Below are 144,179 nucleotides of genomic sequence, written 5' to 3' on the forward strand. Positions count from 1 at the left end.
AGATACCTAATCCAAGGCAAAAGAAAAGAGCAGAGGTGCCACTAGAGCTGGCTCAGAGCTCCATGTCACCATTCTCTGCCTAGGCGTGGCCCAGAGGAGGGAGCCTTCTCCAGAGGCTCAGCACACACCTCTGCAGTTCTTGAGAACCAGGTGGCCATGTTGCCCCTTGACACTTGGTTTTACCAGATTTTTAGAGGTGGGAGAGCCTTCCAGGAATGAGAAATCTGATTTCAGATGTTGTCATTGCCTGAAGGGGTTCTGACCCTCATCTCCTGTTTTGAAATGTTCCCAGTTCACAAACTTAGTGAGACAGGGAGCGTCAGGGAGGCTGTGGAGTAGAAGAGCATTACAGTGGCCAAGCTCCTTTGTGGATTCACCCCTCGCTCACAAGGGCTCAGACCCTTGATTTGTGGACGGCTGTTGAAAATATTTTTCTCTCAAACCTTTCAGAAGATATCAGAATTATTCTTTTAACTGCATGGATTTGAACAACATGGGAATCTAGCCTCATGGCAGTGAGAGATTGTTCCCTGCAGGATACATTCTGGAACTAATGCAATTTTCTTGCATGTTTGAATGAGATGCTATTAATATGTATCGAATGTTCACTTAGCAATAATTGTATCTACTTCATTACTAATGACAGTAATGTTGTCATTTAGAAATTTTATTAAAAATCTGCAGCTGAGAGGGTAATCCCAGTTTAAATACTGCATTCCTACTTAACAAATCTCAGATCAGAGACAGCCTCTTTAATGGTTCTTGAATGCAGTGGAGAAAGTTGGATACTCACAAATCATTTGAAACCATTTGAAAAGCCATGAAAGCTTCTTTAATGATTGATCCATTCAGGAATTAGAAGAGCTGAAGTAAAAGTGAAAATTTTTTTGCAATCCTCTGCACTGCCTTTGCTGCTCCACAGAGCTGCATCTGAGTTACAGGACCAAGGGCTCTTCCTGCCTCTCACATTTAGCTACAGAGCCTGTGGAAGGCATGCAGGGGTGAGGCCTGGATGCATTCTTTGTCTGCCGTGGTTTCCAAAGAGCAGAAAAGGTGAAAGAAAACTGGATGCCAGTGCTCTGGATGGCAGATCATGAGTGCACCAAGGAGCAGACCTGCCTCACCCAGATGTAGCTGGCCAAGCCCCCAGCTGTGAGTCCAACCCCACAAGTGAGAGACCAAACCTTCAGTCTGCTAACCCTCAGACTTCTGCAGAGCCACAAGGCTGAGTGTGTCTTGCAGGTGTCACAAGAAGTAAAGCACCTCAAACCCAGACAGAACCCTCTTTGGAACTTAGGATACCATCTTTATCTGGTTCTTTTTTGATAATTTGCTGCTGGGATCATTGGCCAGAGCAGTGGGAAGGCACTGCCCAGAGTCTGCACTGCCCTTCCCACCTGAGGTGACCAGTCCCACCTCACATTTTGTGACCCTCCACCTTTCAGATAGCATCTACACTCCTGCTGATAATAGCCTTCCTTTATCTGACAGAGCCTCACAAGGTGTCTGAAATTTTAACTAACATCTCACATGCCTATTAATCTCTTGACAAATCAAATAAATTAATAGTGAAATGAAATCTTGTGCCATAAGTGGATGGGCCTTGTAAGGCTTAACTCAGCAAAAATACATGGAGATGTCACTCAGGCAGGCACCGCCAGGATAATAGGGGACTTTTTAATAGGATTTTTCTCCCTCTTCAGAGTTTTCTCCAACATTGGAGTAAGCATTTTATTGGTCTTGCTGACTCACACCTTTAATTAGGAAAGAGCAATGTTTTCTGTTCTCTGAATAATATGCTTAAATAAAATGTTACAAGTACTCAAATGTATTAAAATATTTAAGAAAATATTCCATAATTTAATGTCATATATATTTCTTGGCAGCAGTGAACTCCAAGAGCCTGAAGCTGTAATTGAACAATAAATTTAAACCATGATTTCAGCCCATGTATTATAGATGTGTTTGGGATCTTTACCAAGCTCCTAGCTGATACCATGTCATCAGAATTCCTGTTTTTCAGACAAACTCTTTCTGTGCATTTTTTTATAGTCAAGTCCTTATATTGCAGCAGCATTGACTCCAAAGTCATATTTGACTGTAATTTTGAGGTCTTAACATGTGGAAATTGGATAGACCTATGACGGTCTTTCCTTCAAAGCTGAAAAACAGCCACTAAATTTATTTCTCCGATATGAGAGATTTTTGGGTAGGTTATTTTCCGGCTTTTTACAAATACCTTAATAGCTTATTCACATGCAGAACTGGCCATCTGCACACCTTGCTAGATCTTGATATTTAGAATATTTACCATTTCAAACCTTCAGGCATCTTTATCCACTGCTTATAGAGTCCGATTTAATAATTACAGACACTCTGTAAAGATTATTGAAAATACTATTCAGTAGTTATTCAGCAAGCTAAGAGAAGACTCCTTTTCCTCTATTGTGTGAGAACACCCAAATTCTGTGTGTGTGCTTGATCTATAGCCAAGTTAATCCAAAGTGCCTCCATTCAGTTTATGCAAAGTACCTCTAGCTCAGGGAAATGTATTTGAGGATTTGCAAGCATGTGTGCTTAGGTCTGAATTCAAGCACTCACGTCTGTGGTGGCAGAGCAATATGGCAAGGGAACAAATTCAGAGTCGGCTTCTGCTTTATTTCTTTGGCTAGTGTTTCACCTTGAGGCTTCACAGGGCCTCAAGAGAAACTGCTCTGCAAAAGTCATCTGTGCCCATGCCCTCCATGGCATATGAAAACTGACCAAAAAAAGCTGCCAAGCAATGGAGGTTGCCATGTCCACATTAGAGGAAAAAAATAGCTCCTGCTATTTCTTACTGAGGGATTTGGGAGCGCTCTGCTCCAAAAGCAGTCCCTTGAGGTTGACCATCTGTTGTTTCTGAGCCTGCTCCAAACCCCCTGTTCCTGATCAGGACTGTCGAGAAACTTGTGTAAAGACAGACCTTGCAGCCTGGGCACCCTCGAGGCTCCTGTGCCCGAGGCTGCCTGGTGCAGCCAGAGAATGGGACAGGCTGCCCTGCCTCAGGGTCAGGGAGCTCCAGTGGCTGTCCCACACGTACCTGTGTGTGAGGCTGTCATTCACAGGAGCATTTTGTGAAGATGATGCTGAGGGGGCACCCAATCACTCAGAGTGTAAAATGTCACCCCCTCTTGCTTTGCCCATACACTATTGTTCCATAATGTAAAGATTTTTTGGAGACTCCTTATCACGCCAATCAATGAGAGATAGCACTTTTGTTATGCTGGCATGACTGAGCAAATTCCATAGTTGGGAGCTAGGACTGGTTCTGCATGAAGATCTTTTGTTCCCAAGAGCATGACCTCATTTTTGGTACTGTAGGATTTCATCCCTTCCCTTTACTCTAGCCTCGAGGGCCATATAATTCTTCTTTTGTATGGTATTCTGCTATTCCTCTGTATTCATGATGTTCCTTAACATTAGGTCACCAGCTAATTCATCTGCACAGTTCTAATGGCTTTGACAAGGTCATTATCAAAATATTAAGACTTTGGAGTCTCTCCTAGTAACCTCCCTCCAGCCCCATATTTCTTGCAGGATTACTCATTGTCTCCTTTTCCTCCACACTCCTATCTCTAAGCCAGCTTCTTACTCACCTTTCACTTTCCCAACTGACCCCAGCTTTTCCAGTTTAAAGAAAGGATTTCCATGTGACCTATAGTAAAATATCCTACCAAAGCCCAGAGACTTTGGATGGAATTTTTTCTTTATTAAATAAAAGTAATGTTTTATCTAAGGCAGTCTGGCAGAAGCTACCTTAAAATCACTCCTGTTGTGTTTTATCACTTTTCTTTAATTACCATTTTCTTCAGAATCTGTTTTAAACCATGAACACTGCTGAGACAGACTAATGAGTCTAGAATTAATCTGAGTACTTTGTTTTCCTCCTGAAGCACCGTCTTGCCATTTTTTGTGCCAGTATTTTTCAGAACGCAGGGATGAGATCATACCGTTTCTCTGAACCAAGTGCATTCAACTCCTTGAGTTTTGTTTCCACCGTGATTTCCAGCTCTTTTTACCATCGTCTGTCTTTTCCTCTCATGATTAAACTCTCGTCACCCCTGTGGGAAACTGAGGCAAAGTCTGGATCCATAGTGTCTCACTTCTGTTTCCTTATGTTTTGCACTGATGAAGAGCTCTTGCTCTTTTGCCTCAAACTTTGCAAGATCAATTTCAGTTTTCCTTTGGCAGTACTAAGAATACCTCTGCTCCTCTCCTTTTTTTTCATATTGGTCCTCTTTCCAATTTTTGTACAGATTTATTCTCTTTCTTACGTCTCTCTGTCTAGCTAGTCTGGAGTACAAATCTGTCTTCGTGCATTTTATCCTGTTGCATTTAATTTTATCTTCTTGCATTTAATCCTGTATCAGATTTCTGATCCAACTTTTGACACGTTTGTCCTGAATGTATTTTCTTCACCTGCATGTTCAGGACTGAGCCTCAAACCCTGGCTCACTGGACTCCTGGAGGACATGGGAGGCAGCTGTAGCAGACAGGGGTGTGTGTTTCAGCTCTGCTGAGTACCCAAATTTCTCTGCTGAGGTTTCAAGCTGCAGCTGGAGGATTGTGGGATGGCTGGAGAAGGAGGCTGCTGGAGGAAACAGCCCATACTGTGGTCCTGTCGTGTTCCCAGGTGCACACACACTATCCCAGTCAGTCCTCTGCTTTGAAATTAAGGTCCTAGCCACAGGCTTTCTCAGCCATCGGTGCTGTGTTTGCACCTGACAGAAAGCAGAACTGGGAACAAGGTTCATCTTGCTATGGGTTGGGCATGAGACACAAAATACTCATGAAACAGGTTTTTAACCTGCTCTGTCTGTGAGGACTATTGCAGATGATCATCTCAAGGTTCCCAACAGGGAAAACAGCAGGAGTTCATGCTGAACCAGCACTCCAGAGGCTGCAGGCCAAAGCTCATAAGTGGCCAAGTTGCAACCCGTGTAGCACAGGATGAGGAGGAAAATAATGGACTGGTTCCACCCATAATAATGTAAAAATAATCTGAGATTTTCTTACTGCTACTCTGAATGTCCCAAGACCCACGGCAGGGGCAGAACACTGGAGGGATTACAAAGACATTGTCAACTAATCATTGGTCCTGTTTTGGGACAGGGAGTGGAGGTGGTAAAGAAGCAACTTTTAGTATTACATAACTCCCCTGCTGAAGGGAGTCCTGGGGAACGTGGAAGAAACTATTCCCTCACTAAAACAGCATGAAGTATCCCAGTAGAGTGGTGAATCCTCTCCTTTCCTGGGCTTCTATTCCAGCTTTTGAGTCATTTATGCCACAGCTGAGTGCTGGGATGACTGCAGTTCAGGAGTTCTGCTGTGCCTGGGTGGCAAACAGAGGAGGCAGGAGGCGGCTGAGCTGCTGCAGCGGCAGGGGCTGGGACCCTCCTGCAGCCAGCGCCTGCCCTTCCCTCTGGGCAGCCCTGGCCACCTCGGAAATCAAAATAGTTTCCCACTGAAGGAGTGACAAGTGAGCACTCAGGAGCCCCTGAAGAGCAGCTGGCTGTGTCAGTGGGTGCAAGCACAGCTCTGTGTGTTCCCAGGTGCCGCACAGGCAGGGCTGACCCGTGAGCTCAGGGAACACGCATCTGCTGGGAGCAGGGCAGGCTATGCCCAGGCCCTGAGCATGAGGCTTAGAGACTCTCAGGCAAGTAAGACTTCAGAAAGATAAGGGTTTTTTTCCCCGTCCAGTGGTTACTGCATTGTCTAAACAGGGAGAAACATCTGTTCTGTAGAGAAACACACTTTGTTTCAACATCAGGTTCTTTGGAAACATTTGTGTAATCAACAAAACTACAAGCATTTAAATCTGTAACCCAGGGTACACTACAGAGACTTCATGGAAATCATGAAGAGCGGGAGCCCCACCTGATATGAGCTGTCACTGCAGTCAGCAGGGCCATCCCGACCTAAACCAGGCGAGTGTCTGACCCTAAAGCCTTTAAAACATGTGATAGTGTCTGTCTGTATCTGGGAGCTGTGCAGCACTGGAAACTTCTTTCTTATTATTTTTTTTCTTCAGAAACAGTATTGCAAAAAGGAATTAAAAAGTACAGCATGATATATTTATGCAGGAAAATTCAACACCAAGCCTGTAAAATATTTCTGCATCTTCTGTGGTCTTTTACAGGGCAATTTCCAGACCACTGCTGTTCTGATGGAAAGTTTTTTTTTTTAATAAATCCATCTGTGGTTTTATTTCAGCAAATGAAACTTCATGTGTATCATTGGTGTTTTGATCACCAGATAATTTTTGTGACACAGTGGAAAGTCTGAGACTTAAAAAAAACAAAAAACACCAACATTACAAAGATGAACGGATGATAAAATTCTTGGAAAAAAAAAAAAAACACTTTACATAAGAAAGAAAATATAAACTCCACAGCAGTATCTTACATAAAATAGCAGAATGAAATTCTATGATAGTTTCCCTGGGAGGGAAAAATGAAAAAAATCTAGTTGTGTAAAACTGTTTTGCTGTTTATTAGTTTATTATTTCTCTGTCTAGAGCAATACCAGACCATGTTTGATAATTAACACAGACAGAGAATTGTGAGGATGAGAGGGTTTAAATTTCTGAAATAAAAATTAAACAAAATTCCTTATTCAGTTATCCAGTTATTCAGAGCCATTGAACTAGAACACCATAGTACAGAATATTACATTCTATCACAATTTATCTATATTTTAGGCAAATTTATTGTTCTGCTTATAAAAAATACCCCAACAGTCCTCTACTTGTCATATTTGATCATACACTGTATTCTTTTTGCCGCGTGCGTCGCTGAGAGTGCCTGTAATTTGGCATCATCCCTGAAGATGTTCTTGAAAATGAGATGTTTCATCTCAGTGGTCATACCCTGCTGACATTTTTAAAATAAATAAATTGTCAGTTCTGTAGTACTGCTGTTGAGGTTTAAGAGGAATTTATGTAGAGTGCTGTGCCTCTGTGAGAATTGTGAAATCTTAATCTTCCAGTAAGTGACAAAACTATTATTAACATATCTCTAGGTAATGTTGTTTGGTGTTGATACTCAGTGGAATATACTTTTCATTAAGTATGAAACCAGTCCAAATATGCTCTACTCTCAGACACAGTATTAGCTATGTTGTTTCTTGGAATGACTGCAGTGTAGAAATTAATCTAGTCTTACTCAAATCACTTTTGTGTCTCTGCACAAACTCTGGACTCTTTCATGGGTGGCAAGATGAAGGAGGAAAAAACCTTGGGAGGCCAAGCCAATACAAATGTCAATTAAAGCCAGAGGTTTCAAAGTGATGAGGGGGCTCCCAGTGATGTGCAGTGCAGCTCCTCAGCTCTCCGTGCACGTCTCATCTGATCTCGAGCTGGTGGATCCTCACCTCAGCTTCAGCACAGGAGTGAGCTCTGAGAGTGTAAATATGAAGCTGAAGCTGGCCCTGGGACGTGGCATCCCACTGTGAGAAGAGCAGGCACCCCGTTTGCCAGAGTGTGAACACACTGGCTGAGGCTGGGTCCCTGCAGCTCCCTCTGCCAGATGGCCAAGCAGAAAGACTGAACAGGTCCTTGGAGCCATCCAGGTATCGTCCAGAAAATTAAAATCCCTCCTCCATACATCCACAAAAAGAAACATAAACAGCCTCATATTAAAAAAATACAAGAAATATGAAATTATTGTAAATATGAAATGTTTGCAGCAAAAGTAGCTGTAGAAATAATAATAATTTTTAAAAATTAAAGAAAAGTTTTTTTCCCAGTGTTTTGCCAGCAGTCTGCCTTCAAGGGATGCAGTGAATTTATGAGGAAATACGCAGGATTTTTTATTATCATGTGGATAGAGAAAGGATAAATTTCACATGCTCCTAAAGTTTAGAAAAGTTTTTTCCCAGCTGATCAGCAAAAAACTGGCATCTGTGAATTCAGCCTAGTGAAAAATAACAAATGACAGTAAATAGTTAATTTTCACATTGGAAAAATTTAACAGTTGTGTTAAATCAAAATACTATTCTAGAAAAACAGGTAATTAAAAAGTGTACTAATAACATGATTGGAGATATGTCAAGGCAGGGTGCAAATGGGATTGCAAGGAGCTTGAAACATCTTAAGCCAGTTCATGGGCAGCCCTACAGAGGAAGAAAGTCGTTTCCAATAAAGAGAAGGCTAAGCAGTGTTAACAATGGACTTATTGCTGGCCTCTCAACACACCATAACCAGTCAGAAAATAAAACCAGGAGTGAGGGAGAAGCTGGTGAAATTCTTGGAGAAGAGTAAATTTACACGGAAATGTGGTTTTGAAAGTCCTGAAACTATTTGTGAGTTCAGCTTGAGGCACTCAAATAGTTTCACTTCATTTCTTTTTTCTTTTTTTTTTTTTTTTTTTTTTTTGGCAAGAAGGTAGGGAGAGGGAAGCAAGGAAGGAGCCAGAAGGGGAGGTGTCATTTCATCCTTCATCTTCTACTCACCTTGTCCTTTGTCTGGGCCATGGTAGACCCAGCTGTAAACCCTTTTCCCTTCTGAAAGGACCAGACCTTGCAGAAATGTCCAGAGAAGGAACCATAAAGTACACAAGGGGACTCGCAGCTTCGTGCATGGTGTGACCAGAGGGACAGTCGTCCCTCCTCACCCTGGCTCTGTAGTGACCCTGTGTCCTCTGTGCCATTTTCTGGAGCCAGCTGGGATGCTGTGTGCAGCTGGGCACCTTTCTAGGCAGCGGGAGCTCAGGCCTGGTGGGGGTCAGGTCTGCCCAGCAAGTGCCTTGGCACTGCCTGACTGTGGTGCTCCTGGCAGATTGAGAAAAAATTGCCTTGAGCAGTGTGGCATTAAGTGAGGGAGGGGGAAGAGGGCCTATTTCTACAGGGAAGGAAAAATAAGGAGTTTTGTGTCTGAGGGCTAATTTGCCTTCCACCCTCTCAAAGGTGCAGTTTCACTTATGGACTCGTTTTCATCTTAGTCTTTGGGAAGAAGATCACTGCCCTCAGATGCCAATCAATACCTTTCCAAAACTAACCTAAAGGAAAAATTAAATATTTGACAAAATTCTTCCTTTTTTCTTGTTTGTCCGCCACTGTTCTGTGTGAACACTTTCAGCATTTCTTTTTAAATCTCACAGCCTACAGCATTCAGTAATAGCTCATTCATTATTCAAGTAAATGTTTCTGTAACTGGGTTAATAATAGTCCTCATAGCTAAGTACAGTAGTCTAGCTGGTAGAGTTTAAGTTCCCACTGAGCTTTTGTTTTCCTCAGTTTGCAGTAATATTCCCAATAAGGTCATTCATGGAAACGACTGTGTCACAGCAGCTTATGCATAACACCCAGTGAATTATTATAACAAGATTTGTTAAAACTCTGGAGGAGATTTGTAGTAAGATAGTTATCTGAAAACAATCTTAAAAAAAATAGTTGAAAGTTTCAAAATATGCTGCTTTCTCTGCTGCAGTCAATTCCAAGAGCTGCTGAGTTTATTGTAATATCTGAAGGTAGTATGTGATTAAAAGCTTAGACAGTTTTCCCTCACATAAAGCAGAAACTGAGGCATCAACACAGGCAGAACTGCTCAATATAGAGCCCACATTTAAAAATGGGGCTAAGGATAATTTTTGAATCAAATACTTCAGTGTGTAGAAAACTGAGATAATAATTAGACTAATAAAGCACAAGAATCTTTACAATTTGGTAAGAACATACTAGCATGACATACATAGAAGTAAATGATGCTTCTCCTAAACTCATAGACTTCTCTGAGTTAAAAAAAAAAACTCCTCATTTATCATGAACCTCATCCCAGAGTTGTTTGCTGTGTCCTTTCTCATTGGCAGTAATACCATGTGAAAATCAAAGTTTTCATTGAAAGAAGGAATGATTTTTTCATACTGTATAAACACGATTGAAATTCTGACTCCTAAGGTTTAAAAAAAGCAAAAAGCAAAAAAAAAAAAACAACAAAATTTGCACTTTTTTTGATAAGAGATTGAAACTCTGGCTCGCAAAGTTTAAAAAAAGCAAAAAGAAAACAAAACCAACAAAATTTGCACTTTTTTTGATAAGTCATGATATGTGAGTGGTGTCAGCAATACTGATAATGGTTTCTGGAGCTGATGGAGTGTTCCAATAGGCACGAGGAGACAGGAGTAGCCACTGGCACTAGGGGAGACTGAGGAAACAGAGAAGGGCTAGGAAAGAGAAAGCAGCTTTACATTTCCCTCTTCTAAGGTACTCTGAAAAAGGCAGTGAAAAGCCTCTGAAAGAAGCTCAAATAACTCTGGAAACCACAAGGGAGGCTGGATTTCAAAGGACTGCTGAGAATGAAGATCAATAGCACCAAGGAGGACAGCTCAGTCCTGTAGTAGATAAGGCAAAGGCTTCACCACACTGGATTATTTCATGTTTTGCCTGTGTATTTGCTTGGAGGGCATGGAGTCCTGACTTAGTGGGACAGCTAAAATATCCAAACAGCAAGAAGAAAGTAGTCATTGGCCAAGTAATCATTATAAAAAAATTATTTTGTAAAGGTTATGAGCTCTTCTCTTCCAGAATTGCCACACAGGAACCAGCAATATGTGTTTTCTCATTACTGATGAAAGTGATGAGAATGGTGGAGACAGTGCACTGGATTAGGGAGACCCATATTCCCATGGATCATCAACAAGGATATCTGAAACCTGTGAAACCTGAAGCATCATAACTCAGCAGTTGGATGTGTCCTTTCCTATTAAAGCAAGTGAGACCAAAGGGGGAAACACTTGCTTTCTCCTTTATGTTCTTCAGGGGGAAAAAACTAATGAGGAATTGACATAGGACCCCACTTTGAAGCATAACTCAAATAAAACCTTGTAATTGAAGCTGGGTTAATGGGAAATGTCATGCTGGCTTTCATAATACAAACCATGCACCTGTCTCTATAATGCCATACCCCTTCAGAAGATCCAGTGGTGGAGCCTGATAATGAGCCAGCATCACACAGCCACACTGCTGCTGGATGTACTGCGCAAGGTGTCAGCATCCTGCCAGCTTATTCCCTGAACAGGCATGGCTGATGTTTCCAGGAGCTGTAAGACATCTAGGAGAGTCGCCAGCAGGGAGCAAAACCAATGCTGCCAGTAGCAGGATGGGATAGTGCCAAATTAGTACAGAAGTTCCTGTATGTGCCAAATAGCTTTCTAATTACGTTGTGATCAGCAAGACAAAACTGTGTCTCTTTAAAAACATATGTCTGTATTCACAGTGGGTCTTCAATGCAGAGGGGGAATTTAGATGCAAAATGGCAGATAGGAAAGGCTTATTTGTTTTCAGATGTTTGTGTGCTTCCAGGAGCCCAGTCCACAGGACTGATGCCTTCACTCCAAAAAAATCAAAGAGGACAAAGAGGAGGTGGGATCTGGCAGATTAGGAAATGATGGGGCCATTTAATGTGTGGGCACACATTGGAACAGGTGAGTCTGGCAGACACCTTCCCACTAAACATCAAACAAAACACATTTGGCTGCTTTTGGTTGAATAGCACATGTTCCAAACATAGCACTGGACCATTGGGCCCAGATCCTTTGGTGGTTTTGATTTCAGTGTAATTTCCATATGAATGTAGAACATATTTCTAAGAGTTGGGTTGCAGAAGCCTGAACTTGGTAAGCTGGTCCAAATTACAAGGATGCATCTGATACTCATTAAAAAGAGGATGCAACGGCTTTTGGAACAGACAGTGGATAGGAGTACATCATGGGGGACTTTACAAAGAATGAAAAGTGAATCATGTTGCTATAGAAATAATTATTTAAATATGTGGTAAGTAAAATTTCATCTGGATCCTTTGTACTCATTCAGACCTTCTTTGAGTTCCTTTAATGGGTAATGAGGCCAGCGCACAGCAGAGTGATGAGCAGGTTTATGCGTAAATGTTCTTAAGCCTCTGCCTCTTCCCCAGGCCATTACCCTTGGGAGCCAAGTACATTTTGTATCCAGCAAAAAAATTAAAAGAGGAGAACATGTGAATACATTGACTGCTCTGTGGATTTGATGGGTGGTTATATTGCTTTTAATGCACAGTGAGCTGTGGTGTAGATCTGTGCTACAGTAGCTACCCTAGCTCCCTTCCAGACTCCAAATTACAGCAGAACAGTTTTCTCCACTTTCAGTGCCTTTCTTGTGTAGGTTTTATGTGTAGCTGCTCCTGCTCCACACACCTCCGTGGGTTTTGGGGAGTATTCAACACCTGGGTTACAGCACATGGGCACCCCCTGAGATGCTCATGCAGCTGCTCTCTGTGAATATGAGTATTTTGAGAATCAGCAGCACCTAACCAGGCTGGAGTTTTAGTCTTTTCCCCACTTCTCCACACATCCCTGGTTGAAGTGGCCTGATCCCTGTTAGCATGTGAAATAGCTACATGGTTGGGATAAAACAGTAACAGTACAGGCAGAAATAAAACAAATAAATGAATTCAGTATGGCATTTTCTATTTCTGGGTACACAGGGTTTGTGCAGGACTGCTTGGACATAGCTGTCATTTACCATCCCCAAAAGAACATTTCTGCAGTTACCAGTGTGCATCTGTGCAGATCCAGCACCTTGCAGCAGGTCCATGCATACAAAATAATAGATGTTTTGTTTTGTTTTATTGTTTTATTTTATTTTATTTTATTTTCCTTTTGTGGGTTCTGGCAGATTTTGTCACTATCAGTTAGTATGAACCTACCTGCAGTACAAATTTCTGGGTCCTGCATAACTAGAGAAGGCTAATTCAGCAGGCCACCTCTCCCCAGACCCTATGTGTAGTGCTCTGACAGCCTGCTCTCTTTGAGATTTCAGGCATTCCAATATTGTGGGCCATTAATTGTAGAAATCTTCTGGCTTCTGTTTGAGGAATAAAAACAATTTACTTCAACAGGAGGTAGTCCCTTATGAGATACATCCAGCTGGCCACAGCGGGGATCAGCCTCGTCGTCTTTATGAGCAGGATATGTTCACATGCCAAAGTCAGCAGAAACAAAAAAGATGACACATCCACACTCTGAAGTTTTGTATTCCCAACAAACCCAAGCAGAAATAAGACAGGATGAGGAGGCAGGTCCAAATCAAGCATTTAATTCAAACATTTACATGGCTGAGATCAAACTCTTGGATTACGGATTAAATCCCTAAAACGTTTAGGAAGGCAGGAGCTGCCTGTGAATTGTCTCTTAGATATGTCTGGGGACGTTTTGTGACATCTGTTGTACAAGCTTGGGTTTGTAAAACCCACATGCAAAACAGTGGGTTTAGACCAAACTGCTGAGTCTGAAATTTTCACTCTGCTTGATACGAGACCTTGCCAAATCTCCAGCAGTATCTGTGTCTGAGACTCTTTTACCTCTCATCCCGCACACCTTCAGCTGATTTTTACTTGGATAAATTCTTGCTCTTTATACTTTGGGAGCCGTATATCAAGGAGAAATCTGCTCAGGAGGAGAGGACAGGGATTCTGTCTGTTCTCTGATCCTTAATGCAGTTTTCATCTTGAGGTGATTTAAGTCTTTCCATTCAAAAAATCTGACATCAGCCATGCACTCTCAGCCAAGTGAGGTTACTCAGGATTTATCACATTCTGTTGTGTGACCACTGAATTTGGAGAACTGTTGTGAGGAAGATTGCTGTTGTGATTTGGGGACACTTCTGTCTCACCCTTTTTCTTAGAATTTGGTGTCCCTGCATCCCTGCACAGAAAGCAGTAGAGCAAAGAATTCAACAGCGCTTTTCACCAGGCCCTGCTGGTGAAACCACCACAGGGTCCCAAGACACTTTCTCTGCATTCTCTTGGGTATTTGTGGGCAGCAGTGTGCTCCTCACAGGTCATTTCAGAATTTCTGCTGGAGTTTTTTGCAGCCTTGAGGAATGAAAGCTGCAGTGCTGACCAAAGAGAGCCCCACAAGGCTCATGCCACCCTGCGTGCCTGAGTGCTGGGCATGTCCCAGCTTTCCTCTGGCCCCACACAGCTCTAGAGGGGCAGCTCTGAGGGTACTGCACAGTGCTGGCAGAGAGCTCCTTTCAGTGGCACCTGGAGGACCCAAAGACAACTCCAGACCTCTGCTGGGGGCACTTTCTCCTGTTTGGAACTAGCAGGAGTGGACTTCCTCTCTTACCACAATGTTGCATTTGAGGAGAAGCCAGTGTCAGCTGCTGAGAGACAGAAACAGCCAGAAGAGGCCCTACAATGGACCTCTGTGCAGATCTGGCATTTCAGCTCTGAATTCAGTGGAGAACAATTGAGAGCTTCTGCATGCTCAGTGGATGCAGTATGAGAGAAGGTGTCCTAGCACAGGGAACTTTGTGCATTCATATCATTTCCAAACTGGCTAAAAGGGGTTGATATCTTTCACAGCAGTTATCCACCTTTGGGAAATCTTGTGTGATATAAAATTCCAGAGGGAAGAAGATATTACACTGCTATTGTTGGGGGACCGTTATTGTTGGGTAAGGCTGTTTGTGCCACTCATTGAAGAAATGTCCATGCTGTGCTGTTACAGACTGCTCCCTTGCCACACAAAGTCTCTGAAAGCAAGGGGACTTGAGGCTAGGAGTGGGGAGTTCCACTAAAGCCAGTTTTGTTGCTTGAAAATAAAGACTGATGATTAAATGGACCATTTAATATGTTTTTCATGGGTTGAGTGCCTCTCTTTTCTGTGCTTACTGTTTTTTAGCCTTCCCTGCTCACAGCATCCCAAGTACATGTTAGCACTCTTACCTTTGGATGAGCTAACAAAACATCTTCTCTGAACTCCCCTCAATCTGTGTAGCTACATTCCTCCTCGACTTGGTAGAGCTCCAAGACACCATTCCACAGATAACTTGCCATGCAACCTGTGGCTGTGTGTAAATAAATGTGTATATATAGTGCATGTGGTGTCCTCTATACAGGCAGAACTGTACATATTAGAGCAGTTTAGAATCAACAAGGACTTGGTAAATAGATGGGGTTTGCACTTCATTTTCTTTCTCCTCTCTCTATCAGAAAGAGACTAAATAGAGATTTCTTCTTTAAGCAAAGTTCATCCCTGTTGGATCAATTCTTTACTCTGGGGGTTCTGCCTGAACTGCAAGTGAAAGCTCAGACCTGAGGTCGCTCCATTTGTGTGAATTAGGCAGCCATGCAGGAGCCTGCCAGCGCCCAGCAATGGGAGAGGAGGGGGCAGAGCCTGCCTGTGGGCATGAGAGCAGGCAGCATTCTCCCCCGGGCAGGATGAGGCTGGCTGGTGCCCACAGGGAGGTACAACTCTGCAACACCTTCCCTGTTCCTCAGAGTTTAGAAGCACTGACAGATCTTTCCCTTCCACTTAGAAAATCTCAATCAAATTCTAAATGGGTCCATTCCATATTAACTGTTTTTAAAGGACTTTAACTACTTGTTTGAAACCTGTTACTGCTTTCTGTCACCATCCTTCCCCTTTCCCAATCCTTTGAAAGTTTCCCTGCCTTCACAGCAGATCAAACCAGCCAGCTCCAGGGTCTGCTCCATGGTCACCCAGAGGTGTGCAGGGCCAGGGCTGAGCTCAGAGCTCCATCTCAGCTGAGCTGCACAGAGCTGGCTCAGGCCCAGGATGCAGCTTATCTGCCAACAGAGAAGCCACCCATGGATAATGGAAAGTGACTGCAGCAATGGAACGTGTTACAAAACTCCTACTGACTTCAAGGGAGCCGGCTGGCAGGAATCACTGTGTACTTACACTAGGGAAGTAATCTGGGACAGTAAATTAATCTCAACAGTGCTAGCTTCAGGGGTTCTTGAAGCTATTTTGTGCAGTTTTCATTTGCATGGATTTTTTCGCTATTAAATTTGTAAGAACGAAGCCAAACTTCTTCCAACTGCTAAGCTGTGCTTTGTTTTGAGATTTCCAAAAAAATAGACAAAGCCAGAGTTTAGTCTGACTCCCACCTGGAAGCAGAAACTGGTCCATGTCTGCTGAAAGCCTTGTGACTCTCTGCAAATTCAAATCCGACTTGGCCTGTGATCTGTATCTGTGTCCACCTGGCTTCAAGTCTCATTACAGAAGATCCACCCAGCTGTAGTTCAAGGGTACAACAAATCAAGCTTTTTGTATGAGCTGGACCACCCATAATATCAGTTGAGTCAAAATGCAAATACAGTAGCCACAATCACAGCAAAGAGTGGAACTTCTGGTTTCCTCTTTAATCAGAGATGTGTGAAATTCAGGGAGGAAGGAGGAGCATGTCTACATGAGGCAGGGAGCACGTACTTAGCAATTTTACTTTTTGTAGTTTAAAATGGGCCCAGCCCAAGTATTTCCAGGGAAAATCAGATTTGTGTCCAGACCCATCTTGGTATTCCATTTTTGAGTGTCACTGGTACAGAAAACACTTGTCTTTTAAAGTTGAATTTCCAGCTGTGGTGCTGTGAGGACCAGCTCTGTGATGAGCCAGAGAAGAGAGAGGAAACTTTTTGAATTTCTGTGGACTTCATGCAGCACCAGGAGGAAGTGGGGGAATGCTCTCTTTATAAAGGTGCCTGCGCATGGGGACAATGGCTTTCCCTGCATGGCTGCAAGGCTGTCTCACTGCAGCATGAGCTGGGCTGCTCCTTGAGAATTGTCCCTCCCACAGAAACCTCTCTTGGGGTGACTCTATCCTGGCAGGGAATATGAGCCAGAGAGAAGGTGCTGCTCTCCCTCTGCCCTGCCTGCTGGGACCAGCACAACCCCTCGCAGTGCAGTGACTGGTAGGAGATGCTTCTGGAAATGCAGGTGGCACTGAGGGGAGCACGGCCACAACAGGGACACCATCGCCCAGGTGGGACACTGGGACAGCCTCAACTCACCTGGGACAATTCAGCTCTGGAGCTGCAGCTTGGCAGACACAGCCCTGCCTGCAAGAGCCACCACAGGCAGCTGCACCACCATGAGGAACAGCGCTCCTCAGCTCAGAAGGAACTCCTGAGTGTTCAGAACAGAAGGAAACCAACTCATTCCTTCCTCCTCTGCCCCAGCTCCACCCCTGCACCTCCAGCTTGGAGACTGCCAGGCTCCCTCAGGGCTGCTGAAAGCTCTCTGGTTTTCAGGAACACAGCTCTTAGTGACCTGACAAAGGAACAACAGATTTGTCATGCCTATTTTATATTTTTATTTGCACTAGAACTTCTGTGACAGGAGAAAGGGAATGCCATACTTCCTAAGAGATGAGGAGTCAACTAACACACTTGCACATTGTCACTGCTACGGGTGGAAAAGGGACACAAAAAGGTCCTCACCTGCTGCATAGAGGCCTTGTAACCTGTAGTGGAAACAAAATGTACTCTGCTGGAAACTTCTGCCTGCTTTCACCTGAGAAGTAGCAGCAAGGCAAAGATCACATTCTGCATTCTGCCAGTTCTGGTCTTGCCTCAGCACTGGTAAAATCTTTATTGCTTGTATAATTAAATACAGGTTTCAGATTGCTTTTCTTAAAGAAGTTTTTTCTCTTCATGCTTCCTTGGCTGCTCTTAGAATGATGCTGTTGGTCGGACGCACACATTGCAGCAAGCATGGAGATTTGTAACCTTCTGTCAGCAGAGAAGCTTTCTTTTCCCTTCAAAGGTTCCCACAGACCATGCTCTGGCTTCCCCTCTTGTGTTCCTGCACCAGTGACTCATCTCCCTGTCTGCCTTCTGCCTACCACACTCCAGGTGCTGATGCCTCTCTGGGATGCTGAGCATGAAACCGAAGTGATTTGCAGAATCAAGACTACATGAAAGTACTTCCTTTGTGTTGGCTTCTTGAAAGATTTCTCATCTCTTTTTTGGTTTTTTTTTGGTATTTTTTCCCCATGTGTCTCCTATTGTAATGATTCATCATATCTACAAATTAGCTTGGTTTGCAACTAAGTTAATTTTCCATTGACAGCCAGGCCAGGGAGGCACTTTCAAATATTGCAAATATTCAATTTTTTTCCCCCTCTCTGCAGTGGGAGAGAGTGCTGTCAGCTGGGGACCAGGAGAAGAGTATGTAAATTTCTTCAGGGAAGGCAGGGAAGGGGCTCATTTGAGCAGGGCTGAAAAGGAGTTGTCAGAAGACAAGATCTGGGAACACACTGCTCTGAAGTCTGGGTACTGAAATGGAAGATGTGAAGGAACCGTGACAGTAAGATCCAAACCTGAACACTGGTACATCTACACCAGCATTTTAGTCTGGGCCAGAAGCCAACTTCCAAAGCCAATGTCCTAGCAGTCCCCACTTCCTGTGCTTTCTTTTCATTTGTGAGTGGATCTGGAAGAGATGAGCCCAATGTGTTCCAGGGGAAACACACACTTAAATCATGCTCTGGAAGCCCACTGTGGACAAACACGTGTTCAGTCTGTGCCATGCTCCAGGTAGCACACTGTTCCCATGGTGTGGCTGCTGAAGGGCCTGAAAGTTAGGCAAAAAATAATAAAAAATCAAACCTTCAACATAGACAAAGGAACAGTGGACACTGCTACACTGTGCATCATACAGAGAAAATTTAATGATATGTGTAAATAAGACCATCTGTATTCAAAAAAGAGTGTTTAAAAAAGCTTGTGAAGTGACACGTCACTCATGAGAGAGCTGCCAGTACAAACAGAGCTGTTGAAATGATGCTACATATATTGCATATGAAAACTTTGTGATGTTAGACCCTTTTTAGTTTTACTAAGCAAAACCCAAAAACCCATGCAATATATAGTTCACAAGTATTTATAAATATTATATATGCACATAAAATCATCTCCCTGTGTATGTCGTGATTTTGAAAACAGTGGATCTATTACTCACTCATGCTAATCTCTGTAAGAGAACACATAGATTCTGTAACAGGTTTCATCCCAGTCCTTGCTTTGTATACAGAAACCATAAAATTACTGATGTATAACCTGAAAGCAAAAAAATCTTACTATCTGAAACATAAACTTTGCTATTCCTGCTCTATCTTGCTCTAGAAGACACAGAATCATGAAAAGTAATAGTGGTAAAAGCTTAATTATTCTTTACTAATTACTGGATGAAATACATTAAATGTCAAGGGTGTCTGTAGTAAAAAATGACATAATGTATGATACAATTAAATAAACAAAACTATGTTTAAATAGCTGTAAGTGTCTGGGTAAACCAAATCAACCAAAAAAAAAAAATTAAAGACAGCATTGACAAAGGCCCTTAAATCACACTGTTTTGTATAAAAGTTTTTTACAGAAATCTTGTTAGTTTTAATAACAAATTTTATGGCGGGTTAAGGTCTATTTTATATTTTTATAATTATTCATTTTTATTTAAATGGTAATAAAAGCCAATGAAAATGTTATTTTGAACAGCTGGCATATTTGAGAGGCTGATGAAAATGAGTTGATCAATGTATAATATTATCTTGTGATATAGACATGGCTATGGATATAAAATTACCTAAAGGCTCTGGGAAGAGCTATCTAAATCTGTGGTGTGACCACTACCATATTTTGTGTCTTCAGAAATTATGACCTCATGTGGTCACAACAAAGTGTCTTAAACTGGATGTTCTTGATGTCAGCATAACTTTAAAATGTTTGTGCAGTCTGACCGAGGTGTAGGAAAGCTTGTGGCAGGGCAGGAATTCGCAGTGGCTCCAGGGGTGGGTTTGAGGGTCAGCTGGATCTTCTCCCTTCCTGCAGCTCCAGAGAATCTCAGCGTTGCTCTTGCTGACAACTTTTCTCCCAGGTTTCAGGATGAAGCCGACGTTACCTACATTAAAGGAGGAGCGTACATGAAGTAAATGCTGCCAGACCAAACAGGAGCAGCGTGAGTGCAACGCTACCATAATGAAAGTACTCAAAAGAAGTGTCATAACTCAAATTAAGCAACTCCACGTTATTCAATAACGCATACCTTGAATGACTCTTACTACCCATTGACCCAGCTAAGTTTTAATGTCAGGTGTTCTCAGCTGATTTGAGGTGATGGAGCTCAGCCAGCGCGCTCTCGGGCGGAGGTAGCAGCAGCAGCAGCAGCGGCAGCAGCAGCAGCAGCAGCAGCAGCAGCAGCAGCCCGGCTGCCACGGGGCTTTGTTCCTTTGTTCCCCAGCCCCGCTGCCCTGGCCACACCAGCCTCCGCGCAGCCTGCTCAGGCCTTTGCTTTTCCCCCCTCTGCTTGCTCACCTGCAGTCTCTGTTCATATTGTTTTATGGTACTTTAGACAACGGGTTTTAACAGCTAAACATAAAAGCCACTGAGAGCATAAACAGGAAACTTGTGTTTAGGTGGGAGTGCCTAGGAATTTTATACTGCTGACCACAGAGGCCATGGGAGAAAGGAAATAGGAAAAACACTGTAAATACCTGGGTGACTAATGACTTGTGCTGTTCATCTGGCTTTTCAGAACATGAAAAGTTCAGCCTTTTCCAGGCAAAACAGCGCAAGGCAGGCACAAATTCTCCGGTCAATACCGTCCATGCCCCTTCGCCGCCTGTTTCCCTGCTCGCTCCCACCACGGAAAGCGCCCCGTTCCTACGGAGTCAAGCAAACCCACAACAAATTGTCGCCGGCTCTCGAGGCTGCGAGCGCTGGCGGCCGAGGGAGGGAGCGTGACACGCGAGTGTGTTCGCCTGCTCCCCGCGTTCGCACCGCCTAAGAGGATTTAGATGAAAGAAACCAAATTTGCAGCCCCCCCTGTTTTGTGTTGAGGCAGCAGCTGGAGTTTGGGGGCAGCTTTGTCCAGCTTGCCTCGCCGGCTCCCGAAAAGGTTGCCATTGTTCCCGAGGGGCCTCCGCGGGGCTGCTCCTGCGCCCGCTCGCTTTTATCGCCAGCCGCACGGCTTGGGAGAGGTTTTGTCTTTTGCTGACAGCAGCAGATTTGGCCGATCGGCATCTCCCACGCGGCAGCGCTGGGGTGGGATTTCCAGGTTGGCCATCTGCGCGGGGGGGCTGGCGGACCGGGCCATTCCCCTCCGGGGGCACCGCTGCCGTGAAACCACGACATCTGGTCACCTTCACCGGGCGTGCGGGCTCCGGTTTCACTCCAAAGCCGGGCCGGTTTCTCACCCTGGGAGCGTGACCCGGCAGAGGAGGGATGCAGGCAGATGAGGATGAGGCCCAGGTCACGTTTCGGGGGGGAGCAGCAGCCCTGTGGGAGGGCAGAGAGGCCCGGCCCTTCAGCACGTGTAGCCTGGGAAGCCCAGGAGCCCACCCGCAGCTCTGGGCAGCGCTTGCCTCAGTCTCCCGGGGAGCTCAGCCCGAATTGTGAGTGCTGCAGGATGGCAGGCAGTGGGGGCTCCAGCAGCAGGATGGAGGGAGCCCCGCTGGTGTTCTTTATTCAGGCCTTGCAGCTTCTCTCTCCCACAGCACAAAAACTGATAAACAACTAGTCCTCTTTTCATCAAGTTCCTACAAAAGCCCAATAACCTGCAGGTAATACTGGTGCGGCCAGGCTGCTGCAGAGAAGGACCAGCACAGCCAGGGATGTCAGCCCTGGAGCAGCAGCTGGATCTTGCTGAAATCAAGTGTGTTACTAAACAGGGGTGGAGTTTCACTTATGGAAAGTTAAGCACGTCTGTAAATATTTCTTTGAATCCAGGCTGGGGTTTCATCCACAATGAACTTGTCGTTTGATTGCTGAAGTGATACGATAAGCCATGGCAATGTTTGGCAGGGTGCTGGGGAGGACAGCTTTGTTGATAGCCAGGTATGATCACTTCCAGACTGTGCAAACACTGAGTTTTATCCACAGAGATGCACGTGTACACTCATATGTATATATTACTTGATGTATACATGTACCTATAGTTACAAATGGGTGTAAATACAAATTGACTCCAGTTTATAATAACATAGTTACTTGTTCCTATGCAGTTATAAAAATATGTAGCGAAGGTTGCTGAGATCACAAAGCAGACTACCTTTTCTTTTATTTTCTCATGAATATTGTAGCAGTAAAAGATGCTGGGCTCTCTAAAATCTCTTCAAAAGGGCAGCCACAGACCAAGAACATATCAGCAGAAGCTGTCCAGCACTACAGCTCCAGCCCCATCAGGGAGGACCCGCTCAGAGCCTGTCCTCTCACCTCACCTGCAGCAAGCACACAACCTCATCACCGCCCAAGGAAATCGCTGAATGTTTTCAGGAAGGTGAAACACGACGCTGCTGAGCCACAGCCCCAGCGCAAAAGCCTGAGGGACTCAGGGGTGGCTGTGCGGCCATGGCGAAGCTCAGCCCCCCGGCTCGGCCCGTGCGGGTGCCCAGCGCTCCTCGCCTGGGAGGGATGGCAGCGCTCACATGGAGCCCTCGGGGCACACACGGCTCACTGGGGTGGGAAGGACAGCGCTCCCTCCTCTGAGCCCGCTGCCGAAGCCAGCTCTCACACAGCGACCCTGAAGCTGCGTCCTGAAGACTGTAGCGGCCAAAGCATTTCTCAGGGTTTTACTTCTAAATCCCTTCTCCCGCACAATACTGAAAAGGGGCTCTGACCCAAGACTCTTCTCGGTTAAATACCCGAGCTGCCAAGCTACAGATTTTCAGGGATTCCTTTTGAAACTCTTCCACTTCGTACAAAGCGATTAAATATTCATTGGCACGGGGACTGGGAGCCGGCCTCCTGGATGAGCACCCCCACCCCAAGCCGCAGAGCCCTTTTCATTCCCATCCTCTGAATATTTAATCAGCTCATACAAAGCGCAGCGGCTTCAGCAGGGGAGCCTGGGAGAGAGGCGGCAGTGAGAGGCACCGATCCGAGCGCAGCACAGACACCCGATCCCAGGCGCCTGCTCCAAAGCAGGCAGATGAAGGATTTGAGCATTCGGCTCCGCATAGCTGTGAGCGTGTTAGCTATTCACAGCGGAGGATGTGACACTTCCTTTCTCTTCTCTCCCCCACCCCGTCTTTTATTTCAGTTCGATGTGGTTTAACCACCTCAGAGTCCAGCAGGAATGAGGAATGCTTCATTTGTGTCCTGAAAACTGTAGAAAATGAATGGATAAAAATTTGATGAGAAGTTTTTCAGCCATTCAAGCACCTCTGTTAATAATTCAGATGTTTGATTTTCTTCTTCAGTATGCAGTAAGGATTAATGCACTTTGAAGATGGCATAGAAACTTTAGTTTCTGGAAAAGGAGAAAAGCCTCAGATTTAAAAAGAAAATCCCACCTAGGAGTATGACATTATTACGTGAGCTTCTATCCTCCTGATTCTCCTAACTGATGACTGGGACAGGCTTTGCACTGAAATTTCAGCAGAGATCTTTTGCAGCCTACCTCTAATAAACAAAGTTCACAGCGGAAATGCTGGCAGGCTGTGATCAAAGCAGCACCCTCAGGTGTTGCTGTGATATACTGCTTGCTTACTAAAACACAGCAGTTCAAACAGCCAGGCTGTATTTAATTGGTATATATAGTGTTTCCAACTCGGAGAGCTCAACACCAACAAAGATTTCTTTTAGATCTTTCACCCTGTCATTGTTCTGCTATTTGCTCAGAAGAAAGACATTTAGGAGACCAAGTTTTGGGTTGCATCTGGAGCAAGAACCCTAGGACTGTTCACAGCATTGCCTTGAACTTTATAGGAGGCTGCCCTGCGAGCACTCCTCTGCTGCTCCCACTCAGAAGTCCATGCTGTCCTCCTGTCCTCTCCCCAGCTGTGGGGAGCAGCTCTTCCCCAGGGATGGCTGGACATCTTTACTTCAGTCACATCAACTGCATATGTTAAAAAAATGATACTGACAGTATACCATAATGTAGTTTTAGTGTCTTTAAAGTATTAGAAAAAGAGAAAAACACCCAGATGATGAATTCTTGGATTTACCAGTCACCATTCAGGACTTGCTACTGTCTGGAGCAGTGCTTGGCTCCATACTCAAAGTTCACAATTCATCCTCTGAAATTCAAATGTGTGTCTAAAACTTTGGCCTAGCCTGACCACTGGAGATACAAGCTCACATATTTTTGAGGAAGAATATTTTTTTTCTTGCCCAGTTCTCTCTCAACGTCTGCCACAGTCCCAGATCCTGGCTCTCAGCCTCAGTCTTCTTACCTGAGGAGTCCAGACCCCCACCAGTGTCACACCCCTCCCTCTTTGGTCAGTGAATTCCCTCTTCTAACCAGTTGCTACTTGGTTCCACCATCTTTTTGTTGTTTTCCATTAGTCAAGTTTTTGCCTTCTTTCCAGAAGCTCCAAAGAATTCCTTGTTTACATTGCCTCAGTGTTGGCAGGGATTCTTTATCCCATCCCTGACTTTTACTCTGAGCAACCAAAATTAGAGAAATCCACTTTCTTTGATTTTGGATGGAGTACATTCAGCGCAGGGTGAAGATGATGCACGTACCAGCTTTGTGCCAGGCAGGAGCTGTGAGGAGACAGAACATGTGCAGTCACTCTCCATGGACAAACAGCATCTTCTTTCATCCCCTCCAGCAGCCCTGAGAAACTTGCATGTGTGCCCTAAAGATGGGAGGTATGGAGATATTAATTCCTAAATTAAAATGTCTCTACTTAGTATGACTAACCTAAAAGTAGGTTTTATTCCAAAAGTTTCTAACTTAGTATGACTAACCTAAAAGTAGGTTTTATTCCAAAAGTTTCTAACTGGACCTAAATAAGAGACTTCTATAAAAACAGCAACAGGCATTTCCCAACAGAAAAGGCCACTTTGCTCCACTCCTGCCTTTTGAGTCACTGCTACAAACTTCTGAGGAACTGGGCCTTTTTGGAAAAAAAAAAAAAAAAGTTTGCTATAATTTTTTTCTTAATATAAAAAAACCAAAATATTTTCTCAATTCTTGTTCCCAGAATCTGCTAAACTGTTTTGACAAATTTTTTTTTCAAAAAATTCTGCCTTAGGCATACACCTGGAATATAAAATATCATCCCAAATGATTAAAACTTGACAATGTGTCAAAATGTGATTTTATAATAGGAAATATTGTGCAAACATCATATTATGCACTATTAGCCCCACCTATTAAAAGTATTTCCTTATGTGTAGCAAAGAGGCTTATACAAACCAGCACTTGCAGATGTAGTCACTATTTCCTAGTGTGCAATACCTTAGTAATTTTGACTTTTTCAATATTACTGAGTGCAACAAGATAACATTAATGAAATAATCCCTGGTGAATTTATTCCTTTAAATAAATGCTTGCTTTGAATTATGCTGTAAAAATGCGTCTTTAAATCAACTAATTTCCATTTAATTACACAGATATTAGTTAAAACCAGCTGAGTGGACTTTTCAATTTTTAATTGTGAAAATTCTCTCCCAGGCTGAACTCCTCTATGCCAAGTTTCTGCATTGAGCACATTTTTACGGTCCAGTTATAAACCCTAGAAAAACAACGTTTATAGGAAATGTTGACACAACCTTAAATAAAGTGGTGCTAGCTGACACCTCTATATTTTCAATTTGGGGATTTCTACTGGGAAAATATAAACGCTAATGCAGTAAAGGAAGCCAACTATAATAAAACCCTCATAGTCTTCCTGTTCACCACACGAAGACCCACTTCAAAAAGCACCAACTCAGACTGGAGATAAGTTGAAGTTAACTGTATTCCTCTGAGGGTACTAAAAATTACCTGCAGATAGTTCAGCCTTACAGTTACTTGCAAGACTTCAGTTTAGCCAAAGTCACGTGAATATCCATCCCCCCCCCCCAAAAAAAAAAAAAAAAGTGAAAATAAAATGAGAATGTGCATAACCCCAAAAAAAGGCGCTAGTCCATTTATATCCTTCCTAGCATAACATAAAAAGAGGAAAATAGACTTTATAGATTCTAGAGAAACAAATGTAACTACACACAGGGGAAAATATATTTTTTGATGGTGAAAATGAAGCTGGCTTTCCTCTCTGTATCTTTTAATTCTGGCTCACCTAAAATGAATGAATAAAGGAAGGGCAGGGGCCTCTGCTTAGTCTTATTTTTAAAGATATTGGAAAAGATTAATGAGCAAAGATCTGGATGATTTTCAGGACAGCTTCTGAGTCTCGGTGACAGAGATTTAAAAGTGTTGGGTTGCTGATCCTGCCTCAAGAATAAAACGAAATCATGTTAGTGATATTCTGGATGTGAGATATAGTTTTGGAGGGAGCATGTTGGAAAAGGTGTCAATTTCAGAACTTAAATATGGAATTCAGAATAAAAACCAAATGTATTGTTTAAGGGCAAATTGTGCTAGCCTGGTTGCCTCCTGAGATAAGATGTCTGGCTCTGTACATGAGTGGGGTAAAATGGATGGCATTTCTCTTGATTTAAGCAATACTTCAGAGATTATTTCCTGTAGCATCCTTGTAGCCAAACGGGGGAGATATGGACTAGATGGCGAGACCTGAAGATCTGTGATAAACTGACTGAATCTTCAGGCTCAAAGAAAATTAACCAATGGTTCAGTCTAACTGATAACCAGCTGAGTAGTTTACTGGACTTAACAGTGTGGCTGATGCTGTTTAATGTACTCCTTAGTGTCTTGGACAATAATCTATAACGCACTCTCAGCAGATTTGCAGATAATATCTAACTGGGGAGAGGGGTCAGTATTCTGGAGGGCAGAGCTGCCATTCAGGAGGACATTGACAGGCTGGAGAAATGGGCCATGACAAAACTCTCGCAGTTCTACAAAGGAAAGCACAAAAACTGCACCTGGGCTGAATTAACCCAACACACAACAGCCAGACTGTTCCAGGAAAAGAGCTGGCAGTCCTGGTGAACAACAGGTTAAACATGTCAGTTGTGTGTCCTCTGGGAACACAGGTCCCTCTGCATACTGGGCTGTAACAAGAAGGGTAAAACCAAGGGATCAAAGGGACTCTTCTCCTCCCCTTGACAATCATGAGACCTTGTATGAAATAATGTATCCAGTTTGGGAACCCTGGTACAAGAGAAACACTGATCCATGCCAGAGTCCAGAAGAAGGCCAGCAAGATGATCGAGGGGCTGAAGCAAGAGGCAATAAAGTGAAGCTGAGAGAACTGGCTTTGCTGGGTCTGGTGGACGAAACACGTCAGGAGAAATCTTGCTGTTGTTTTCAGTTACCTAGGGAATGGTTGTAGGGGAGGATGGGACTGACTCTTCCTGAAGCTGCAGGAAGATAACAGGTAAGACAAATGTAAGAACAGGAAATTCCAGTTGGACATATGGGAGAAGAAATCCCAGTAAGAATAGCTGAACAATGGCCAGGTTGCCCAGAGAGATTGTGATAGTTCTTCTTAGAGACACTCAAACCTCAGCTGGGCAGGTTAATCATGCTTTGAAGAGCAGGCTGGGCAAGGTGATATCCAGAAGACCCATTCAACCTGAATGGTTCTGTTTCCATTTGTTATTTAGAAATCATCCTGACTTGCCAGCTCAAGGGGTGTCTGGGAAAACCAAGTTTTTCCAATGTCACTTCTGGCATTGACTTGCACAGTGGAAAAGCAGAAAATGAGCACGGTGACACTGTGAGCAGCAGCCTCCTTGCTCTCAGACACCATTCAGGTTCCTCCTTTGGACAAACTGCCTGCTGATAGAGCCGGGTGCTTGCCTGCCCTTGAGTGCCCAGCCTTATCTGTTTTTAAGGAAAGGTATGCTGAACTCTCTAGAAATATTAGAAAGTATTGGCCTGAGTTTTTCTTTAGTTGCTATCGTACCTAACCTTCACCTCTTCAGAGGCAAACACTAAAAAGTTATGTAAAAAGCCAAACTGAATCATCCTGGTAAACAACACTGACCTTGTCTTAGACCTGAAAGGACCTACCCATATATAGCTGTAACACATTCCACCTAATGCAGTTAACAAACTGTAGTCCTTTGAGTCAGTGAGACACTTGCTGCTTTTACCATTACTTTTGTCTTGTCTAATTGTCTGTTAAGAAAGTAATTTGGGTTATACCCCAATGAAAATCAGACCTAGCTAACCTCCTGCAGTTCCCAAGAGACCTTTCATGGAGGTTTCTCTGTGAGCAGAAGAGCTTTGGATGATAGGGGTTTTTGTTAACCTTGCTAACACTTCAGCCATTCTGGCAGCAATTTATATCATTTCTACTTTAGATGATAGGGTTTTTTTTAACCTTGCTAACACTTCAGCCATTCTGGCAGCAATTTATATCATTTCTGCCTGCTGCCTCCTTCTTCTGTTTTCCCCCGTAGGTTTCAGAAGATATCACAGTAACCTTGGCAAAAATGTGAAATCTGCTTTAAGGTTAATGCTAAACTTCTGTAGTACATTATTTTAAGGTTTAAAAGAAAGATAGTAAGTTCCAGTATGTACCTGTCAGTACTAAGTGATTGTTCATTTCCTGTGAATTGGGAATAAAGTAATAACATACATCTGGTGAGCTAAAACATGTTGCTTATTTCTTTTTCTTCTCTGAGCCATATCCTTTACCAGCTGTGAGACATCACCATGCAGAATCTCCAAATACCTTTGAGAAAAATTAAAACAAAGGAACAGAGGGCTGGAAAGGACCCCCTGTGTCTTGGAGCCCAGTCCCCTGCTAGCCCCAGGCCACATCACACAATGCCTTTCCTCAGCTGTTCTCACTCCATCTTACAAACCTTCTCGTGCCCCCAAACTTGCATTGGAAGTCTGCTCTCCCAGCGTTGATTGCTCAACTGGCTGGCTACATAATGACTTTCAGCTTCCAGTTAAAATACATTCACGGGCAGTGTATGCCCATTTGTTCTTGTGCCAACACTGCACTTTATCTTCAAAAGATCTTTTCCTTCCTTGATGTTTAACCTCCTGGTGTATTTATAGAAAGCAATGACATTCTGTATCAGCTTTTGTTTTCCTACACTAAATATGTCAAGTTCTTCTGGCCTCCTTATGCAAAGTAGAATTTCCGTTCTCTCTCATTACAGCTTTGCTGTCCTTGTTCCCAAGCCATTTTTGGCCCAGGGGGCTGTTGCTGGACACAGTGATCCTGTAAAGGTTTCATCAACTTATTTTATTAGCTGCTAACCATTTTCTTGTATGAATCAAGCCAGAAGATGACATGGTAAAAAGATATACATCACTAAATGTACTAAATACATTGAGAAAAATCTAATTATAGACCTCCTTTCCCTTTGTTAATGTAATATTTCTAAGTGTTAGGTGTCTGTGGGCTTTGCAAGACAGTGGAACTCTGACAATGAATCCTGAAGCACATGTTAGAGCCTAGAAAAGGAGGTTGAGGTATGAAAACAACAGCCATGGAAACGCAGTGATCAGAATAAAGAGTCCAAGGCAGAGGTGAAGTAGGATTTATTACTGCACTGCAATGGATGATAAAGGAGGTGATTAGAAATTAACTGTCAAAATCAATTTTTTATACTCTTCTGGCTTGACAAACACTTGAAACATAAAAATACATGTTTACATGAATAAAAATCTTAGCCTGTGGCATTTTTGCATCTTACATTTGAAAGCATAAAGGATGGCAACTGATTTTTTTATGCTATAAATATTGTTTACTTTTCATGTATTGCCAAGTCAGAACTATAGAAAAATGTAACCAGCATGATTAAGTGGAGAATAGAAGATCCTTTTCATTTTTCTGCACATGCACTCAGTCTTCTCAGGTCTTGAGCAACTTAATGTAAAAGTTTAAATTTTACATGCCCATTGTTCATTTCTAAGGCATGACCTGAATAAAATCCCTGGGGGAAAAAAAACCCACAAAACAAAAGGTTTTATTGATTGAATGTTAGTATATAGTCTTCTATGGAATAGAATTTCAATGCACATATTGCTTATCATGATACTGAAATAACAAATTTCTTCAGTCTTTCACAGCAGTTCCAGTAATTTAACGTCTCTTTCACAGTTTCTGCCAGCACTGAGCTATGCCCAGCAGAGCAATTTTCTTTAGTGTAATACACCACATAAATATCATAGTTTTATCTGATGGCAATGAATCTTAGAGGGAAACAGTTCTTTTTCCAGCCCTTTCATACTGTATTCATAAAGGCATGGGGGCAGCTTGAATGATTAAACATTAAGCTGAAAGGCAGCATTCGGAAGAGACCTGAGTGGGGACCTCCCTGCTGGATTAAATGTAATGTTCTCCTTGCAGAAAATGGCTAACTTGGCTGCAGGCAGGAGGTGAGCTCCACTGCTCTCTGCACTCCCAGAGAGGAGAAACTGTGGTTTGTGCAATTTTGCTTTATGTAAGAAGCAGATTCCCAGTCATTGTTCAGCTGCAGTTGCATTAGGCAAAGTCTTTGTACCTCTTCTGCCCTTTGTGGTTCTCTAGACACGTGAGCGTCGTCCTTCTGCATGCAAATCTCTGTGTTTTGAAGATATTTTTCCTCTGTGACCTGTCTGTTGGACCAGCCGAGGCTCAGATTACAGAGGTATTCAATGGATATTAAGCACATACTGGTACTTTCTCAGGCACGAATGACCTCTTGAATTTGGAGCTGTAAAATGCAGCTACTGTGTTTCCTCAGTTAGGGGACAAATTGTGCTCCCCAGGTCTCATATTCTCAGGTTGGTTGTAAACCTTTTTGTTTTGCTTGTACAATGTTCTGGGACTCAAATGGCACACCCTCCTGGGGTCTCTGCCTGTATGAGGCTCTCTTGAAAAATATGACTTGATTGGGTCCTAATTCTGCACTGCTCACCCTTCCAAGTCTCTGTGTCAGCTCAAGCACAATGTCTGATAACAGAGTAAACTCAGCTACAGTGAAACAGAGTTACTACATGAGATTGTCCTTTTCTTATTCTAATATCTTCAAATGAGCCCATTTCAGGAATGGAGAGTAATTCTCTTGGAGCAATGAAGTTTATATAGCCAACATAAACAAACCCACGCCTGCTTCATGCCAGGATAGGAGAGAGGGGGAGATATTTTTTTTGCTACCAACATAGGCTCTTTTCCTTGAGTAGTATTTTTGGCAGATGCTACCATATTTAACTTCCCACAATGGCACTGTTTATTTAAGGCCAATATAAAACATCCCTGGTCCTTCTCTTAGATTTTTCAGTCCCTTGGTTGACTTTCACGTATCCTTTTAAGCACATTTTTTATGGTGCCTTTGGAATCACTGCTCAGTGCCTTTAAACAAAATACTTCCAAACAACAAGAACTCCATCTTAGCAGGGTGAGAAAATAAGCTGTACATGGGCCACTGCTCATGGATTTCACCACTTTCTCTTCTCATCAATAGTTCAGAGAAACAAACAACTGCCAGACCAGAGGTCTACCTAACCAAGTACCTTGTCACCAACAAAGACCAGTTGTGATTATTTAGAGAAGAGTGTACAAAAATGCATAGTGGTGCTTTGCCTAGTATGCTCTGGAGCTCCTGACAATCATTTTGTCCAAGGCTGCACGGTTTTGTTTTAACAGACTGATCTAGAGGAAATTTAATTCCAGTTTTTCCACTCTGACTATTTGTGGTATAGAAAATATATTTGCAGATGTAATTCTTTCCCAGATTGCATTTGATTTTAAATCAAAGGTAAAAATATAGCTGCAAAAATGAGTTTCAAATCCTTACAGGAAGTTTACTAGGTCCTTAGGGACAATGGCTTATGGTCAGCACAACAGCCTCTGCTTTTTACAGAACATGGTTACTTTTCACTCCTGATTTCAGGCTGAAGCCTCCTTCTCTACATGACTGCAGTGGCACCATTTCTGTTTGTACCCATTACACCTAAGTTACTGGTCCCTGGCTTCACAAGTGCCAGAGCACAGCTATGCTCCAGCCAAAGCCACTGCCTAAAACCATCCATCTGCTAGCCAAGCTGCCACAGGCCTGCTGAGCCACCGTGGGCTGCCTGCCACGAGGCACTGTGGCCACAGCCACAGGACACCTCTATCCATAGGAGCACGCTGCTGCCTTGGAGCTGGGGAATGCAGTCTGAAATACCGTGTTTTCTGCCGGGCTGTTGGGGTCCACTCCGGCTAGCTATGGACCCTTGCCCACAAGATAGTTCATAGATGAAGGTAAAAGATTGAGAAGCGCCCTTCTCAATGTGGAAAACGTTCTCCTTTATTCCAAGAGACACACCAGGTGGACAAACCCATGGGAGAAAGAGGGTGTTCCCTGATGGCAGGGGACTTTTATACCCCAGGGAATGGGGACAGAGGGAGAGGTCCACAGCCAATGGGACACCACTGAGGAGTGGGGAGGGAAGGGGTAACCCAGGGGAGAGACCACCAGGCGGTACTGGGGTAAGGGAAAGGCCATGTGATGGGGGAAAGGGATAACAAACCACATGATATAACATAAGCTATTCAGTGCAATATAAAAACTACTCTGTGCAAACTCCCAATCACCCAGTGCAAAAAAACAACTAATAAACTAGTGCACCAAAACAGCAGTCCTCAGCATTCTTGCCTCTTCAAGCAAATGTGTCAGAACTGGCTTTATAGTGTCCTACTCACATCCTAATTTTTCTCTCAGATCTGTTATTTCTGCTTAACAGTATTTACTGTTGGTATTTTGGTAAACCTCTGTCTACTCAGTTTCTGGTCATGCTTTTCTACTGTCTTCCCCAGGTAAGAATATCACCTAATACTTTAATACCCTTTAATACCACCATTTTTTTTTTCTGTGTTGCCCTGTGAAATGCTGAGTGTGCCAAACACAACCCAAACAGCCATCTGCAGAAACAGTGTCTCCCAGAGGAGGTGCAGAATGTGCACAAACATGTGCTCTGTTTTCCTAAGGACACCTGCCAGAGTCCTGCTGATGCACCAAGCATAGGAAAATATTTGGCACAAGCCATGTCTCCAAAGATTTCTCTCCTTGTAGGTAGTGGAAAATATTCCTTTCCTAACATACTTACTTCGTTTTCTTCGGGTTCTTTCTATATAAGTGAATGTTTCTGTTGTGCCCTGTTGTGGTGTCCAATAAGCACAGCCACTTGTGGTTTCTCAGGTCTCTCAGAGCACCTATCCAGTCTCATTTTAGCTCCTACCTCAAGGTGAGTGATGTGAACTCTCCATGCTCTGTCCTGCTCCTCTGAGAGTTTCTTTTTTCCTCAGAAGACTTCCCCTAATTATTTTTCAGTTTTTTAAGTCCTTGGGGTTTCCACCAAATGCATCTTCTTAAAGGCACTAAGACTTTTTTAACTCATTAATGGGTACTGCCTTCACCAATACACTCATGAATTGTGTTGAGATGGTGGCATGACTGGAATATTAATAAAGGAAGTATTAGCTTGCTTGGAAGGACAGGAAAAATTAGATAAACTGCCCTGCATTCAAGGGTACACAGCTGTGCTGGGAGATCCAGAATGTGGAGGAATTTACTATCTCTGAGGAGGTAAAAGGGGAAAAGCATATGAAGGCTTTGATTGCAAGGATTGCAAAATATTAAACAAGGAAGACTTGAGGCTTTTTGTGTCCAAAAAGCAGAATCAGCTAAAGGACAGGATATAATATCAATGAGAGATTTTAACAATCCAAGTATTCCTTAGTGAAAGAATGCAACAGAACACCAATGTCCAGTGAGTTCCTGGAATTACTGGAAATTCTTGTTTAAAAAGTTGTAGAATTTTCCAGATTTGAAACTAAGCAGTAAAGAATGATGTGAGAATGTGAAGGTGAAACATTACATATGTAAGAGTAAGCTTGGAGTCACAGGGTATATGATTCTTGAAAAGGCAAAGAAGAAGAGCAAAAGAAGATGATGGACTAGAAGTTTGGAGGCTTCAATAAACTAATAGATAGCAGGTAGCTAAGTGAGCATAGGCACCAAAGACAGCTGTAAATTCCTCAAAAAGTGTTGCTAAGCATATACTATTCCACATGAGAGAAACTATAGACACTGTAAAAAGAGAACAAACTGGTTAAGCTATTTGCAAAATATGGCCAAAGGAATTAAAATTAAACACTTGCACAGCACAGACAGCACAGAAAACAGAGGGAAAGGAGCTGTGATGGAAAATCAAAATTATTCTCAAATAGATAAAAAGTCCCTCCCAAAACCCATTGAGAGGTTTGGTGGGTTTTTTTAAACCATAGAATTAGATCATAGCAAAAAATTTAATTTCAATATTAAGTAATACTTTCAGTGGTAAAGCAGTAGAAAGCTAGTATATGTTGTTTGTGAGTAGAGACATCACAGATTTTACATCAAGGAGGTTTTTAGGTAAGAAAGGAAACTGTCAGAAGTCATCTAGAAATAGTTCCTATTAGTGGGTAAAGCAGTGGACTACATGACCTCTTCACTATCTTTCTAGGCATTTATTCAATTTTTATTGAACTGTGCTTCATTTATTAATCAGCGTTGCAATTTGTTCACATGCTCCCTTTATATGTGTGTTCATCACATAAAGGCTTAAATCTTGCTTCTTTACCATTTTCTTTCTGCGAATTTTTAGCGTTAAAATTTAGAGTGGTCCTGCTTTGGCTAATACACCTTTAACCTCCCTAAAATTTAAAACTCTTCTACTTGCTTTCCCTGATTTTTGACTGCAACATTTTCCAGCGATCCTACAAAATTCTTCTTAACTGGAAGTTCCTTTATTGCCATTTTTATTCCAGCTGGGCATACTTTCCGGACACTTATACAGTGATGCTATCCTTTAGGTCTTGCATCTTATTCCATGGACCAGCATTAATATATGATGGGTGTTCACTTTTCAAAACGTAATAATGAGAATGATTAGAAGAGTGAAGGAGTGGCAGCAGGAGCACACAGATTGAATGTGTTTTCTTGTTACAGAAGCAGATAAAGATTGTTCATCTTTAAGATTTTCACTGGAGTAGGTTGCAAGGTAAGAGAGAGAATCAGGAGGACCTGATGACTGAGGCCAGCTCCCCTCCTTTCCTTAACTCTGCTGTTCTTAGCAATTCATTCTGAGAGATTTTGACTCGTGCTCAATTTCCCTAGCAGCAAAGTTCATATGTACTTGATTACTTACACAGGAGACAATTTAACCATGAAAACCTCATATGTGAGGGATTAGCTGAGGGCAAAGTAGGGCTCTTAAACTCTTAATGTAAGTATGGTCATGACAGCACAGTTTGATTAAATTGAAACATTTCACTTAGCAAAGTACAGATTTAATTCTAATAATTTTAAAGGTGTCAAAAAGGAAGGGGCACTCATTTCACTCAGCACATACAGTCTGCACATCTGTCTCCCTGAGGGGAACAATGAACAAAACTTGCATGGAAAAAATAAACAATTACTGTTTCTGTACATCATTCATCTTCTGGAACTTGCAGATTTTGTGGACACATCCACATGATTTCTACAAATCCTATTACACCTTACACAGAGAAATGAGGTTAGTGATACAAAGTTTTATTTGAGAAGCAAGATATTGTCTTAGGATAAAATATAAGTGTTAGAAATTCTCACTTTTATTTCCTGCAGATAAATGCTGCTGAGGATACTACTGCCATCTTTTTCCCATTGCAATGGTTTTGTCTCTAACCATGGTTTTCATGCTTAATTTTTATGTTTACCATCAGTCATGCAATTCCAATTGACATATGATTTGATTTTTCTGCTGCATAAACCAATTTTGCATCAGTGTAGTTCCAGTAACTGGGGCTACTCACGCCACAACAAAAGATGAAGCCCTTTTTTGTTTTCTTTAGTTTCTCTTTCCTTAATCACTTGGGCCAGATTCTTAGCTAATTTAATTTTCCTCTGTTATCTTCAGTTCAGCTCTGTTGACATACTGTATTGGCAAAATTTGTACTTCATTTTTACAGGTAAATTTCTAAATGAGTCAGTTAAAATTTCTGTGTTTTCATTCTACTGAACTCTTTCCTCTGTGTTGAATATTTGGAGCTCTCTGTCTGCCCTCAGAGGCACCCACGTGATTTGCTGAAATAATGTATGTAAAATTACAGGCCAAACTTGCAAGAAAGCTGCCTAAAAATGATCATCTTGAAATCAATAGCTGGACTTCAGAAACCTCATTTATACATTTTATGCAATGTCATAAATTACTGTTGCATTGTATTAAAAGTTTATAGAGAGAGTGACTCAAGTGAATGGTATGAACTGCTTTATCCAGCAGCTAAAAATCTGTTTTCTTCTCACTCTCTTCTGCCTCATAGAGAAGGGGAAAAGCAAGCTGAGTCCTGACTGGTTCTGACTTTAGCAACAGAGTGAACAGCCCCCTGTGTGTGTGAAGAGACAAAAAAGTGTGCAACCATCACCCTCCTACAATTGCTCACAATTTAAAAGCCAGCCAGCAGCAGGAACAGGAAGAGAAAAGGTCACAAGAGGACAGTGTCCATGGCCAGCATCAGGTTTCACAGAAGGGACCATAAGGGAGAAAATGAAAAACATTTGGACTTAATTAAGGCACTAATCTGGAAAAATGAGGAACAGTTGAAAGCAGCAGAGTTGGGGCATTGTATAAACTTCTTTTCTTGATCACAAAGTAACCTTGCAGCAGCTTCTGCTACTGAGAATAAGGAAGGAAGAGGTTGGTAGGAACTGGGGCTCTGAGGTCTACCCTAGAGCACTGTTGTATATGTTGAAGTAACATCAATAAAGGCAAAGGAGGGAGTAGAAAAGGAAAGGGGTCTGTGAGAAAATAACATACATTGCTTAGAGCTTTGCTCCCTAGCGTCGTGCTTTCACATCTTTGAAAATATCTGTTTCTCCTAGAAGTAGCTTTTCAGTTGTCACCTTAAATTTTCTGCTAGAAAATTCTCTGTGTGCTTATATAGAGTATATAAACAACAAGTAAAGACTCAGTTATATAAAATAACATTGGACATAGCATGCACATATATTTGCTTGCATTTATCTCAAAAGAACAAAAAAGCTGGCACGCACATCAGCAAAAAGTGAAACAAAAGAAGACAAGATGCTGGAGTTCCTTCCAACCTTTTCAAGACCTATCTGCACTACAGCTTTGCTTAACTAAAGGTAGAGGTATCTGATTTATGTTCAGTTCTCTGTGTTTTGTCACTTTTTGGACACAACAGTATTAAAGAATTAAAAATTACAGGACTTTCTTGCAGTCAGTTGTCTGCCCATACTTCACCATGAAAAGCACACAAAAAAAACCTGTAGTTCTGGGCACCTCAGACAGACAGACAGTGAGAATGTTCAGCCTCAAATTGTGCCCTTTCAACAGCTGAAAACGGGCATAGCTATTCAGCAGGGAAATGCAGCGCTGCTCAATATGGCACTGGCATAAATTCACCCATTAGGAGCGGCATGCACACATCTGAGGGTACTGAATAATCAGGGATCACAGTTAGACGAGGTTAAAATGGATGTTCAGTGTTTAAATGCATAATTCTTTTTTTCTTTATGGTCATAACGAAGACTAAGAAGAGTGTATTTTGTTCATGTGTAGAGACCAAGGCAGATTTGCTACCAGACTGGGTAAGCATGTCTTACGCAAAACTTTCTATGGAAAGAGATTTCTAGCCCAGGATTCAGGACAGAGAGATGCTTGTGAGTAGGAAACAAAGGACATAGCATTTTTTTTTAATAAGCTGGTTTTCACCTTTTAGATTCACATTTCATGATTATACTAATATTCAGTATAATCAAACAAGAATTTGGATATCAGACTATTTTTCCCATTCTAGTTTCCACATAAAATTTCTCAGCAATAGCAGTTTGAGGACCCCTATGGCCACAACTTTATCCACAGAAAACAGGCTCCATTAAAAATAGAATGATGTTTCTTTATGTCATAAAGGTGGTAGGGCCCTCAGACCAGGTATGTCTTCAGTTGAGTTTTGGGCCTGCTTTTCCCACACATTGTTTCATATGCAGCTGTCGGGGCAAACCAGTTTCAAAATGTGCACAGAAAGCTGCTCAAGTACCCAACAGTAGCCTGCATCTATTTTGCACGATAAGTATAACAGATAGAGACAAGATAGTCCAGAATCAAAGCAACCCCTTGTTCCCTTCCCATTAACATACAGGAAAAGAACAGAACATTGATGTCTACTGAAGTAAAGAATTATATAATAATACTGTGATTTTAGAAAAATGGAATAGTGCTTTTTGATAGAAATATGTACTATTTGGTAAGATTACTTAGAATTTTGTGGGTCTTACATGTAAGTTCTTTTTAAATTATGTTTTGTAGCAATTCTTTCTAAAAACAGCTGTGGCATGCAGTAAATAGTACAGTTGTTGCTTTGAAAAAAAATCTGTCTGCAGTGGCCTGAAAATAAAATCCCCCATCAAGGAGTTCACTACAACCTAGCCCTGCTCAGAGACAAAGGATACTTATGCAAGGATGTGTGTGGAGTTATTGCTAAGCAATGCTTTTCCATGTAGTTATTTTGGAATTGCAAGTAGGTTTCTCTTCTCTTGTTTTCCCATCACTGGTGAAATGCGCTCCCTTTCAGCCTCAGCAGAGTACTAGACAGGTGCACTGAAAGCCCCAAACTTGCAGTTGAAAGATGCTTGCATGGTTCACTCAGCTGGTAGAGCTTATTCTGGTATCACTTAGGCCAGATTTATGCTGATGGAACACCTCTGGGTGAAATCCAGATCTTTTTGAACTCAGGGCTAAGATTAACTCCAGGAACAGCCAAATGAAACCAGGCTGCAGAGAAAGCACTAGAAATACCTTTGTTATTTATGCACTTGACTTAAGCCAAGTGATCTAATTGTTGATGGGTTTCAATAAAGTATGCCCCAACTGATGCCATTAAAGTCAACCAGGTTAATCTTGTTTTACATATGTGGGATTGGGATCAGAATTTGTATAAAGAGCCTTTTTTCATTCATTTAAGTGGAGGAAGTGGAACTAAAGTTTTTAGCTGAATTAGGATTTTAAAACAAGAGTAGACGTAGGGAGAAGGGAAGATTACAGTGAACTTCTCTGAAGTGTCCAGCCTACTAAGGAGCAGCTTCTGTTGCCACTGTCTCTGCCAGCCCGTGTAGTTACATGCCATCCTTAGGCTTTATTTCCAAAAGCCTCACCAAGGTACTTTCTGCCTTTTTGTACGTTAATTTTCTCACCAAGAATATCAGCAAGCAAGTTTTCTACTCCTTTTTTAGCCCTTGAAATGGATGGCAGCATTTCAGCATTTCATGTTTTTAAGTAGTGTCTGTGCCAGCTACATGGGAACTCTTTTTTTCAAACTCTGCTGTTGTCTGAGGTAAATCTAGGCATAGATGCTAGGCAGTAATCATTAATGCCCAGCCATGCATGTGCATGGACTACTGCAGAGGTCAGTCCTGCCCTTCCCAGGTGCTACATTTAGTTCCATCTACGACTCACTAACCCAAACATTGAGAAGTCACTGTCAGAGCAAATGAAGCAGAAAAGTTGCTCCCAAAAATCAGTGGACACAAATCTCTCTCCTCTGCTTTCTGAAGAGTTGCCAGTTCCTCCTGTGTATACACCTGGTAGAGCAGCACTGCTCAAAGAAACATCTCAATCTTCCATGGCAACAAGCCCAGAAGCTGATCTGCCAGCCCCAACCTGGTTAACTACTAACAGGCAGTAAGTGGGGGCAGCCAGCACCCCAAAGAGCAAGGGCAACCTATTTCTTCTGCACTGGGGACAACTTTCATTCTGCTGCTCTGGTGCCACGACACTTAGGTGACTTCTAGGACATAGATTTCTCAGGAGTTTCCTTTACCTTTCTGATAATCTGCTAGGAAGCTCAGACATCTGAGTTTTGCTTCACCACCTATTCCAGGAGCTCTGCTAGCTGGCTCAGTCTACAAGCACATCTCATATCATGGGCAGTGGGTCCAGAAAAACTGCTCTTCAGTCCTTGTCTTTCTTCTTCTCTGTTAACAATATTCCCATGTCCTCAGAAACCTGATGAAATGACACTGCCAAACCAGTTCTGCTGCCCTCCTGCCAATGTGTGCACACTCTGATGGACACGATGGGCAGCATCTCTTACTCTGCCTGTCAGCAGGCCACAGGTGATGCTGGCAAAATCAGCAGATGCCAGGACAGGAATCACGGGAGTTGGTACTTTTTAGTCCAGTTTCCAAATTTCTGTAGTTTCTGGTAGGCATCCTGGAATTCACCAATAGAAAAACAACTAAGGAATAGCCTAATGGAATATTGGAGGATTTCTTAATGTATAGACAGAGAGCTATAGAGACTGCATGATTAATAAGAAAAGCACCTTTACTGGTGAAAAAAAAGGTGGTATGTGTGCACTTCTGTTTAACCTCTTTAATTACTATAATTTCAGTGAATGACTAAACTAATCCAATGGAATGACCCCAAGTAGACATACCCAGGAATTGCCCACTGATGTCCCCCAAGGACATCAAAATTATCCAATCCCAGAAGTATTTCTGGATACTTTTTGAATTCTTTTTAAATCTTTTCTCTCTATTACCTTGTAAAAAGGCCTTCTAATTCTGTACACTTTATTATTTGGCCTGTTTCAATTAGGAGTGCTAATAAAAAGCTTTGTTTCTTTCTCTCTTCCGTAGACAGAAGTTTTTATGTTAAAAATCAAAACAGTCTTTCTTCCATATTCTGCTTTTATACTGTATATATTCTGTCATCCTAAATTTTACCAGTGCAAATTGTGAGACATGCTCTCTCTGCATGGGGGAAAGGTGTAGTTATTTATACATAACTTAGAACATGCTTTGGTATGTGTTCCTAGCTAAATATATAAAAAAGACAACTACCAACTCAACATCTCCTGAAAAATTAACATTCTCAATTCAGTGACATTTTTTATTATGCACCTTCATTTGGCTTAGTAGTCTATGCATGAGAGCATCCAATCTGGAATCATTAGTGACAGTTACTAAAGTTCAGCTTTTGCCTTCTGTTTCCAGGATTTTTTTTTAAATTTCAACATAAATCTGACTATGTTTTCCAGTCTAAAGGATATAAATCATAAAAATATTAAGCAGACATATATATATACATCCGAACCTCTGGTTTCTTCTCAGATCCACCAATTTCACCTGTATAGGACTGCAATTATGCATAAAAGGCTTAGGTACTGAGTCTCAATATCAATTAATTAGTGATGCTTTAAAAAACCCTTTTTATGTGACATTTGGGAAAAACCTGGTGATAGAAGAACATATACTTTTTCCTTCCAAGACTAAGTCAAACTATGACTCCTTCACACTCAGCCTGTATTTCAGATATGCAACTATAAACCCATTATAGTTCATCTCTAGATATGGTGCTCTAACTCTCCATTTCATGTAACATAAATTATGTAAAATGCATGCTCATAAACTAAAATATAATTGTTGCTTTATATGAAGAAAATAAACAGCAGGATATATGTTACCATTGCCATCAAAGGGAACTTTACTGAATAATTCCTTTGACTACAGTATGAAATATCCAACTTAAATGTCAGTAACTGAAGTATGAACAAACAGACTGATAAAAGGCTTTCCTGACCATACATTCTCCTATTCCAGTATCCTATCTCCTAGCAGATATGCAGGGAACAGTACTACAAGAAAAGCATATTTCAGTACTTCTGTGGAATACTCTCCCACCTTCCACAATTTGTGGCCCTAGGAATACCTGGGATTTTTATTAAAACCTTTATTTCATATATCAAGATGACACTTTTTATTAAATATAATAATAAAGATACTATTTTTTATGTTTTATATTTGCCATTATTAGACTAATACTGTGCTTTAGTTTTATTTCAAAAGCTGGAAAATTCTAGCTAGATTTCTTGTGCCAAACAGAAGTGCCCTCCTCACTTTTTATATGGACATGTCTTGCTGCTCTGGAACCAGCCTAGGGGGAAGAAGCCATGGGAGATTCCTTTCCTGTCCTCTGTACCAGACACCACGAGGTTCCTGACATCAGAAATCTCCTTTCTTCTCTCTTACATCTGCTAAGTGATTCAATGAGTGTACCAAATCTATCTCCATTTGTGTTGCCATTACTGTGTGTACTATAATTGGTGAGAACTCCCTAGGATATCCTGCATCCTTCTTGTGACATATTTTACCCTAAACCCAGGAGACAGATTACCAAAATGGTTCCATTTCTTTCTGTTCAGGACACAGATGTCTTGGCACAGGATTTGCACTGAAGAATCACAGCTCAGTACTATTGGTCTTTTCCTTCCTCTCAGTGCTGGGCTGCTCATGGTCAGGAGCCGGATGGTCACAGGCTTTACAAGCTTCTTTTCTTAACCTGGCTGCCCACGGAAATGAGGTATTTGCAACACTGCTTTTCATCTGGTGGTGTGGTTTGTTTTGGTTTTTTTTCCTTGCCTGCCAGTGCCCTGGTAGTAACAGAGAAATCCACAGAGGAACTTTGTCTGCATCTGAAAGAGGAGTCTCAAAGAAAATGACATTCTTATTGGTTTTGCAGCAATACGCAGGTAGGGGAGAACAGCAAGATAAAATTGTGCCATTTGAGGGGATTAGGTGGACATAAATTGTGCCATATTTTGGGTGGCAGCAGCTGGCTGATGACCCAGCAAGCTCCAAGCATTGCTAGCCAAAATACTGGTGTCCCTTGCAAGCCTGGGAATATCAGGATGGTAATGAATGAGATGGAGGTAGAAAAATGCATGGGGAATCAAGGTGCAGGAATTTTAAGACTACAGGAACAACTTATTTTCTTGCCTCATGCTACCCTTTTAAGAACATACTACTATGGTTTTAAAGCTAAGGTCAGGTTTTGCCCCTGTATAATTTCTCTATTTGAGGATCACAAGGCACTATATGAGCATTAGATCATTTTCCCCCACACCTTCTGAAATTATGCACTCACTGTAATCATAAAGAAACATGTAAACTGGATTCTCTAATTTAAAGCAGCTACAGCTTTTCTTTGTGGACCTTATTTACTAACACATTTTTGTATACCTATGTACAAATAATATATATGAAAAATAAAATAACAGTAAATGTATGATCTATGTAAAATACTCTGATAAGAAACTATGAAAATTATTAGGCTTCTTCACCACCAACTGAAAACTATAACAGTTGGTTTCATATTTATGTGTGAAATGAATCCTGAATAAAGAATAATAATAAAATTTTGATGCTTTTAAACACTGATTTTCTAGGGGTTTCAGAGGACAGACGTTTGTTTAATCATATTTCTGGACTGTTGCCAGGCTGTCACTATTCCCTAGAGCTGAATCTCTGGACATCAGAGGTACTCCCCTGGAGCTGCATCTATAGCCATTAAAGATTCAGAGTCGTTACATACCTTGAGCTAGGAGAGACAGGGGACTTGGCCCTAATTACAGCTTATGCCCATTTAAGGTTCTTTAAGCTTAATGCAGAAGCCTTGATGCAAATGAAAATCAGGTCCTCAGTCACTTCAAAAGTACTCACAAAAAAGGTTAAAATTCTGTTTAACTTCCTCTTCTTATCAAAGTCTTGGAAAAAGAGAGCCTTTTCATAAGGACTGAGCACTGCATGTTTTATCTGAAGTCTGCTGTTTAAAGAGGGTGATTGATTTTTCCACATTAAGGGCAAAATAGCAGGAAATCTGTGCCTCACTAACTCTTACACACATACCTGCTAGCAACTGAGAAGCTCACTATTCAAATCAAAGTGGGATTTCTGGGTTTTAACTGTAGCACTTGAAGGGCTCAATTCCTTTGGCTTTGTCTTAAATTAAGAGCCAGAAATTATTTCCCCATGAGACTCCAAGTTAGGTCTTTGCCAAGGCCATGGGTCACTTGATTGCATCCAGAAGTTTACTCTATACTTAGCTGGTGATGTGTTGATGTGATGAGGTTTCAGCACATGATACTTCATAGTGACTGAAGCTGGTTCCCATGATTTTTAATTCAGTTGGGGAATAGGTGTACATAAAATCTGACTATAGTTTTCAGTATAGCATTTTTTTCCCCCATGTTATAATTTTCCAGAAACGTAAGCATTTCCAGGGACCTTTGATTTCTCACTTTTATCTGTACACCACAGAGTTATTAATAGAAATGAAAAACTGCCATGTAGATGCACTGCTGTGAAAAAAATATTATTAATTAAATGTGGATTAAGTGACTATGATAAAACCTCTTGGTAATATGCCTGGCCACTGTGGGACAAGAGGTCATGCTTCACGTGCCAAGAATGACAGTGAGATGCTACAAGGGTTTGAGAACCAGTTGGAGAGTCAGTTCTCTAGCACAGTGACCTCACTTCAGTGGGAACTGTATAAACACAGAAGTCAACCAAATAAATTTAGATGTATTTATAACTCTCTTGTGTAGTGAAGTACACTGAAGACAAGAGATGTAGAAATTACAGACTGCCAGTAATGGTAAAAGAAAACAACAACAAACATAACTTTAAATATATATTATAAAGAGAAGACAAGGGAAAAAAAAAACTTTCCAGAGAAGACTGCAAGTAGCTCAGTGACACTGAGCTTTTTCACACCAGGATCCTTTTCCTATATGGTTTGCCTCTCACAGAAGCCTCTGTCTTAACTGTCAGTCTGGGCAGAACAGACTGGCTGGGATTCTCTGAGAAACCCTGCAGAAAACATTAAGGCTTCCTTGCCTCAGTGGAAAAGGAGACTATCATTTTCTTGCTCACTGAGTGGCATACAGATAAAGTATTCAAGTTAATTCTTGAAATGAAAGAAAGAAAATAGCAAGGACTGCCTCAAGAAGTACTAAAGGACTATTTTAAATTTCTTAAGATTAAAATGACAAAAATTCTTTGTAGTCCAATCTCCCACACACCCCATTCCCATACACTCTGCAGATATCTATAGGATGGCTTAAAACAAATCCAGATTGCAATGTTCATTAAAACCAATGGTCTGTCCTCTGATTCAAGAGCAATTTGCTCACCCTCAATGCTGCAGTTCTGCTAGACACAGCTGCATGTGTGCCACTCCCAGAAGGTCCTGTGCAAACCGTACCCTGGCACAATTATCTGCAAGAAGCAAAGTCCCAATGTGCAAGTCTTCTGCATTATGAAACTGAAACAGAGGGGCACTTCCTTGTATTACATAAGAGACGTATTGCAAAACACCCACACAAATAAAGATTTTTATGCGAACATGTGACAAACCATCTAGAAAGCAAACAGTGTATCTGTGCCACAGATCATCAGGTGTTAAAATCATTGCTGTCTGCGCAGGGTTCCTGCTCTACTCACTGCCTTGAATGGTCTCTCTGTGAGCCGAGTCTTCATTCAAAAGTTTATTTTTACAAAGCATCTTTTCACTGTCAGAATAACACCTTCATGAACTAACTCAAAATTCTAAGCAAAAGCAATTTAATCCTGTTCTCTGGAACACAGCATACTCTTGTTGTACAACTTTGCTAGAATAAGATACATAGTGGTCAAGTATGGATTGCAGTTACAAAGGGCATTCTGTGCTTTCATTGAAAAAAAAAGAGGTCATATTTGACTTTTTCTTCAGTCTTCCAGTATTTGTCCCTCTTTTCAGGCTTCATTGACATTGCTACAGGAAGTTTCACAGCAAATACCTTTTATCCCCTAGGATGCATAGCAGCTGGGCTGGCTGACGGACTTACAACTCTGCACATTTTTCAAATGTTTCCTTGACTGCTTTTTAGGAACAGCTATTTCTATAACCCTTTTGTTACTTCTAAGTTGTCCAACCTTTATGGAAATTCCTTTCTAAATGAATATGAAACAGTATCTTCACTACTTCTGAATCACTAATTTCTGCCATGCCCATTTAATCTTGTGCTTATTTTCAGTTTCCATTCACCTTCTTTATTCTATTTGCAAAAGCTTATTTCCCCCTCATTTTTAAGTATAATTTCATTTTTTCTATCATCCCATTTAAAAAATATTTTATTTCTATATATATTTATCTTTTTTTTTTTCATTTTCAAAAGTTCTGCATTCTTTTTCAGTCCTTCACAAAGTTATAATTCTTTTAGAGGCTTTGTAGAGGCTTTTTAGTCCCCAGTAATAGTAAAAAACATTCAGTGATACTGAAAGAAGGGAGTTTGCTTCTTCCTGCTTGCAAACCTGCAGGTTTCCTCTCAGTCATGTGTGTTTCCTTGGCTTCTCATTAAGAAAAACAAAAAAAGAGACAAGAACTATGTGTTCTTGGCCTGTCACAGTACTTTACTACCTTGAAGGACAGAGATCAACTTGTTGGGCACAAAATGAAAACTTTAGAACAAGCAGCTTGTAGGTTTTTAAAAATAATTTTTATTTGGCATCACCAGTCAAGCCTTTTATGTTGCTGAAATCTATTGCTGTCTCTGAAAAATCAGTCAACCTAAGCTGGTACAAAATCAGTTCAAAGAGAGATTTTTCTTATTTAACAATTTCTTAGAAGCTTTTGAAAGTGTCACCTCAAAAGAAGGATAATAAATACTTAAAATTTGTTCCTACTCTCTTCCATAAAGCAATAATAAAGGACATAAATTCTGGCCTTCACAACACAAAAGCTACATTGAAAGAATTTTAGGAGGTTGAGAAATCGCATCCTGATTTTGGCCTTCATGCTCTTGATGATGATACAGTTCTTAGTTATGTGTGTCCAACTTTTTTAATAAAAAAACAGAACAAGAGGTGGACTAAATGAGTGATTACAGTGTATTTACTTTCTCCTTCTGGCCAGGTGGGTGATTAACCATAAAGAGTGCTGTTGTTTTGACTACTCTGCTGACCACCAGCAGTGATGGATTCCCATCTTCTGTGCAAATGAAGATATATGCTTTTGGCCTTTAATCTGCAGATATACATTATTGTAAGGGAAAATATTACTATTAAGCATCTCTAATCCCACTAGGATTTGGAATAGGGCATGTTCATGTGTGCAAGATTATTCTGCTTGCTGACTATGAATTTGTCCTTCCTCTTTCTACCTACTCCTGCAAGTCTATCTTGTCCCACTCCAGCATACTGAAGACTTTTTACTTCACTTATGGGCTTCTGTCCAGTCTCAGTCTTCTTGTCCAGTCTGTTTCAAGATAAGATCAAAACCATTACCTGAAAATCTCCATTTGGCCATCCCCTAACACCAGAGGTACTTGAGCTCATGTATCTGAGGTAGTGCCATAGGCTTCTCTTAGAGAAGAAACAAGAATTTGCAGTGCACCATTGATCTGTTTGAGTCTGTGGGAGTTAAACTGCTGCCCAGACTTCTCTGACATATTGTTTTAATATGCATTCACTTTGAATCTCATGCAAAGTGTTTCTTAGTAGCATATTAACCACCCTTCTGATTTCCAGCAGCATTTGTTTCAGATTTTTTTCTTCTCATTTTTCTGAGCTGTAAATTTTGATCTGCTCTGTCCCTTGGATTTTCCCCCTGTATTTATTTTAGTTGCTTGTTATGCTTATTTGATCTGGATCTTGGCTTCTTTATTATCTCAGTTGGCATTTCTCCTTTTTTTTTTTTTATTCCAAAAGCAGTGTTTCAGCACTTAATGTCTGACAGGTTAATCATGACAAAAAGGAATGTACTTAAATCTCATTATATTTTTCAACTTCAAAGAGTTTTGCTCATATTTATTAATGTATCATCACAATATTTAAGTCAGAATTACCACTGCTGTTTCAAAGGTAGGTGAACTGAGGTGCAGACATTAAAGCTTAAATCTCTTCTACATTTAAAAAGTACAAATAGTCAGCCAGAGGCCTAATCTGTAGGAAGCAGGAGAAGTCTGGTACTAAGAGGTTTTTCAAAGCTTGTGTTTGGTATTGTCCAAGTTTCCCATCTTCTTTGAATCTGTGCTCTAGTGCAGTGGATTTAAGTACCTTCATCATATTTAAATGACAGTATTCTGAAGTACTACAAACTTAACTATCCAAACCAACATTAGCCTAAATGATTCTCTGCCTGGTCTAAAGCAAACTAGTACTATGCAGTAATACCTTACTGCATGTGGGGGGATTTTCTTTACAGGTGATGTAAAATTCCTCCATGCAGACTGAAGTGCAAGAGAGGACAGCAAGGTAACAATTAATGTTCTAAAACTTCACAGATTATGGGAGGGTGGGAAGTGTTACAGTTGTTTGTTGCCCCTGCTGTCCCCATACAGGCTCCAGTTCACAGTACCACAGAACACAGTGGTTCACCTCTTTATGACCACATTTTTGCATTTCCACTTGCACTGATACATGGCAAAAGCACTGCTGTGCAAACACCTCTATTGATTTAATTCTGAAAATATAACACATTGCTAAATAAAAAAATAAATTAATGTGAGCATTGCAACTATGGATTTTTTATTACCCTAAATTCTAAGTAGTGCACATTAATACTGTACATCATAAAATTCTTAGTCATGTAGTTATACTCTTCAGTTTATCTGATAATACACTACCACTCTTCTAAATCATTACCAATGTAATCTTTAAAACAGTAGCTCTTTGTCCACTGTAGGCTGTAAAAAAAAAAAGTATTATCTTCATCAGATATCACAGCTTTCATTTTTTCCTATGGTATTGTTTATTGGTGACTAAGGTCTGCTTACTTTCAATTCTAAGCAGGAACTCATTCTATTACTTCGCTTTTGAGAAAAACTCCTTCCCAAAAGCCTGTAAAATAAGATAGAGATCACTGACACACTTTTCTGAAAAGTATTCAGGAAACAGTACTGTTGAATATTATAAGCTCAGATGTTGAGGTACTACACCACAAAAATATTTTCAACTATCACAATTAATTATTTTTCTCAGTTTTGTTTTAGAACTTGATATTCCAGATTGACATTAATTATCACTGCTACTAAGTTTCTACAGCATATCATGAAGTAAGACTTGAGGAAATTAATACATTCTCTAAATGACTGATAGTTTCTGTGAATACTGAGAATTGTCTATACATAAAGTTTATATTGTCATTAGATCTCTCTTCTTTTTCACCAGCAACAGATAAATCCACTGTAGCATTTTACTGTATTTTAAAATGAAAACTAATAGTTAGTAAAGGCACAAACATGTACACATTAGAAAGTACATTTTGTGTCTCTCCAAGTGGCATGTAATATATCAAGAATCATGTATGCTCATTATGCCACATTTGTGGTTCAGAAAGGCAGTACATACAATGGATAGAGTAATACTTTTGCTTAAGCAACAGTTAGGACTTGCATAAATCCAAAAGGAAATATAATTATTTAACACCATTAAGAAGACTCACCTTCAAATTCACTGCATTTGATAAGCTCTGTAACTTCAAACCACTTCAGCTTTAGTGGTACATAAAGGTGAAGAATAAGTATGTTTATTTTTAAACTTTAGTTCCTGTTGAAATTGTCAATGACTTTTAAAGGAAGTATTCTGAAGCACCAGAACAATTATTTCAGATACAGAACTTCCAAGTGGAACACATGACTGAAGGAAAGTATCATACCATAAATGTTCTGAAATGACTTTGAGCCAGTCCGCCTGTTTTATCACCACAAATTTCATTTGCCAAGATGCAGTTACTGTATTCACAGAACTGTGCTTATGTTCAGAAGCACTAATTCTAATTCACATTTAATTTCAGGAAATCTGAGTTCAAAATGAGCCCAATCTTTTAACTTCTTTTTATTGTTTGGCTACACTAGAAAAAAGTGTCAGGTACTCAGGATATCTGCTTCCTTAGCTGTCACTTTGCAGCGAGCTGCAGAAACGGGTTTTCAGAAAACTGCACAAACATTTCAAATCTATTTCTAATTGTGAGGATACTGTCTATACCTACACAGTTCAAATTTCAGCCTTAGGTACATGGAAAGAAATATGAATATTTGGAAGACATTGCACATTCCTTCTATCTTCTGCCACACTGATTTCTTTTTCCACTTTTGGTGCTTTTGGACTTACTACCACAGCAGCATTATGATGCTAAGTACACGACAGCAAAAACCATAAGAATTAAATTCTTAGGTTAGCACCATTTCCTCCTTTCCCTTACTCCCACTTCCCAGAAGCTGTGCCAATGCTTTTCCACAGATTCTTTGTTCTAGCTGTGGCTAGGGGATCCCTGTCACCCCTTCTTCCAGCAAAGGGCTATGGCAGAAAGCTGTGCTGAGTGCAGGCTCATGGGAGATGGGGGTGTCTAGCAGAGCACATGCAAGAGGAGCTCACGAAGATGGAGACAGTTCTGCATCACAGGATGAGACTGGAAAAGGACGTGGCCTCAATGTCCAATAAACTTTCAAGTGGTGCAGACAGAAGTCCTTTTCTTCCCTACAAATAACATCTCCATGGTAGAAGAGATGGTTAGAAGAAGGTCAAGAAAAGAGATTATTTTTTAATTCTGAATGTTGTTTCTCTTTTCACACCTACACATTATACACTTCCCTTCTTTCTTCTGTGCCTTTCCACCTCTATCCTGCCCAAATAACTTCTCCTTTCAGCCTTCTCTTAAATCCCATATTATCCTATTTCTGTCACACTTTCATTTCTCCGTTCAGAGAACCATAGAATTATAGAACCATTTAGATTGGAATAGAATTTAATATCATTGAGTCCAACTGTTAACACAGCACTATGAAGTCCACCACTATACCATGTCCCTAAGCCCAATGTCTTTTAAACACCGTTTTAAACATCTTTAAAACACCTCCAGGGATGATGACTCCATCACTGCCCCTGGCAGCCTGTTCCAGTGTTTGACAACCCTTCTGCAGAAGAAATTCTTACCAATATCCAATCTAATTCTCCCCTGAAGGGGGCAGAAGAGACTGACGCCCACCTGGGCACTCACTGGCTCATGTTCAGCTGCTGTCCCCCCCAGGTCCCTTTCCACCAGGCAGTTTTCCAGCCACTCTCCCCCCAGCCTGTAGCATGGCAGGGGTTGTTGTGACCCAAGCAGAGGGTCCAGCACTTGGTTTTCGTGAACCTTGTACCACTAGCCTCACCCCATGGATCCAGCCTGCCCAGATTCCTCTGCAGAGCCTTCCACCAGTAGATCAACACTTCTGCTCAAATTGTGTATGCAGACTGAGGGTGTTCTTGGTCTCCTCAGTCAAATAATGAATAAAGATATTAAATGTGCCTGACCCCAACACTGAGCCCTGAGGAACACCACTGGTAACCAGTGACCAGCTGGATGTATCTCCATTCACCAACTCTCTCTAGACCTGGTCATCTTGACACTTTTTTACACAATGAAGAGCACACCTATCCAAGCCATGAGCAGTAGTTTCTCCAGAATGCCATGAGAAATCGTGTCAAAGGCTTTACTGATGTCCAGGTCGACACATCCACAGCCTTTCCCTCATCCACTGTCACCTTGTCACAGAAGGGCAGGTCAGTCAACCAGGACCTGCCTTTAATAAACCCATGCTAGCTGGGCCTGATTATCTGTACGTGCTGTGTGAGGCTGTGAGGATCCTCAATATAATTTGCTTCATATTCAAACTAAACCTTCCCTGTCACAACCTTGAGGCCATTTCCTTTTGTCCCATCATGTGTTACTTGTGAGACTGGCCCCCACTCCAACCTCCACTGATCTCACTCCAACCTCCTTTTAGGTAGCTCTGAAGAGCAGTAAGGTCCTCCCTGTTCCTCTCCTTCTCCAGACTAAAGATCCCCAGCTCCCTCAGCTGCTCCTCCATCAGACTTGTCCTACAGATGCTTCACCAGCTTCACTGCCTTTCCCTGGACACACTCCAGCACCTCGATGTTTGCTTTGAAATGAGGGTCCCAAACCCTACTTGAGACTCGGCCTCACCACTGCCAAGCACAGAAGCACAATCACTGTCCTCATCTTGCCGGCCACACTATTGCTGATACAGGCCTGGATGCCACTGGCCTTTAAGTCAGCTCATGTTCAGCCATCTGCGCCCCCTCTGACCCAGCACTTTCAAGTCCCTCACGCTTATTTTCCAGCACAATCCCTATATTTTTTAGAGATTCCTTTTTCTGACTTGCCCCGCAAAACCTCCATCCCACTGCCTGACAACCATCAGTTTCGGGGACCGGCGGGGAGCGCAGCTTCCCCCCGCCAGTGGCTGGCTGGGACGGGCAAGGAAGGCCCAGCTCAGCACAGCGCTGCCCGAGGCCGCAGCCCCACGTCCCCGGCCCCGCCGCCCCGTTCCGTCCGACAGCGCCCGCCCGCCGCCGGCCCCGCCCCTGCGCCTTCCCGCGGGGGTGACGCCGCCGCCCCGCGCCGCGGAGGCGGGACCCGGGCACGGCGGGTGTTCGTAAGTTCCTTCCCCCCGCGGCGGTGGGGCCGCGGCCCGGGCTGGGGGCGGGCGGCGCCGGGGCGCGGCTGTCCCGCTCTCTCCCCGCCCGTGGAGCCGGCTGGCGGCGCGGGGCCGGGAAGCAGGAGGCGGGGAGGTGGCGGCTCCCGGCGGGGCGGGTGCCTCCTTCGGCCCTCACTCGGTGAGCCCGAGGGGTTCCTCGCCGGGCGCTGCCGCCAGAGCTCCGCCGCCAGAGCTCCGCGCCTGCGGGGCCCTTGGCTCGCCCCGGTACGGCACAGCCGGTCCCGCGGCTCGGCCGAGGCGCCGGGCGGCGCGCCGGGCTCGGCAGCGTCCCCCGGGCCGCCGAGGTGTGTGCGGGGCCCGCCCGGCTCCTGCCGCCGGAGCCCGGGAGCGGCGGTGCGGGGTCTGCGGCGCTCGGCCGGGGGCGCCTTGTGAGCCCGGAGCCAGCGCGGCCACCCGAGCCCCGGCCCGGGGTATCAGTAGAGGTCCCCGCGAGCGCGGAGACTGCGGGAGGGCGTGACTGCCATTGCCGGTTCTGATGTTATAATGAAAGACCTGCAGAAAGGCCGCGTATGACCGGTTCCTACAAGTCACGATGTTTGCTTGTACAGCTCACGCTTTTCCCTGTGGTGGCCATGGAGCGTGACCTCTGTGAGGGGCGGCAGCGGGTGCCTGCAGGTTCTGTGGCCGCCTTTGGCTCCTGCGCGGTCCGTGCCAGCGTGAGTCAGAGCTGCGCGCCCAGCTCTTGACTCCGAGGCCTGAGCGATGTTTCATAACCTCGCTGCTGCTGCTGCTTCCATAAAAGTACAAATACGATGCGCAGTCCTCTCGGGCTCCTTACGGTTTGGAAGGAACTGTGGCCAAAGGCGTTTTGTCCTGTGGCTGCAGAAAGGGATGCGCTAAATGGGTGTAGTGATTGTGTGTAACTTACTGAGGCCTGTCGCCTTATGAATCCATTGGAACTTTTAATAATGACATCAGGAACATATCCCAGGTTCCAAGTGATCAGATGTGTATGGCATAGATAATAGAATGAGGGAGGCATTTTAAAACCACATAAAAGAGTTTTCAAAAGACTGTGCAAATGTCTACAACGTGGCAGATTTGAAACAATATGAAAGATTGATTTGTTTCAATTTATTTTGCCCAAAAGTCATGCTCTGTTAAAAGATTTACATAGTTCTATACCTAAATTAAAATTGATGTGGTATGTCTTGTGCTCACTTCCTTTCTTCTCCAACATAACTGTTGTTGAAGCTTTTTAATGTGTATTAAAGTCTCAGTCAACAGCCTAGCCCTTAAATGCTGTATGGTTAAGCTAATTATAGTCTTGAATTTTCTTGTAATAATTTATTTGAACCTGTAATACGCCATTAAAAGTGGTCTTTCCTGTTATTATTCCTTAATAAAAAGGAAAGAGGAGGATAACACAGGGTAAATGCACAGTTCCCTTGGATCACAGTAATTTATGTGCAGTTTTTTTTTCCTCACAGAACTATTCAGCAATCAAAGTACTGAGCTGTTGTTCTTTTGTTTGTTTTTTCAATAACTTGGTTATAGCTAGTTTTTTTTAGTGATAGTTTAAGTTAATCTTTTCCAAAGTTGCTTTTATGTAAAGCAAGATACATCAGGGATGAGTGCATGTTTTTCTTCTGCTTCAGTAGCTAGAAGAATTGGATTTTTTCCAATTTAGAGTCTGTCAAAAGACAGAAAGGAAAAGGGAGAGATAAAGTGTATGACAAGTCATCTATTTAAAATATTTTTCGTAATGATCTAATGTTCTTAGTATTTAATTATAAAGATATTCTTAGGTAATGATAACTGGAGAATCAGAAGAAACCCAGCACTATGCAAATGTTTTTAGCTTTTGGGCAGGCTGTTAAAGAACTAGATTGTGGGGTAGCTGAAGTTGTAATTGAAGTGTTTTTAAAAGCATTTAATGAAGAAAATACTAGTTTCTTATGTTTCTTGCATCTCATTTGTGAGTGAGAATATCAGAACTAGCAATGACAGGGAAAGCATATATGAGACATTTCTGACTTTCTCACTGAAGCCTTAGAAATTTGTAGTGATTGTCACACATATGTTTTTGATGTACAGGTTCAAGGATTATGTTGTGCTAGGTGGGAGGAGTGTTCTTCATCAGTGACTTGGACTGTTTGAAGCATTTTTATGTGCACAGGTAAAGCATTTATAGAAGTGGTTTAATGTTTTAAATGTCTGTATGAAACTGGTGATGGTTTTATGTATTTATTTGCACCTAATGAGGTGGATGGTGTCAGGTCAAAGTGAAATACCCAAGTGTTGAATGTAGAACTTGGATTGGATGCTGACTGGAAATATTGCTGGAGTTGCAATTAAAGAAACTTCAGAGTTTTAAAAGTGCATGGAAAAATAATAAATGTATGAGCTTTCATCAGTTGTTTTAGCAATATTTATTCAGATATTTATTATTGTATTCTCTACTCTAAAGTCCTGTTAATGTATGGTATACCTCAGAGGAGATGCTGTTGTATTGTGTGTAAACATGTTTTATTAGAATTCTTGTTTATTCACTGCTTCCTAAAATGTTTTTTCTATTAAATACAATTTTCTGTCCTTTGCTAAATGTATTTCCTGAGATATTGGAACTTTCTGTTTTTGTTTGTTTTTTATTTCCTTGAAATAGGAATTAAGATGGATGAAATGTTTCATTGGTCATAGCAGCAGCAGCAGGACGAATAAGGTGGGTATGATGAAAAATTGCAGTTAATATCTTTGCAGAGTATTTTTGATTTTGATTCTGTGCCCATCTAAGTACAAAGACAGTTTTTACCTGTGTGTTTGAGTTGCTATTTATTTGCCCATTTAAAATTCTTTAAGGTCATTGAGGGTGTACTCCATTGGGCTTGTACTCCAGTGAAACTAATTGTTTTCATAATTTTCATAAAATATATTAGTGGTTCAGCAGCAGGAAAGTATGTTTTGATGCTCATCCTTATTTGCAGTCAAGACAAGACATGGGCCTTATTTGCTAAGACTTCATACTTCATGTCGGCGTTTTAATTCACTTACAGAGATCCGGAACATGTTTTACTTAAAAAGATATTTTAAAAACAAATTTAAAACATGACCATATATTTTTACAAGACTAACATTGGCAAATAATAGAAACAGTGCTGCTTGAGTAATAATTGAGCCCTTTCTCATGGAGTATATTTGAATGTTGTTGTCAAAGTTAAACGAGTTAGACTTCTTCACAATGTAACCACCATTAAATTATATGACAAAGATCTTTATTTTAATCTAAAAAATTGTTTGATTTTTCAATTTCAAAAATAAAAAGTTGTGGATTGTTTTTTAAATTTCATTATTTCTTGTGCTGATGTAATAAAGAGATTGTTACTGCCAGCTTAAAATGGCATTTTGAGAATGCTGTTGTCTTTGTATTGTATTTGCTCTATGACTGTTGGTCTTGTCATCTCATGAAACCACAGAACAACTGGGTCAAAACCATCCTATTCAAATATCACAAAGTGTGATATTTGCTAATTGTGTCTTTGACTTATTGTATTATAGTACTGTATTTGCTGGTACTGGTTTGTTCCTAATTGGCTGATTAAACTTAGTGTCAGTAGTATTCAAGCATTACTTTTTTTAAAGGACTGATTTCATGGGTATTTATAGTGTAATTGAATGTTGTAGGAAAGTTAGCATGGTTTGTGTAGCAATATGTTGTAATCTGGTAACTCTTCCAGTTAATATCAGGAACATAATCAAAACACCATAAACCTCACTGTGGTAGAACTGTACTTGTATTGAGCAAGGATGTGAAAGGACATCAATTAAGGAAATATTGTCTTTGCTTTGTCACTTTGGTCTTCTACCACTTTAGGAAAGTATGCTTTCCTTACCTAAACTGTGAACTGTTCTTTTTCTCTTTGCATCTATTTGAAGGCTGTACAGTACTGAAAGCCTTGCTTGAAGGGAGGCTGGCTGATGTCCTCATACTAGAAGTTTAGTGCTTAGCTGTTAGTTTACCTTGAATTGTTGCACAGATGGAAAGAATGTAATCAATAGCTCAGTCCATCTTTCAGAATTGTAATGCATTGTGGTCACTTCATTTATGGTTAAACTTTTTTTTTTTTTCAGAATAATGAGATATTTTTTCATGGAATCATATAAATAGTAAAATTATGGAGTATTGAATCATAAACATGCTTTTTTTTTTTAAGTGTGATTTTTACTTTTAGAGGCTGCTATAGGATGTTAATTTCTGTGTATGCATCATGTTTCATTCTGTGGCTTAGCAGTTGATTGTTTTTCAGAAAGTCTAAACCCAGGGTTGTGGTTTAGAAAAAGTGTCATGGTTAATGCCAAGAAGAGGTCATGTGGCGAGCTTCAGAGCTGGGCTGTCTCAGCCCTGCTGAAGAGCCTCTGTCACAGCAAGTCACTGGGGAGACAGGAGTATTCCTGTGGCTCACTTGGGTATTTGCCAGGAGGAGCAGGTGCTAAAGAGAGGGAAAAGCAGCTTGGAAAATTTGTTTGATAGGTAAAGGAGTTGTGGGGAAAGAAACAACTCCTGGGAGACTTACTAAGATCTATCACTGAAATTGGTTTGGATATTAGCTTGGTTGTAAGTTACAGTTCCAGGGAATATTTTTGCTGTTCTAGTGTGGGTGGCAGAGCAGTCAGAGCTGTGTTCCCATACTCAGTCTTTTTCATGAAGCCCTTTGTTACCAGTAGCTGAATGCTGAAATATCTGTAGGAATTATTTAATGGTTTTACATGACCCCAAAGCAGAAACCAAATCAAAAAACCCCTCAAAGGTGCATTGTCTTAATTTTTGGTGCATTATTCAGCTGTTAAGGACAATTGCAAGGGACTGTGTCTCTTCTTCAAAGGATCTTTCTCTTGGGCCAACTCTGTGAAAAATGATATATGGTGACAAATTACAGCTTAGACTGATATTGCTGTTACACCTGTGCTTCTTTGCCACTTCTCTTATATGTGTGTTTGTGGTTATTTGGGATGAATTGTAGAAAATAGGGATTTTACAAAAAATGTTACTGATTTTTATAGTTTTGAGCACACTTCAGTCTTCTACTAAATGACATAGAACTGAATTTTGGTGGATTTTTTTTGGCCATAACTGGTTGGACTCTCTAAGAGAGACTACAGTCTGCTGATTGTGAGGGTGTGTAATCTCAGACTTATATCAGGCTGTCCTTTCAAAGAGTGCTACATACACCAAGACGTGAAGTTCTGACAGTGTTTGCTCTTCTTCAGCTCAATCCAAACAGAACTGCTGGTGAAGAACTAAGATAGACCATGCTTTTAGGAAGCAGGGCAGTAAGGCTGAACTACCCAACGTTGGTCTCCACTAATTATGTGCAGTGTCCTAAAGATAAAACTATATGACCCCTCAAAATACTGTTAGGGAAGTAGAAAGGATCAGTCTATAGAAACCTGCATAGTCCTGTTGTGTATATAAGAGTGCTTGCTACTCAGTGTGTGATGTATCGAGCACTTGGAAGTTAGCAGCCTGCCAGTAAAATAATATGGATGGTCAGTAGGTTGTGTAGCTTTTGTCATCAACAGATTTTGAGGCTTTACTGAAGCAGGAAAACAAATCAGTATTGGATTTAGAAAAAAGGAACTGTTCTATATTACAGGACTCAAATGGAGACCACCCAAATGCCTTCAGCTGGTTTTTGTTATTTTCACAAATAGTTTGTTCTTTTAGCAGAGTGTTTAAGAACAGAGAGTCAGGTCAATCGCTCTATTATGTTTTTTCCCTAAACAGCAAATTAAGCAAACTTTACAATATTGTTCATCATTGAGAAAAAAAAGTCTTATAGATTCTCTTGGGTTTTTTAGCTTCCAGAGAAAAATAGTGATAGGCTGTTGTGAATTTAAATCTTCAAATTATAAATGTAATGCAGTGTGTTTTTGGAAACTTTTTTGTAGTTTGGCTGGATTGTACCTTGTAAGGGCCAATATAGTATCTATTATATTTTATGGTATTTAGTAAATTAATTCAGAGATGTTATATATTTTCCATAGTTCAGGTAGAATAAGTAGGATGCAGAATATTCTTGTCTTCCATATAGTATGAGTTATTTTTTTATTACAGTCTTTATTTTTCAAAGCGCAGGTCTGCTGCAGTTTTTACTGTCTTGTTTTTTGTGTTGAAGCATGCTTGGGTCCTCACTGAAGACCTAAAAGCAAACAGTCCTGGGCAGTTACCTTTGCTTAGTGTATGTTTGTGTTCACCTGTAAACAAGTGATTTTCTTTCTGGGAGGGTACCCTGATAGGCAAATGACAAAGATTTGCAGTCTGTAATGGGTGAGATACAAAGAAGAAATTATGCTGAAGGACAAAAAAGCAAAGACTATCTGGCCCGAAATGGTGTATTGGCATGTTAGTAATGCCACATACTCAGAGTAGGGGACTGTGTGTTAAAAATCTTGTTTCTTCTCTTTACTTCTGATACCTGTGTTCATACTTGCAATCAAACTAAACAAAGTGTGATGGAGTATAAAATGCTATGGTAAAAATCAGTATCTTACTGTTATACAGAATGCCATCACAGTGGATGTGGTGCTGAGTGCCTCTAAAAAGGATGTAGAGAAGAAGGGAATCAGGGAAGAGTCTAAAAAAGGAATCTGTGGGGATGAAAATTTGCTTTTATAAAGAGAAATTGGACAAAACATAGAGATTGTTTAGCCTTTGAAAGGCAGTGAATATGGAGAAGTATAACACAAGTACACAGAAAGATGAATTGTTTGAAGCTTTTGTTTTGTTGGTTCGTGCTATAAGAGTAAAGGGACATTCTGTGAAATTAGGGTGACAGAGTGAGAAAGGAAACTGGAGAGGATCTATTTCTTGATAAACTGGTAAGACTGAGCTCTGCAGTCTAGGGATAATTTTAATTTAGAAAAATTCTAATAGAAATTGGATAATTTAGAGTGCAAGAATATTTACACAGGCTCAGGTTACCTTTTCTCCTGGAAGAATATAATCCCTCATCTTTTTGTCACTTGCAAAATTATTTTTCCATCATGATTTTTGATAAATCTCATCTAAAAACCATGTGTTGATGGTGTGAGTAAAGGAATGAAGTCTATCCCTCGTTTGTTTATGGGAGAAGGAGTTACGGCATCTCACTAATTTGTTCTCTTTCCCTGTATTGGGTTATATCTAGGTGAGATACACACTAGGTAATATGTCAGGTTCCCTTGGTAGGATGCACTGATTTACTTTGTTTCTCTTGTAGATATGGATATTGGAGAAGAGGTTTTGGGGATTAAAATCAGGGTCCTCATGAAATTGGAAAGAATTTACATAGGTCACTTGTTTTTGTGACTTGCTACTTGTGAGACACTGTTCTGTTCAGTTTGATTTTTCTATTGCCTGGGCTCGTGCATTAAGTTGGTGTTCATGCAGTAATTTAATTTGAGTCAGTACACAAGTTTGTTCTGTACCTAGAGCGATGGAATATTTTGGGAGGATGAAATGAGCTAACGCTGGCCTTCTGTGTCAGCCTGCCAACTCCCAGCAAGTATGTAAAAAGTCATAAAAATAGCAGTGGGGGTATCTTAATTAAATGAGCATGCTTGTCGCTTTGCCAGTCTTTTCTCTTGGCATGGATCAAGTCCTAGAAACTGTTTGCTTTCAGTCTCTATCAAACTCAAATATAAAACTCTGTGATAAAAGCATCAGAAGCAGTGTTCAACAGGAAAAGACTGCAGAACTGGCTTTTCCTCATTCCCACTTAAATGTCATTTTCTCTCCATTTAGTGCAGGCTGCAGTTTTTACTTTTGGTGTGTTTAGCAGCAGATTGAGTTAAATTTGTTGTATTTGGCTCTAGAGCAGCAAAGAGCAGATGTCACAGAGGTGCCATGACAGGAATAAAAAAATTCAGAAGGCTTGTGGGAATTTGGGGGTGAGAGGGAACTCTTCTTCCTATTTTTTCCATGCTAGAATCTATATTATAACATTTACAGCTGATATTCTGTTCAAAACTTGCTGTGCTGCAAGGGTTGATGCACTGACGCAGACATTCTTTCCCACAGCTCAAATTGTGGAAACAGAGTTTATTTATAAAATAAAACATGCCTGTGAAATTATAATTGATACCTTAATTACAGGGAACTTGCCTGACTGGTGGTAGCTTAGCAATCCGTGGGACATTTTCCTGGCTTAGAATAGCCACGATTTATACTGAAACTTTTTCTCTGCGTGAATCCTAGAAATGGAATTCCCCTGTCAAGGCAGTAAAACTTCAGTAACTGAGAGCTACTCTGCTAGAGATAAGTCTAAAGTAACAGTCAACTTTTAAACATTATTTAGGGTTGGAACATATGAAAAGTAAACTTTGTTGTTCTGGATTGTCACTACTTGAAAAATATGCATTTAAAATCTACCACTACATGTTGCCATGCTTTACATAATCAGGTGAGCCCCAGATGTATGTGGGATCCTGGAGGAGTTTCTTGCTTTGGGTTGTTTCTTTTCACTTTTGTAGATTACCACAATGCTCCAAAAATCAGTGGTGGCTTCTTCTTTCTTTAAATCTTACCTTTTTAAGAGCCTTTTCTGAAAATACCTGGTGTAGTTTGTTAGTTAGCAGCCTGACTGCTTGCTTGTTTCTCTTTCTTTCTCACATCTTTTTCATTCATCATCTACTTGCACTGCAAGAGTATATATTGCCACAGTGTAGTTTATAAAAACATAAATACTATGTAATTTACATCATATTTACATAATTTTGATTACATGTTGCTGTATTTGAAAATTGTGCCAGTTGTCTGTTGTTGTACGTGTAGAATGATGTACTTGATAATTTCTGGAGGAATTTTTTTTTTCTGTGAGGAAAAAGTTTTATTTACACAGTGATCTGGAGGGGAGGACAGTAATAAATTTACTTTTCCTTGAGATGGTACTCACTGATCTTGTATTAGTGTTTTGGTAAACCACGTTGACTCCTGCTTTGGGTCTTCTGTTCTGGTGCTGAAGCTGAACTCTTTTCTAGCTCTTATAATTTGCTGGAGAGATGATATTTGAAATAAAATGAATGTATTGTGCATTTAGTAAGAATATGAAGTCTGACTTTATTTTAAAAAGCAATTAGTATAATGGGGTCAGTTGACAGAAGCATCATATGTGTAAGGTATATAATGTACATGCTCTGTTCTCCTTTACAAAGTCCTGAGTAAAGTGTGCTGCTGTTCAGGTTGGAGAATAAATCTTCCCATGTCTTTTCCTGAAGAAAATGTCAGTGCACTGCTAAAAGAACACAGGACTAACTTGCCTGTTGGCTGTAACACGTTGAGTTTCTTGGTTAGACAGCTAATTTCAGTGACTTGAAAGTGACAGGCCTGGAGATAATTGTGGTCAGAAGTGCTCCAAGAGGATTGAGTGATGCCTTTTGAATTTCCTAAATGATAAGGAAGCCAGGTTTGGGCAACAGCTGCTGGGAGGGTTATTCAGACACTGAGTTAGTCTAGTCCAGTGCAGAATTTTTCACCTCTGACCAGTTTAGAGCATGTACTGCCTGAGGTGAGCTGGTAAAACTAACAGTTTTGGTGTGTTTGATTAGCATCATTTATGTTTGCCCTGAAGTTAATTTCTTACAGCTATTTTTCACCTGGCTGTCAAATTTCTTTGTGTCAGAAAGACTTTGTGACCACATTAAAAAAGTTAGGAAAATGATTATGTTGTGGATTCTGTATTTAAAGACTGTGACTAGGGGATTTAAGTAATTAAGTATTTGTAAGATTTCTTTTACATGATAAAATTTTGCTTCAAAAGAAGCATGAAACTGTGGAGTGTTTAGGCTAGAAAAAGGTTGTACCTGTTTTATTTCTTTTTTAATAATTTCATGCAAGCATCTAACCTATATTAATGTACTAGCATGGTTTAAAGATAGCTGGGTATTGTGAGGAGAGCTGGTCTAGGGTGTTATTAAGGTATAATTGATTTAATTCACTGCAAAAGTTTCAAAACTTTGATGATGTTTTTTTGCATCTAAAAATCTTCAAATATTTGGTATAAAACATTGCTGTTCATTGGAAAGTGAAATTTCTGTTCAATTTTGAAAGAAAGTTTTGTTCATGTTCAAGATTAAAGTGGACCAAACTTGCTTTTCTTTTTCCATTTTAAAATTATTCTACACTTACAGAAATGTAGATACCTTTGAAAGATTTAGCTGATCAGCTTTTGAGAAGCATAAAAATTCCTTAGGTTAGTAATAATGCTAACAAAATTGATGGGAACTCCTGAATATACAACTGGTTTGTTCTGGGTAAGTCTCTTCCTGTTCCAAGAAGCTGTTCATTTTGAAAAAGCAAAAAAATCAAAAACTATAAAATCTTAGTTATGCAGGTTGTGGAATAATGGGTTTTAATTTGACCATCATCAAATTGCTTTGTAAAGCATCTCTCCCCTAGAAAACAAAAAGTAAAAAAAAGAATTTGTAAAGTGGACTGTAGACTATTGCAAGTATCCTATCAGGGGAATGGGACAGGATAAGTATCCTGAGCCTTATTTAACCCTGAAGGTTTTCAGTGATGAGAGATGTAATTAATTTGGGCATGTGAACTTTTTTTGTCAAAGTGGAATTATGTTTTGAAGTTTTCAGTAATGAAAACGATTTATTTGAATTCTCTTCATATTATTTCAAACATGAAGCGCTAGAAAGACCATTTTCAAAATATTTATTAATAATTGCAAAATTAATACATAAACCTAAAGAACTCATAGATGTTAGTAATGATTAAGAGAGAACAGCCATGCTTGCCTGATGGAGGATATTTACAGAGAATGGTTTCAGGTGTTCTTTACTGGCATCTCTCTCTCCCCAAGACTTGTGTGTCAGTGGTGTAGTTACCTGATAATTCAGTTTTTGGTAATCTTTAGAAAGCTGCTCTGGGTTGGGAAGGATAAAATGTTTAATGTGTATACCTGCAGTGAGGAAGGCACTGGGTGGGAATATTAACTCGTGTTATGTTGGCTGATTGTAGATGTCCCCAAAAGAGGAAGTTTTAAATTTCTTTTGAGATCTAGTCATATTACAAATAACTGTATTTAGAAGCATAGTAATTTTCAAAACTAGTATCTTTGGAATTCACTTTTTCATTACAGAGTGGTTCCACAGGCCCAAAATATGCTATTTTTTACTTTAAGGATTTTAAAGTTTATTACATTTCTTTCCAGAAATAAGGTGAATGCCAGTAACCTCCCAATTAAAGAGCATTACTTGTTGTGGTACGCTAGAATTGTGGAAGATCCTGAGTTGGAAGGGTTTTACAAGGATCACTACAAGTTTTCAGATACAAATTCTACAGAGGTTTCACAAATAGCAGATGTGGCCAGGTGGAAAATATCGATTTGCAAAGGAATCCTATGCAGTGCCCAGTGCTGTGAGCCACAGTGCTGCTTCAGGGTGCAGCAGATGAGTCAGTTGCAAATTCATGTGCTGGGAGGAATGCTCAGTTTCTGACGTGCTGCCTACGCTTGGGAGGTACAGGGAACCCTTCCCATGGCTGTTGCCACCGACGCATTTGCACAGTAATAGCCCTTGTAGGCAGCTCCTGGCTTCTGACAGACTTCAGTCAGCTCACCTGGCTGAAAATAGGCTGTGGTTTTAAACACATTGAACTGAAAAAAACCACACAGTATCACGGGGGGTATTTTTGCTTTACACGTACAAGTCCTTTGAAAACAGAATATCTTGCGACAATATTGAAATTTTTTTTTCTGAACCAATGAACAAACACAATACAGTGTTATGTGCTTCATGTAGATGGATTTATAGCATTTGTAGCTATTGAAAAACTAGTGGCTCATCCACTACTGCAGTTTTCCTTCATGTAGATGGATTTATAGCATTTATAGCTATTGAAAAACTAGTACATTATAGCTATTGAAAAACTAGTGGCTCATCCACTACTGCAGTTTTTTTGGCTAACATCTTGTATGAATATTGTACTGCTAAATCTTTAATCTGCTGTGGAGACAGACAAATTTAGGAGAAGTGACTTTAATCTTTCAAGAACTTGTATTGACTGGGAAAGCTAGTTCAGTTTATTTTTGCAAATCACCAACCCTTAGAAGTGGGATTAAGTTTAGTGCAGGAGAAGATGGAACTTTCCCTTTGTCTCCAGAGTGAGGTCACAGTGCTTGTCTCTTTTCAGCTTCCATCTCAGTGAAATAATAGAAAATATAATTGTTTCATGTTTCAGTTTTATCTCCTGAACAATGGGAGTTATGGTAACTTGTGCAAGCTGTATTGTCAGCAATTACTTCTTGTCCTTGTTGCTTCTTTACTGCGCTGTCTCTGCCCGATTTGCATGCCCGTAGTTTAAATTCTCATGTGCTGCTTTTGTATTTTCTTCATTTGTCCCTTGATTTTATTTATTTAGAGAGTCCACTGAGCAGGTAGCTGAGTAGACTTCAGCCGTGCAGGAATTGGTTGTGCATGTGGCTTTAGTGATTGCAAAATCCCACTCACCTTCGATGTGAAGGCAAGGAAAAGGAAACAAGACAGAATCCAACAGAAGAGATGAGGAAAAAAAGGCTTTGGTAGTAAAGGAAGGTAGAGAGAAACACCTGAGTCACAAGGCTGGAAGAAAAGAAGCTAAAGTGATACCCTGGTTTTGACACTTCAGTGTGTCATGATGCTGTTCTGATTTGTAATTTTAAGAACAGCTAAAGAAGTGTGTTGCTCAAATAAGAATTCACTGATTCTTTTTTTAAATTGTAAAAGTATCTTTTAATTTTATTTTTCAGTAGAGCAGATATAAACTAGAACTCCTTTTAGGAGAGCTTATTTTTGTTTAATGAGGATATATTTATGGTAATTTTAATCAATAAATTAATAAAAACACTAGTGCTTGGTTGCTTTATTGCTCATCTCTTATCTGACTGGGGTTATGTACAGCATTAGGTCTTGGTAGATTTGAAGGAATGCTGTTTTCCTTATTGAGTAGCTTAGGAAAAAAATCTTGTCTCACTAAAATGGATCCCAGTTCTGTGTGAAGGACAGGCGTGTGATCACTGTTCACTTTCCAATATCACACTTGAAGGCTTTCTAACTAGGCTGAACTACAGTCAGGTCACTCAAATTCCCCCATGTCCCTAGAGAATAGAAATTGTTTCACCAGCAAATACATGGAGTACTTTGAGCTCATTCTGCTGAGTTACGGGGTTTATTTCAGAATTTGGGAGATTAATTTTTATGGAACAGGTAGCTGAGAGAGTTAGCATTCTTGCTTGAATAATGCCCTACATATTTTGGACAGAGATTTTCTTGACTAAATAAGAGCAAGATATTTCACCATCTTCTAAAGGGAACACTGTTTGGTCAGCATAAATTTAAAAGAAAATTCCAGAAGAGACAACTGACCATTCTTGTGTGATGTTTGCAACATTTTCATGTTTCTTCTGGGCTTTAATTATACTGCATATACATGGCAAGAAGAAAGATCGGGGGTTTTGTTCTTTTCATGGAGGTGTGGCTTTATCACATCGTTGGGAATTTATAGCCTAGTAATATATAGTGTTTTTTCCATTCCTGCATTTTGCAATTGCTTTGTGCAGCCTTATAGTCTGGCAGCTGAAAGCTCACTTTTTCATGATTTTTTTTTGGCAGGAAAGGGTTACTGTTCACATTTCCTGTGTAATTCCTTCTGATCTTGCTGGGCTGTAATTACTTTCTTGATGTTAAACATTCCCAGGCTCCTATAACCTTCTAGCCTGCTTGCACTGGCCAAGTTTGTCCCAGGTGATCATGTGGGCGAACCTCCTGTTTTTGAGGATAAAAATCTCTCCTTCCTGTGTAAGATAGGCTACATACTCATTCCTTTGCTGTGCAATCCCAAGAGAAATCTTTTAAAAAATAAAAATAAGGTAGCACATCACTCTTTTAGAATCAGACTTAGCAGCCAAAATACATCACAAATCAAGTGTGTGGGTTTAGAATTTGCTGAATTTTGGTTGAATGACTGCGAGTTCACATTGAAGATTATATTTTCTTAATACATTTGGAAAATAGGTTATGATATAAAAAAAAGACTGATTTTGACTGTAGCTTCTTACTTTTGACCGTATAATTGGCAAATCTTTTTAAGCTTGTTTGAATGTAGAACTACTTAGCTGAGCCTTCAGGAATCTTTTCTTTTGAATTCCTTGCAGTAGCAGCATATTTAAAAAAAGAAAAAAACCCAGAGTCTTACTCAGTTCTGTCTTTCTTACATAGTTCAGTTATCCTGTGTTTCTTCTGATTTTCAATTTTAGTATATATACTAAACCCAAGGTATTATTTTGTTTTTAAGTAGAAGTGACTGTATACTACTGAAAAATGTTGACTTCAGAGGTGTGGGAACTGAAGTGTTCTGTTCTGCAAAGGCACCAAAAGGTTTTCTGTGCTGCTCTTCAGCTTTAATGTGGAGGAGACACCTGTAAGAATGTGAGTGAAGTGTGTTTTCCATGACCTTTATGCTGTTTTCTCACAGTGCCAAGAAAGATGAAAGGTTATGATGGCAGAGTTTTTTTAGGGTTGAGGAGTTGTAATGTGCTGATACATTGACGCTGGTGAATGTTGGGTTGGTTTGTTTTGGTTTTTTTTTTTTGTTACTGACAATGTCAGAGAAAGTAATTGGAGGTTCTGTGCTCTATTGGTTCAAGAAGTTGCCTGAATTTTGATACTTCAGTTAAGAGTCATCTCATTATCTTATTATTCTGTTACAGATAACTTTTCTGTCATAATCCTAGTCTTACTAACTTGTACATTTAATTGCCTGCTTTTTGAAATTCTCAGACTGCAAGTAATTCTGTTTTGTTTAGCTGTATTATTGTACTTGCAACACCGTTACTCAGAATTCTTCCCAGTAACTGACTGACTGAAGTCTTGTGAATGTGCAAGTGTGAACTCAATGAGATTGTATGATTATACCTGGAAGAAAATGGTTTGTAGGTAATAAATTGTATCAGTTTGAGCACTTTTCTTAGTTTAATTCTCATGCACTCAAATGCCTGTGCTTTACTATATAAATAGAAATTAAAACAGTTGGCATGTGTGTTGTTGACTGTGCTGCTATGCTAGTAAACGATAGGAAGAATATATTTTAATGAAAATGTCTTTAATCTTTTCAGGAAGTCTTAAATTTGACACCTTAGTTACAATTGGAATGCAGTCAGTATGCTGCCCAGTTCTTAATTGCATACTCCATCATGTAACTGGGAACAGGGCTGTCAGATCTGTCTATTATTGTTGTTGAACCCAGATGTTCTTATGGGGTATTATTCGACACAGAGAAATCCAGTCCTGGCATAAAGTATTTATACAGTAGTTACGTGAAAAAAACCATGAAGTACTAGGTGAGTATAACTACTCAGAAAAAGATGCTGCTTGTAATTTCCAGTTACACAGTCATTTTATTGTGGCCTGCTTGTCATCTTCAGCTACTTGAGATTCGTTAGGACACTTTGTATGAAGTGGGTTTGCCTTTGCATATCCACTTGGGTATGTGTTCAACATATTGCAAGCATGATAGGCTTCTGTGCAGCAGGGTAATACTTTGTTTAAACATTTTTTTTTTTCCAAAACAGCTCACTTTTGACTAGATATATTATGAAAACACTGATGAATTTAGAATTAGTTGAGAGGCAAGCTCTCCTGAGGCCTGTTTTTGATCTAACAGGATGTATAGTTCATCTCACCGTTCATTTTATCTGTTTAATTTTGATTCTGCTTAGATGAAGGCAGAGAAGAATTACTTGCTATTTTGTAATTAAAGGTAACCTGTTTTGCATTTATTTTGTAAAATACTTAGAATGTAGCCGACCAGACTCTCTATTATGAATTTCACCTTCGTGGTGGAAAGTACCCTGAGTGGTAATGAATTTTCTTCCATGAAAAATTTGTGGTTTCAGAGTCTATGTGAATTGCCTCTTACTTTTTGTATAGAAGTCATGTTACAGGGTGTAAGCTGGTTCTGTTTGTCCTCTGTGTGTGTGTCCATGTTGATCTAGTGATTTAACATAAAACTCTTGTGGACTTCGATGTCTGTAATGTACTAGAGGCAAGGTGATGCATATAGCTGTGATGCAGGGAAGAATTGAACCTAACCTTAAGTGCATTTAGTGCAGAGAAAGAAACTCTGGTTTTAACAAGCTCCTGTAGAAATAAGGAATTATTTGAATTAGGGGAGCTTTTCAGCTTTCAGACAATGTAGTCGCATGTATTTTTATATTCAGAGTTGTTCTCTCTTAGGAAGGACATGTAAATTACTGTTGTGACAAAATGCGTAAATATGTCTAGGATTTGATAGTAATTAATTAATTTTACTTATCTAAGGATAGATTAAGTTCCACAGTTTGACACTGGCTATAAAAAGTAACATGTAAACAAATGTAACACACATCCGGTGTAATAGCACATTTGGTAGAACTGAAGGTGCTTTGTTTTCAAATGCAGTGGTTTCTCACTTTCAGTGTTCACAAGCTGTTTAGTCACGGAGCGCCTCGTGGCTGGATTTTTAAGGGCATGTTTATCTCCATGGCTTTCTTGACTTGAACTCTATATGATAGATTCTGAAGTACTGCTAAAACGTTGATGAATTATGTAGTTTGCCATTGGTGCATAGAAAGAATCATAGAATATCCTGAGTTGGAAGGGTCCCACAAGGATCATCAAAGTCCAGCTCCTGGGCCTTCACAGGGCAGCCCCAAGAGTCACACCCTGTGCCTGGGAGCATTGTCCAAACACTTCCTGAACTCTGTCAGGCTGATGCTGTGAACATTTTCCTGGTGAGCTTGTTCCAATGCCCAGCCGCCCTCTGGATGAAGAACCTTTACTAATATTCAGCCTAAACCTTCCACGACACAACAGGCACTGATCTCTTCTCTGGTGACCAGTGACACGACACAAGGGAATGGCCTGAAGTTGTGTCAGGGGAGGTTTAGGCTGGATATCCAGAAAAGGTTCTTCACCCAGAGGATGGCTGGGCACTGGGACAGGCTCCCCAGGGCAGTGGTCACAATAGCAAGCCCAAAGGAATTCAGGAAGTGTTTGTACAACACTCTCATGCACATGGTGTGACTCTCTGGGGTGGTGCTGTGCAGGGCCAGGAGCTGGACTCTGTGATCCTTGTGGGTCCCTTCCAACTCGGGATATTCTGTGATTCTGTGTTTTAAATTTGAATTTTATGGTTTTAGATTAACAGTCATGAAAACAGAGAACTTTACAAGGTATTTAGCAATTTGAAAGATGTTAGGAAACAGAATACAGTGTATCCTTATTATACATGTGCTTCTCCTGTATAGAAAGAGTTCTGTTCTTGTCATCTGCTCTCATGCTCAAAGTAATTTTATGTTTTGTCATCTGGTAGATGTATACATATTGTCTAAATTTTTTACTTATTGGATGCTTCTTCTAAAATTCCCGTCCCAAACTTAACATTTCAGAAAACGAAGCTCAATTCTTACATCTATATAAAATGAATTTGACTTCCAGTCTGTGAGTTTTCGTGATACTTAAATACCATAGGTGCTGCAGCTATTGCAGTCAACAGTTTTAAAAATACTTGCAAATTAAATACGTATATAGCCAGAAATACTGAAAAAATACATACTTATTTATCTTTGAAGATAACTGTCATCAATGGAAATACTTTTTTAGATTCATTACAGGACTGTGGGTTTGAAGGGAACTCTTTGTCACTGCAATTTTGTGTTTCATTTTTAAGGTTAATTCAGTTCTGACTTGTGGCATGATCATTGACATTTACATGATACGGGCCATGAGGCCTGCATGCAGCAAGTGAATTCACACAGATCAGAAACAGCTTAGAAGAAAAGTGCAAAATGTCTTTGGCAGTTATCACGATTATTTTTAATCTCCCCTCCTCCCTTCCAGTGCCCTAAAAAGAAGTAGTTGAGCTGGATGAATCAATGTTTGATACAGAGGATGATACAGAGGATGATGCAGATTGTTGGCATGCACCCAGTGCACATCTCAAAACTACAAAGTTTGTAACATTATTTCACTACTAGTGAAGGGTGAATGACTTTGAAGAGCAGAAGTGAATGTGATAGAAATAATATCCAGGGTTTTCTACTTTGCTGCAAGGGAAGCACTGATTTTTGTTTTCACAGAAATATGTATGGTAGTGTTCTTTTCATATTAAACCCCTTATATAAATCTTAAAAGATACCATGTTCTGTGTCCAGGCTTGTATATTTTGCTATTTAGTGAAAGTTTTTGAGATAAAGCAAAATAATAGCTTAAAAAACCAAATCACAGCTGTGTAAAGAAAATTACAGCAGACTGAAATAATTTATATGTTAAAACATGTTTAATGAGTGTTCACTAGAGAACCTCTAAAAAATGAAAAACCTTACAGACTTTTTTGAGCTCTTGTATATTAAATGTTCTGTTGCCTGCTTGAATAGTTCTCAGCATTCAGAAGACAAGTAGAGTAGTACTGTGCCAGTGTTTTATATCTGAAAAAAATATATTGGATACTTTTATCAATGTAATTCAGATCCTAGAAAGATGAGCAGTTTCTTAAAAGTCATTCTGTATTCATGAAAGAAAAATTATGAGAATTCAGCCTGTTGCAGGTATTGGGAGCTTGTGCTGATAAATCACTTGGCCACTAATCAATTTTTGAAGCTTCAAAAATAATTCTTCATATTTATCTGACAGTTTTCAAACAAATAAAAGCCACTCTGTTGTCTTCTGTACAGGTTTTTCTTTCTGAGGCATGTAGAATAAATAGAGCAGGTGTGTTAGGAGCTGTGATCTAATTTTGCAGGTTGGGAGCCAAGAACAAGTTCTGCATGCGCATACCTCCAGCTTTAATCTTTAAAAGAAGAGCAGACTTAAAAAACAAGGAGTACTTGAGCATAAAAATGTGACTTGCTTGACACCTACTTGTTCATTTAGTTACTCACGGAACAATTCTTCTCTTAGGAAACATGATTTGTTTGGTTGAAACAAGGTAGGAAGGGAGTGAAACAATGCAGTTTTAAAGAATGGGGAGCTGATGATGGCAAGCACTGTATGGCTTGGAGACAGGAGATTAAGGAGGTAAAGTTATTAATAAAAATCTGTGGGCAGTGGAGTACAATGGAGTTCTTTAAATATAGAGGATGTTCTTGAAGGGTACAAAAGCTTAGTAGTGATAGAAGTCCAATACTGGGCAAGGATGATAAATTTCTGCTCTGCAGACAAAGGCATAAATATTCAATAAATATTTTGTTCTGTATTCAGAAAGAGGCTGGATGATGCTTTTACATCTCACCACCTCCATCATTAGTGATAGGAAGAATGTATTATCACTGTACCAGCAGCTATTAATGTTAAATGTTTTTAAATCTGCTGCACTGACACCTACAGATACTAAAAAAGAAAAAAAAGCTTAGAAGCTGTATGAATTATTCATTTTGAGTTTTAACAAATCATGGAACAGTGGAGAAATTTTAGAAGGCTGGAGGTGAAGGGGAACTAATGTGCCCAAATTTAGAAAGTATAATAGGTGCACCTTGAAAAGGCCGATAGTAGCATGGTGTCAGTGAAGATTTAAAGGAGAATTGCATAATTAATGCTGATGAGAATGGGCAAGTCAGACCTACATTGTACTGCTGCATGGGGTTACTTCTTTCTGTAAACTGATATTAGACTTGAGTGGCCTGTAGTTCTCCAGATCCTCTCTCTTGCCTTTCTTGAAGATACATATGTGCCTTTTTCCAATCTTTGGGAATCTCCCTTGATGCCATGACTTTTAAAAGATGATAGAGTGCATCCTTGTGGTGACGCTGATCAGCTCTCTCAGCACTACTGAATGCATCCTTCTGAACCTGTGGATTTGTACAGCTGCATCTTCATCTAGTCTTGGTAATGTTTTACCAGTGCCTCAGCCAGTTCCATGGCTTTGTTCACCTTCTCTGCTGAGCATTAGGCCCACTTTTTCCTTAGCCTTTCTTTTGTGACCTTCACCTTTTTTTCACTCTCTATGTGCATGCTGGAGTAGTGTCTTAAATAATTAGAACTCTGCTGTAATCTACAGACAGTGAGCATGACTAGTGAAGTTTGGATTTGGACATAAAGTAGGAATTAGTGCTGCTATTCAAAAAAATAGATGTTTGGTTATTTAATTGCCCTAAGTGAGCAGAACTTCAGTGTTAGAATTTGAAGGCTTGACATGACTCAAGCAGTGTAGGTATCCCACAGCATGGCTTTTATGGTAAATTAATGAAAAGGTACTGTGTGTCAAACAAAAAAAAACAAAAAACCTAGTTGCTTTAAAAGCTTGGTCATGCTTAATTGTTTTCCTCTTGAAGTACTAATTCAGTTTGGTCTTGCTTAGTTTGAGATTTAACTGAATGCATTTGGAATACAAATATCCGTAGGAACAGAAGACAAAGCTGGAGGCCCATAGAGAAAGAAGAATGTTCCCAGGGTTAGCATAGACTGCACACCACAGCTGGTTGCTGGACAGCATCCAGGAATAATTTTGACATGTTTATTTCACATTTTTTCTCCGTGAACATGTTTTAAGGACACTTCATTAAAAATGTCTGATAGTCTTTGAAGCTCTGTGCCTTTAACATTTTTCAAACAACAAACAGGGTGGTGGATACAAAAATGAAAATTATTTTGGCAAGGACTATTTGCACAATGAGAACAACACAAGCTAAGTGAGTGAAGGCAGTAAATTAGGACAGGTTGTATTTTGGTTTATTCTTTTTTGTATTTTTAACTGTGTGAAAAATTTTTTAATAAGTATGGTTCATCAGTAATACAGTGCTGATAGACAATAATAGACTGCAAGAAAGAGAATCATTTAAATAAATCATAGAATATAGAATCATAGAACATAGAATGTTTTCCTGTATATTTTCTAGGAATGGTGTGTACCAGTTTTGAACAACAGTTGATATTTTATGTACTTCTTGATGCTAGTCAATAATGCATGTCACCAAAACTGGCTACGTCTGGAATGTTTGTGTAGATTCAAATTCTGCTATTTGTATTAAAAAATGTATGTATACCAGATTGACTAGCAAATACACTCTATTATGTTCTGATTGTTCTTAAAGTAAATGACACATTAGTCACTTCAACCCAGCAGTTGCTTTTTCAGTTGGGTCAGAGCTCTGGGAGCTCCCAGCCAGGGAACTGGGACATTCCATGCAGGAGAATCCATCCAAAGTGGTGACAGTTCTTTCCCAGAGAATGAGAGGGATGTGACCAAGCAAACAATGCACGTGAGCAGCTGAACCTCTCTGCTGTGCTCTGTATGAGTTAGTCTGGGCACAGCAGCAACAGGGAGGGCAGATGCTGCCTCTGCTGCCTGCTCTCAGCTGGGCTGTCACTTCCCTGGCTGCAGCTCTCATGAGGGTTCCAGAGCTGTAGTTCACATCTTCAGCTGTGGATGTTGAACTGCCCTTTATTATGCAAGATGATTTTGAGTGCATTGGTTGTATGTTGGGAATTCTTTTTATCTACAAGTATAAAATTTACACAATATTCTTTAATACTTTAGGCACCTGCTGTGACAGAACTTATATAAAATGTGACCTTTTAATTTTTGCGCTAAATTTGGAACTCTGGGTTTTATGAGGGTGATTCAGTGAGATTATGTTATAATTTGTCAGCTTACTGTTTGATGATTCTTCCAATGTAGAACAATTTAATATATGCTTGGGAGGCAGGTGGAAGCTGCTTAAGATGGAAGTTGCTTGTGCTAGTTGTTAGATTTTTACAGGATTTTTAGGTATGACCTGTTAAACACATATTCCTTTCTGGTGAGTAAGATTGTGTTTGGGAAACATAAGATACAACACATAGTTAAGCAATGTTTTTAGTGTTTGGTACTGTTAAAAAAAAATCTCAAGTGTTGTATTTGCATCTCTAGTTTTAAAAGTATATGTGTTCTTGAAGTGTACTGGACACTCAGCTATCCAGAAAAAAGCCCTGGAACAGTCTGGGCTGGCAGTATTAGAGGCATAGTTTGGGGCAGAATCAGTGTAGCACCAAAACAGTTGAACCAGTTCTTACTACATCACCTGATTCCTCACCTGGAATATTTTTTACTACAGGGCTATCTGCAAGGACCAGTTGTGCCTCACAATAGTTACACGTGCTGAAATAAATTCTACTTCTTCAGTAGAACTTAGACGTTGCTTCTGAGTTCAGCTGAAGAAAACAGGCTTCTTCCTTCAACATAAGTCACTAAATAGTTCAGTGTATAATTCAAATTAAGAGCTTTTTTTGTTTGATAGGCCTTAGAATTTAGTTTGCTTTAATGGTCTTAAGCATGTGGCAGTGTTAGTTTTTTGGTGCTAGTACCATTTCCCTGTTCATTGCTTCTTTGACTTCTGTCTTAGGAGTTTGAATGCGTGTTAGATGTGAGCCCTTTTGAGAGGGAATTTAGACAGAGAGTCATCAGTTGGTAGGCAGTTTGAATTTTAACTTCTTGGAAGCGCATCACATCTTGGCCTAGGTCATTTATTGCTTGATTGGGCACATCATAGTAAATGGGTGTTATTTTTTTATTTTTATTTGTTAGTTCTTGAATGTTTGTTTTGTTTGGGTCTGTGAATACAATATATTGAACTTAAAAACATACACTGCATTTTATGAAGTATGGAGGATATTGCTGCACAAACTTTATAAATGCCACAATGTAGCTTTCTTGACCTTTTAAGAAACTTGCAATGGAAATTCTTAAGAAACAGCTGTAGATGATGCTCTTATTTGGTACTGTGGTAGAAGTGAGTACCGTGTTCAAGTCTGCAGCTGTGAAATCATAAATAATTCCATTATTTTAGTCAGAATTGCAAAAGTAATTCACCTTGCAAAGCCTGGAGTGTTTTTTCGCTTTTTATCAGCTGTAGGTTTTTCTTCTAAGTAGAACATTAACAACATACCCAGACTATATGAAAATAATGAAACCCTGTACAAAATCCTTCCTGAATGACACAGGAAGTTTTATCAGAGAGATGCAGATTAGTGTTGAAGTAACCCAAAATACTTCAGTCAAAATAGAAGAAGTGATTGACTGCTTCTTGTTTAGTCTCTACAAAACTTCAGGGCCATCTGTGATTCTGTGAAGAATTCAGCATCACATTTCAAACTTAAATCAGTCAAAATTGTGTGGGTGAATGTAGCTCTTAATCCTCTGATTATCAGTGGAATTTTTAGGGCTGTGTTATCTGACACATTCAAATAAATTTTTTGTATGTGTCATTATGTTTTGAGGTATCAAATAGCTCCAAAATATGTTAGGACTATCAAATTAAACAGAACTTGCTCTCCTTTCATCATTGCAGACCTGGCTTGTTCTTTCTGTAGTCTAAAATGAACAGAATCCTAAAGCTTTCACTGGAAGTTGTAACACTGCTGTAACACTACTAGTAATAGCTTATTTTTCAAATGTTAAAGTGGAGAAAGACTTTAAAAAACCAACAAACAAGTAAGGTACAAGTAATGGGTCTTTTTGGTCCTTCCTGTAGTCCTCTTTAATTATTTCAGTTGGTACCTTTGTGCGTTAACTTTGTTCTGCTCTTTGAAATAATCTGGACTTCTGTAGTGTAAAAACAGGTTATTCATTAGGTAAATAAAAAGTATGTATGGCATTTTATTACAAAATGTCTTTATTCTCTGCCAGTAACTGAAATTCTCTTTAATCCATCAGCATAACTGATAGATTAAATATTAAATATGCGGGGCTTAGGTAATTCTGAAGTGTGGTAAGAGCATTGTCATAGGAATTGATGGAACAATCTGTCCTATATATGTAAACCAAATTTTGCTGTCATTTTGAGGCTACCCTTTGCTGTCAGTTAGTAAATACAATTTGATTTCTGAGAGGCAGTTGTTGATGTTTTTAAGACTCATCCAGACAAAGCTGTGAGGCCAGTGTTGACCCTGTTTTCAGCAGGGAAGTTGGACGGGATGACCTTGTGCAGTTTCTGCCAATCTGAATGATTTTGTGAGAGCTGTGTACACAGCCACAGATGTTTGTCTGGTTCTGTGAAGTTTTAGTGTAACTCCAATGAAATGGCTGTTTTAGTGTTTGTGATATTGTTTATCTGAAAAGAAAGCTAATGTACAGCAGCAGGTACACAGTGAGAGATAAATATATAGTCTGGTCTTATCAGATCAAAACAGTAATTAATTATGGACAAAAGTCAAAAAGTCTCAGAGTTTAATTAGGTATTATAGACTGAAAACCATAGTGGTGTGCTGCAATTCCACTATGAACGACATAACATGTTGCTAACAGAAGTGCAAGATACACAGATTGTGTCTTATGAAACTGCATTGTTGAGAATCCCAGCAAAGCTTCTAAGCAGTTTGGATCCAAGCAATAAATGAGTGCTTAATTAAGAACCAGCATAACGTAGTGGTGGGGAGGAACAGGACTAGAAGGAACTGTGCTGCTTGAATTTTAAAAGTGAATTCTAGATTAGTCACTAAGAATGGTACACATTTCTGTTTCTTGTTTTGTTTTAAATACTAAGTTAATTTGAGTTTAAATTGTAGGAACTATGGACAGCATAGAGTTCATGTAGTATGTTTTAAAAATGAAATTTGTATTTTCCAAAACTATTTTTTTAGCTGTCCTAAGAGTCAAGAACAAAATCTGTCAATTTGTATTGATTCATCATTTCACAGTTACGTTCACACCAGTAATAACACAATCTTGGTTACCAAGATTGTGTTTTAAATCAGAAACTTTGGCCTTTTAGTATAAAGTAATGGCAAAGATGACTGACCCAGACATGGAACTTACATGGGTCTCCAGTTTGTAGCATTCAGAGCACTCCTACCAGGAAGGGATTTACTAATGAAAACATAATATGCCAATCTGTCTTTTTTAAATTGGAAATTTGGAAAAAAAAGGTGTTATTTTTTGACATTCAGTGAATTGGCTAATATTAGGCATAATGGTGACCAGCGTCTTTTGAATTTTTTCAGAATGGAGTTGTTTTCTTAAATGGAAAATAGTTGGGGTTATTTATAGTCATAAAAACTGTTCCAGGACACTTTAATACACATACATTTCATAAAATTAAGACTCAATATTGTACCTTCTTTAGCCTTCTCTTCTCCCAGTGTCTTTTTGAGAAATTTCACTTTAATACATTTTTTTGCAGGTCCTTGAATTTGCTTTTTTGGAGGTAGTTATAGTTGTAAAATAATAATTAGTGAGACTGTATGCTAGTTTGTCCACAATAGTAGAAAATGTGTGGAACAGCCTCATTTCTTGCAGTGTATGTGCTAGTCTTTATTCATACAAGTGAAAAACCTCCAAGCTGATTTCAAAAGACTTATCTCCTCAAGAAAAGCAATCATTTTTCATTTGCCTGCTATTTTAAGCCGAACGTTGATGTTGCCCTATGTTGTTTCATAAATAAGCTTTTATTCTCAGCAACATGTTACTGAAAGTGGCATAGAACCTGTCGTGTAGGCACAGTTCCACTCTGACAGATGGGCAGAGTGTGGGCTTGCCAGCCAACCATTCCCCACATCACCCAGCAGAGTATGAAGGGAAGCATTTTTGTCCAGGATTGCCACTGTGGCATTCAGTGCATGTAAGGCTTGAAGTTCAGGAAATGCGCTCGGACTGGTCCATCTCACAGGATGACCAAAAGTTTAAAAATAGCCTGGGTTTTAGGTTCTGCTGGGTTTGTACTGTTCTCTTTCTTTTTGTGGTTCTGCTGAAGTCATCTAATGCGCTCAGCCAAAAGAATTCTGCCATGGACACGCATTTCTCCGTGATGAATTATCTAAGTATGGAAACACAAGCAGTGAGCAATTTCAGACACTGTTGTTTGTGACTACATGCATATCTCTTTGGATATAGAATAGAAAGACTAGGATCTGATACAGGATTAACTCCTGATGTAAAAATACAAAAAATAGAAAACATGGAGTAAATCAGACATTTGAGACTGAAGATGCAAATAGTGAAACGCAGAATATTCTTGCAGGTTTTCAGAAATGCAAATCAGCTGTTGCTTGGTTATTGGGGTTTAGGATTTTGGAGGGGTTTTTAGTTTTTAAGCAAATTGGCTTAATGCCTTGTGCTTGATTTTATAAAGTAGCCAAGCACTGCAGGCTTTTGGCAAATACTCTTGCTTGAACAAATGCTTTTGTGTGTTACGCTAGTCAGTCATTGTGTCTGTCATTTTTATCTTCCTCTCTATTTTTTCATAGCTTCAATGTTTTAATCTTTTATTTCAAGTCTAACTTGGCCTTTATATAACAATGGATTTTGCCAACTTTCCTGGAAGCTGCGCTGATTCAATACATTCAGGCTTCTTGGGGAACTTGGTTTCAGTTGGAAAGTTTCTAAATTATGGGAAAATACTGTTTGCATGGCACTCATTTACAAGATGGCATGGTATGTGAAAGAACAGGTGTGAAAAATGAAGTGAATAAAATTGCTTTTGAAATACAAATGGGCATTTCATGGGCTTCTGTCAGGAGAATGTCTTTTCTAAACTGTACTAAGTATTTAATTTTTCTTTTTAGCTGGATGTTTTCGTTCTGAAATTAAATTACATAATATTTCTTTACATGCTTAGTTTTAAATTAAAATTCATAATTAAGCTTAATATGAAGTTACAAGATTTGATTTAATGCTTTCTTCCAGTGCCTGAACTAATGTACACTGTATTAGAAGGTGCAGTCGTCATTGAGAAGCTTTGTTCTTTTAACAAAAGGTACCAAAAATAAATTTGGTTAGGGTCATAGTGGTCTAGTTTAATACTGTTATGATAATAAGTCCTATAATTACTTTCAGGTAGTTCTTCCTTCCCAGAGGATGAGGTTTTTAGTTTTGATGTCTGCTTAAAGCATGAGGATGACAGTAAAATTAATGTCATAACCTTTACAGCCTATTTATCGCTTTCTCTGTAATATCCTAAAGGATTTTGTGTAACATCTAAGATAAATGTCTTAGTATGGACAAGCATCGAATTAGGTTAATTGGGTTCAACTGATATTCATATTCAGTGTGTCTATCAGGACACCTGTTTCATATAAAAGACCTGTGGGTATCTTCCTGTGAAAATTGCTTTGAAATTATTACATGTATATGCTCTGCTTCCTTTGATTGTTAAAGACTGAGTTACAGTATGGGATTTTTTTTCCAGTTTGCTTGCTATTTTTGCCTCTTAGGAATAGTGAAATTTATCCTTTCATTCTCTGGTAACATAAGGAATAGTACAGGCATGATAGAGCTTATTTTATGGCATTAGGAGAGATTTTACTTTCTAATTCTGTCCAACTTCAATGCCACTTCACTAGAAATTCTTGTAATAGATTTCTTTTCATCTCTGAGTAGTCAGCAGCAGATTTCTAGAAAACTGATTTGAGTTCTGGAATACTGTGACTTGAATGATTTTATTTAGTGTCTTATGGTAGAGTTATATACTGAGCAAAACAAATGTTAAGATTATATAGAATTTTTAAATCTTCATTGTTTTGATAAGCTCTTAAGTGGAGAATAATTTATGATATTGGCAGATAGAAATTTGTGTATTTGGAAAGAGCCAGTATTGGACTCAAATGTAACCAGGAAAGAGTGAAAGAACATTTGCCTCTTCAGTATTCAATGAGAACATATGACATACTGAATTATTAGTTGCTGACCAGCCAAAAATTTTTTCTGGATGTAAGAATGTAAAAGAGGTACAAAATTAAATTAATAATTTTAGTTCTAAGCATAGCTTTTTTTGAACACCAGCATGTTGTTTTGGTTTTTTGGGTTGTTTTTTTTTTTTTTGTTTTGTTTTGTTTTGTTTTTTTTTAATGGGAAGTAGTCATACCAAGTCAGATTTATAGTGAAGTGGGAAAAATACCCCCAAACCTGCTCAGGGCAGGCATAAGTAGTTTTGTGGATGTTATAATCTTCAAATTCTAAAAGTTTCAATCAATGTACTATACAGAACTTTTTGATGAGACTGTATTTTATGTTTAGGATGTGCATAAAATGTGTGTAGATAATAAATATCTGTTAAACATGAGCCTAGCAGAAAGTGTCAAAAACTGTCAGAGAAAGGATCAAAAAGACAGGATCACAACTGATGTATTTGAAAACAGTGTAAAACACAGATGGGACCAATGCACAATGTTTATGGTTTGCTTTGTAAACTATATGTAGTCAAAGAAAACATACTTTAACACAGCAATATATATAAGGATGGATAGAAAGATTTGAAAGGATAAGAATTTGTCCTGATTTCAGAATCTTGAGCTCTTCAGTTTTTCCAAAAAGAGAGGTTACTTGATTAAATATCTCCAAATATAAAATGTAGTGAAAGGTACTTTCATATAACAACAATAATAACAATATTATTCATTAATTGCTAAAAGAAATTATCAGTGTTAATTGGAGAAATTACACTCTTTTAAAATTATTATGATTATTATTAAGAGCGGGTGATCATTGTCTGTCAAATAAGCACTGATTTTCTAGGTTAATACCATTACCTTGCTGCAGTTAGAGTTGAATTCAAATCAGAGATGCCTCTATAAAATGTTTGGATTTATATGATCCAATTTTGTATTGTAGTGTTAGGGTTTGTGAATGTGTCTGGGAAGAACATTGGAAAAATATCTGGAGCTTCTGTTTCCACATAGTATTCTAAGAATTGTTGAACTGCATCCTGAAGTCTGGTTTGTTATAATTCTAAAAGTAGATGATAGCTATAAATGGGGCACCCTCTTAACATGATTTAATGCTCCCATACACAGGGAAGGAACATGGAAACCTAAAAACAATGTGACTTTGAAATAATAATTTTGAGAAGCTTTATTTGAATATAATTTCTCAAATTGTTTTTACAAGAATATGTGTTGCTTTAAAGATTTCAGAGTGTTCTGAAGTCCTGTAAATACTAAGGGGGAAGAAAAACTTCAGACTTTGGTTCTCTGAAAAGCTCTTATTGATCAATATGGCCTTAAAGAAGGATGTCTTAAAATGTGGTGACAGACAAGTTGGAAACCCACACTGATTTCTGGAAGTGTCTCGCCATTCCAAAATTATACCGATGTGGCCTGTTCCATTCTTGGATGTGTAGAGGGAGCTGTCTGTGTGTTCCCACAACATCAAACTGCATTTAGATGAGCCAGTGTGTGAGTGCTGGGCCTGACAGCTCATGGCTTGGCTGCTTAAGTACCACGGACAGAGGCTCTTTGAGGCAGCTGGGGATCTGCTGATGGGCATCAGCGAGCCCCTGCCAGGAGGTGCTGGTTGATGTACCAGAGCTGCATGTTAGCTATGGCTCAGAACAGAAGATACAGGTACCAGAGAGCTTCACCTGTTTGCTGTGTGAGAGGTCTCCTCACAGCAGCCATGCTCATTGTTCATCCATGCTTTGATGTTGAACTTCCTGAGAATGGAGTTGGTTTTCTTTTCTTTTTACTGCTACCTACAGAACAGTCTTCTTCCAGAACCTCACCATTGCTTTTTGAGAGTCAGTTGCATGATAGTAAAGAAATATGTTCAAGGCTTATTTTGTTTGGTATTTGCATCACTATTTGTCCTATGCATTCTGTGTTTAACCAAAACTAGTCTTTGGGACATCATGTGGTCAAAAGATGTGTCCTGAGTGCATGTCTGGCATGTCCTTGGTGTAAGATTCTTGTGCCTGTTAAATTGGTCAGGAAAGTCAGCAATCTCCACATCTGTACAGCTGGCTTTGTTTGTGGGAATGTTGTAGATGTTCACTATGTATATATGAAAGCCAAGATCTGAGTAAACCCCCAAGAAGTTTTAGTTCCATCTGTGTCAGTCAATGGACTTTTCTGTTACCTTCCCAAAGCCTCTGGCTGCATCAGGAGAACAAGAGCTTCATACCCTTTGTGATGTCTAATATGTTAGTGGTGTTCCGTTGAACCAAACTATTATGCAGCCATTCCGAAAGCTAGGCCATTTTATGAAAAATAAATCTAAGTGAAGAACAGCAGTTTTATATTGTCATTGTATTATCCTGTGTCTTTCTTCCCTGACTGTTGAATCCCACTTCACCAGAGCTTGAACAGCACACTCAACTGCACTGGAAAGAAGTAGCCAACTCTTAATTTACTGGGTGGCCATTTGATGTAAAACCATTTTGTCAAATGCAGTGTGTCACATCTTGCTGTAAGTACCATCAGCACATTCAGGACAGGTGGCAGTGTAATGTTTGGTTCACAAGAGCAAGGTAGTGTCTTCATTGTAGCATCCATGGAAGTCTGCTGGTCAGACAGCTATGTGGGATCCATGCAGTCACATAGAATCACAATGGTTTGGGTTGGAAGGGACCCTAAAGGCCCCACCGAGTCCCAGCAGCCCTGCCTGGGCAGGTAACCTTCTGCTAGATCACACTGCTCAAAGCTGCATCCAGCTTGGCCTTGGTGAGACATTGACAGCTTCTCTAGGAAAACTGTTCCAGTGCTTCACCACCTTTACAGTAAAGAATTTCTTCCTAGTATCTAATCTAAACCGTTCCTCTTTCAGTTTAATGCCAATACCCCTTGTCCTATCTGCAGATGCACTTGTAAAAAGTCCACTCCAGCTTTTCTGTTGGCTGTCTTTAGGTACTGGAAGGTGCTATAAGGTCTCCTTGGAGCCTTCTTTTCTTCAGGCTGATCAGCCCCAGCTCTGTCTTCATAGAGGGTTGCTTTAGCCCTGTGATCAGCGTTGGGGCTCTCCTCTGGATCCTCCCCAACAGGTCCACATGTTTGAAAGGAAATGATTGCTTAACCCTGTATTGTTTGTGATTATTCTGAATGTATTGCCATGTGGGGATTCATGACTGTCCTCTTTTCTGGCTTTAAGAAGGTTGCTTAATCACAAAAAGCCTAAGTTAGTAATGTTGAAATATGGAGAGCACACATGAGGGTCCAAAGAAACCCTTGGTTTAAATCTCTGGTGGTGTTTTCTTGAGAGCTATGGACATATTGGGATCCATTCTGAAGTACAAGTCTGGAAACTATTGCCATTGTCCTGTTCATTTTTTGTTAGTTTCTAAGAAATTATCAGAGCTTCTAAGTATCTGTATTTCTTTCTAGGAACATTGTCGTAACTGTTAAAGGGCGTAATGCAGAATCCGTTAACAGTTTCTGCAGGTATAGTATGCTTTCTATACTTTATTTAGAAATTAGATGCTTGTGATTCAAAATGTTGAAGAAATATCATTATTATTAATCAGTATATTACTTGTGTCTAGTATTCTGCTGTGGTATGATTTGGAAAAAAAGAGCTGTAACTGCAGCATTTATCACTTTAAACAATTACAATAGCTAAAATTATATTCTTCTTTAGGGCATTGCTAATTACTGTTAACACCTGTAGTTGAAACTTGAAGTGCATAAATCTGCTTCTTCTTTGATTCAGCAGAATTAAGTATTCAGGTTTTATTAATTTTTAAAAAATCTTCATATGTTTGAAAATCCCTGCTATATTTGATCCCCATATTAAATGGGGTCAAAATCTATCTGCCAATTATGCTACACAGTTAGCAGAAACAGGAAGAAACATTATTTTTTTTTTTTTAAATGCCTTTTCTTCAGCATTCCCATTGTTACTATTTTTTTTCTTTTTGTTTAGTTCTTTCTTCTATGTGGTTTCTTCAAAAGTTGTCTTTAACTTGATTTAGTTTTCACTAGGGTTATGTCTTGATTTTTTCCCTCTGTTATTAGTAAGGGTATTTGTGTATTCTCAAGCCTCTAAATGTGTAGCTGTGACTTCAGTTTCCTTTCCCTTTTGATCTGTGTCTCAATGCTAATGTTTAAGTATGATTTTTAACATGAATGTAATTTTTAATGATACTTAAATGTGAGTGAACGTTTGATGGATATGACATCAGCTCTAATGGACCTTTCAGAACTATTGCTGGTTGTCAGTTAAGTTTCCATTGTTAGTACTTATGTTAATTAGGAAGAGCACTATCTATTACTTTATTTGAAGCCTTGAGCTTTTACTGTCATGTAAGTTTATACTTTACCTGCTTTGTGAGACTGAGTATTTTTATGATGCTATAATAATTCTGAGGAAGCTGTTCCAGAAGCATGTCATTCTGATTGATCTCAGTTGATAAATCTGTATCTCTTGGGATTATTCTTTCAAGGAAGACAGTACTTCCTGTTGGGTAAAGCTGCCCACCCCAGAGTGTGCTCTACATTCCCATGCTTGTGACTGAAGTACTCAATTCTAATAATTAAAAGCATTAGTTTAATTTTTCCTTTAAGTAACAGGAATTTGACCTTGGTTATACTCTTACATTAAAGCCATTTCTGAATAGTAATAGGACAATATAGACTGTTAAGCTGTATGTAAACTTCAAATCGATTAAGAATTTGCTTTGAAACTTTTTCAAAGGCTTTTTCTTTTTTCCCTCTAAATCAAAATCCATTCCAGTCAGTATCCTGTTACTGACTTGTACCCAGAGGGAATGGTAAACTTGGAAGTCAGCTTCCATGTTAGAAGTCACAGAATCACAGAATATCCTGAGTTGGAAGGGACCCACAAGGATCACAGAGTCCAACTCCTGGCCCTGCACAGCACCACCCCAGAGAGTCACACCATGTGCATGAGAGTGTTGTACAAACACTTCCTGAATTCCTTTGGGCTTGCTATTGTGACCACTGCCCTGGGGAGCCTGTCCCAGTGTCCAGCCATCCTCTGGGTGAAGAATCTTTTCTGGATATCCAGCCTAAACCTCCCCTGACACAACTTCAGGCCATTCCCTTGTGTTATGTCGCTGTTCACCAGAGAAGAGATCAGTGCCTGTCCCTCCTCTTCCCCTCACAAAACTGCAGTGAGGTCTCCCTGCAGTGTCCTCTCCCCCAGGATGAACCGACCAAGTGATCTCAGCTGCTCCTCACACGGCTTCCCCTCAAGGCCATTGACCATCTTCATTGTCCTCCTTTGGATGCTTTCTCACAGTTTTATATCCTTCTTACACTGTGGCACCCAGAGCTGTCCCCAGCACTGGAGGTGAGGCTGCCCCAGGGCAGAGCAGAGCAGGACAATCCCCTCCCTTGCCCTGCTGGCCGTGCTGTGCCTGATGTCCCCAGGACAGGGTTGGCCCTCCTGGCTGCCAGGGCACCGCTGGCTCAGGTTCAGCTTGCCATGGACCAGCACCCCCAGGTCCCTTTCTGTGGCACTGCTCTCCAGGCTCTCATTGCCCAGTCTCTGCATCCAGGGTTGCTCCATCCCAGGGGCAAAATCCAACACTTTGCCTGTTGAACTTCATGTGGCTGGTGGTTACCCAGTCCTCTTAATTTGTCGAGATCTCTCTGCAGGACCTCCCTAGATCATGACCAGGAGCTGTATCAGTGTGAAATGATGATACTCTACAAATACATTAGTCTCCATATATTTTTTTACTCTGATACTTCTTTGTCTTCATATCAAGTATCACTTGTTTCTTAAATGTAGCACTTTGAAAACATGCAGGGTACTAGTGATTTGTGATGATTTATGTACAGCCCTTATGTTGGTACATTTCTTACAAATAAAACTTTAGGAAATAGATTAGATTGGAAATAGAACCTATCCATCAGTTACGTTCAGTGTGGCATATTTGTCAGTGTTTCTGTACTTTGAGTGTACTTGTTATTTTTCAGTTAAGTATGGAAGTAATGATTAGTGCAAGGTCTTTGAGTGACAGCTAAACGCTTCACTGCTGTCATGTAATAGCAGGTGTTCTGTAATTTAATCCGTACTCCTTCAAGATATCTGTATTTTTCTCAGTTTTAAAATATTTTATAAGAAGCATGACTATCTTTTAAGTAGCAAGCAATTGTAACACCATGTTCAATTAGATGCACTTTTCTGAACAATAAGTATCTAACTTGTCAAATTTTATTTCTTCCTCAGGATTATGAAATTATCATTTCATTAATATAACAACATATGACATGACAACAATCATTGAAGCATATTATATTTGACTATTCACACTTAAATATTTACCGTTGAGCAAGTGTTGGTATTTTTTATAATGCTCCATCATGGCATACAATACTGCTGTGCCTTAGTGAACTGAAATACTGATGGCATTGTCAGATTTATAAAATATTTTTGTTAAATTACTCTAACATGAAAGAATTGTATATATTAGAGAAATATTTTGCAAAATATAAGGCTGTCCTGGTTTATTTATCTAATAGGTTTTGTCTTTTTAAAATATCCATTGGAGAAGGGTATCACACGCTAAAGTAATAGTTTTGTTCTTTGAGTATGTTTAACTTTTTTAGAATCATAGGTCAAGTGTGGTTCTGCACACTTTGTATCCATGTTAGTATGGTTGTTTGGTGCTGGGAGATCTCAAACTTCCATTAGCCTTGTAAATGTGTTTCTTAGCATCAGATCTCACTTTGCTGGAACCCCTGCTGCCTTTGTATCATTAACATAAATGCAGGTGCAAATAGCATTTATGTACTTTGATAGAAAGCAGTTGGAGACGTTTCACTGTGGGACACGACACTTTCAGATTGTGTACATCTGTTCAAATAATGTATCCAAGCCAGTGACATGAATGCAAGGATAAAAACATCTGCCCCTGAGACCATTTGCCATACAGCAGATGCTTGCATCTTTATTTATGCAGATGGTTTGTGTGATGAGCTGAGCAATGATGAAAGCGAGAAAGTTTGACAAAGATTTCAGGGTATTCCTTGGGATGGGAAAATATGTTGGAGACAGTGCTTTGTTTTCATGTGTCTAATGAAAGAAGAACATCTAGTGTAAATACTGGTGGTTCTAGTAATATGGACGTGCCATTTTGGGATATTTTTTAATCTCAAGCACAATAATTGTACTGCAGTTATAGAAGATACTAATAGAAGTAATTACTTTCAAACAGGAGGGCTCAGCTGCTTAGCTTTACGGTGCTCTGAAGTTAAAGCAAAACAATGAATTGACTGAAGAGGTTGCAGAGGTAGAATGTTTTGAAATACTAAGGTAACTCGTCACAAAGTTGTTCGGAGGTTGGGTGCGGTTCTGTACCCGATTCTGCAGCTTGGGGGATTTTTCAGGACAAGCCGTATTTAACATTACAAAAATATTAGGCAAATTATTAGGCCTATTATTAGGCCTGTGTGTTGTTTGAAACCGACAGCGGGGCCGTGGCCGTGGGGCGCGGCTCCGGGCCGGGCCGGCGCCTGCGGAGCGGGGCGGCGGGACGGGCACCGACTCCCTCTGCTGGCTCCGCTCCCGGCTCCCGTGCGCCGCTCGGACACGGACACGGACACGGACACGGACACGGACACGGACACGGACACGGCCGGCTAAGGGCGGCATCCTTCGCTTCCATCCTCCACTGCCAGGCCTTGCTGATCCATTATCACCTGTCAGCAGTGTATTCCACAGCTCCTTTGCAGCACATCCAGCCCCTTGAGAGCCAGCGCTGCCTTTAAACAGCATGGTGGCTGGCATGGGCAAGTTAGCAATGCCAATAAGCATTGCAAATAATTGTAATTGTGCACTGGGGGAGGAAAATCAGTCAGATACTGTAATTTGAATTGTTTTCTGCTGCATCCTACTGCCAGTGAGGTCTAGCTGTGTCCAAGTTCAGCAGCAAGTGATAATTTTATATGTTACAAAAATTAATATTTGCCTAGCCAGGACCATAGCATTCCAGAAGATGTTTTAGTTTTCCTATGCTATGCAGATCCATCTATCTTTGAAAAAATATACATAATGTGGAGATCCTCTAATCTTTATTTTAGTTTTAATCTTCAGCAGAATTAACTACAGGTAACAATGTTTTGTGTATCTCAGCTAGAGCTGGGGAGTTTTTCTGAAGAAATCTGGCTCCTAAAGAAAGAAAAGGGGGCACAATTAGAGCAAACAAAAACCTTAGATAGGGATTCCCCATTCAAAACTTAGACTACTTAGGTAATTTTCAGTGAAATTACCTATTAAAAAATCCCTCAGAAGATATTCTCCAGCTATCCTTGGAGTTTAACAATTTTTCTGCCCTTTCTTTGGAGAGTGATAAATTAGTGTATAATTTATAACAGAAGACTCAAAATAGGCCAAGACAAGACTGGCAGTCTTTTGATCCTCAGTTCATGAGGGAACATTTTTGAGGTTTGTGCTACAGAAGTCACCATGCAGATGTTTTTAATGCCTCAAGTAAAATATGTATTGAGCTGAAGTGGCAAATTACTTGTTTTCTCCTGCATACAGTCTTTCTTTAGAAAAAAAGTGCACTGATTCTCACCAAAAAAGTACTCTTTAACAGGAATAAAACTTTTCCTTTTTTGTTGTGTTCTCTTTTGTTTGCATGTCAGTATTTTAAAAAAATTAAATTTTGGGAGTAAGAGCCCTAATTCCCTTACTGAAGTGAGACGTACATGTTTTCTGTCCCAAAGAGGGTTGAACTCTCAGTAGGAGGTAGGTGTGTTCTCTTTTTTGAAAGAAGAGTAAAAATCTAATCAGAAACTATTTTATGATTTTATTAATTAAATGGTTCTACTTGACCTTTTCATGCTGCATAGTTCTTGAAGAATTTTGCCTTAATTTTTGTAGCAGTTTTGGTAGTTACTGTTTCCTGTACTTAAGAGAAAATAAGTCCATTAATTACTACGCACATTAGGCATATTGAAATTTTGTCCATGTTGATTTGATTTTGATAGACCCTTTAAAAATAACTATACATTGACTTTACAGTGGATGAATTACTGTTTAGGTCCATATCTTTCCTGAAGCTCACTAAAAGAAATTTCTACTGGCAATTCTCTCAGAAATTTTGAAAAATCCAATTACAGGTGTTTTTGAAAAATCCAGTTACAGTTTCCCCACTTTCTAAAGTACTTAATTTATATTTGCAATGCTGCTTGGGGGTTATCAATTACTAGTTTATGACCAATGCTTCCATCACCTCCTTCAACTGTTTTCTGAACAATTAGTTCCCCCAAGTGGCTGCATCAATCCAGCTTTGCTTTGCAAATCTTCAGGGATGGTGTCCTCTATGGAGCAGAATGACTGGGCAAAACCAACAAAAATAACCAGTGGACTTGCAGTGACAGAAAAATAATTTCCATTCTACTCAACTGCATCATCAGATCACCAAGGTTCCTAGACAATGCCCACTTTGAGGCTGACATGATTGGTTGCTGAAACTAGCAGAGGCATAAAGAAGCTGAAATACAGTATTTGATGATGTATCTAACAGTGTCTCTCAAAAAGAAGTTCTGTGCTTAAATAGAAATTAAATTCAGTCACTTATTTGTGTGGTTGCAGAGGCCAGGAACCATTTTGAGCCCTTAGTTCTTATACTGCCATAGTGAGAAAAATCTGTGTAGTTTCTTCAGCTGTAAAGGTGGAACAGGTTGTTAGTAATTACAGATTCTTTATGTCTAGCTTTCTTTATGCCAGTTTTCATTTCTTGATATGAAAATATTTTGATCTGCTTAAGACCTATTAATTTTGTTGACCTTAATATGAAATGAGTAGCTTATAACTTGAAAGGCTGTGCCTTCAAAAAAATGGAAAGCTTTTAAAGCTCACAAACACTGCATGAGAGGTGCTAAAAAAGCATTTAGATCTGCTAATAAATGTATTTTAAATTCACTGCAAAAGTGTCTAAAAATCTTGTATGTATATGTATTCTGACTCTTATATGTATTCTGACTTTGAAGACTTTCTTCCTTTATACAGTAGCACAAAAAAGGCTTTTTATAATAGGAGGTTGTGTTAAGCCATGCATTGCCCACATTATATATAGGAAGCTGCTTTTGAATAATGATTCACCTATAGTGATTACCTATAGTGATTTTTGATTAGTGTGGCTAATATGTTTCAGGTCTCAACTCAAAAAAGTTGCCTCAAAGCTGTTGGCCACTTGTGGTTCCGTGCAGAAATAGTATTTAATACATATTTTAAAAGTTATTTGTGATGGGACAATACAGAAATCTATAAAATCTAAATCTATGAGAAATTAAAAATTATATCTTAATTATTACTGTTGCCAGTGGTGCTAATATAGTGACTAAATTTCTCACAATGTGTTAACTTGTGTTTAACAAGTCTGCTTTAGTATGGGTATTTTTTATGTTATACTTTTCTCTGGGAACAGAGATACTGAAGCCAAGATGCTGGTGTGAGTGATGGGCAGGTAAAAAATTTCTTCCTTGTATCTAGTCTGAATCTACTTTATTTTTAAAACCATTACGCTTTGTCCTGTTTCTGCAAGCACTGTAAAAAAGTGTTGCTGTCTTTCTTTTCAGCCCCTTTCAGGTATCGTAAGGCTCCAATTAGGTCTTCTTGGAGCCTTCCTCAGACTAAATAACCCCATCTTTGTCCCAGCCTAACCTCATACAAGAGGTGTTCCATCCTCCTCATCATTTTTGTGGCCCTTTCTGGACTTGCTCCAGCAGCTCCATGTCTTTCCTGTGCCGAGGGCCGCAGGGCTGATGCAGTGCTCCAGGTGGGTCTCACCAGGTCAGAGCAGAGGGGCAGAGTCCCCTCCCTGCCCTGCTGCCCACGGTGCTCTGGGTGCAGCCCAGGACACTGTTTGGTTTCTTGAGCTGTGAGTACACGTTTGCAGCTCACAGTCAGCTTTTCATCCACCAGTACCTCCAAGTTCTTGGCAGAGCTGCACTGAATCACTTTGGCCCCACCTGTATTGATACCACATGCAGGAACTCATGAGCTTCCCACTTCTTGATCTTGTCCAGATCCTCCAGGTGTGCCAGCTGCATCTCTCAGCTTGCTTTTGCCTGCAGACTTGCTGAGGGTGCACTTAATGCCATTGTCTGTGTCACTGGTATGGAGCAGCACTGGTCCCAGTATGGACCCAAGGGACACCACGGATCACCCATCTCCATACGGGCATTGAACTGTTCACCATGAGCATCCAGCCAATTCCTTATCCATCCAATAGCCCATCTATCAAGAGAGTCTGTACCTCTTCGATTTGGAGAAAAGGACTGTGTGAAGGACCTCTCCTGTGTACACTTTCAAACAACAGAGGAAAGCAATTCCGGAAGTTGAGAAAGTGGCGTAATCTAATTTTTGTTTTCTTAAGTTATGTTAGATCTGTATAAACTTTAGCATGTATCAATATATAGTTAATAGTGCAGAAAGGATGTTTCAGGCAAAAACAGAAGACTGAATTAGAGAGGAAACTGGAGGACTTCTTAAATGCAAACTATATACCCACAATCTTAGATTACTGTATGATTTACCTCTGCAAGGTGACAGTTTATGCTAAAAATAGTTGTAGCTTATTCCCACGCTGAAAAGCGCCACTAGAAATTTTAATGTTGAACATCCTCTTTAATGGAGTCCAATTAATGTAAAAAAAAAGTATTATTATTTCAATGTGTTCTTCTGCTAAGAAGAGTCTTTTGGAGACCATTTAAGGCATCCAGAAAGCATCCCACTACTCACAGAATTTCTTGAAATGCCCTATAATCCTAATCCCTTAAAATAATAAACTTGCACAGTCTGTAAGGAGGACTTTTCTAAATTATAAAATGCTTATTGCACAACTAGCAAATCACATTTATGTTCAAATCAGATCTAATTATATATAGCTTTAAAGATACAGCTTAAAGCTTCTAGAACTTTAACAAATTATTTTGTTCCTCCTTTGGAATACCAGAATAAGTTTTCTAAGTGTATTTGAACATTCTGTATCTTAGTGTTTATGTGAATGGTCTACAGAGATTTTCCAATCTTGCATTAAAATACTTCGTTATATTGTTTATTTTTCTAAGCCAGTTTAAATTGCACAAAAGCACTCTTATGTAAACATAGTTATAATACTCTTTAAAAAATTGAATACTAAAAAGGTAAGAAATGTGAGATTCCTCTTTTGGCTTCCTCTTTCCACCTCGTGTAATGTTGGTTACCTGAGTTAAGTCTACATTTAATTCCCATATCCCACCCTGACTCTTTGGCCTGGACACTTTTCAAGTCTTGTCCTTTTTCTGCTTGCCCTGTATATTCTGCTGTTTCTCTTCTACACTGTCAGCTCTGCAGTTCAGAGATAAGGAGAGGCCATTTCCTTTTTCCAGCTTGGGTGCTTGGACCTAAAGCCATAGTTCAGGGAAAATCCATCCAGCCTGAAGCAGGAGCACACTCAATAGAATGTAATCATTGGAAAAGTTAGCTGCTTGAAGTGTCTACTGAACACATGCCCAGAGCCTACAGCTTTGCCTAATTTGGGTAGCTTTTCACAGATAAAAGAGACATTGCTGTGTCATATATGAAGGTCTTCACCTGATGCACAGATGTGTCACTAGATTATTTTTTCTTTATTTCTTTATTTTTAATTTTTTAATGCAGACATACTGAGAATGGCTGGTGTTTTCTGTTGAAATTAATTTTAGAAAATTTTCTGATGCAAATACCCAGAACAGAATATTCCACCCAGGTAGTTATTATTAGCAAAGGTAGAAACAAATGCAAATTAATCGCTGTAATGTATAGATCTGGGAACTCATGGTTTGTAGGTTTTATTCCTAATCTTACTTTGTACAGGTGTTTAGCAAAACTGGTTTTGAATAAAGAAGTCCAAATTCTGTTTTCTATAATATCTGCCGTTTATTTGCATGGAATTATGGAAAGTGTAAATGAGCATAGAATTTAGTCCCTGTGTTAAAACTACTCAATAAAGCTACTGAATCTTCATTTTTTGAAGCATTTTGTTTTGCTGCTGTTGACTGTCTGCCATGACACTGAAGCTAAACCATCCCATCTGTTTGCCACATTAACCAGCTTTACTCAATTATTAAGCTATCACCTTGCATTTGGCATGCAATGTATTAGATTTTAAAGTGTATTTTGATGAGAGAAAAATGGCAAAGAGCAAAAAGCCATAGTTTTCTTAATGCATTAACTGGAAGTTAATGTTTTATATTGCCATTTTGTGTTGTCTTTTTCTGGGTTCTGTTGGTTTTGGGGGTTTGGTTGTTTGGGGTTTTTTTGTTCTGGGATCTATTTATAACTGAAGCACTTTTGCAGGTGGTGTTTTTTTGCATGCTAATCCTGCAGAGAAACATTGTGTCCAACAAAGTATGCTGGGTCAGCAAAAGCAAGAAACTTGTGCTGGAAAGACAGTATCCACAGGTATTTAGTGTGTATGGAGATTTGGCAAAATGAATGATTAACTATCATTGGCAGAAAAAGATCTGATGTTGTATCTTAAGACATTGTGCATTTTTTTCTTTCCCACAGAAAAGATACTCTTCCTTTTAAAGTCAGCAAAAGACTCAGCTGGATTAATATTCATTGAATACTCATTAATCTTCATCTGTATTCTGTCTTTTCCTTCAAAACAAGATTATTCTTTTTTTGGTGTTATTTTCTCTCGTGTTAATTCACACACGAATGACATACATACGTGCACAACTGAGGTGGACCTACAAAGATTATTTAAAAAATGAACACTGCTACTCAGTGGTTCCTGTGGTGGCTGTTTGGTGGTTATTTTCAAAATTGACCAGACAGTACTGAAAATTATATTTCTTCGGATACTTTCTATGGCATCTGAGTTCAGCAATGTTGTGTTCTTTACATCGGGAACAGACTATAAAGGAAGTGCAAATAAGGCAGACTAGGCTGAGGTAGACCAGACTTGGATGACTTGGGAAGGCAGGGGAACCATGAAGAAGCAGCACCCCATGGAAGCTCCATTTCCTCCAGAGGAGTCTTCCTAGCATGGATCTATCAGAGAATTTAATGCATCATTGATTTTTGTGTTGGTGTGTCACTGTCCACGTCTATACAATTTTAAGGTTATTTAGAAGGGATGAAAGCTTATGACATCCTGCAGGTATCTGAGGGATTTGATGCTTGCAGGTCCTAGCATGGTAACCATCAATCTTTTAACAGAGACTTTTAAAGTAAATAGGTTGAACTGCATTTGGTTTAGCCTTGTGTGTAATTATTTAAAAGTGTGTACCTGTTGTCCCAATTCCACACTCATCTGAAAGACTGAGAACACAGCAGGTAAAAATGAGCTTCACAACCTTCAGATATTAAATCTAATGCTTTCCTTTGTTATTAATGAAAATTTTAAAGAAAGTATAAAAATTGTTACCTTCCAGTGAAGGATTTGCAGATTTACTTGTGGAAAGAGTGTTGTCTAAAACGAAGGGCCATCCTCATAAATGCCATTGCAGAGCCTCCCTTAACTGAAACTTCCCCTTCTTAGGTGAGCAACTTCATGAGATTGCATAGGCACAAAGGCTTTTTCTCAGGTCACAGATGACAAGTCAAAATGAGTCCTTTGAATCAGAGACAGAAATAATTTGGAAGAAACAGAATGTCCCTGAGAGATGCATATGAGGTTTCCAAGCTGCCTTTGCACAAGCCAGCCAGCCAGAGCATATTCAAGTCCTTCAGTGTGGTGAAGACATGAATTACTATAGCACTTGCTGTGTGCAAAGGAAGTTGTGGAAACTTTTCACCAACTATAAATGGAAAACAGAATTTTGGTCACTGATGGTACTTGCATGCTCTGGGTGGGGTCAGCAGAACCTCCAGTCTGTGAATTGACTGGCTGCTTTCTCCTGATCCAAGATGCTAAGTAGTCTTGCACCAGTTCTTCCAGTCAGCTTTCCTAGTCTGCAGGCAAAATGTTAACAGAGCCTGAAGCATCATCAGGCAGCTAGTCTGCATCTAGCCCTTCTCTATATTTAGGCACTGGCTAAGCAGCTTAGCTACAGTAGATGTGTTGGAGGGGAGGGAAATGCAAAGTCGAGTGTTCCTTTGCTTACCAGAAGCACTGCAATGAATAATTGTGCACTAGAATGTCTAACGTTAACTTGTGAAAAAGTGGGGGGACAAAAAAAAAAAAATTGTACTGAAGGTTGGTACCAAACAACCTGGAAAACTTAGGCTAAAATTACAGTAGTTGGAAAAAGTTTTTGTATAAAAATCCCTTCTCAAACAGTTATATCAATTCTTAGTATTGTGTTACCTGTGTAAGAAAGGTATTGATCTAAACAGACCTTGTTTCAAAGAGCATCTTGCGTTTCATATTGATGAAGGTTTTGGCTTTTAGAGCAACACTCTCCTGTGGAATGCTGAGAAAATATGTGGAGATTCTTTATAGAAAAGTAATTTCACTGCTTAATTTTGCATTAGGCAAGTCAATGCATTTGAGAAACATACGGTTATTTTTAAAACTAATGCTATACATTATTTCTACAAATATTTCCTCCTAAGTTCAAATTAACCTTGCTTTTATGGCTGTCATTTGTAGAGGTGACATGTCCACAGCAAACCTTCCACCTTTTCCTGTTACCATTGGTGGAAGAGTGGGTGCCTTGTAACTTGGAGTAGCAGGGGTAGTAATCTGCTTAAATGCTGGCATTCCCAAAAGTTATATGCAAATCAATGAATGAAATTTTGAAATAAAAAAGGAGAGGAACAAGAGAAATGAGAGAGAATGGAAACAGCTTCATGTTGAATATTGTGGCAAGCTAAATAGCTGCAGATTTGGAGGAAGTCTTTATTGTCAGTGTCTGACAAGCATAATCTGGAGAAATAAGAACTGATTGTGTCCCCTAAAAGGAAAGTACCCTTATTTTGTTATCTGCTGTATTTAAGTTACATGGTTTGAGCTGTAACTATCATTGAAGTTCAGGGCTAGCTTGGTTAGTGATTACAATACTTTACATAGTTTTATTCTTCTTCTCAACTACTTAAATCGTTAACTCAAAAGCAACAGGAAGATACCTTGTGGGAAACAAATCATCATCTGACTAACATAAATCTTAGTAGCTGAAAATGTAAAGATTTCTATATATTTAGTGACTAGATTAAAAAAAAATAAAAATTTGAGACTCTAAAGTGCTGTAGGGAAATATTTTTAAACATATCATGTTTCTGCTTTTTCCAGGTTGCACAAGCCTGGATTTATCCCTGTGTGCAGGGATCTCTATTTATGTAGGACTTCTGGGTGTACTGTAACCCAGTCTGCACAGAACGTCTAGAAATTCAGAAGGTCTCTACAGACACTGAGCAGAGAGAAAGTTATGGTGGTGCCCAGTAGTTTCACTTAACTGGAGTATAAAGAAAGTGCATAATGAACATGCAATAGATGGCAATAAAAGGATCAAAGGCTTATGCCCTGCATAGTTATTGCTCTGTGAATCTGCTGATCAAAGAGTTTTGAAAAGCATCAGATCTACTAAATATGAACTGCACAGTTTATATGTGATTGCTCAGTGAATCCAGCATGTCCTGAAGGCAGTGGCTTTACTGCACATGTGCACACCATGAATATGCATATGTATCTGTCCAGGAGTTCTGGTCATGAAACATGATAGGTCTGTAGCTTGCTGCAAAGTGTGTGATGTCTGAGAAGAACATCCAGGATTAAGATAAATTTACTGGAGTTTCCAGTGTTTGTACTAATTCACAGTTACCTTTTTAAGTTCAGAATCACCTATAAATGTGTTTGTAATACAAGTCTTTAAAATGGCAAGGAATGGAAATTTTCCTATGGAGTTACTGTACTACAATATTTCAAGGTTGAGGCATTTACTTGCATGTATTCAGTTCAAATGTGATTCCTCTCAAATGAGTTTTGCTTACGTCCGAATTGCCTTTCTGCCTGGAATCTTTGTAGCTGAATTGTTAGTGGTTGCAATTTCCATTTTTCCAGGAAACCTATTCCAGGTTTGGAGAACTGGAGGCATCAATAATTGTATTTGAGAGAGAGTAATGAGACCAATAGATGAAATGGTAGTGGTACAATTAACTATGTATCAACTCCTTTTCTGTGGAGTCTGAAAGGTCAGCAGGTGTCTTTGCTGCCTAATGCATATTATATCATATGAATCATATTGTTTTCCTTTGTTTGTTTTAATTATCCTCACATTTTTTACTAAAAACATTTGCAACTTTTATGAACACAAATAGAAACAGGAAGAAATTGTTATCTAACCTTGATAAATTACATCTTTCAAGAAGGTGTTTAAATAATTTACTGCAGTAGTTCTGTTGTGCATTAGTGGCACCTGAGTAATTTTTGTGATTGGGTATTTGACAGTAGTTAATATTCACATATTTTTTTCAAGTCCTCTTTGATTTTATTGTACATTATTTGCATGTTTTGTAGCAGTAATTTTTCTAAGACTCCCATCAGGAAAACTTTGGTCTGTATATAATAAAACCCACAAATTCTAAATAGTAGAGAATGTCTAAAAGATGGCATGATTCTTTTTGAGATAGATGATCAGAGCTGGTGCTCAGAGAAGTTTTGTGTCATGGAGCTTAAATCCTGTCCCTGTTTTTCCAGCAGAATATTGTGAGCATGCTCTCACAGCTTTACCAGAGGCTTATGGGTGTATTTGTTCTGAAATGTCATGTACTTTCTAACCTAGAAGGAAACATTCAATTAAGATTTGATTAACAGGAGGTTTTTTTGCAAATCTGTTTTCAAGTATGTTGCTTCTTACAGTGCTTTTGTCTATGAAACTTTTGCAATTCTAGATTTAATTTGGTGTTCATTTAAATACCTAAATATTTTTAATAATCTTGTGTTAATAGTGTCCTTTGTAAGCAGTTTTATTTTTGAGAGAGTAATTTTTCAAAAATACTGTGTATCATATTACATCTGTGTTATGTTATTCTTACAGATAAACAGAAGTCCCCTTCGGATATAATACAAAGTTTTCAGAAGAAAAGTCAGTTTAGGACCATTGCTCCAAAAATGGTACCAAAAATTTTAACATCCGGAGTGGTTTCTTGCCTTCAGTCATCTTTGCCTGAGCCAATGACAGCAATTTCAGCTTCAGGTCCCAAGCCCCTGGTGGTGCCAGCTCAGAACTATGCTGTCATGCAGGTGGCTGCTCACAAGGGCACGTTTTCCCTGCTGGCTGTGCCGTGTGTTGCGCCTGCCCTAACACAGCAAGTTCAGCAGTCAACTGTGGCCCCCTCTGAAAACCTAAAGCTGCCCATCCCCAGGTACCAATCTGTAAGGAATAAATTGCTGAGTGACAGAAAACCAGCACAAATCTCTGGTCTGAGTGCATGTCACAAGATTCCTACCAAAGCCCTGATCTCATCACAGACTTCCCCTATGACTACTCCACCTGAAGAGTGTCCTGAAGCTCATTCTAGTTCAGATTCAGCTGAGCAAGTGATGATAGCGGCCTGTGACTCAGCTGAAATTGGAGTTGCCACATTACTGAATAAAGGCAATCGTGTGGAATCTAGATCTCTTGTAATGAACAAAACTAAAATTGCTAGCGATAATATCTCTGGACCATCTGTAGTTGAAGATTCTCCATCAAAGCCAGCAAGTACAACTAATCCCATGAAACTAAGTCTACATTCTGTGAAGACAGCATCAGAAACCCCAAGAGAGTCACTCCTGACATCTGAGAAACTAAAGGAAAAACCCACAAATTCTACAAGTCCTGTTGCTGTTTTGTCATCAGCGGTTTTTGGCAATACAATTCAGATGGCTCCATCAGCACCAAAAGGACAACTTCCTATTTTGCCTTACTCCAGAATGAAAAATTCAGTGTTCTGTAAATCTAAGCAGAATATTAATGTTATGGACATAGCTGGTCATTCGCTAAAATCTGAATGTGAAAAGATACCATGTTTGAAAACCAAAGCCTTTGATAAGCAGTTAGGGGTATCATTTACACAAGTTCCCAAACAATCCATTCGAGAAAATACCTTCTCTCCACCCAGCAAAGAGGATGATGTCGACAGTCTTAAAAAATTGAGCAGTGCAACCCCTAAAAGAAGAGGCAGGAAAAAAAGAGCCCCAGAAGATTTATTGGCTTTTCAGGCCAAGCGAAGGAAATGCATCATTAATAAGTTTAGAGAAGGAAGAGAGAGGGCAAAGGTTGATATTCAGACACCTGAAGACAATAAAGCAGAAGCAGTGAAAAAATACCGCAGTATCAGACCAAAACCAGTGGTGGTTGTGCAGGCGTTCGCACCGCTGACTCCTGCAGCAGTCGTAGAGACGCCGTCTCGCGAGCAGGACTTAATTTTAAATGGTTCACTCACCAATAAGTATGTAAGCTCCAAGCACAGTGACGCTACATCAGCTAAATCAAGTGATCTGAGCAGAAATACATGTTCAGCCGTCCCGAAGGCGCTGCACAGATGCCATGTTTGTAACCATACGTTCCAGTTCAAGCACCATCTCCAGGACCACATGAACACGCACACGAGCAGGCGGCCCTACAGCTGCAGGATCTGCAGGAAGGCATATATCCATTCTGGGAGCCTGAGCACACATATGAAGCTTCATCACAACGAAGGCAAATCCAAAAAGCTGGTGTGCTGTGAATTCTGTGCTAAAGTTTTTGGCCATGCAAAAGTGTACTTTGGCCACCTCAGAGAAGTCCACAGGGTTGTTATCAGCACAGAGCCCTACACTAGCGAGCAACTGGTGCAAGACACTTTAAAGAAGAGAGACAGGAATGTAAAAGAGGCAGAAGCTGCAGAGAGGTGAGAGTTTTCACTAATTAAATGCTAATGAAAACTGGATTTCACATTGTCAGTGGAAATTAATAAACCTCACCATTATGAAAATTGTTGCATTTTTCCACTAAGTGAGATTCCTAATTGTTTAAATATTCCATTTGAATCTAGTCAATCCATTAGACCAACCAGTATATTTTAGCTGATTTACTATATATCAGCTAAATCATTAGCTGATTGTCTATAAATCATTATTGACACTTGAATATCCAAAATAATTTTGCATATATTCTAGTAATGCCCAATATACTGCCATATTTGGGTCAGTTGGTTTCTCATGGTTAGTGCTTCGTCTTCTGTCCCACCCACTTTGGGGTTTTCCCTAGAAGGTAAGGGAACCAATTGCAGTAAGCAAAAAACAATTCATATTTCAGTGTTAGCCTGTAGTGTGCTTTCCCTGTTAAATGTCATTATGCCACTTCCTTTTAGGGAATGCCGTGAGCTAATCTGTCCTGAGTTTACTGCTGCTTTTGCAATCACTCAGCAAAACAGAAAAGTTAACATGCAGTGTATTAAGATGGATAGAACATACTTTTACCTCTGTATTATTATTTTGAGGTGAAATCTCTTGATATAGTATAAATGTTGCCTTTTTTGTTTGTTCCAGTGCATTTATTTTCACTGAAGAACACTCGGGGCTTCAATGTAGCTCCTCACTGCAGTTCCATTCTACTCATTTTACTTTTCATAGCTCCACTCTCAGGAGCATCAGTCAGAAACTTTTACAGTCTTGAGACTAAGAAATACCAGTCCTTTTCTGTCAGTCTTAGTAGCTGTCATACAGTGAATCATTCAGTTTATCTGTTTTGTTGGGTAATCTGTCTAATATGTATAAATACACAGTGCTATAAAGTCCATCTTGCACATGTTATGAGAAGATGTCTGAGGAGATCTTGTTTTGATTGTGTTAACCAGGGACTGCCTGTGTATCCTTTATATTACAGAACTGTCCTAAATCAAGGGGAGGGGCTGTCCAATTGCCTATTAGTATTTAAACTTTTCTAAACTATGTCACCAGCTTGTAGAAAAAAAAGGCAAGAAACTTAGAAATTTCACAGTTTCCATCTTGGAAAGGGAGATGGTTTTGCCTCAAATTGACTTAGATCACTCACTGTTAACAAGTAGGTTTCTCTTACTTGTACACTACAGGTAATAGCAATTTTCACTTTTCTAGCACAGCACTAGAAATATTTGGATTGACCTCCCCTGAATCAGGAACTTTAACAAAAATTATCAGTCTTTTATTAAAGGATGGTGTTGTTAAAAGGTTATTTCCACCAAAGCTAATTTTTGAGGCAATTCTTAAACTCAGAAGTGTCATTTGGTTTCAGTTTTTTCCTAATCAGCCTTACTAGTTTTTATTTACCTTCTTTTTCCTTTTCCTCTTCCATATGAATTAGATACTGTAGAAAGAATGCCCTTTTTTAATTAAAAGTGTTTAATGACTGTCATCTCTTCTTGGAACTTGTAAGGACAGAAATTGCCATCCCTCTTCTCTGCCTGGCTAATATTTAAATAGTTTGTATTTCCATTTTTTTAACAGGGGAAATAAGTGCAATTTTGAGGACCTGTTCCATAACCCGGGAGGAGTGAAATTACAGGTCAAATGTGGTCGATGCCAGTTTATTGCAGAGTCTTTTGGTGAAATGAAGTTTCACTTATTGTGCTGTCATGGAGAAGAGATTCAGGGAAGAGTGAAGGAAGGGGTTTTGCAAGGAAGCAGAGGAACAAAGGGGAAACTGGTCAAACACACAACCCACGTGTGGAAACAGCACAGTGAGAGAAGACATTTAGCAAAGTGCAGTGCCCATCAGGAGGAGCTGTATAATGTTCCAAAACCAAAGAGACAGATGTACTTCCACCATCAAAATAATGCCAATAATGTACCTAAAAGTGAACCAAGCCAGTCAGGAAGTAGTGAAGCCTCTAAGGAGATGCAAAATGTGGGGTTTGGCCCACAAAGAAAAAAAATAGAATTTTGGTCAAAAGCAGGCTATAACTGCATTTTATGCAAACAGTTATTTGGAAGAAAAGAGGATCTTTGTAATCATTGGCAGACTCATCATAATTGTGAAGACCCTTCCACTTTATGGACAATTTTTACTTTGGTATCAAAACAAGGAATTATTGAACTTTCTGATAATGGTGAATATTGAAGCTCAACTCTACAATGCTCTGAAAAACATTAACTACCTTACCAAGTTGTTCTTTCACTGTCTTGCTAAACTAACTCAGCAGATGTATCATTAAAAGGTTTATTAGTTGGGTTTGTTGGGGATTTTTTAAAAAGCCATATTAACCCTTATTTTGGTGACTAGAAAATGTGTTTATTCTGTATCATTCCAGATGGGTACATGGAAGCTGATTATGAATCCTTGTACTTAAAATTCATGCTTAAGGAGCTTTATAACAGCAAATACTCAATACTAATTATTAACCTCAATGAAATATATTTGCAAGTTAAATTATACTGTACACACAGAAATAAATTTATATGAAGAAATCTTAGTCTTAAATGCAATTAAAAACCTGACTGGAAGTCAGGTCCCAATTGTGCTCCCAGATTTTGTGGTAAATGCATATTTCCATGCAGTTCTCTCCATCACTTAATTGTGCATACATGCAGCTAGCACTCAGGAGCTTTATAGTCTATAACTTAAGAACTTCTGATTCTTGTTTTCTTGATTTCAGTGTCTTCAAAAATGTTCATTGCTTGCAGGTGTTTTTGGTGCTCTTTTCTGTCCTGGTAACAGCAAAGATATTTGTATTTTAGGAGTAAAAACCTCACATGTATTTTTTTATGCCTGTACCTTTTTGGGTTGAAGATTTGTTGCCGCCCATTGAGATGGAGCCCAGCACATCTCCAAGGGGGCAGGTCCTGTAAGAGGGTGGAGTTCTGGAGCTTGGTTTTGGTGAAAAGGTCATTGAAACCGTTGAATCCAATTTGAAATTGATGTTTAAACTGCTTAAAGCCTTATGTTCCTCTGAATTATTTCGGGAGCAATAATGGAGGCAAGTCTAAGAAATCACCACATCATTCTCCAGCAGAAGTCAGAGCACATCAGAGGACAAGAAAAATACAGCAGTAGTGTCCCTACAGTACCACTTTATTCATTCCTTCTTGTGGTCAGCTGTAATTGAGGGATTGCAGTGATAAAAGAGTCATGCCTAAAATGGCCTGGGTTGCTTCTCACTGTTTTGCAAAAATTATGGTCATGAAAACATGAGAAGAGGTCTAAAAGTGTTGAGCTTTCTGAGTGGGATTCCACAAGCTGTTGCAATATTTTGTGTATGTGTTTTGTTTTTAACAGTAAAGGCAGTTTTGATGACCTAATAGTTTTGAATGTGATTTCTTGTGGTGTGGTGCTTTGCCCTGAAGTTGAACTGTAAGGTAGGAATCAAGAATAACAAAAGACAAAAAGACAATGCCCATAGAACTGTATTTTCCCATGGATTTTCAAAACTTTCAAATATGTTGCTATAAATTCAGATTTGTAGCTGTTTCTTTGCTTTCATACATTGGGATTTTTATGCTGAATTACCTTAAAATTAGTAATTGTTCTTATTCTTGACACATTCATTTTTTAATGTTACGATATATTATACATTATTCGTAATGTTACAATATATTCATATTTATTTTCACTGGCATATTTGGACAGGAACAGCTGTTTTTAAAGTCAGTGTTTCACATCAGACTGAGGCTGTATTTAACTTAGTAGAGTGTGTTGCATTTAGCAGCATTTTTTGCCTCTGCAACTTAATCCTTTAACTTTAAAAATCAAACAGCAGGGTGTTTTCCATGAAACAGAAATGTGAGAACAATCCCTCCTTCCCATAGTTACACTGTGGCAAAGGGAAGTTCATTCCCAGCATAAAACATGCATTTTATGAGTTGGGAAAAACCATTTAAAAGTTTTGATCATGATATTTTTTTAGAGTGAACATTAAATCACCCATCCCAAGGTATAGTTTAAAATGAGCTGACATAAATTCAGTACTGAGACAGAGTCCCTTCTGTTCAGGAACAGCAGCAGCCATGGCAGAGTGGCCCTTTAAAATTATTTTCAAAAGGTATTTTTTAAAAACAGTGGTGCATCAGAGCCAGTGATGTAGATGATTTGTTTGGGGTGGTCACCAGGGAAGAGGTGCACTTTCCCTGGAGGGGGAAGTAAGTGCTGGTGGGAGGAAGGGACTGGAATAAGGGAGTCAGTTGCATTTTCTTTAGTCAAAATTTTCATGTGCAGTCTTCTCATATTTTTGTACTTCTCTCCCTTTCTCCAGGCCAGATGGGTAAAGGGGTCTCAGCTTTCAGTGGTTTAAAACCTGAAAACATGTTTTAAAGCGTGGTTCTAATCCACTTCTCAGTGTCCTCATAAATGTTTAAAATTAGAAGTCTTTTTTTTTATGAGCCTGAAAGCATTCTTATGTTTCAGGCTATTACACTTATGGTAGATTATGAAAGATTGGGATTTTTTGAAAATAGCTTTGCATTAAATACAGATGTGTCCTTTGTTTAAAATGTGTTTGTTTGGCATTTGTGTTCATTTTGATAAGATTTGAAGGCCTGAAGTGAGCCTTATATACTGCAACTTTTAGTAGTACGTGTTTGCTGTCCAGCAGAAGGATTGTTATAAATACAGTTTGCTGTTTACCTTGAAGCTGGACAAGTTAACATCTGGTTTTGCACACAAATTATGTTTTTAAATTGTTAAACCGAATGTTATTGTTTTTGTAGCTGTAGTTTTGTTCCCCTCTGATTTTTCATTAAGTCTCTCTTTCAGCTCCACTGTTCAACTTTAAAGCCATTCCTCACATGGAAAGTTGTTCCTTCATCATCACACCATAAATAACCAAAGCTGGAGGAGTTCCATCACTTTTCTGGCTTGCAGAGTATTGCCCTTCTCCAGCTGCAGAGCTACAGTTTCCTATGTCTAACTTGACATAGTTGCTGGCAGTAAATGTTTTGCTTCATTTATTTATTAGAATTCAGCTTGCTGCTTTTTAGCTCAATCGGAGTTGCTGTCATACCTCATTAGATACTTATTTCATCTACTATTCACTGAGCTCTTTGAAGAAAGTGGCATAAGAAGGATGAACAGGTATTTAAAGGAGCAGATTTCTGCCCATTTCATGCAGGTGATGCTGATGTTTGAGGATCACCAGCTTATCTAGGCTCAGCCATGTAGTACATTGTATTTCTACAACACATCCACCTACACGTGCATCTGTTTTGGAATGAAACGTATACTTCAAATTCAGCTGTCAGTTTCTGTTATCAAACCTTTGCAATGTAGGTTTGGGATTGTTATGCATAAAGATTAAAATGCTATTAAGTGTAGTAGGTTTACTTGTCAAATTCCATATACTCTGAAAAATGAAAATCTCTGTGTGCTGAGTATGACACAGAAAAAATCTGGTCTCATGAAGAAAAGTCTAATGGCTTAAAGGTTGTCCTCATTTCAGTGTGCACTTTTATAGCTGATCTGTCACATTACAGGATTTTCTCCACTTTTTATTAAATTGCCATAATTTTTGTGGGTGAGGAGTACTGAAGAAGACCTGAGTCTGCAAGCAAGTTTCAGTGAAAAATGTGTCTCGTTTTTTCTAAACAAGCAGAAATGTTCCATGGACTCAATAGTCTTGGTGGCATTATATATATATATATATAATATATATACACACACACATATATTATGCACAATGTGGGGAAACAAGGTTTGGGGTTCAGTGTATGACTCTATGAGGCTGACCATTCTGCAGTTCTCAAGTTCTCAGAAACTAGAAATTTCAGTGTAAAAATAACTTGGTTTTCGGACTTGGGTGAATTTCTAATACCTTATTGACAAACCTTCAAGAAATCCTGAAAAATGGCAATAACATACGTCTCTATTTGTGCTTTGTTAGGCAATTTTTTGGACGTGGTGGTACCAGAGGTGGTGTAAAATATGATACTGCTGATGCTGTCAAGTACAAAGGAAGCTTTCTCCCTTTCATTCTTTTAATAATTTTATTGACTTTTCTGTGTAAGCATTAGAAATGATGGGATAAATTATGATCTTTGCTGCTGACAAACCCAGAAACATCATTCTGAAGTTACTTTGCAGAAACTTCCCATTTTCATCTAGAATAAGAGATGAACCCAGAAAAAGCAAGTTCTGTAGGAAAGAGATACGTGAGCAAAGTGTTCCACATGAGGCTCGCTCTGCACACTTACACTGCTGTAGGTGATGTTTACAGATCTTCTACTGATGCAAACAGTTTGTTCTTATCTAGAGTTACTTGTCTTGACCAATGGAAATAAGAATTAAAAAATGTCCATGCCTTCTCTTTTGAATTTTTCTGCTAAATATTTCCGCTGTTATACAGTCCAGATTGTGGTCCAAGCCATGAAGATACTCAAGCACTTTCTAGGAGCCTTAGAGCAGATTTCAGTGGAGGAAAGGGAAGGAAATGTGTGAGGGAAGGAGTGATGATGGAGGTTGGCACAATGTTCTGAATGTAAGTTCAAGCTTCTGTATGACTGGCTTTGGTGGAAGTGTCCTGAAGCCTTAAACTTCTGCATTCCACCCCCTTTGTTACATCATTCCAGACCCTGCTTCCATGTGAGGTACTTCAGTCTGGAGCACCCTCAGCTTCCTTAGGCATGAGCTTTTCCAAATGGCACAGATTCCTTTGCCAGTGTCCCCTTCTTTTGGCGTCTCAGTTTCATGCTGGTAGTTAGGTGAGCCACGTGCTGGCTGATACCAGCTGCTGCCAGATGTGCAATGTGGTCGTTCAGCTTTCTGAGGAAAACATCTTTTAGCTTTAGTCCATAAAAATGAAATCAAAAGCTGCATCTGTGCTTAAAAAAGTAGGAAAATGGTTCACTGAGTTTCCTGCAGATGGAACACTGATAAGTAGTAGAGTAAAAAAAGTTAAGTGTTGCTATAAGAAAAAGCAGCTGCTGAATGTGATTTGGGTTATTTATGTGTCATTGTAAAAGCCTAGAATGTCCTGTCACCTGGTTAGAATTGAATAATGGAATCAGAGAAGTTCCATAAAAGTGTCTCACACAGATATGATGGCATGAAGCAGCAGTTCAGAGACACTGACTGAGATCTCACCTTGCCTTGCCTCGCCCTGCCCCTCTTTTTCATCATCCAAAGCCTGGGACTGAGTAGCTCTGAACACTCCTCTGCAGAATGTTTCAGGAAAACAGGTTGCAGGGGATGCCAGGCCAGCGTCCTGCCCAAAGCAGGGCTCAGCAGCAGCCCAGGAGCAGAGCAATGTTTTTGCTTTTTGGAAGCCACTTCTGTTGCAGTTCCCACTGGTCCATTGCCAGTGTGAGGGTCATGAGTGTAATCAAGGCTCCAGTGTGTCAGCTGACACTTCAAAGCACTATCACAAGCAATTTTTTTACTTTTTTTTTTTTTTAATAAAACGTGACATTTGAGACAAAAAAAAAATAAATCCCCACAACCCCAAATAAAGTTCTAGTTTCAGCTGGCAGTCCTTTAGTAAGTGTGAGCTTCTCTCAGCACAACCCCCTGGCTTTGTTGCTTCAGACCGTGGCCAAGCCTCTTGTCTGTCCATGTGAAGCAGCTCACGCTCCTTTGACTCTGCTTTTTCTGGGACCACAGGCTCTCTACTTTTCACATGCAGTGAATAGACTAGGTTTTTGGTTTTTTTTATTTTTCTACAGTTGATTTAATATAAATTAAAGCATTTTATTTGCTGAATACTCAGTAATTTTGTGCAGGTTCAGATTCAATCTGGCTTTTGAACATACACCTGATCAAGGAGATCCATATACCTTCCTATTGCTAGAGCAGTAAGTGACACAGTGAGGGAGGAAAGAAAGAAATGTCCCTGTGACAATACCTTTGAAGGAATGCAGTTGCTTGCCTTTCACAGGAAGTTTAATTTCTTCATGGTTTTGGTTAAAAGCTTCTAATAATTTTGACTGCAGCAAATACACTCCTATACTTTGCTATTCAAATAAATCCTTTTTCAGCTCCAAGTCCTTGGAGTTTGAATCCTGTCCAGCCATATTCTGCTATCTGCCAACTCCTTGCTAAGTGCAGACCTGACACACTTGCCAATAAATCCACCTTTGTGCCATTTAAAGTCATCTGCTCTCTTTTCTCTGGAGCTAATCAAAGTTTGCAAGAAGACTTTTTTTTAAGGGGAACTGGCTCTAGGATTCAACTGATTTAAATTGCCAGGTAATTAAAAGAAATTGCAGTGAACTATAAAATAGAGAAATAGTACAGACTGTTTGAAATCTCACTTATTTTTAATAACTTTTATGAATATTTGGAGACAAAGTTTTCTAGGGTAGAATTTAGGGGGTTTATGCTGTTTTACGTGCTACTCTCCTAATCCACTTTTTAGACTCCCAAGCCCAGTACAGCAGAGCCCAGCCCTGCTCCTTAAGCTGATTGCAGCCTGTTAAACTGAAAGCACAATTTTATTTTTACCTTGTGAGACAGCTGGGCTGATAAATGGATGGGCTACCAGCTCTCCAGGAGACAACTGCAATGTCTGCACAGGTTAATAATAGTCTCATGTCTTTTAAGAGCAGCATTTCCAGTACCTATACAGGCATGTACATGCAATCACACACAAAATTATAAAAGGATTAAATCTCTGGAACGCTTCAAACTTGTGTGTTAATGTCACACTGGACAGTATATTCTAATTATTTTTATTAAAATGCAGTAACAGTGTTATTATTGTGTTGCTAATATATGTATGGCTGCTCTGAACCCTGAAATACTCAGAGGTCACACAAGTTCTTCCAGGAAACTGGATTAATTGTTGCACTGTTGGAATCTGTTTTTAAAAAATGTGCCACTCCTGCTGGTTAACACCACTTGTAAGGTTGAAATGATATTTCTCAGAGTGATTTACTGGTCTAGCAGAAAAGTCTGGTGCTAAACCTTTCCACTGGGATTTGCTTACATTAGGAAGCAATGCAGGTGGCAGTCAATTTCAAGACAGAATGGATTTTCTCCCCTTTCTTTCTGATAAATGAAGTGCTTATGTAAGGTGAGAGATTGAAAAAAAATGAGAAAGCTGCAGGCCTTAGAGGATCCGTCTGAAAGCTCCACATGCAGGCAGAGGACACAGGGAAAGTGCTGCAGTTCCTGCTCCCCTCAGGTGTGATGGGAGCCCTGGGTGAGGCTTGGCCAGTCTGGAAACGCTGCTCAACAAAAGCTCCTCCTTGCAGCCAAGGGTTTGGGTTTGGAAACACTGAGCACTGTCTGCAGCACGAGGGATTTGCTGACACCAACCTCATTTCATCCATACTTGGTAATAAACTGATTCCCACACCTTCATGGTAGGAACTCTGTTTGTTTTGAGCTTTTGTCTTGTGTCAGGTTTGTGCATAATAAATAAAATCTGGGTTTGAGTTAGTGCTCAGCAAACTCTATTCTGAAGGCTCATTGTATGCCAGACTGCTCCCTTTGGCTCCTGCTGGTGCCATCTTCCAAATGGTTCATTTGGTGTCAATGACAAACATTTGATGGTTTTTACTGTCAAGTATCATATGCAAATCTCCTAACAGTGTCGTATTCTTAAATTATTGTAGCATTTGATCAAATTAGCCCTTTTAAAAGGGGTCTGGGTACACTAATAGTGGTTGCTCTAGTACACATCTCTAGAGAAAACTTGAGATCTGACTTTAATAGTCAGAACCAATTAGGCTCATCCTTTTTTCTGCCTTCTCTCCGCATTGTTCAGATGAATTGCATTTTTCAGGCATTTTTCAGGCAGTTCAAGAAGACTGTCAGGTCTCTGGGGCTCTCTGACTTCTGGGCTCTGCATTCCCACTGTCAGCTGTGAAAAATAATTCCACTTTTGCAGTTGTGTCTAAGAAAAATAAGATGATAAATCAACAGGTTAGATTTAAGAGGGGAAGTACATTATTGTTTACTCAGCACTGAATAAGGTTTTGTTCTAGGAGATATGGTTGATATGAGGCATAGGGAAGCATTCTCTGTTTTAAAGTTTTCCAGTTCATGAAGTTTTTAGGATTCATTCTCACTCGAAAGAAGATTTAGGGGTTTGTTACTCAATATCTTTTCAGAGTCCCTGAAATATGGCAGCGATTTTGACAAACACCAGGCTGAAAAAATTAAGACAGGAAAAAGAAAGTAAACTGTAAGCAGAGAGAAACAAAGCTTCGAGAAAAACTCAACAAAAATCCCCAATGCATGCAGGATCTCTGAGTGTGAGTAACTACTTTCAGATAAAATTCACAGTAGAGTGGTCTTGCTGTTCAGCTACTCTCATGAAATTGCAATATAATTGAGAGTAACTTTTGAACCAAAAGAAAAGATTAGATCTTCTTTGTGTTAAGGGAAACTGAGAAGTTCTCCCGGAGGCAAGAGAGAGGTGCAGGTATGAAGTTAACTTGGAACCACTGTTCAGTTCTCTGTGCAGCATCTGATTGCAACATCCTTTCTTCCTTTCTTTGCCATAATGCCGTAGTAGTTTTTCCATGGAGAATAGATGGTGTAGGACTTTAATCACTGCTAAGTCTGAAAATTGATTGAACTTTCAGTGTTTGGCAACAGAAGACTTCAGTAAAAGAAAAGGCATTAAAATGAAGCTCCAAGTCTCTCATCATTTACCTTTTCACCTTTCAAGTTTCTGCTCCTTACATCACTGTTAGATTTGATACATGAGTATCGCTCAGCACAGCCACCCAGCATCCTGCTCTGAACAGGCAAACCCTTTGCTAATAAACCTCTAAATGTATCCAAATGATTCTGAAGACTCAGACAACAGAGCAGAGAGTGCCTTGCTTGCTGTCAAGTGGAAGTGATTAGTTTATTTCTAAACACCAAGCTCTGAGAAATAAAGCAGTGTGGCAAATGCAGCCCCCTTCCTTCTCTAACTTGGCTTTAATAACCTGCTGCATTAATGGCCAGAACTGTAATTGGGTGGCAGAGCTTTGAGCTGCTCCGTAACTCAACTGGTGGAATATTAATAAAGTGAAACATTTTCACAGCCTCAAAGGCAGACGTGTCTCAAGAGCAGGATTCGTTCAGGAGGGACCAAGGTCACCAAGCCCCTGGGCTTGCCAGCTCCCAGGTAAGCCAGGCCCAGCCCATCCTGTGCCTCCCAGTCCATCCCTTGCCTTTCCCTGGCGGCAGTGGCTGCCCAGGGCTGGGTTCACTCCGCTGTTCAGCTGGCACAGGGTGAGACCGCGCTGCCTGCAGCCAGGGCTGCTGCGGAGGGGACCCGCGAGGCCCTTCCAGCACACCCCGCAAACACTAAAAGTTAGATATTTTGGGAATTTCTGTGGCAGCTAATAGTATTCTGACTGCAAGCCTTTGCAGGATGGACACCTGTGGTGTGACGTGTGACAACCAGCCCCTTCTGGCACGTGTTGTTGCCTGCTGGCCAACAACCACAGCACTGGGCAAGGTTATGGGAGGATATGATGAGAAGGGAGAAATAAGTGAATTATGGAGCAATGTATCTTATCTCTTCTAATTAATTCATGAGCAAATTGAGTGTGAACCAATAAAAGTCCTGTTCCTCGTGCTGACTACAGCAATCAAAACAAAAGACAAATATCAGTACAAGAATCTTACTTGGATGTCAGTGAATGTCCTCACTGGTTGGTTATAAGTAATTAGGGGATGAAGAGTGAGTCTGACAAGAAGACTAAGATGAGGAAATCCAAGGAATAGTTTTATTTACTTAGTTATGGAGAAAGATGTTAATTGCTGTATGCAATTACAATATAAGCTGGAATAGACTGGTCTGAACTCACCCACCAAATCGCATTTTGCAGAAGGTACCAAACCAGGGCAATAAAAGCATAAGACGACCTGAAGAAATTTTAAAATATTTCTAGAGCTAGATATTTATTAAGAGTGAAGGCAAGATAACTAAAAAGGTATTTTACATACAAATTTTAACGTATTTTTAAAATCATTGCAAGGGATTAAAAGGAAAAGAGTGTTTTAGAAGGAAATTAAAAGGAAAGTGTATTTGGTTCCCCATTTCAAGTTAAAGTCAGTGAGGAGCTTTTCCATCCTTCCTGTGTTCTCTTTCAGACATGGCACCATCCCCTCACCAAGACCCTGACCAAGTGCAGGTTCACTGTGCTCTCTGGGCTCCTGTTGACTGCAGTGGGGTTTGGCTGCTCAGGCAGAAAGCAGAAAAATTTCCTCATTGTCATTTGAGTAAAAAATCTCAGTCTCTGCAAAGAACGGGAGCATCTAATGCCAAATAGAAATTAATAAGTGAAAACTGACTAGCCACAGGTGGCCACAGAAATTTCTTACTTTGAAACTCAAAGACCACATGGTTTGCTTTGGTTTTTAACTCCCTCACACAGAGTTTCTCATTTGTAGTATTGGTTATTGATTGATATTTCATAGACAGTGTAAGAAAATTAATGAAGACAAGCAGGTCTGGAGGTGTTTTCAGGGATTTCAAACAGAGTAAGATTGTAATCTACTTTCAGAAATAGCCACAAAAATGTAACAGCAGTTTGGTACTCTCAAGTGTTAAGCTGTGTTAAGCAGTATGTTTTGTTGTCTGTCTATCTGTATCCTCCTCTTCTCTGCATATAGAAGTCCTTTCCACCAAAATCCCTTTTAGTCATTCATTGTACCAGAAACTTTCAAAAGGTATTAGAAATTAGCAAAAACCTGTATATTTTTTTACCAAGTAGTGGGCACCACTGGGTGAAGTGCACCCATGGACATACAGTGGAATCCCTTTTCCTTTGGGGAGATGTGTGTCCAGGGAAGGGCAGAGGTACAAGCACACCGAGCCTCTCGCTCCTCAGCACTTCCCATCACAGGCTCCATCAGTGCCCAAATAAGAAAAACATGACTCACTGCTGGAAACTGAATATTTTTGTCTCACACGAAATGCTTTGCTAGTGAAATCTGGTACAGGCTTCATGTTAAAATAATTGATGTGAAGCTCAGCTTGGTGCATTATGATACTTCAGCCCTCGAGCACTGTGGTTGAGGGGCAGGAGCCAGGAGCACACGGATCTCTCCTTCTCCACTGAGCCCTGGGCCAGCTGCAGCAGGGGGAAAGGATTCTGGAGATGGTGGCAAGCTAGGAACAGCAGAGCATCTCTTTCACTGCCCTGCTGCAAGGATGGCCAAGTTTTGGAGACAGCACAAGGGTTCACATGATTTCATTTCTTTGTCTCTCGTTCACCACGTTAGGTGTGAGTGCCCTGAGCTGGCACTCAAGGAGAGAGGGGCTGCCAAACATCCCTGGGAGCTCTGCCGTGCTGGGAGGGCATGGCAGCTCCCACAGGAGCTGCAGGCAGCAGGGAACTATGAGGCTTTTCCAGCCCCTTGCAGGAGAAAGCATGAGTGGCTGTGCATGCAGCTCAGAGCAACAGGAACAAACTTCTCAGGTCCTAGAGTTTGATCTCCTTCCATACTGCCTCACTGTGCTGGTAGCTTGTAATCCTCTTGTGAGCTAAAGCTCTCCCCTTTTGATGTCAAACCAAGTAAGTCCCCATGTGAAATCTACAGTTCCATATAGGAGTCTCCAGGTGTGTGATGAACATTTGGTGCAGTCAAGTTTAATCTGTTTCTAAAATTCAAACCCACAAAGTCATCTAGGTCTCATGTGTGGTATTCCAATCTCCCTTATTAAACCAGTTAACTTCTGTCAGATCCATGAATTTCATAAGGATTCTCCTACCTCGTTAATAAATGATATTCAATAAAATAACTTGAAATTCTGATCCTTTGAAAATGGTGGTACCTTGTCTTTCCTGATGGCTCCTCTCTCAGCACAGCCCAAGGTTGTCTTCCTCTGGGGCTGCTCCTGCCCATGAAGAAGTGCCTGGTTCAGTGCCTGGCTCCTGTGTGGCACCCCCTCACTGAGGTTCAGGTTATTTACACCCAGTGCACCCCACTCACAAAAGATGGCTCATCTCACTGAGGAATGGTGGGAGATGAGGTTGAGGGTTGACAGTTTTGGGGTGTATATAGCAACCTTCATGTCTTTTTCTTTTGACTTCATAAACGCTTCCAAATCACAGTTCAACATTGAGAATGGACCAAACCAGCTATAATTGTTGAGATTACCTGGGTTTCCCTCTGTATGACGTAGTTCTGGCTCACATACCGATGTTCTGTGTTTGATAGATGTCTGGCAGCAGAAACAAGGGGGTCATTCCCAGTTTCTGTGCAACAAAATCTTTTTCAGGTGGTTTTTCAGGCACTTCCAGCTTTGCATTGCCATTCCCATTTCTCAGTTTTGTTCTCATGGCCCAGCTGGGTTTGTTCACATTCCTACACTTTCTTTCCTGTACGAGTGAACTTTGCATTTTTAATCAGTTTGGTTTTCAGTAACTCATTCAGTATTTACTCCTGCTGAGGTGACAGGATGAGGCATTTTCCTTAAAGCTGCTTCTCCTTGTTTGGGGTGCTAGTTTTTAAACAGCATTTTTATGTTTATGAGAGAAATATTATATTTGTCCCACATTCAGGTTCTTCAGTTCAGAGCTGATGCCATTAAACTGTTCCACCAGTATCTTAAAGCCTGGCATTAGAAACTGAAATTCAAAACCGAGATTCAAATACTTCCCTCAATTGCTTTTTTTCCCAGTCTAATTTGAAATAAATCATATTATAAGGAAGTGGGTTCAATGTCTTATCTAGACAGCCATCAGCTAAGACAATTAACTCCATTCCACAGCAGTTTTTGGCATATGGAGCAAAACTCTTCCAGGCTCAATATCAGGTGGGTGCAGAGATCCCACTGTGGGCAGTGAAACCACAGAGCAGAAGGAAAACATTAAATGTTTTGAAACAGTTGTGAGAGACCCTGCAGAATTTATGGCCTTCGGGGGCCTGTGAGAGGTTTATGAGGCTGGAAGGTTTCTGGGGAGTGTTTTTGTGTGGGCTTTTGCAGGTGGCTCCCCGAGATCACACAGCTCTGCTGGCTGGAACTCACGTGCTGCTGGAACAGGTGCTGCTTTGGGCCTCTCAAAGGCAACTCACATCTTTCTGGGGAATTGGGCAGTCCTGCAGCAACCACGATCTGTGATCCTCTGCACCCCCAGAGGACAGGCAGGCCCTGGCACACAGTGTCAGTGTTGCTGAAGATCGATACGCTGTTTTGGAAAACAACTGTTTGTAAAATGTCTGTGCAAGGCCAGAAGGAAAAAAAAAAAAAAAACCCTTTTATTCTGATCAGCCTCAGCTGCACAAATTTGTTCCTCCAGGTGGTTTTATTTTTCAGTAGAGCTACTTGCAGCAGTACAGAAGGCAGTGAGTGATGTGCTGCAAAAATCTAGCTTCACATGTGACCTCTTTGACTCTTCATCAGAGGCCTATGGGATGTTTTCTGATGATCAATTGTTACAAATGTTTAAATACCAACAACATCATTTTAAGTGGTTTATTTAGCATAAGGCACAAAGATTGTATTGAGCCAGAAACATCTGCAGGAATGGTGGCCATGTCAGAGCCTCCTTTCCTGAGATGATCTTTGCAGTCCTTAGGAGCTTGCTAAAGCATTGAGCAGAGCTGCAAACAAGTGCCCTTGCCAATATTTCTTGTGCTTTTCATCCATTGCCCACAAAGGCTAAAATTGCCCATCTGCCCCGACTCTCTCTGTGATTCCAGTGGGAAAGCAGCACATGAGCCTGCAGCTCCACATCTGCTGTGCACAGGTGAATGCAGAGTGTCCCCCTGTGTGTGACCTGTGCCACACAGGTACCTGGCTGCTGTAACACAAGAATGACAAGTCAGTTCTCACAGAGTGCTGGGTCTCCCCCTCACAGGATTGGAGGCAACACTTCCAGAGAGAGGGAATCTCCTGGCATCTCCCCAGCCTGCCTTGGCAGAGCCAGGTCCCAGTGCTTTGTCCCAGCCCAGGCTGGAGGAGTTGGGAAATTCCCACTCTAGTCCTGGAGGATGGAGGTTGCTCTGATATCTCCAGGCTTGCCTCACTGGCCACCCCTGCCTCTCAGACTCTTTGGTCTTCTGTCTTCCTTGTCTATATTTAATATGTGCTAGCTTAAAACCCATTTTTAATAGCTTTGGCTGCAGAAGAAAATGATGGAGAAGGAAGCCTCAGCTGATATGCTACAGGCCATGGAGGGTTCCCCAATGCTTCTCAGACAAGAGCATCTCCTAATGCATGTCCCACCTGCAAGATGCCTGCTGGTGAGGTGAGCCCAAACATTTTCTCTGCTTCCAAAAAATCCCTGCTGAGGCTGAGAGTCTTGAGGATCTATAGTATTTCACTGAATCCTTTATTTACACAATTAGTGTAAGTATAGGAGAAAGATTAATGCAGAGGGGTGGATTTTCTGAAGTGGATTTCAGAAAGAATATAGGAATTGATAATTCAGCTTTCTGAATGACAAGAACCTGGCAGCTGAAACTTAAAAAAGGATCTATTTGGTCACTTGTAGCATAACTTGTCCTTCCTATAAAGTATCCATCCTTGGAGAGGTTGTACTACCTGTGTTTCAAGGGATATACCTGAATGTGGTTATTTCTTGGGTTTTGTTCCCCATGTAGTGTTAGCAGCTGGAGAGCATGATTTATGATCATGTTTTGGTCTTATTTTTAATTCATTTCCTCCACCTTAAAGTATTTATCAGCTGCTGTAACCTGTTGTTTCAGACAGCTGCTAGATCCTAGCTGATGGAGCTTATTGATTTCTGACTCTGATCCTGCAAATCTTATTTCAGATTCATCACCGGGCAGAGCCGTGCTGGGAGCCGGAGCGGAGCAGCAGCAGCTGCGGATCAGGGAGCTGCTGCACGGCCCCTGTGCGTGCCCCGCTCCGGAGCAGCCCTGCCTGGAGCTGGGAGAGCTCCCGGAGCACCGCGAGAGCCAAGCCCGGCCTTCCCGGCTGCGGCCCCGGGGTGGCCGTGCCCGACATCCCGGGTGGCTGTGCCTGACATCCCGGGTGGCTGTGCCCGACATCCCGGGGTGGCCGTGCCTGACATCCCGGGGTGCCGGAGCGGCCCTGCTGTGCCTCCCTGCCCCGGGAAAGGGGATCCACGGGGGGCTGTGCACAGCCCATGCCAGCAGTGTGTTGGTGGCCCAGCTCGATAGGTGGCAGCCCCCCCCCGGCCCAGCCACCTCCAGCCCTGCTCTCCTCACACAGGAATTATGATCCCGTCCTCCCCACTGCAACGGAAAGGCTGAAAACCTGAACCAGATGCACGGCTTCACCTGAGTCTGCAGACAGGCTGGAAGCAATAACTCTGGGAGTATAAACTGCGCCTTTCATCCTAATAAGATGTTAATGGGGGGAAAGCCCTGCTGCTCCAGGCAGTCGTCTGTAAACGCTGCCGCAGCAGCTGGGAAAATCTGGATCTTCTGGACCGGTTTCAGCAATGCCCACACCAGTGCATCCCCCGTGCCCGTTGCTCAGGGCGTTTCAAATGTCCCCACGATGTGGTCCCCATCCCAGAGGCAGAGGCTCAGGCGGGTCCCCAGGGGTTTGGGGAGGGCTGGGGCAGCAGCGCGCAGGGCTCCTCCTCAGGGGGCACAGCTAAACATCTGCTTGCCATTGCTGTGGGTTGTTCATAGCATTTTGATGCTCTTTTCTGCAACATTTTATTTTAAAGGGCCTTGTGATACTCCCATGCAGAATGCATTGGAAGTGCAGCTTGCTCCTGGTTTATGCATTTCCTTTTAGGTCATCTATAATTTGGGATATTCCCTGGGCATGTGCCCCTCTGATGCAAGACCATGGACAAGAGCTTCACTCACAGCTCGTCACAAACTGGGATGCTCTACTTTTCCCCTAGTTTTCCATGGGAAGGAATGTCTGGGCCAAACCAAACTTCCCCTTCTTTGATGTAAAGCAACAAATTACTTTGGAAATCAGGCTGCAATTTCTTCACATGCAGCATGGGATTAAAGAAGTAAATCCAGCCAGTGCCACCCTCTGCAGTGCTCTGTACCTGGTTTTTGATCATGGGAAGTCCACAAACACAGGACAGGGCTCAGGCAGTGTTGAGGAGGACCAGAGGGGTGATGTGTTTTCTGCCGGGCAATCTCATCTGCTCTGATTGTGCTGGATTTTCAGCTGAGGGGAACTGTGAAGGATAATTACCATCATGGGTTACCTGAGATTACAGGGTTGCTTTCCAGCTAATGACACTAGGAGAACCAAGCTGTTGTTAATATTTAATCAGACTCCTGGCTTAACAATTGGATAAATGAGCTGTGTAATTACACAATTATAGAAGACATTTCAGGTAGGAACTGTGCTGTTATTAATAGTGAAGGTGAAAGCTGGTGAACATGCACGTTCAGTCCCGTCAAGCGTGTCATTGAAAAAGATCTTCAGCACGAGACTGTAACAACATGTTCTGTGAGATGGTAAACAAAGGTTTCAGCTGCTTTTGAGATAAAAATTCCAACTGGCCAAGAGGTTTCAATGTAAGAAAAATACCAGACCAGGTGTTTTGTTGATGTGGCAAGCTGTAATCAGGGGTAACGAGGGAACATTAAATACATACACAGAGTATATAATGTGTTTATGACTTTGCTTTATGTATCATTTCTCAGCAGTCAGGCAATTATTTTCCCTAGGTTACTAATTTTAAATCTTATAGGAAATGAGAGGTACCTTTTAATTCAATGTAGTGCTTACCTGCTCAGTGGAACTTTTCTTTAAAATTAAGTGTTGTCATATACAACACACAAGGTGTTGTGTTTGACTGCAAAGTGCTGGTCAGAATGAAAATGCAGATCTTGTCTATAATAATTTTATTAGCCTGTTCCTTTAATCCTGTGCTTTATCTCAGCTCCTTAAAGGCTTCTTTTTTTTAAAGATTGAAACAGTTGAGGTTATTCAGTGTTCCACTACACTGACCAGTGACTGTAATTCTCTCTATTGAGTCAATTAGTGAGATACTGGCAGTTAACATCAGAATCAAAGAACTCATTGACCAGCATGATTGCAGCAGTGATATGAATCAGAATAATGAAATTGAATCTTGGAAATGTTTTCTGCAATGAGACATTGTGAGGTGTTAATGTGTTTTCCAAATATGAGATGGTAAAAATAAGAAGCAGGTTTGTTGGCAGATGTTATGGGCAAGTGTCTTTTGATTCCCTCCTCTTCCCATCTAACAGTCCTGAAAAGTTGCAGTGATTAGATCTGGATGGACAGACATTGCTGAATTTCTCAGTGTCCAGTTCTAACTGTGACTAGATACCACCACCTCTGGAGAGTGTTTTGAGAGCAGGGGAAGAAATGTCCTGTTGAAGGCACTTTTTTTTTCCCCCCAGGGATACTGACATTAAGAAGTCATGTAATTAGAAGAGGCCTGCATGCTCCCTGCTCACTGAGAGCTGGTTCTGTGCCAGTGGCTGAGCTGCCCCACGCGCTGTCAGGTCCTCCCAGCATGTGCTCACACATCAGCTCCTCTGTAAGAGCAATTTGTTCTCAGTGAGCTCATGCTGAGAGAAGAGCAGAACTCTTCAATTACAGTGATGCAGAGCCAACAGGAATAATTGGGAAAATAAGATTTACCTATATGATACGCTGGCATAGAATTATAAAGCAGACATAAAGAAATGAACAAGCAGAATTATTTCTTGTAGAATGTTACCTCGTGATCCAGTTTAGTACAAACTGTTTCTCCATCTTCTTTCTTCTCTGCCTCACCTTGAGTCTGCCAATCCTCTTACCAAAATTGGTCCCACTGAAATAATTTTGCTCTACTCTGACTTTGTCACGCACCTTCCTAAGGATGCACCTCTGCGGCTCCCAGCCTCACTTCTGAGTTTTGTACAGGCACAGACTCTGCCCTCCCTCATTTTTGGCAGACCTCTCTTGCTTGTATGTGATACCCATGTTCTTGTGCTCCCCACGTCATGCAGTGGGTGAGCAGCTGGCCTGTGGGTTGGGCACAAGGGATTACAGTGAATGGGGTGACATCAGACCAGTGACCTGTCACTAGTGGGGCTCCACAGGGCTCCATCCTTGTGCTCTTCAACATCTTCATCAATGACTTGGACATGGGACTGGAAGTTTGCAGTTTACACAAAACTGGGAGGAGCTGTTGACTCCCTTTAAGGCAGGGAGGCCCTGCAGAGAGAGCTCCACAGGTTAGATGTCTGTGCACTCATGAACCACATGAAGTCCAACAAGGCAAAGTGCTGGATTCTGCACCTGACATGGGGAAAACCTGGATCTAGAGGCAGGGGAATGGAGAGCAGCTCCTTGGAAAAGGACCTGGGTGTACAGAAAGTTGAACCTGAGCCAGCAGTGCCCCGGCAGCCAGGAAGGCCAACCCTGTCCTGAGGACATCAGGCACAGCATGGCCAGCAGGGCAAGGGAGGGGATTGTCCTGCTCTGCTCTGAGCTGGGGCAGCCTCACCTCGAGTGCTGGGGACAGCTCTGGGTGCCACAGTGTAAGAAGGATATAAAGCTGTGAGAAAGCAACCAAAGGAGGACAGCAAATATGGTGAAGGGACAGGAGAGGAAGCCGTGTGAGGAGCAGCTGAGATCACTTGGTCTGTTCAGCCTGGGGGAGAGGACACTGCGGGGACACCTCACTGCAGTTACAACGTCCTTGTGAGGGGAAGAGAAGAACAGGTAACAGAACTGTTTTCTTCTCTCCTCTCTGGTGACCAGTAACAGGATCCAAGGGAATGGCCTGAAGTTTTTACAGGAGGTTTAGGTTGGATATTATAAAAAAGTCCTTTACCCAGAGAGTCATTGGGCATTGGAACAGCTCCTCAGTGAAGTTATCACAGCACCGAGCCTGTGAGAGCTCAAGAAGCTCTCAAGAAGGTTTTGGACAATGCTCTCAGGCACATTGAGAGGGTGTCACTCTTGGTGCTGTTCTGTGCAAGGCCAGGAGTTGGACTTTGATGATCCTTCTGCGTCTCTTCCAGCTCAGTTTATTCTGTGATTTTGATTCCTTCTAGTCTTTCATTACATTGCCACCAAGAATATCTTTGATAAATAAAGGGATTTGAAGCTCTTGTTTCTTTTCAGGACATGATTCCTGTACTTTGCTATCTCCCATAGGATACCTCAGAATTACTGATGAAACATACTTTAGAAACCAAGGAACTGGGAGCTGTTACATTGCAGCATTGCACAGACAAGCTAAAATACATTGAACTTGTTTGTTTGAGAACCCACCTTCACAACAGCTCCACCCCATGAATTTTTCAGGCTGTATATCCCCCAAAGAAAGACCACCTATGGCACTTGGCTGTGGAGCACTCCAAGCGTTTCTATCCCTGGGTAATCAGATTCAGGGTATGGAAATCAGCAGCGTGCAAGGCTTTCCACTCCCACCCTGCAGGCCCATGCCAGCAGCCCTCTGAGGGGCAGGTGCCCTCATGGTCAAATCCCTTTGGGATTTTTCAGTAAGCAGCATGGAAACTGCTTGGGTTTGTGCTGGGGTGGGCAGAGAGCTGCCTGCAAAGTCCTGCCTGCTGGAAGCATGGGCTGGGTAATGCATAACTTCCTGTAACAGCGTCCAGTCTCCTCTCAATGCACTGCTTTCGGGAGATGGTTTCATTATCTATAAAGCTTTTTATTGCATCATATCCCCTTAGTCAAGGCATGATCTGTGCCCAGTGCTGCTGCAGCAGTTATGATAAAGGCCTTTGCTGTTGGCTTTGGAGGAAAGTCCAAGAGTGACAGGGGACATTTCTAGCTAAGGCAAGCAAAATTCATTTGTTAATTAACATTTGTGGCACCTTGAAAACAGAAAATGCTGCATATGTACCTAAGTATTTTTCTGATGCCAAAGTGGCATACATTTAAACTTTTTGAAGCCATAATGACTTAGTCTGCCAATTCCTGATCAATTCTATCTATAAAACTAAAAATAAACCTGAAAAATATTGAGTTCTGTCATCTGAAGAAACTCTTTTTCTCCTGTATGTGGGGTGTGCCCTTTTCTACGTCTTTGAGTTCTGAAGTCCAGAAGACTGCAGAGTCAGTGATCATAAAGTACTTACAGCATGAATACATAAAACATCTACTTAATTAAAATGTTAAAATATGAGCAACGTTTCAAGCATGCTGCTTTGAAGGTTTCTGCAGATTTGGCTCATCAGTAATTGTAATTTATGCACTGTCTGGCTTTGCATGTTGCACTGGGCTACTTCCCCTTGTCCTCAGCTGAAGCATGGACCATGGCAGCCTTTCCACCCTGTGCCTGCCCTGGACAGGACACTCTGCAAAGGGAACACACAGTGACAAGTGCTGCACACACGGACAATCAATTCCCAAAGAAAGATGAGTTGCTGCCTTTGTGGAGCTTGGGAGTAAATTTAGCTTTCTGCCAGACTGGTACCTCTGTTTCTCCAGTCATCATCTGCAAAGGCAGCTTTCATGGAACTTGTAAAATCATTTTGTTTCTGTGTTTTCCTTTGAAGAAAGTCGGTGTCACCCAGACCTCACAGAGCTCGCAGCTGGATGCACATGTTGGCTGCCCTGTTGGATCCCCACTGAGCTAAATGTGTTTGTTTGCATTTAACCTACTTTGAAGGGAGAGAGAGTCTCACAGTGTACAATCTGACTGCAGAGCCAGGGGAACCCTTCCATGGGTTCACCCTACAGCCCCAGAAGTGGTATTCAAGGCACTTGATAAAAAGTTAGAGACAGCAGCTATTCCTCGGTGTAACAACTCCCGAAAGAAAGAAATAAACAGAGGCTGCACAGAGTATGGATAAAATTCAGGGCACATCCCAGCTTTTAATGAAACTTTAAATATCAAAAGTATATCTGCTAATGTGGGTGACACAGTCAGTGGAGAGTAACCAAAAGGCTTACTGAACTTGCTTTGAAGGTTTGAGTAAAGAAGGATTTCTTTTGATGCTTCTGGTCAATGGGCATGTTAAGTCAAATGCAGTCACTGGAGTGCAGAGAAGCAGGATGGCTGGGGAAGCCCAGGCACAGGGAAGACGAGTGACGAGCTTGTATTTTGGCAGGGAGGTGACTGCAAGCCTGAACTTATTTCAGCATAAAGAGACAAGTGAAATAAGGCAGTGTTGGGTTCTGCATGATCCACTTACCTTTTATCTGTAGATTTTAATTTCTATTTGTAAAAGAATAGATGGATGTTTGTGGTTATGCAACATTTTTCTAATACTCCAACTGTGGAAAACAAACCACATCTGGCACATAAAATAACAATGAAGTTATCTGAAAGCTGTACTGTTCTTAAAAACAGCTACAAGTATGTGTTCAAATAACTTGCTGGAAAAGAACAGATCCAATTTGTCAGATGATAATTCATAAGCTTAGAAGGAGGGAAAAATTAAGCCAAGAGAAATATTGCACTTCAGAGAGTTCAAATAAAGAAGTTCCTTTCCACCAAACTTCTGTGGGCTTGCAAGGCATAAATTACACAAACAGCATTTAAAAACAGGAATGCAAAAATCAAAGAGCAAAATTAAAAGCTCTGTTCATGTTCCAGCCGTGTAACAAGTGTGCAGCAGATGTCAGAGGCCTATGGTTAAGAAATCCTCTGGTCTGGGTGCACAATTTCCAGTATGTCCTGTTGGCACACATCTGAAGGTAGTCTGTAACAAATGCACTGTCAGCTGTGTAAAATACACAGTCTGTGAGAGGGGGAAACAGTGCAAACCTGGCAGTGATACTTTCCCTTGTACTTCTCTAACAAAGCTGTTGTTTCACAGAGCGAGGAGGCACCAGTGGCCTGAGGGCTGTCACAATCCATCTGGTGAAGAACCACCTCCTTTCCCAGTCCCTCTCTCCCACCAGTGCTGAGGTTTCCAGTGAAGCACAAGGTAACTCGTTGCACCTTAGAATGAAGCAGTTCACCTTAACTGTGCTGACATTTGGGTTCTGAGGATGTATCCTGCTTTCATGGTCCATTATACCCTATCTGGTTGAAAAGACCTGTGCTGCCAAAGGCAGAAAGAAATAATAAAAGTAAAAATAGCATATTGGAATAGTTTAGCTGAGTGAAATTGTCAAAAGACTATGGATTTATTTCTTTGGTTGTTTTTTATGTTTAAAGTGATTTCTAAAGCTGCAGTTTGATCATGTTCTTAAAATATGTCAGACTTTACATGTTAAGTGGTAGAAAACTACCCTGCCTCCTACACTCAGAGCAGCAGCAGAAGCATGTTGTGATGACTATATAAAGCCCTTCCCGCAATTGAGTTGTTCTTAAGTTCAATATTTTTATCTACCAAACAGTAATAAAACATCAATCAATACCATACACAGATCCCAGATGAATGCAAGACTGAATGCACATTAAAGGCTTTGCTGACAGCCCAGACCAGGGTTTTTTCCTGCGGGTTTGCAGGCTTAACACTGTTTAAACAAACTCTCCTTTACATCATCTCCGCAACTGCAATGGGAGTAAATTACACGCCCGCTTAATCTGAGAGGGTTTAGGTTAAATGTGAAGTGTCATCTGGGGGGGGGAGGGGATGGGCTGGCTGGGGAGAGGGAGGTGGCACGGGGAGATGCTGCATACGAGCCCGACATGGAATCAAATTAACAAGTTCTGCTCTGTGCACATTTTATTCCTCAGAATAGCTGTGAGTCTGAGCTGAATCCTGCGATGGGAAACGCTGTTTGTCAGCACCTTCCTCTTCCTACTACTGAGCAGATTAGGAAAAAATGTTCACATTCAAGTTTCCAATATGTTTATTATAAGAAAAGCACACAGGTTTTGGAGTTGTGCACCACAGGAGCAAAGAATAGGAAGGCAGGTGTAAAATGCACTGTTTCATGTTGGCAGCTGCAGTTAAATTTTTGTGGCAGAGTGATAAATGACAGAAATTCACAATGTTCTCCCAACTCCCTTGAAGATGTATTCTATAGAATGAAAATAGAAGCACTGAATTATTAAGAATCATCCCATTTACATATGAAAATGGTATGGTGTCATGTTAAATACACCACATTAAGAGGTCAATTAGAGACCTATTTTGAGTTAATGGAATTAGTTCTTTTTTTAATTTTACATTTTAAATGCAATATTTCAAGGTGTAGTGGAGATCAAAGGTGTAGCAGGATAGAAAGTAGAGTAATCCAGTAAAAGGCTGTTAATGCTTGTGGAATGGCTGAGAGCAATGCCAGCAGGGAAATGGTGCAATGGGGCAAGGGCTGAGCAGGCAGTGACCTTTTCTTTCCACCTACGCTGGCTCCCTTGTGCATGGGAGTGAGAAATTCTGTTTTTTAAAGTGTGTTCCCTATATCTGAATAGACCATAAAAGAAGGGAAAACACTTGAGCCCTGGCTCCAAACACAACCCTCATTTCACTAAATCTTACAGCGCTTCTTTAAATCCTATTTGGTTCAGTGGAAACAGAATATAAAAAAATCCTGAGTGCAATATTGCAACTGGTCAAGGTACAATTCATGCATTAGTCACTGAACAGTTGTTCAGATGCAGATTTGCGTTGGAATCGGCTCCAAGGGGAAATAGCTAGAAAGAGCTTCTCTACCCTTCAAAGGATTTGCTGCTCCTGTGATGCCCCTGGAATGTTAATGCATATGGAAATTGGCCCTCTCTATGTTAGAAGAGAGAAGATGGCTGCAAAAGGGGAAGCCTCTGGACTGAACAAGTCAATAAAGGAGGTACTAGGAGCCTTTTGGCACCCCAGGACCCTTGCTAACCCTCTCCTTCCACAGTGCCCAAGCATACATCTATTGGCGGTTGCACTGGTGACCTGGATTCAGCTAGAGTGGAAGGTGGAAAAAAACAATAGGATGGCTTTCCTACAACTGGCATATTCTTGCCCATGTGGCATAAGTTGCTGCCAAAATATGCTATACTCTTCTTCTTTTTGCCTGTTTCTAGATAAGGTGCAGACTTAAATATTCAGCATGCTGTTTACGGTACATGCATGCAGGAAGGCAGTTCTGTCCCCAGAGCTGCTACTTAGCTAGAGAAATGACACATCCAGTGCACAAAAGAGGACACACCATGCTGTCCAGAAGAGCCTGGTGAAAGCTTTACACACATCTGTGTAAAGCTTTCACCTTTTCACTTCTGTGCCTTTAGCTCACACACATCCCTATGCACAGACACTGCTGCTGCAATGTCCCCATGGAAGGGAGCAGACCCCTCTCCCAACAGCACTGCTGTACCACTGAGATGTCATGGCTCAACTTCTGTAGCAGAGCAGGCACAAATTCCTCTTGTCTGGACTTGTCTGGTCACAGTTCCAAAAAGTTTCCAAAAGTTCTCCAAAACAGTTTGGGTCAAGAGTTTTTTTTTAAATTTTGGTGATTTTCTCCCTGCAGAGCTGATTATTGGTACCAAACAGAGAAAACCACCATGTCCTAAGGACTCCAATGCTTGTATAATTATAATTTGAAAACTGTATTGGATGTAAGATTAAGAAGGTTGCATTTCCAGTTGGTCGAACCATGTAACTGGGTAGAACTCTTCTCTCTGCACCTATGGGACTAAAGGGTGGATGTCAATTTTAACATTAGGAAGAAACTTTTCATCTAGTGCTTTGCCACAGAGCCCACATTGCTGCGTCCTTCTACTGCAGCAGCCAGATCCTGGCACTAGAAAGATGTCAGCAACCAAGGCAGCTATCCCAGCTTGGGAACATGAGCCACTCACTTTCCTGTAAGCTGGGCCACAAGACCACTCATTTCCTGGCACTTTATGACTCTTGATCTTGTTCCACAGATTTTTTTCCTTTACAAACAACAGGGGGAAAGCTGTGGAAAACAGAAAGGAGAAATAGGTCACACTAGAAATTCTGAAACCTCAGCAAATCTCTTGTTTAAAGTGATTAATTCAATGACCTCTGACCACAAGGCAGACCTTCAATTTGCCAGCAGAGGATAAAAGAGTCAAGATCTGAATGAGTAAAGAGGGAATGAAGGGTGAGTTAATCCAGTAACTGTGAAGGAACACTGGAAATAAAAATACTTAACATATATGCTTCTTCACTTTAGTCCTTCTATTGCATGCAGTTTATTTCTGGATATGATGGAACATCAAGTATATTTATATTCTTTTTGATCTCTACTGTTTGATCCAGATCCAGCCAGTGGAGCAGACTGATGCTCTTAATGCTATTAAGTAGCACAGTCTGCATTTATTTATTTTTTTGAATAGAAACTATGAAGGTGCTTGCAAAACAGTACAGGGTTAAAAAAAAAATTAGGTACTCCAGTAGATGTTAAAATTTCCAGCTTTCTTTGCTGAGGTTTTGTGTCCTAAAATATAAATTTTTTTGTAATGGAAAGAAACAAACTGGTTAGTGATATTGAACACTTTTGCCTGAGTTCCCTGCAAAACTCCCACACAGAATATAATCTTTCATCTACAGTTATAAGCCTGTAAGCTGCTTATACTATTTTTAATTTAAATTCACCTTTCATTTGGTTAGTCTCCAGAAATCCAGACCAAATTTGCACTTGGAAATTTCCTAGTTATTTCCAGTTAACACCATTAAAAAGTGAGAAAGGAGTCTTGAAGTAAATTGTCTCAACAATGCCCATATTTTTCCAGCTGGATAGTAAGCAGACACCTCAGCATCTCCTTTGTACGACAGCTTTAATTGTACTGTTTTCTCCCAAGTAGAAAAGAAGACTTGTGGGAAGCTCATTTTGAAAATGCTACTGTCCAGCAATGCCAATGGCATGAAGACTTCCCCATAATTGTTTATGCCAGTAGCTAGCACTTTAAAACGACAGAAAGAGTCCTTGGAGTAAGATAAAATGCCCAAGTGGCACCTCCTGTAGTCCATTACTTAGTTAAGGTTCAATCACTAAAGGTTCACATATTGCTTGAATGATTTTCCATTTTTGTGTGTGGTTTAGGTTCCATTTGACACCAAAATATCAGCTTATTACTGATGATTTGATTTTATTGTAAGAATAAATGAAGATGTGAAGATGAAATGTATAATAAAAGCCTGTCTTCCCACCATCATAAATGTTTTAAGATTCAGCTAATAATCTATTAGACTTCAGTCTTTTCCTCAACTAGAAAAACACTTCTTAAAGTGTGTATTAACTCTTATTTCTTAAGTGTCGGGATTTTATGCTTCTCAAAAAGGAGTCCTGAGAGAACCATTAACTCTGTTTATGTCCGCACAGCAAAACTGCCATTTGAGTTGTCTTTGATTAAATCATTATCTTCTTTTTTTTTATGCTTTGTTCTTTCTGGAGACATAAGAAGCCATTAGTAGCAGAGATAAAGCTGTTTAGAGTCCAAGAGACAAAAATGGGAGATTATTTATATTCAGCTGTCCGGTAAAAGATTAGAAATATGAATCATTATTTTATAATATTATAATAAAGGATGAGGTAAAGTTTTGGCTTTTCACAAGTACGGTGTGATAAAACCAGAACTGCCTATAATTAATATTTATTATTATTTACTGACCATGCTAAAGTGCATACTGATTTACAGGAAAATACACAGATAGAACTCTCCAGACAGGAAATTTTTGTAACAAAATTAATTCTGACAAAGCTGTTGATGACAAGGAGAGTCCACATGCCTACCTCACTTCCCAAGCATGAGCCCTGCCACTTCATGGAGGGCAAAATTTTCTCACCTTGTGGTAATTAAGCCCATTGGTGATTTAGTGTTTGCTCTGCTAGATATGGATCATCAGATACATTTTAGTGCTACTGCATTACAGCTGCAAAAAATAATCTTCTTAAACTGAGAAAAAGATGCCAGTATTAAGTGTAATATGCAACATTCTCTAGATGCAGTAGCAGGAATTACACTGACAATACCTGCAAATTTGATTAACAGAAAAACATTGACTCTATCAATCACAACAGAGCCTCGGTGGCAGTTAAAATTTATGTCAACCTTCTAATATAGACCTCTTACTAAAAATCAAAGATTGAAACAATACTGATTTATTGGGGAAGGCCCATAGAGGCTTTAATGAGAGCATCGTCCTTATTGAATGGCTACTTGGAACAATACTGCTCCAGTATTGCAGGACCTTCAGTAGTTACAGCCCTTCCACATTGCCACTGCTACAATTTTAAATGGAATTTTGGAAAGTTTAGGTTTTCCTCCAAAAAGAATAAGAGACTGCTGATCTTCTAATATTAGTTTTGTGGTCTTAAAATTAATAGTAAAAATTACAGATAAGAGGCATAGAAGTTCCATTAATGTCTAAAATGTGTGGTGTTTAGGACCAAATTTAGCATGAAAAAACTGGGGGAAAATTAATCTAACAATGCAGAAGCGTTGCCAGCAATAGTATCACTTGGTTTTGCCAGCAATAGCATCACTAATGTCTGCCACTGCATGGGGCTCTATCCCCCTTCATACCCTTAATGAAGGAACAAAAGTCACTGGAGGCCAAAGTACACAAATGTCCTTTTCCGTCCTTAAAAGCTGTCCACCTCCAGGAAGCTCATGAGCAATGAAGATCACTGACTGCCATGCAGGTCACTTTCCCCACTTTGCCATCTCCCAGATGGCTAATTGAATCCACGGGTGGCTTCTGGCCAGCTCACACCTTGGCACCTCAGGTACCCTCAGCCACTGCCAAGGACCAAGGCACAGCCTACAGGAAGGGCGGGCGACAGTAGGAGGGTATCACACACCCCCAAGCCTTGTGCTTGAAATATTGTTTTCAAAGGAAAGTCTATCTGGATCAAAGACTGAAATCTTTCACCATTCCTCCTGTTCATTACAGGCACAGCAATCGTGTGCCAGCAGACTGGACCCTGTTATGCTTGGCACATAAAAAAAGATATGTTGCCCCAGTTCCTGGTCCCCATCTCAGATTTGAAGTATTTCTTCATGATTCCTCTCCTACCTTTAAAAGGGTTGTGGCCAATCCCATAGCACTTTTTGGATGTTGGCTGTAGCCCTACATGAAATGTGATGCCACCTTTGTAAGTAGATGCACCATAGTTAATGACTCCTTGCAAAACTGGTGCAACACGCAGGTGTCAGTGCTATAATCTGCATTTAACAGCTACAGGGGTCAAGCTGCAAGGGAAGATGGAAAGGCACGTGTGAAGGACATGGAGAGAAACATGTAGCTGAGATTAAACTTCAGGAATTCCTTCTTTACCAGCCTTAAAATTAGTTGTTAGATCAGGCAGTACTCTCCAACATGGCTTTCACATTCTTCATAAATACACAAATTTTCCAACCGATAAAATAATAATTTGTCCTCTAAGATTTGAGCCTAAGTTTAGGCAGTGTGACTTGGGGATTGAGGTGGATTGATTCTTCCTTGTCAGCAGTATTTACAAAACTGACTTTGGTTTCAAGGCACACACCTAGTAACAGCAAAGTGTGGTCATAGCTAGGAAAAACATTTCAGTGCTGTAAATACTTCTATTTTAGTTATATTATACCTTAGTTTGTTTTTTCAAATTCTCTTTATGTTAATATAAAAAGGAATTCAAGCTGAAATAGTTACCATCTGTCTGAAAGGGGGCAGGAAAACATGGTTACTAAAGAATGTTTAAAGTGTGGAGCAAAATATAGTCCTGCTAATGGTAAAATTTCTGTCATTAACATTAAAGATTAAAGGCTATAATTTACAGGAAAATATATTGCATGGCTTATCACATTTTTAATGAAGGATTCAGAATTATAGTGGGCAAGTGCTGAGAAGAAAAATGTACCTCTTGAATTTTATTTGGTCTCTTGGGACACTATCCTATCATGATTGTAGCCTGTAAGATCAGCCAAATGAACACTAGGCAGTAAGTCAGCAGCCCCCAAAAGGTTACCAGAGCTTCTTCCTAATGTTACAGCAATGATTTGAAAAATTAGCTCGCATTAACGTTTCACCTTTCGGTGGATGGTTCAAATCTAGTATGGGTTGCTAGAGACTGAGACTGGTTCCTATGAGTTTAATGGTGTTTTGGTGGTTTATACAGTGCAAGTGGGTGGTCTTATGCTGTGCCCCAGGGGAGCTGTGTCTGCACAAAGAAAACCACCCAATAACTTGCCTCAATTGGTGCTAATTGGAAACCTCCCTGGCAACTTCAGCAGGGATTGCCCTCCCTGCGGCCTTAGGCACTGAACCAGCTGCTACAGACCATGGCTGCAGCAGAGGCTGCTCTTACACACTGGCTTCATCAGGAAGGCTTTGAATTTTTAATTAAAGCAGCTTTGCCCATCTTTTGTGCTGAGTCTTCCTGGGACCTGCTCCAGCTTTAGCCCCTTCACCCCCTTCCATCTCCACATTCCCCAGGTCCTCCCAAGGGTGCTTCCTAACTCCTCATTTCCTCACCATAGGAATGACTAGGCTTACAAACATGTGTCTTACTGGACTAAGTCTGGGGACAAGGTCCTGTTAAATTAGGGTCTGCTCTCTTCAGCTAATGTAATTTAGGGTGTAGGTGACTTTTGCCCTGGAGTCATTGGAAACCATTCACTCCCTGCCTTCGTGTACTTGATCCACCTCCAGACCGCGCCCCTTGCCCATTGCCCCAAACCAAGATCCACAGCGTGTGTACATGAGGTGAGCGACTGCAGACAAGTGCTTGCCATAAAGTAAAAGGCATGGTGTCATGGTTTAGGAATGGTATTCCCCAATTTAGTCCTCTCACTAAAAAGACCATGAGCCACTCCCCTTTCCCCCTCCGATGGGAAGCCTAAAAGGCAGAGATTACGGGTTGAGATAGGAACAATTTACTGAAAACAGCAATGAGATAAGAAAACCAAGAGTGGTGGACAATGCTGCCGTGTTTTTATGATCAGAAGACACCCCCTTCTTTTTGGAAGCCAGAGTTCCTTTCCCCTGGCCCTGGCAAGGGTGTGAGGTGGTATTGAATAACATTAAGGTTATGATCCAAACTAGGACACACAGAATGGCCCAAGAGCATGGAGGTCTGACCAAGTGATGTGGGCTCAGAAACACAAGGTCCAGTGCACTCCCTAAGGTTCACCCCGATGACCAAGACAACATCAGCACAACCCCAGGATGTCCTGGTTCCCTGTGTGCCTTCAAACCTTGTACCAATGGTAAATATTTGTCACATGCACAAACACAGCTCTCTGCAAATCCTGCTTGTTTTCTGTGAAAAATCCTTTACTTGGTCTAACAAACTACTCCCCTTCCCACTCTGTGGTATTTTGCAGCTAGAAAAAATTGTCAGGCTCTGGCTGTGTGTATTTCTTGGGTGAGAGAGAAAGCAATCAGCACTCATGATTTTTTTTCTTTCTTGGGTAAATAGTTCTGGTTGAATCAACCTAAGTAAGGTGATTTGCAGTATGGATTTTTCCCATCTAAGTTATTAGAATAAGTTCAGTCAGCACATTCAACCCTAGTCTCTAGTGGTCCATAAATTTAGTGCAACACTCAACTCTCCTTCAGTATTTTTGGTGTATACTTGAGTTTTTCTTGGCACAGAAAGAAGTGGCAGGTGGAGTGATCAGAGACTTTTTTCCCGTCAAAGTGAGATTAGGGGTTTTTTTAGGTTCCTTTGTTCTGTAAAAGCCCTGGTCTAATTCACTACAAGCTATCTACAACTGAGAATGCTATTTCTTTACTAATTTATATGTTTGGTTTAAAGCTGTTCACCAATCTCAGTGGATTTTCTCTATTTATAGTACACTTCTAAGAATTTTTTACCAAAGAGTTTTATGGACAAGAAGGGAAGGCTTTACTGGGATTTCTTTGTTTTTGCATTACACTATCAAAGGCAAGCAGTTTCTTCTTTCTTTGCCCTAATAACTTATCTTGGCAAGAGAAAGTGGGACACCCAGGCTAGCTTGAGGCAATGGAAACCCACTGGCATCTGCTCAGGACAACACTGATTGATTTGAGCAAGGGGTAAGCTGGGTATGTAAAAGTTTAAATCCCCAGAGTGAATGAGCAAGTGTGCTTGGGAAGGAGAAACAGGAGAAAGAGGATTTGCAATAAGCTGTCTTCTCCAGGAATATACTAAATAGAATTCACCTGGCAAAGAAAATCGGAGAAGGCATGCAGCTTTCTTGGCAGGTGCAGAGGCAGCCTGTGACATGATTTAATGGTATTTTAAAAGGCAAGCACTAGAAACAAATGGGAGTGCACTGGGATGAATTAGATGGATTAAGATTCAATGCGATAACCTAATGACCTCAGGAATAACTAATGACCTACCCTAACAGAAATGTCTGCTGGGTAGGGAACAAGGCAAACCTGTTCACTTTAATGATTTTGCTGGCACTGAAACCCCTCATTTGGGACATTCAGCAGGAACAGCTTATAAAAAGTATTGGCTGAAGTCCTCAATTTGTGCAAATTGTCTTGGTGCCTTTGGCATTGGATATGTGACCCTCTGCCCTGCTGAAGCATCTGCCTCATTCTGGTAACACCATAGAAATCAATGCAAGCCTAAATGTGAATGATATATTGATGGCTGCTGAGACACTCTGGTTTATAGAAATGCTTTCAGAGTACCAGGAACAGGACAGCTTTAATTTACACCCAGAGGTGCTAGGGACTACCCCAAATGTTTTATGTGTGAAGAAGTGACAGCAATGGTTAAAACATCTAAAAGGGTGACTGTGGTGTACAGGCATTGGTCTGGCACCAGCAAGACTCCCTTTCCCAGTAAAAGTGAAGCTTTGCTCCTGTGACACTTGAAATAAGAAATGAAGGATAGTGTACCCAAAACTCTCCTTTAGTACTTTGCCTCAACTTGTTTTCAGTCTGATAATTATTTTCACTGCATCAGGTCAATAGGAAAATTATCATGATCTTGGCTGAACAAACCAAAAATCTCCTGGTGAATCAATTAAGAGATTGTGTAGAACATTGCAATTAATTTGTTTAATTGAAATCTCTATTTCTTAGCAGTGGCAGCCTGATTTAGTGCCTTGGAGGACACCGACACTCTTCAGAAATGAAGAGAATGCGCTGGTCACTGGAATGGAAATCCCCTTTCTGCAGTCATTTATGAGATGAGGACACTGAGACAAGTGTCCATAAATCTCAGTTTGGCCACTTGACTTGTCAGCAAGTGAGAGCTACAGAGAGGCACCTGAAGGCTTGAGTCTGTTAACTCTGCAGTGCATTCACTGCAGCTCTGAGGGGCTGTGGGCGCCCTGTCTGGGGAAAACATGCACATCTGCACATTCACACTGTGTGGTGCATGTCACAATGGATGACATGGCCTAACTCTCAGCTTTCCATGGGATTAGAGCAGCTCTGAGAAGGCCCTGAGAAGCAGTAGACAGCACCACTCCCAAAGAACCTCGCACATATTCCAAATTCAGGTGGGATAGGGTGAGATCACTTCCTCTCTTTTCTTACGTTCTTGCCATGTATATGCTCTGTATCAGCACTGGCTCATACATATTCCCTTGCTCAACTCGTTCTTTCTCATTGCAACACGTGTTACTGAGCAATGAAGATCTGCACAGCCATGAAGCCCTTGAGGATGAAACAGCACCTACCTGTGGGTGTGGGTGTGTGGCCAACTGACTGCAAAGTGTTACCGTGTGCAGCACATGCAGTTTAACACAGTTGGAAGTTCAGAGCCTGACCTTCACAATGGCTACATAAAAATGCTTCCTTTGATCAAACTCAGCTCATGATTTCATCTGTGGCACCTCTGGGGCACTGCCCTGGGTGTGGAAGATGTCTCTGTCCCACAGCAAGGCCCTGGGGGACATTGTGCTCCAACAGCTGTTATCAGCTCCTTTAATTACTAACAGGTATGTTAGAAAGCATCCAAATTGTAATCAGACTGAAATAGAGTTACAGCGATATCTGATCTGGGAATTTAGTCCAAAGCTTTCCTTTTCCATGATGGTTTTAATTTCCTGTAATTTAGAGCTGGAAGCATTTATGGAATATCACATGGTTTTAGTTTACACAGGAAATCAGCTGCAGTTGTGGGAAGATACTGACTTAGGGGTTTTAGGGTTTGTTTTGTTGGTTTTTTTAAGAAACGAAGATTGCTTCAGAAGAAAACATTGCAGACTTCTACCTCTGCTGTTTGAAGCCTGTGTTCTGCAAAGCGATCTGTGATTATATAGGAACAAGCAGTTTATTTCTGTTACATGATAATCACTTAATGTGAATGGAGCAATAAATGCCTTTCCTTTTTAGAGTGAAGAGATAAACCAAATGCAGGACAAGATATGGAGGGGGTAAGGGAAAAGGATGCTAGGCAGCTGCAGCAAGAAAAACCTGTGAAGCAGAAAGTATCAAATAGAGTGTGCTTGAAAAGCCCAAGATGACCAAAACAGATTAAAATGGGAAAAGGCGGTTATGTTTCGTGAGTCACAGCCTGCCCATTTAATTACTGCCTGTGTGACTCCTGAGGAGGGGATGTGGAATACACTGCACGATGTTGCACCACCCAGACCATGCCACAAAAGCTTCTCCACTCCTGGGTGTGAAAAACTGGTTCTCCCAATGGTGCTGGACATGCTTCTCTTTTGGACTGAGGTGCAAGTGCTGAATTTTTAGTGTAGGAAGGGAAAAATCCCGTTTGAACTGCATTTCCACTGGTAACACTTCTTCTCTACAAACTACTCCTCTGAAAGTGCCAGCAGAGCAGCTTGGTGTGCTGTGGCTAGAAGGCCCGGACAGGGTGGGCTGACATCCCTCAGGAGGCAGGCTGTGAAATGCCAGTTGGGAGATATCAAAGTGTAAGAAAGACGTCAGGAAGGGGGGTGGAAGCGAGCAAACTGCAATAAAAATTCATCTCTTCCCAAAGGCAGCCCTGTCTGCTCCGTGGGTCCCTTTGGTGCCAGAGCAGAGGGAGATGGCAGACTGAGAAGAAAGAGATGGACCGTGTAAGTCAATAGTGACTAATGAACCATGTCGGAAACACCGTCACAAGCAAAGGGCTGGATTTGCAGGACAGAAAGAGCAGAGCAGTGCTGGCTGCTTGCTTTTAGCACACAGAGGTACATTATGATTTTAAATGAATCCAGAACAGCTGAGGCATTTGTGAACTAAAAGCCAACATAACCATGACCATCTTAATCATCCCCTTGTAAAATGAGCAGCCATATGCATGAAATCAGCCCATACATTTTATGGAATATCTCTTGTATGCTGGACAAGTACTTGGACTGAGGTTTATTTTCTCAGGACTTCAACTCCTGAAATATACACTATGTAACCTTTCTCTTCATAAAACCAGAATCTAGAGAGGGGAGGGAGAATTCCCCTAATCTGTGCACCGCATGGCACTGCCTCTCACGTCACTGCACTTGACAAAGTTTAGTGCTATTGTGGATGATATAAACAAGGATTCCTTTACCATGTTGCATGAACAGCCCTTGTCATGACAAAGAAAGGCATTTAAACAAAGGTGCCATGGCTTACAATATTTGTTAGTGAGATATCAAAACATTCATGTGGACAGTATTTCTTTGCTACACTTCTCAAAAGGCTGAGGTTATTCAAAAGGAACCTGTTCCTTGTCTTAAGCAAAATCTTATCCCAAGATGTCTGGTCCTTAATCCCCAGAAAGGAATATTGTATTTCCTTGCTGATTGCTTCTCAGCCAATTCAACATCAGAGGCATTGTTACACTGCATTAGGACTGCTCAGGGCAGGAAAGCTCCTCCTTCACCATACCCCTCCTGGGCTCTGGCTTTGCAAGTTTTTGTGCTTGTGTTCAGCCATCTGCACCAGAATAATTCCTCAGCCCTCAGCAGGACCTTCCACGTGCATAGTTTTGCACATGCATTGGTCTTTGCAGGACTGTGGTCTCATTGTATTTTATGTTGCACCATATACTGTAATGTATTACGTTGTCACTGGCTTAACATTTTACATCTTTCTTCAACTCCTGGAGCAAACAGGATAGTTCATGATGGCCAGAGAGCATTACTTGTGCTCGTGGTCTCATTTTGGACTTTTCTACTCATTCCTCTTTAATCTTATTCTATTCTGATTTTTCAGTATTTCTGAAGGCCTCAGGCTCATTTTGCTCTCTTCTCCTCTCTGAGATCTGTATAAAAGCACTGGGAAGAATTCCATAGCCTGTTGTACATTGTCCCAGCTGCTGTGTTAATAGCTGCTATCATCAAGACAGCCCTAGAGGTCTGCACAAGATGGAGGCCAGGGTGGTGAGCAGGAGGTCATAGTGAGGTGGGGTCAGTCTCTTCTCCCAGGTAAGAAGTGACAGAATGAGAAGAAATGTCCTCAAGTTGTCCCAAAGAAGGTTTACATTAGATATTAGGAAATTTTTTTACACAGAAAATGTTGTAACACATTGGAACAGTGCTTAGAGAAGTGGTGGAACACATCCATGGCAGTGTTCAAACAACAGGCAGATATGGCACTTAAGGATGTGGTTCAGTGGTGAGCCTGGTGGTGGTGATGCCAGGATGATGGTTGGATGTGATGGTCTTATAGTTCTTTTCAAACCTTACTGATTCCATGATTCAGTGCTTCAGATGTGCAGAAGAGAGAAAGAAAGAAAAAAAGAAAGCAAGACTATTTAAGCAGCAAAGACAGTCTGTCTTCTTTATGGTTTTTGGCTGAAAACTCAGAGGACTCTCCAGTGCTCCAGGTTTGCTAGTTGTCTTCTGGAGCACATAAAAACCTCTGCTTCCAGCTGTATGGAACCATAGGCTATTTTCCCATGACTGCAAAGGATGAAGTGAAGCAGGTTGGAGTTTTCTGACCACTTTCCTGACCTGCCTGTGAAGCGGTCTAAAAGCATGTACAGCCCAGAGCTGGGACAAGCAGGATTCTCTCACTGTGTGAAGGAAGGTCAGCCCAGCAAGCGTGGTCATGAGGGAGGAATGAGGCAAAATGCAGTCTACATCATCCCTTGAATTGTACTGGAAGAGAAATGTAGCCAGAGGGGAGGTCACATTGCCTGTGTGGGAGAAGATGGGATTCAGCATCAGTTATTTGGAGAAAGGGTTGTTTTTGTTACAGAAGCTATGAGCAGCTGTCTACATGGGAACAGGACTTGGGGAGGTGGCTGATTTAGGAGAACAGGTGCTGACTTTGGTAATCAGGAGGAGAATGATTTCAAACTTGTGGATGGTGAAGGCAGGCAGCCAGAAGGGCAAGGAAGCCACTGACAGACCCACCTGCCCCTTCTAGGGAAGAGATCTTTCCTCTTAGGGAGGTCAGCAAGAAAAATCCTGCTGAAATAAAGATTTGCTTTTGGGCAACAAGCAGAAAATTATTTGATCAAGAGAGAGAAGAGCTGATGCTGATATTATGTAACTTAACTATTGGGGGATTTTTGAGATGTTGGGGCCTCCAGAGCACATCTCTCACTGAACTTTTGTGCTGGATATGTGCTTGGTAGCAGCAGCTGCCTGTAGCACTGGGTATTCCTTGCCTGCAACAGCCCAGTGAAGAGCCTGGGGACAGGGGCTCCTGCACAAAGTGTACTCTGGGGAACAGGACGTGGACCTAGGATGGAGATCAATGTTATTTTGTGGCTGATCTCAATTTCAGTTTTTCTTCATCTAAGAGAGATTTCCTGGATGCTGCAGATATAGACTCATGGGAAGTTTAATCACAACTTCTAAAACATTAATTAGCTCCCACTTTGGTCCTCTCTTCCCTGCCTCTTGGGATCAACCTGAAAGCTGGAGCCAGGAGTACAGGCAGGACCTCTGTGCTCTTGCCTCTTTAGGTCCTTTCAGAGCAACTTGTCTTAAAATAGTCTGCATGCAAAAAATGTCTGTTGGAACATGATGAATTTGTGCAGATGTATTCACCATCCTGAACGAGATTTTAAACAAATTGACAATTTAATATGCATTTATTCCTGTCGCATTAGAAGAACCTGCTGGTATTATGCCAGAATGCGATATATAATGATGCTGTTTAGCAGCAACTCTGTCATTTGCTGTTGTTGACAGTAAAATAAATTAACATAATAAACATAATTTGTTCAAAAACAGCTAAGTAAAAACAGATGGTTAAAATATTTTGGCAGGACCCGTTAGCCCAGGTTTGCATGTGTGTTTAGACATTAGTTCTGTTTGCAACATATGTTACATATTTTCCTGATCCCATTTAATATGCAAATACACACCCTCTTCCACAGTTGTGTAAACAGGTCCTTTACAGTGTGAGTGATGGGGAGGGTGGGGGGAATGAGAGTTTTTTCTTTTTTTTCTGTGTCAGGACCAATTCTCAGCTACGTCAGTGGGAGAGGAAAGTAGCCATAGTACTGTAAGAAACAAACAGGACAGAAGGTGGAGCATAACAACATATTTGTGTACTGACACAATTGCTCTATTAGTGGCTCCTGAGACCTCCTTGTGTAAGATGCTGCTTTGTTACTCGTGCTCCTGACCCTGCCAGAACGTGCTGTCCCCACTGGGCTCCACAGCCTCCAGCTTACCTAATTCTCACTGCACTGGCCTGAACCCCAGCAGGATTAATGGTCACATCTAGTCCCATTCTTCCCTCCCTCCTGTTTATGAGGGAAAATGTAGAAAAAAAAAAGGAGGGATAAAGCAAGCTCCTCTTTTAAAGAGAGCCTGGCATTGGAATGGAGCAAGCTGGGATGAAGTTCATCTTTTTAACTATTTCTAAGCTGTGGCTGGACTGCTATAGGAATGTGAATACTATGAAATTCTTGTTAAGAATTGTTGTTGTTAGTGTTCATGTTTAACATTTATATTAATGTTAGTGTTTTTTCCTAAAGGTTACATGTCTGTGAGTCATTTTCAAGGTATAGGGACATGGTTTAGTGGTCGACTTGGCAGTGTTGAATTAACAGTTGGACTCAGTGACCATAGAGGTTTTTTCAACGTAAATGATTCTATGATTCTATAGAAAATAAAGTAATCTTTGTGTTGCAAGAGCAACTAAGGGCATCATACCTGTAATGAGCTGTATATTTTATATAAATTGTATTTACATGTCCATGTGTACTTAATATGCCTGTAAGATACACCTTTTAAACCACAGCTCCAGAACAGAAGCAGCATGGACACACAGGAAAAACAGAGACCATCAGTGCCTCTCAGTGCACAGCTGCTTCTGGAGAGCCTCGAGCCAGAAGGCAAAGGTGACCTTCAGTGCCCTCCTGAGAGAGCCTAGCACGTGCTCACACCAGACTGCACCAGCCACACGAGGTGACTTTTGTTAATACGTGGACTAGAGAGAGATTGCAGGGCAGGAAGTGCCAGTGGTGTGGGCTGTCTCCTTGAAGCCAGTAGAAAACTGTGCACACTTTGGGGTTTAGTGCATATGCACACCTTAATGCTAAGTGGCCTCAAGGTGTCCATCTCCCCAGTTTAGTAACCCTCTTTCTCACACACCTCGCACTTCCAGAGGGAGAATGGCTGTTCATATCCCCTTCTCTGCTCATCATTCCCCAAACCTTCTGTACCCTTCTGGAGATTTTCCTCTACCCATCCCCTCCAAGCTCCAGAAAATGTCAGTGTCTGTTTCTCTCTCCCCACACTGGCAGCTATCCCCTCCTGCCCCACATCCCTCCCTGCTGCAGCACTTTCCAGCACCCTGGAGGGCAACACTGGGGAGGGTCTGGGACAGCTTTCTGCCCCTAGAGCAGAAGGGCACGAGGGAGAGTGGGAATAATGCCATTACCTCACATACTGTTCCTGCTGTGCCCTAAAGCAGTGAATTACAGCATCCACATCATAAGTGCCCAGGGCCTCATCATGCAGGGATGTCCAGGAAGCATGGGATGCTCTCCAGGGAGGTATGCAGTCCATTATTGCAGAAATACGTGGCACAAGGGAGCATTTCCAGAAGGTCCTCAAAATGTCACTGTCCTTTCCTTGCCTGGCTCTACAACATATCTAAAATAAAATATTATTTGTGAAACTTCCTTTTAATTGCTGTTTTATGGTTCCTAATATATTTTGAATAGGCATCTGCAAGTTCATTTTGACATTTATTAGAAGCCATTAGATATCCAATTAATGGTGATTTTATGACAAATGTCTGACATAGTTAAAAATGTGATGGTTGATAAATTACAATGTGATGTGCTTTTGAGCATCAGGAAATTAGACTGTTTCCAAATGTGACTGTTTTTGATGTTGTAAATTAATTTTTATTTCTAACTGAATTATGTTTGTGGGGGCTCTGAAAGTGAAGATAATCAGAAGTTGAAGAGGTAGTGGGGAAGCAGATTCTGATGACAGAAAGTGTGGTCAGTCAAATCAGTGCAAGTCCTGATGACTTGGTTTGGGTAAAGGAAGATGATATTTGGAATAACTTGCTTTTTAGAAGAATTACTTGATCTTTCTTACCAGGGTTCTAGCAAGGACTTCCCCCTGCATTAGTCCGATTGTTTGTTTATCACTTTTATTATTGTCTCATAGAACATCACTCATGCTGGACCATCATCCCCTTGCGCCAAAGAAAGAACAAGTGTTTGTCTTGTGCAGACAGTTTACAGCACAGGCAGACCTGGATCTGAGGGAACTGATAGAGAATTAGCATTATAAACAGCAAAGAGCAATTTTGAGAAGGCTTCTCCTTGGCACCATGGCAAAAGAGATTTTTAGACACAACTGACAAATGTTTATGGGAGGACGAGATGGTGAGTGGTAGAGGAAAGATTGTGCAAATGACAATGAGTGGTACAGGCTGCCAGGAGATCACTAAGCTACAGGGTGAAGGCAGATCATGGCTGTGGTTACCAAAGGAAATCTCTGTCTCAAGTTGCATGGAATTCCCACATTCACATTAATATGTGCACAAAGCAGAGGAGCAGAACCATAGGTATATGTCAGATTTCAAAGTGAGTACAAAACATGCAGATGTGGGAAGAGATGCTTTCTCACAGACAGCCTCTGGTTTTAAGGAGAGAAAAAATTGCTAAGACCACTCTGCATGCCCTGATGGAAAGCAGGACTTTTTGGAGATGAAGATACAAGTCAAAGGACATGGTGTCAGGCAAGGTCACCTTGGTCTCCAGAGGCAATAAAGAATCTGGTTATGGTGGAGGAGAGGGTGTCTTTGGAATTTGTGGTGTTTGGGATCAAAAAGATGAAGCAGACCTGGGCTCTGATGCAACTCTGGGGTCTCCTGGCCTCCCCCACCTCCTAAAGTAGAGTCAAATGCTGATAATCCTGAGCTACTCTGCCACTGGAGGGCTGAACCGTCCCTGTCTGATAGCCTTGTGCTTAAGGCACTCATCCTGTCTGTCTAGTGATTGTGCCCATCACCAAGTTCATTACACCCTCATGCAGTGGCACAGGTACAACAAAGAGCTGCCTAAAAGAAGTACCTGGGAGCTGACAGGTTACATTTCACAGTCTGTGTTTGGGAGGAATGAAGAATGCCCTGAAAAGACACTCATCTGGGGGTCAAACTCCTTGGAGAGCTTAATTTTTGTCCAGCATGATACAACAGCTTGAAAGCCTGGTAGGACTGCCAGGCATATCTGAGTGAGTAAAAGTGCTGATGGTGTGACAGAATCTGGTTTGTCACCTGTGTCTGCAGACACCTGGGGATGCTGGGTATGAACCTGGTGAGCTTTGCCTTGTTGAAGGTCACAGCACAGTGGTGCCTGTCTGAGTCTGCCAGATGAAGGCAGCTTTTCACAATGCCACCATCACACCATGGTCTGTCTGACAGCTCTGCACAGAGCATGCCATGGCTTCCATTGGGACATTTGGCATGGCTTCATTTAATTCCTCATGTGTACCTGAAGGTGGTGATCGCAACACTTTGCAAGGCAGGCAGGAAGAAGAGCAAGGTGTGGAATCCACTGCTCCTAAATCAGGTGTGCTGCCTGCTCCTGCACAGGCTCACTGCCCCTAGAGGATGCAGCCCTGCAGCCATTTGGGGTGAGGGGCTCATCAGGTCCTTCCCTGCACTGCGGAGACCATCATTTTCCAAGCCTGGTATGTGAGCTCTGCTCAGGTACCTCACAGCACAGTGCATGGTGTAATTGCATTTTAGTGCTTCTTACACAGGCCTGGAGTAAAAAAAAACAGTGTCCTCAGTAAAACTGTGTATCTTCCCAGCTCTAATATTTGGCCACTGGTTGCAAGCATGAACTAGAAGAGCTCTGTGAAGTAATTATACAGGGTCAAAAGCTCCCCTAATTTTTTTCAAATCTTCCCAGGTGGTTTTCCTCTATCACACTGAATGGGATCTATTTTTCAAGTCTTCCAAATTTTTAAAGTCTTTCTATGAGTAAATGCCATTTTGCCATTGCCATAAGGGCCAGGGTACTTAATACAGGTCATTCTAGAATTACAGAGGCTTGAAAAAAGAATACTTCACATTTCTACCACCACAGTGCATGTGAGGGTCTTCAGGTTTGATAAAGCTGAGCTTTGCTCTTCTTGCCTGAGGTCTTATGTCTGTAAGGACCATTGTATGCAGTACTAAGGTGGGACTTCCCAGCATATTCATCATGACACATATGGATGGAAAGCTGAACATGAGACAACAGGGTGCACTTGCAGGCCAGAAAGCTAAACCTGAGTTGCATTAAAAGAAATGTGGCCAGCAGGTCAAGGGAGGTGTTCTCCCCCTCTACTCTGCCCTGTACCTGGATATACTGGAGCACATGGAGTACTGCACCCAGGTTTGGGGATGGATCCAGGTCCTCAACAGAAGAAAGATGTGGACCTAATAGAGCAGGTCCAGAGCAGGGCCATAAAGATGGTCAGAGGGCTGGAGCACTGTCCTGGTTACAGGTAGGGTACAATTAATTTCTTCTCAGTAGCTGTTACTGTGCTGTTTGCAGTGTGTTTTGGATTCAGAATGAGAATGGTGCTGATCACACACTGATGTTTTGGTTTTTGCTAAGTCCTGTTTATTCTAAGTCAAAGACCTTTTTTCCCTCCTTGTCTCATGCTCTGCCCTGAGGAGGTATGCAAAAGAAACTGGAAGGAGCACATCTGGGACAGACGACCTGAACTGACCTAAGGGGTATTCTACACCACGGAACATCATTTAAACTGCTGGGAGTTACCTGGAAGTGGGGTTAATCTGGGATCAGGAAGGGGGTCTGGCATTGGTCAGCGAGCAGTGAGCAGTTGTACTGAGCATCACTTGTTATTTCCTTTTTATTACCATTATTTACCATTATTACTGTATTCTACTTAATTTTCAATTCTTGAACTGTTCTTATCTCAACATACCAGTTTTACTTCAGTCCTCTTTGTTCCAGTGGGGGAGGATGCAGAGAGAAGGGAGGAGTGAATGAGTGGCTGAGTGGTGCTTAATTTTCATCTGGGCTTAAACCATGACAAAGCATGTCTCCTACAAAGAGGAGGCTGAGAACTTTTGAAGAAGGGAAAGCTTCAGGAAGACCTTATACAACATAAAGAGGGTTTCTAAAAGGGAGGGAGAGGGACTTTTTATATGGGTAGATAGTGCCAGGACAAGGGGCAGACAAAATTCAGTTTTAAATGAGAGGGCATGTTTAGATTAGATATAAGAAAGAAATTCCTTACTCAGAGGGTGGTGAAGCACTGGAACAGGATCCCAAAGAGATCATGGATGCCCCATCCCTCCATCCCTGAAAGTGTTCCACGACAGGTTGGATGATGCTCTGAGCAACCTGATCTAGTGAGTGGCATCCCTGCCCATGGCAGGGGGTTTGGAACTAGATGAGTTTTAAAGTCCCTTACAACCCAAACAATTCTATATATCTATGATACTGTCACAAATTACCTGAAAGCAAGAGCTCGTTTGGAATAGCCAGTCACGTGTGCTCTGCCTTGCATTTGGACTGACCTGGGGAGTTAACTCAAGGCAGCTGGCACATGTTAAACTTGCACTGTAAAACACCCTGCCAAAGTTCCCCCCAGTCTGCTAGACAAGCCCTTAAGTGTTAAATGGCTTACTGCAGGACAGAGAGAAAGTAGAAGCAGACTCAAGCTGACCCCAAATTCCATCACCAAGCCCTCTTATCGTGTGGCAGGGTGAAGCCCAGCCCTGTGCTGCCAGACTGCTGGTCTGCCTGCAGGCAC

General features: G+C 40.7%; 1 protein-coding gene across 6 annotated transcripts; it reads left to right on the forward strand.

Annotated features, from left to right (window-relative positions):
- Positions 1–51,873: 51,873 nt before the first annotated feature.
- ZNF438 (zinc finger protein 438) lies at positions 51,874–102,921 on the forward strand. 6 transcript variants are annotated; one of them, XM_041489478.1, is made up of 7 exons: positions 51,874–51,906; positions 54,007–54,088; positions 54,575–54,631; positions 82,972–83,028; positions 92,885–92,989; positions 97,513–99,349; positions 100,926–102,921. In XM_041489478.1, exons 4-7 carry the CDS (start codon positions 83,001–83,003, stop codon positions 101,536–101,538), a joined length of 2,583 nt encoding a protein of 860 aa, XP_041345412.1. In that variant the 5' UTR covers positions 51,874–51,906; positions 54,007–54,088; positions 54,575–54,631; positions 82,972–83,000; the 3' UTR covers positions 101,539–102,921. The 6 variants fall into 6 exon arrangements, with proteins under 6 accessions (XP_041345412.1, XP_041345401.1, XP_041345441.1 ...); XM_041489467.1 differs by lacking the exon at positions 51,874–51,906 and adding an exon at positions 51,943–52,087; XM_041489507.1 differs by lacking the exons at positions 51,874–51,906; positions 92,885–92,989 and adding an exon at positions 51,943–52,087.
- Positions 102,922–144,179: the final 41,258 nt, after the last annotated feature.

The sequence above is a fragment of the Pyrgilauda ruficollis genome, unplaced genomic scaffold, assembly GCF_017590135.1.
Source record: "Pyrgilauda ruficollis isolate IOZ18807 unplaced genomic scaffold, ASM1759013v1 scaffold12, whole genome shotgun sequence".
Taxonomy (NCBI): domain Eukaryota; kingdom Metazoa; phylum Chordata; class Aves; order Passeriformes; family Passeridae; genus Pyrgilauda; species Pyrgilauda ruficollis.

Coding starts and splice junctions, on each gene's coding strand:
- ZNF438 (XM_041489478.1), top strand. CDS start 83,001: ATGCAGAATCCGTTAACAGTTTCTGCAG. Junction 92,990..97,512: donor TGGAAAGACAGTATCCACAG/GTATTTAGTGTG, acceptor TTATTCTTACAG/ATAAACAGAAGTCCCCTTCG. Junction 99,350..100,925: donor GAGGCAGAAGCTGCAGAGAG/GTGAGAGTTTTC, acceptor TTTTTTTAACAG/GGGAAATAAGTGCAATTTTG.